The sequence below is a fragment of the Sceloporus occidentalis genome, unplaced genomic scaffold (assembly GCF_023333645.1).
Source record: "Sceloporus occidentalis isolate IW3139 unplaced genomic scaffold, rSceOcc1.0.p SCAF_92, whole genome shotgun sequence".
NCBI classification, from domain to species: domain Eukaryota; kingdom Metazoa; phylum Chordata; class Lepidosauria; order Squamata; family Phrynosomatidae; genus Sceloporus; species Sceloporus occidentalis.
This window is the reverse complement of record NW_028317072.1, coordinates 665,495-797,235: the sequence shown is the minus strand read 5'-3', so window position 1 is coordinate 797,235 and position 131,741 is coordinate 665,495. Positions and strand designations below refer to the sequence as shown.

The following is a 131,741-nucleotide window of genomic DNA, read 5'->3' as shown; positions in this document are numbered from 1 at the left end:
ACAGGAAATGGCAAAATTGTTTGTTACAAATCCTGTTAAGGTTCATTCTACATTTCAGCACTTTGCACCATAGCAACCTAGACCCAACCTGCTCTGCAAAAATAATGCAGTTTGATACCGCTTTAACTGCAATGGCTCAGTGCTATAGAATTCTGGGATTTGTATTTTTGAGCTATTTAGTTTTCTCTGTCAGAGAACTCTGGGGCCACAACAAATTACAAATCCCAGGATTTTATGGGATGAAGCCATGGCAATTAAAGCGGTGTCAAACTGCATTATTTCTGCAGTGCAGACACAGCCCTGGCTTCACTTGTTCATTTCTGTGTCACATTATAGACTGGAAAGGTAGTTTTGTCCTGTTTTATCATGATGTATTCCTGCCTCCAGTAATTTAACTGACGAATTACCCATTTCTGCAACTCATACAACACAAATGCAAACACACAAATGATGAAGGTGATGGTAATAACTGCGGTTCTTTGAGTGGTCATCTGTGAACTCACACAACTCCCCCTTCTGCTCCTCCTTTCTGCATTCTTGCTTTTCTTTTTCTGTGGCAGATGTTGCCGCTGATGGACAGTAGCTTAAGCAAGCTGAGTGCTCTGGGGGAGTGGCTCAGCATTTTGACCAAAAGCTACTCAGATGTAACATTTTCTGACCAGGATTCCATTTAGGTGCAAGACCCATTTGTATGAGTTCAAAGATGACCACCTGAAGGACCACAGTTATGAATAAGTCACTTGTTCTTCACCGCAGTGTATTAGTGTAAGGGCCATCATGTTGTGAATTTCTCCATCTATGCTCCATGTTATTCAAACCATGCCATGATGAAATGGTAGGAAAAATGCTTCATCCTATGTGCACTTCCAGGTAGGGGTGGGAGAGACCCTTGTCTGATAAAGTTGCCATCTTCTTCTAGTTATTGTAGACAACACTGATATCATTAGAAAAATGGTTAGATTCAGCAGAAGACAGGTACTTGCATTTCATTAACATTATACCGTGTGTGTGTGTGTAGAGGGTACTATGTGGGACTTTATTTCTCTGATACATACAATACCTAGCCTTATCATACAGATTTGGTCACGCTATGGGGGTCTCTAGTGTCTCTAATCTTGTAGTGAGAGCCAGCATGGTTTGAATATTGGACTATGATTCTGGAGACCAGGTTTTGATTCCCAGCTCAGTCATAAAAACCACTGTGTGACCTTGGGCAAGTCACACTTTCTCAGCCACAGAGGAAGGCAACAGCAAAGCTGTCTGAACAACTCATGCCAAGAAAACCCAGTAACAGGTAGCCTTGGGGTCGCCATAAGTCAGAAACGACTTGAAGGCACACAACAACAATACTGTAAAGATTTGATCATTAATTCTCCATCCCTCACAGACACTACAGGAAGATAGGAAGAGCCTGTTCCCCATGGCACAACAGCCCAGTTCCTTCATCTTCTCATTCCAAGATGCCTAGCTAAGAAATACAGAAGGGAAAAGTCAAATAATAAATAAATCCCTTCCAAGGGTTGCCATAAGTCAGAAGCAACTTGAAAACACACAACAACAACAACAACAACATGTTGCAGTAGTGTGAGATCACTGTTCTGTCTGCAAAATACTATTGTCTCTGTGTATGTCTATTCATATACACTTTTTAAAGAGAGGATAGAAAGCCTTAGTGTTGTGTTAAGATGTAGCAAGGCTGACATGCCAGTAATTTTGCTGACATAAGCACAATCCTTTTGCCCATGTATCCATTTTAGATTTCTACTCAATGTGGTCAATGTAATTATATTTTTATGTTCAGAAATGTGTGCACAATAGGACTAAATAAGACAATTTGTAGTTTTAAATGCATTTGCAGGAAAAAAGAAAATGTGCTTACTTATCTTTATTTTAGACTGGCTAGAAGGGCTAGGGAAATGCAATATTCAAGGTAATCTAACAGAAGCTGAGCAACAGCATATTGGTTGCCCTGACAATTTGCTCATGTGTGTTGTGAGGTGTAAATCGAATGTTCTGCTAGTAGCCACACCAGACATTCATTTTCTTGCCTTCCCTCCCCCACCTTAGCTCTCTGTGATGCCCAAAATTGTTTCCAGAAGATTTTTAATACTGCCAAGCCTCATTTTGGGGCGGGGGGGGGGGGGGAGATAGAGTGGCTCTTCTGGATCACACTGTTAGCAGAACACCGCCATTGGATTATGGCTCTGAGTACCTAGGGCAAAGTGCATCTGAAATAGACCATTCCCAATCCCTTGAAAATGAGGGGTATTTAGAAAGGATAGTGAAAGCAGCCATTCTACCCTGATTTGATTGCCATGAAAAAGGAAATGTTGTATACTGTGGGACTCTTAGGTCCAAAACACACTGCAGAAATAATCCCATTTGAGACCTCTTTAACTGCCCTGGCTAGGGAATCCTGGGAATTGTAGTTTAATGTGGCACCTGCACTCCCAGGCAAAGAAAGCTAAATGTCTCACATAACTACAGTTCCAAGAGTTCCCTAGCATTGAGCCAGGGCAATTAAAGCAGTCTCAAACTGGATTATTTCTGCAGTATGTTTTGGACCTTAGTCAAAGAATGAAACAAGGAGACAATTTTCTGTCAGCAGAAAGCAGTGCTTGATGTTGTTCCCACAGTCTTCTGTTGCATACATTGGCCCTGTGCGGGTGGATATGTCAGATTATATCTAATATGCAATAAAACCTACAAGTTTTTCTTTGATTTGTTGTTTCCTGCTTGCTTTCTCTTCTGCAGTTTTAATGGTGTGCCTACTGAGGTTTCACTTATTCTGAGTTTCTGGGTAATGCTGACTGCTTTAAACATGAAGCACCCAGTATACATAAACTCATTACTGCTACTTCATATAAATGTGCAAAGAACTGATTTGGCAAGTTTCAAAGAGAAGGGTTTTCAACCCTAAAATCAACCTTTTAAACTTTCTAAAATAGCTGCAGGGGTTTCCTCTCCCTTAAGGAGAAAGCCCCAAATTAATTTTCTTTTTTGAGGTTGCCACACTCTTGTTTCCTTTTAAAATAAGGAGTGTTGCTACATGTGTGGTTTTGGCCACCAGGGTAACGATATTGCTTTTTGTTTTTAATTCACAAACAGCACTCAGGCTTCCTACTTAATGAAGTGGCTATTTTGTCTGGTTACAAGTAGAGAGTAGATATCTCTGTGATAAATGAAAGATAATGAGGCTTTTCTTTCCCCACTTTTTTTACCTCTAACATACATCCAGATATCATGATGGTATGTAATAAAGGAGCAGGGTTATGCCCGGTCACTTTCGATTTTGCTTGCTGCTATTCTCAGTTTTCCCTGCCCAATTTCCAAATGTTCACAACATGCAGTAACATCAAAGTATGACTAATAGAGCAAGGTCTCTTCAGCTTTTTCTAGGTATGGGGTCTAAGCCAGTGTATATAGATGTGTGCATTGTAATTTCAGCATATCTTATTTATTATTTATTTTATAAATAATTTATTATTTATTTATTATTTACATTTATACCCCACCCTTCAGCCCTAAAGGCTCTCAGAGCGCCTTACAATTATTATTATTATTATTATTATTATTATTATTATTATTATTAATTAGATGGTTCCCTTCCCTCAGGCTTACTATCTAAAAAGACATGACACAAAAGGAGAAGGGAATGGTGGTGGGGAAGAGTATCAGGTCCAGCAGTTCTTTTCTTCCTCTGATGCCTGGACCAAGGCAGATGGACTGGAGGGAGGGCTCTTCTTCTTAATTGAGGCCAGGCCCAATGAAGCTGGGCCTGCATCTCTCCCTCCATGGCCGGATGGGACCAGATGGACTGGAGGGAGGGCTCTGCTTCTTAGACTTACCTGATATCTTCAGTCAACATTCTTGAATTCTGCTGCCCTCATAACCAGCTACACAATTCAGTTCCTTCTATTACCCCACATCCTTGAAAAGTCTTATCTACACATGTAAGGAGGCATGTTTTTGCCAACAGTCTCAAGAATTTGATCAGGAGGGTTTTAAGCTGAGTTTTGTGGGAGAGGGAGACAATATTAAGGAAGGCAAAAGGGATGGAGAAAATAGTCAAACTGACATAGATGAAACAAGACAAATAGTGCAAGGACCCAACAGTGGGAGGCAAAAAACTTGCACAGGCAGCAAGTAAAGGGGACTCATGGTCTGCAGTATCTCTATACTAATGCACAGAGCATGGGAAATAAGCAAGATGAATTCAAACTCCTAGTACAACAAAGCAAATATGATATAACAGGCCTCACTGAAACCTGGTGGGATGAGACTCATAACTGGAATGTAGAAATAGAGGGGTATAACCTTTTTAAGAGAAATAGGCCAAACAGGAAAGGAGGAGCAATAGCACTATATGGCAGAGATATTTACATCAGTGAAGAAACCCAGGACATCAATACTAGCAGCCAGGTGGAGAGTGTCTGGATAAGAATTAAAGGAGAGGGAAACAACAAGGATGTTATGGTGGGAGTCTACTACAGACCCCAAAGTCAGATGGAGGAATTGGATGATGCCTTTCTAGAACAGATGACTACACACTCAGAAAGGAGAGATGTAGTAGTAATGGGTGACTTCAACTATCCTGATATTTGCTAGAATTCAAACTCAGCAAAATCCTCAAGGTCTAACAAATTCCTCACTTGCCTTGGAGACAGTTTCATTGTCCAAAAGGTGGAAGAGGCAACAAGGGGGTCATCTATTTTAGATCTGATCCTAACCAACAAGGATGACTTGGTTAATGGGTGCAAGTGGTGGGATCACTAGGTGGAAGTGACCATGTTCTCCTGGAGTTTGTTATACAGTGGAAAGGAGAAGCCAGGCATAGTCAGACACGCATTCTAGATTTTAAGAGAGCGGATTACAGTAAATTTAGAGAAGTATTGAGGGTGATCCTGTGGTCAGAAATACTAAAAGATAAGGGAATTCAGGACGGATGGGAGTTTCTCAAAAGACAGATACTGAAGGCTCAATTTCAAACAGTTCCAGTGAGAAAGAAAAATCGGTGGTGTCTCAAGAAACCAGGATGGATGACTAAGGAACTTTCAACCGAGCTAAGTTTGAAACGGAACATGTATAAGAAATGGAAAAAGGGGGAAATCACTAAAAAGGAATTCAAAGAAATAGAAGGCATGTGTAGGAGTAAAGTCAGAAAAGCTAAAGCACAGAATGAAAGGCTTGCTAGAGAGGTTAAAAACAATAAAAAGGGCTTTTTTGGATATGTCTGCAGCAAAAGGAAGAAGAAGGAAATGGTAGGGCCACTGCTTGGAAAAGATGGCAAAATGCTAATAGGGGATAGAGAAAAGGCAGAATTACTCAACACCTTCTTTGCCTCAGTCTTCTCAGAAAAGGAAAGGCGTGCTCAACCTGAGGATTGTGGAGCAGAGGATAGAATAGCGGAGTTTCAGCAAAGTAAAGAGATAGTACAGGAATATCTTGTTAATCTAAATGATTAATCTAAATGAATATAAGTCTTCAGGACCAGATGAACTACATCCAAGGGTATTAAAAGAACTGGCAAATGTAATATCGGAGCCATTGACAATAATCTTCAAGAACTCCTGGAGAACAGGAGAAATCCCAGCAGACTGGAGGAGGGCAAACGTTGTTCCCAGCTTCAAAAACGGGGGAAAAAGAGGATCCCAACAATTATCATCCAGTTACTCTGACATCAATACCAGGAAAGATTCTAGAGCAGATCATTAAACAGAGAGTCTGTGAACATCTAGAAGGCAATGCCATAATCACAAAAAGTCAACATGGGTTTCAGAGAAAGAAGTCATGCCAGACATATCTTATCTCTTTCTTTGATAAAATTACCAGCTTGGTAGATGAAGGGAATGCTGTGGATATAGAATATCTTGATTTCAGTAAGGCATTTGACAAGGTTTCCCATGACCTTCTTGCAAACAAGCTTGTAAAATGTGGGCTAGACAAGGTAACTGTTACATGGATTTGTAACTAGTTGACCGGCCGAACCCAAAGGGTTCTGTTTCATCTTGGAGACAAGTGGCCAGTGGGGTCCCACAGGGCTCTGTCCTGGGCCCAGTGCTAATCAACATCTTTATCAGTGACCTGGATGACAGAATTGGGAGCATATTTATCAAATTTGCAGTTGACACCAAATTAGGAGGAATAGCTAATACTCCAGAGGACAGGATCAACATTCAAAATGACCTGAATAGACTACAAAGCTGGGCCAAAGCTAAAAAAATGAAATTCAATATGGAGAAATGTAAGGTACTGCACTTAGGGCAGAAAAATAAAATGCACAGATATAGGATAATAATAATAATAATAATAATAATAATAATAATAATAATTTTTTGTATCCCGCCTCTTCTGTTTTAAGGATCGAGACTGGTTACAGCAAAGTTTATAAAATATACAACAGTAAAAACAACAAGCCCAACAAGACCCCAGCCCAACCCTCCCTCCCAAGTATAAAATTAAACAATAAAACATTATTAAAAATACATAACAATATGACAAAGTTACTAGACAAACCACACATAAGAAAAATAATAAAAGGAGGGGGATTCAGTTCGTTCTGGACATTATCAATCGGGAAAGGCCTGCTGGAAGAGAAAGGTTTTTGTTGCCTTTTTGAAAGTCACAAGCGAGGATAATTGGTGAATCTCTTCTGGCAGGTCATTCCACGTTTTTGGAGCGGTGACAGGGAAGGACCTCCGGGAGGTCACCGCCAGTCTGGCCTTTCTAAATTGTAAAATGTTTTTTTCCTGGAGGATCAGAGTATACGAGAAGGATTGTATGGGAGGAGGCATTCCTTCAAATAGACTGGACCCAGGCCATGTAGGGACACCTGGCTGAACGAGACTACATGTGAACGCAATCTAGGAGTCCAGGTAGACCACAAGTTGAACATGAGTCAACAGTGTGATGCAGCAGCCAAAAAGGCCAATGCAATTTTAGGCTGCATCAATAAAAGTATAGTGTCTAGATCAAGAGAAGTAATAGTGCCACTATATTCTGCTTTGGTCAGGCCCCACCTGGAATATTGTGTCCAGTTATGGGCACCACAATTCAAAAAGGACATTGAGAAACTGGAGTGTGTCCAAAGGATGGCAACTAAAATGGTGAAGGGTCTGGAAACCATGCCCTATGAGGAACGACGTAGGGAACTGGGGATATTTAGCCTGGAAAAGTGAAGGTTAAGAGGTGATGTGATAGCCCTGTTTAAATATTTGAAGGGCTGTCATATTCAGGAGGGAGCAAGCTTGTTTTCTGCTGCTTCAGAGAATAGGACTCGGAGCAATGGATGCAAGCTGCAGGAAAAGGGATTTCACCTCAACATTAGGAGGAACTTCCTGACAGTAAGGGCTGTTCGACAGTGGAACACACTCCCTTAGAGAATGGTGGAGTCTCCCTCCTTAGAGGTCTTTAAACAGAGGCTGGATGGCCATCTGTCAGGGATACTTTGATTTCGATTTCCTGCATGGCAAGGGGTTGGACTGGGTAGCCCTTGTGGTCTCTTCCAACTCTACGATTCTATGATTCTATAAGATGAGAGTATAGCTGTCCAATATAACAGTGACTTCATTTCTGCCAAGGAGAGATTCTACTGTCAACATATCAACAAACCCAAGTTTCCTATTAAGTTCAAACTCCTGGATATAGTGTCTAGATCAAGGGAAGTAATGGTGCCACTCTATTCTGCTCTGGTCAGGCCTCAACTGGAATACTGTGTCCATTTCTGGACACCACAATCCAAAGAGGATGTTGACAAGGTGGAGTGTATCCAGAGAAGTGTGCCCAAAATGGTGAAGTTCTGGAAACCATGCCTTGTAAGGAGAGATGTAGGGAATTTGGTATGTTTAGCCTCGAGAAGAGATGGTTAAGAGGTGACATGATAGCCCTGTTTCAGTATTTGAAGGAGCATCATATTGATAATGGAGCAAGCTTGTTTAGGACAAGCTCGTTTAGGACATGGAGCAATCAAGTCAAATGACAAGAAACATGATTCTACCTTAACATTAGGAAAATCTTCCAAACAGTAAGAGTTCTTTGACAGTGAAACACACTGCCTTGGAGTATGGTAGAGTCTCTTTCTTTGGATGTTTTTAAACAGAGGCAGGATGGCCATCTGTTTGGCGAGGGTTGGGGGGGGGGGGGTCCTCCATGGCAGGGCATTGGACTGAATGTCCCCAACTCTATGTTTCTATGATTATGTTATAGGCTGGATGATAGATTCTATGTAGATTTTTTGCCAATTTCAAAACCTGAAGTGAAAAATAGAACAGTGTTAATATGAATGTTTATAATGGTTAAGAAATAATGCAGTCTAAGTTTGATAGGTCCTATGATGGGAAAAGAACAGCGGAACATCCAAATGGGTGCACTGAACAACTGCCATCCAGCTAAGAGAGCTGAGAGCTTTAGCTGACATAACTATATCCAGAGAGTAGTGAAGTCGACAGAAGCCCAATAGAAGAACCCAGCAAAAGAAGAAAAGAACCAAAAGAGCTCTTAGTCATGCTTAAAGACAGAGAGCCAAAACGTGTGAGTCAGTGGTCCTGATATTTTACCTTTCAAGGTTGAGGATGTTATCAGAGAAGGGAAATGGAAGTATAATCCAACGGCAATCCGAACGCAATCATGGGGTTTAACGTTATTGCGTGATAGACTACTACATGCAATTTCAGGCAGTGGGAAGTCAGTCCAAACGCAATCATGGGGTTTCACATTATTGCGTGAGAGCTGATCACACGCAATTTCGGGCAATGGCAAGCTATTTTTGGGCAATGGGAAGTCAGTTCGAACACAATTTGAATTCACGTAATGTCGCTGAACTAGCAAATTCACGTGAATGTGTTCTGGCCCCACTTTCTTTTCATTCGAAATTAAGAGAAATTCTTCCCGTGTGATAAACTCTCGAGATGATATCAACAAAGCTTTGTGAACTCTACAAACAAGAGAAATATCAGCAAAATGGGGCCAGTTGTCTTGTGATTGAGCCAGAAGACACAAGGCTGTTTGGCTGACTGCAACCCCCAGAATAGGTAAGATTTTTGTTTTGTATTTTAATTCTATTCTATTCTGTTTTGTATTTTGTTTAAGAATATTAGTAGAACAGATAGGGCTTTAATTCTTAACAGTAGCTTTGCTGAATTAATGAAATACATTGAGAATACCTGTGTGAGCTGTATAATGTCCTCCACAGAAGCCTGTTAGACTTTTGTATGTTTCCTCAACAGATTAATACAAGTTTAAGATTTTGTAAGAAGTTGCACCCATACCATTGTAAGGAACTACACATACGTTCTGCCTTATAAGTTTCAGAGATGTTTCTTTATAAGAAACAATATGCATACTTTTCCAAAATACCATGTCATTCCTATCTAAGCAGGATGCCATGGTGATGTAAATAGATATAGACCTAGACTGGAAATGTCTGTGTTATAACTGATACTCTGCTAAAATATATATAGAAGCAATGTACCTAGACAAAGTAATGTCTGCATGATGAATGATCCTTCCAAGAAATGTAGACATGCATAGTAATGCTTTGAAGACAAATAAACAGTCTAGAAGGCTATAAGGCTGCAAGTTTAATCTCCTGTTATTAATTTCCTGAAATTCCAGTCCTTAAGGATACTTAAGGGAGAGTGTTGACATTAATTTGACTGTCTGGAAAAATATTGGTATTTACAAGTTAGAAACCTAGGTAACTAGAAAGTGACTCAAGGTAAATCCTGACAGAGATTAATAATAATAATAATAATAATAATAATAATAATTTTTATTTCTACCCCGCCTTTCCACAAGTGTGATCAAGGCGGCTTACAAAATTAAAAGACAATAAAATACATTAGCTGACAAACTGCAAGGAATCTCAGTCTCTGGGAGAGAAAAGAGATGGGGGTGGGGAACCATGCCTGTTTCATTTGAGAATACCTGCAGGATTATACATGAATCGTGCAAATTACATCCAACATCTGCTTTGCATTACTGGATATACCATTTAAAGATTTATACTTTAAAGAAATCTTTGCTATTCTGAAAAGGTGTCATGCCACTGAAGAGGCCTCAAATAGAGGAAAGCAAACAAGGTTTTCAAACTGAAGTCTTAAGATGCCCTTTTCTTGAATCACTATAGTGCAAACCTGCCTTGCAAAAGTGTACCTGCTCTTTCTTTTCTATGTTCTGTGGACTACCTTGTTTGTTACATTTTTGCCCTCTGGGAATCAACACTGAGGTACAGATCAGTTCTTAAATGCTCTGCTACATTGGTAGCTGTGTTATTTACTGATTAAACAGTGCTATGCTTGGGGTTAGGCTGCAATGTGGTTCAGCAAGACAGATGAATAGCTGGAAAGAGCGATTAAGTCTCAGCAAATATAATCCTTGACATCTTTATGTCTATGGCACTGGATACATTATTGACTTTTCCACTGAGAGGCTGAAAAGGACTCCTTATCTTATTTTACAGGCAAGACATACTCCACATCATACTCTGATCCTAAACATGCTTACTTGGAAGTAAGGCAGACTTAATTCAGCAGGACCTTTCCCCTTATGAGTGTGCTTAGAGGCTCTTCAAAAATATGTGGCATTATAACCAGACATAACCCTCGAACATGTGGCACATTCTTTACACAATACATGCTGTATTTCTTAAAATTTACTGATTGTTTTCCAGTGGATATCACCTCCTATTTAGTTATTGAAACTGAGGTCTAGTTTCCTTATCACTCAAAATTGGGCTCCAGCAAATTAGAAATCGTTAATTCTTCACCATTTCATGAATTCACCCAGAACAGAGAGCTCCCATGAAAATCCCATGCAAAGAGATCTTGCAGCACCTTTGAAACAAACTGAAAGATAAAAGTTGATAACATGAGCTTTCGCAGACATCAGTATACTTCCACAGATGCCAAACTTATGCTACCAACTTCTGTCTGCTGCAAGATCCCTTTGTATAGTGATTTTCTAGACTCACACAGCTAGGTCTTTGAATGAAAATTCCAGTTTAGGTTTTCTTTGCAATAAGGCTTTTTCTAGTAACTGATTCTGCATATTCCCCCATATATCAGATACTGCATGTTTCCCTATTTATCAAAGATGTGCTCATTTGCAAAATGGTGCCACAGTAGACAGGAAATATGTCCTCTAAGGTAGCCAGAACACATATCATGGCAATGTGGGAAGGAGTGAGGGGTGGGAGCTTCTCCTCTTCTGGTTGGGAATAATTGTGATTATTTGTGGCCCTTTCCAGCCTTATGCAACTGCTACAGGCTGATTTGGAGGAAAGAAATGGGCTCTTTCATGCCCATGCTCAGGGTAGTTTGTTAAAATACCACCTTAAAGCAAAGCCGTATTTATTCTTTAGTAACAGACTCATAGTGTTGCTTAAGAACAACAGCAAGGGCTGGGTGGCTGGCTGACTTTGTAAAACACTGACCCTTATTAAGCACTGCCCTCTTAAGGGATTAATACAGTACTTGGGGTTTAAAAGACACAGACACACACTAATATAAATATAAATTCATGCTTTTTAGTAATGATCAGAATGGAGGACATTTTGGAATTCCTCCTGGAGAGAAGGCTGAAATATAGGACATGTCCTGGAAAAGGAGGACATATAATTACCCTGTGGTCCCAACATGGCCAGAAGACATGTTCACAAAAGGCACTAATGTCAAAGCAAAACTAACAATGCAAGGTCTCCTCAGCTTTTTCTAGGTATGGAGTCTAAGGCAGTGTGGGCGTTGTAATTTCAGCATAATATCTTACTATAGCTTTGATCAAGATTCTTGGTTCTGCTGGTCTCTTAACCAGCTACATAGCCCAGTTCCCTCTATGCCTCCACAGACCTGTAAAATGAAGCTGCATTCTTGAAAAGTCTTATTATCACCATGATGATGGCAGCATAGCTGTCCAATACAACAGTGACTTCATTTCTGTCAAGGAGAAATCCCACCATCACCCTAGCAACAATTCCTGCTTCTTAGTAATGATCAGAATGGAGGACATTTTGGAATTCCTCCTAGACAAAAGGCTGAAGTCTAGGACAGATCCTGGAAAAGGTAGACATCTAGTCACTCTGGGCTCGACATAGCGATGAGAACCCCTATCCCATGTGCCCAAGAGACTCGGAAATACCCCCTATTTCCAAAAAGGCAGAGTCAACCCCACATAGAAGCAGGAACAGGCTAAACCATCTTGGAGGACTCCTTGCTTATGAAAAACCACCTGGAATTCATGGGGTCACCATAAATTGACAGACAATTTAAAGGCACAAACACACACACCCCTCTCTTGCTAGGGAATGGGACTGGAACAGGGTGACCAGATTTCCTAGTGACAAAAGAGGGCAAGGCACCACAAAATAGAGATCATTCAAGAAAGAATGTAGGCCATTTCAAAATAACAGTTAAAAACACTAATAGAATTATAGAGTTGGAAGAGACCACAAGGGCCATCCAGTCCAATCCCCTTCTGAAACACAGAATCAAAGCATCAGATGGCCATCCAGCCTCTGTTTAAAAACCTTCAAAGAAGGAGACTCCACTACTACTTTCGAATAGCTCTTACTGTCAGGAAGTTCCTCCTAACTCATATAAATATAAAGCCATGCTTTTTCTTAGTCTTGCTCAAAATTGGAACACATTTTGGAATCCCTCCTGGAAAGAAGGCTGAAATGTAGGGCATGTCCTGGAAAAGGAAAGACCAAGACTGACCAGGGCTAGGAGAACTTCATTGCTTCTGGTTGGGAAAGAATTGCGGTTATTTGTGGCCTTTTCCAGCTCTACACACCCTGCGGCCCCAACGTGGCTAGAAGACAAATGGCTGGAGAGAAAGCCACAAGGTTGTGAGCTTGATCCCAGGCAGTTCTCCAAGGTCCACTCAGCCTGGCATCCTTCTGTAGGTCGCTAAAATGAGTACCCATCTTGTCATGGGCAATTAGCTTATACATCGTAAACCGCTTAGGGAGTGCTTCAGTGCACTGATAAGTGGTATAAAAATGTACTTGCTATTCCCTCAGAGTGTGGTGGAGTCTCCTTTGGATGTCTTTAAACAGAGGCTGGATGGCCATCTGTCAGGGATGCTTTGATTGTGAGTGCCTCCATGGCAGGGGGTTGGATGGATGGCCCTTGTGGTCTCTTCCATCTATTATGCTATGCTATTGCTATTGGTGCTGATGAAAAAGAGAAGCCTGGCTGGACATTCAGGGAGTTGCCTGTAGGTGGCGCTGTGGCTAAAGGACGTGGCTCCCCCCTTTTTCCCCCTCCTTGCTTGCTGGGACGCTCTGCGACAGCAGGGGGCGCCATATCCCTTGGAAGCCTGGGAGTCTTTGCCTGCTGCAGCAGACTGGAGCTTCTCCCTCCCTCAGCCTTTGAGCAGCATCAGCAGCATCAGCCTCAGCCGCCTTTGGAAGGAGCCGGCAAGGAGAGGCAAGCGCTGTCCCTTCAGCACCACCGAGGAAAAGGAAGCCCAGCCTCTGCTGCTTTGCAAAGCCCAGAGGAGCCTCTCTGCCCTGGTCCAGCCTGAAGTAAGTGCACTGGGGGTGGAGGTTTGGGGAGGGCTGGGAGCCTCCTTTTTTCTGGCTGTGCAATAATTGTGGTTATTTGTGGCCCCTTCCGGCCCCATGCAACTGGTCCAGGCTGATCAGGAGGAGGGGAAAGGGGCCCTTGGCATGCCCATCCTCAGGGTGGCCTTTGGAAAACAGCATCCTAAAGCAAAGCAGGGTCGAGTCCTTAGTAACAAGCTCTCTGTGTTGAGAATCACAATTAAGGGTGGGTGGGTTTGTGCACCAGCCTCTAAGGAGTTAACACAGGACTTGGGGTTTAAAACACACACACAGACAGAGAGTGCACAACATGAAGCTAACACGCACATCATTTCTCTCTCACACACAAAACCACCCTAAAGCAGAGAAGTATTTGTCCTTTAGTAACAGATTCTCTGTACTGAGAATCATAATAACAAGGACAAACCCTGGGCGGGTTTGTTAAAGAATGAGCCTTATTAAGTGCCAGCCTCAGAGGGGTTAATACAGGACTTGAGGTTTCACACACACACACACACACACACACACACAGGGTGCACAACATGAAACTATCACAGACAGAAAAATAGCATCTTAAAGCAGAGCAGGGTTTATTCTTTACTAACAGATTCTCTGTGCTGAGAATCGTGATCATAATTAAAGGCAAACCCTGGGTGGGTTTATTCTTGTGAAAGAATGAGCCTTATTAAGCCCCAGTCCCTAAGGACTGGGCTTGGGGTTTAAAACAGACACACACAGAATGCCCAACATGAATCTCTCTCACACACAATCTTTCTCACACAAGAATACTATCCTAAAGCAAAGTGGTATTTGTTCTTTAGTAACAGACTCTTTGTGTTGCTTAAGAACAAGCCCAGGGTGGGTGGGTTTGTTAAACAATGACCCCGATTAAGCGGCAGCCTCTAAATTTGTTAATGGAGTTACTGGTTTTTTAAAACAACAACAACACACAGAGACAGAGTGCACAACATGAATTATCACACACACATAACCTCTCACACACACAAATATCCCCCTAAAGCAGAGCAGTATTTATTCTTTAATAACAGCCTCTCTGTAATGTTGCTGCTGGTGGTGGGGTGGGTTTGTGACCCTAATTAAGTGCCAGCCTCTAAGGGATTAATGCAGGACTTGGGGTTTAAACACACACATAGACTGCACAACATGAATCTCTCACACACAAAAACCCACCAAGCCTGGCCCAAAGCAATCCCTTCTGCCATACTGCACAACAAAGCAGCAAGGCAGGGTTCCCCCGGATGGCATGGATCTTTATTTATAACAATGATTGTTGTGTGTGGATCTAAAAAGGAGGGAGACAGCACTCTTGGAGGGTGGCTCAAGAAGCATGGTTGAGGTTCTTTTTCAATGGGGTTCAGAAAAGAAGTGTTACATGATGTGAAATGCTGTCTGCTCCTCGCATCACCTGCCAGTAATCTGGCAGAGACATCCAAGTGGTGTGTGAACTGCTACTCTGATTGAAGCATCACAATGTGACAGATCCTTCTTGATTTCCAGACTTCTCCACTCCCACCCTGCTTTCTTTTCAGCCCTTTAACAGTGGCTGTCTCCATACATTTTTAGGTCTGGAAAGTGAGGTCTAAGGATGGTGAAACTGGGAAGCAATTTGAATGACAAGACCAAGCAGCAGCCGTCCAACGAGGATGGCTTTCAGACGGTTCCTTTGATAACCCCCTTGGAAGTAAATCATTTGCAGTTCCCGGCTCCAGAAAAGGTAAATGGAAACAAAAAAAGTAACACATACAGACGCACACAAGGAGATAAGGCAACACTGCCAGCCCACTGTTTTATAGTCTTTCAGAAGTGTTTGAAAGAGTGCCTATTATTCCATCTGAAAGCAAACGAATTAAAAGAGTTTGGCTTTTGATGACCGTGTGCATGTGTGTGTGCATGCCTGTGTTTAAATACACAAAGAACCAGCATATAAAACCTGGGAAATTTATCATGATTGAATTTTCCAAAATGGCAGAATCTATTCATACTATTGTTCATTACCATTTAATGAGGAATAGATTATATTTTACAGTTCTCTACATCATGTTTTCACATTCAAAAGGCAATGTAGACTGGTCATTTCATAGTAAAATAGCCTTTTATGATTGAGCAAAGCCACTGAATTATTCTATGCAAAAAGTGAGAGGGGGTCATATCTTCATCTCGCTCCCCATCCCAATCAAATTGGCTTATAGGAAGGAATGATAGAGCTCCCAATGAAAACTCATGGATTTCAAGCAGCATGATCAAACTGTGTGTCATTGATTGGTTCCTCATTGATCTGTTTTCTTTATATAGCCTATTGTCTACTCCATACACATTGTTAACTCCCATCGATATAGCCACTGGGAGAGATAATGTGGTGGTACAAACACACGTCTTGCCATAAAATTATGTGCCCAGAACATCTATGTGGTATAAATCCTCATGGGAAAAAGAAAACTACTGCAGTACTGCATCTGTGTGTATTATGAAGATGTGTATATATATACACAGTACACAGAGGGGTAGCTCTCATGGGGTAACAGCAAACTAAATCTGTTCACTTCTAAAACTGCACATATAGTATGTGGAGGGAGAGGGATTCATCTTGATGCAATGTAAATATTATACTAGTACATCTAAAGGCAAATAACAGCAATCAGGGTGCAAAATTATTGCAGGGACGTAGCCAAGGGGGGGTTCTTGGGGTCTGGACCCCCCTTCCATTAGAAAAATGAATGGTGTGTGCTGCTCCGCCGCTGCACCCAAGCCCCATTATAATGGTGGCACTTAGTCTGGACCCCCCCTTCCTAAAATCCTAGCTATGTCCCTGATTATTGGGCTGGTTTGTTCACCTCAGCAAAATCAACCTGGTACCAAAATACTGGAATGCCCCTCAGCAATGCATTGATATAAGCTGTCAGGGGGAGATGAATTCCTTTAATGTAACTAAAGGGTGGGGATACTGAAGAAAGGCATTAGGATAAGCAAGAAGAAACAAAGATAAGCTGGGTTTTGGATTGCAAGGAGTTATCATCCAAATTATTTCTCAGAAACAAAGAATGCACAGTTTTTGAGTAATATGACATTCCTTTTTTTTTTAATATGTTGAAAACGGAGACTTGTCTTTTCTTATCCCATGTTTTCCTTTTTAAAAGGAAGGAGGTTTGTTTTGTAAGTGTGAGTTATCTGGAGTTCTTTTATCTCTAGTGTAGTTGCAAATGTGATTTTTGTTGTGCCTTTCTCTCCCCTCTTTCTCCCTCCTTTTTCTTGATGGTCCACTGTATACTAGTTACAGTAGTTTGATCCCCCTTTAACTATCATGGCCCCATCCTATCATCTCCTGGGATCTGTAGTCTCTTGAGGAAGAAGGGGTTCTCTCCCAGGGAGCTCCAATACACTCACCTGGACTTCAGCAGAGAATGCTAAGTATTTGAGTAAGCTGCACCTGCCAAGATCCAAAATAATAAGTTGCATCAGATTCCTCCAGCTGTGTATGCTGATTCACTCTAAGAAGCAGAAGAAGAAGCCAAAATGTTACCACATGGAAGAAAAAAAAATGGAAAAGCAAATTATTTCCTCCCAGTTATTTTTTTAACTGTTTGGAGTTCTGAACTTTAAAATAATGGCCTAGTATGACCTTAAAGACAAACATGTAGCTTGTGGCATGGTAGGCAACAATCTACTTCATCAGAAGCATCTATCCAAATAAAAAAACCTCTTGTCTACAGAATGAATTGGGTAATATTTCTAAATAAATCCAAATGATTGCTCCAGCAAATGATATTTTTGGATTCAAATGGTCATTCAGTCATAATGGTTAATGGTTTCAGAAAAAGGTTTTTAAATTTTTATTTAAATAAGTCATTTTCCTGATATGTCTGATGAAAACAACAGTGAACTGCTTCTGGGTTTCTCTTTCTGGCAAACAGCTCACAGTGCATGAGTGGCTGGAGAAAAAAGAGCTCATGAATGTAATCTACCATAGGTGGTACCTTCCTAGGATCTGGTACACAAACACTTAAGGAGGGATATGAAAATGGCTGCAATCTCATCATGGAAAGGTAAACTAATGTTTAGTGAGCCAGGCCTACAGAAGATGTTTCAACATCAACTGCTATATTCTTACTGAATATATAACCTTACTGCTATATTCTTACTCTTTGGAGATGCACACTTCTACATCTGGTAGATGCTTCAGAAGAAGAGTTTCAAAAAGACCTTATAGCCCTGGCTTATAAAAGTAGGCTAACTCATGAAAGTTAATGTCACCAGATCTTACAAAGAACCAAGTAGCTAATTAGTATACATGACTACTTTAGAGGGAGACATTAATCACAATCATTTTATATTTATTTTCCAAAATCATTTTGTTTCATTGTAATGATTTTTTTCAGTCTAAGTGTCATCGACACAATTACTGTACAGGGCTCACCTATGTGTAAGGGCATCTGACATTCCCTTCAGCTAGTATGTGGGACAGACCTGCAAAAAAGGATGACATATGAAGCTGGGTCATCCATTGGGATGGAAGGGGAACGGCAATCACTTTGGAGCTTTATGCACAAGTTGGAGTACAAGATTATGGGGATGGCTTTTTTGTTATTTGTCTGCTAACATTATTATTATTATTATTATTATTATTATTATTATTATTGTGTATCTTCTGATAGATTGTAGTGTTTCCATCTAAATTGCTTTTAGAAAAGTTTGGCAATAGTGACACTAGAAAGCAAAATAAGAGTGCAATCCTAAATGGTGAAGATGGCAAAAATCCAGCTGAGACAATTCAAGGTCAGCTGAAGCAGTATTGAATCAAAATTTCTCCCAGCCTTTAAGATGCTAAAAATTGCTTAGGACCAGCCTTCACTCTGGCCTAACTTTGTGGTGGAATGGTGACTTGAAGAGGTTTAGATCTGTCAGAGGATATTTGAGTTAGCCAGAAAAACAATGTTCTGCTTAATTCTAAGCTATTAAAGCCAGAACTTCTTTTAGTTAGGATTGCACTGGAATAAATAATAAATAATAAAATTCCCAGATCAGGGCGGTTTACAACAAGTTAAAAACAGTACAGTAGGCAATAAACATTAAAATCATACAACAATTACATAAAACAAACCCAAAAAGCCCCAGGTTAGCCAGTCCCGTTGCCAGTACGGAGGAAGGAGGCCTAAGGGACTTTAATCAGGGAATGCAATCCCAAACAGGAAGGTCTTTAGGTCCCGTCTAAATTGGGCCAGGGAGGTAGCTGAGCGGAGCTCTATGGGCAGCGTGTTCCAAAGGGCCGGGGCGGCGATGGAAAATGTCCTCCTGGTAGTGGAGACAAACCTCGCCCCGGGAACCCTAAGTAGTTGCTGCCCAGATGTTCTGAGGGTGCGGGGCGGAATGTATGGGGAGAGGCGGTCCTTCAGGTATCCTGGGCCCAAGCCATTTAGGGCTTTATAGGTCATCACCAACACCTTATATTGCGCCCGGAAGCGGATGGCTTTAGATCTGTTTTATTACAGTCAGCCCTTCTTATACATTGATTTTTTATGCACAGATTTTTTTATACATGGATTCAAGGATCCATGCTTTGAAAATGTTCAAAAAAGTATAAATTTCAAATATCAAACCTTGATTTTCCATTTTTTAAAATAAGGGACACCATTTTGCTGTGTCATTATATTTAATGGGACTTGAGCATACATGGATTTTGTTATCCACGGGGGATCTTGGAACTAAACCCCAGCATATAACAAGGGTCCACTGTATTTTAAACAGATTAGCAAATGTGTCTCCTCAAAATAGAAGAAAATTTCCTGCTTCTGGAACTTATAATACCTTGGACAAGAGTACTGAAAAGAGGTGATGCTGAGAAGATCCTTCTTAAAAATATTGATATCTCAGCAGATTTTCTACTTACTGCACATTATAAAAAAATAAACATGCTGTTCTTATGCTATTGCATGAAGTCTATCTTTCTTACAGTTAGTAGAGCTGCCACATCCATGAGTGATCTATGGTGTGACTGTCAAATGCAAGATATCTGTCACAGTTCCTCCTTGCACCAGAGATTACTTGCTCCCAAATGACAGGAGGACAGACCCTCATCGGTCTCAGGGACTGTTGCCCAGCAAATCAGAATTGGGTAAATTTACCCAACTTACCCAATTCTGATTTGTTGGGCAACAGTCCCTGAGACCAATGAGGGTCTGTCCTCCTGTCATTTGGGAGCAAGTAATCTCTGGTAAATCAGACCAGGAAATGCTGCCTCGTTAAATATACTAAGTAGCTGATCTAGAATCTTGGCCATTGTTCCCATTTAGTGTTGCTTCCTTTTATTATGATAGATCTGAAATTGGCTACTGATGAAGACATGGTACTTGGCGAGATAAGACTCAGCTCAGCATGACTCTTCTTTACACACAGAAATGCTGGAAGTGTTGGTCTGTTTTGTATTGAGTGCAGAATTGCATCAGTTGCCCAAGAGACAGATCTTGGACATGTTCCTGTTAACTGTGGCTTTAAGAAGAGTTCAAATGATGAGGGCAAAGTTCCCTAACAATCTTTATTTGTTCAATCAGCCATTGGGCCATGGCGTCCTTGGATGTCCCAGTAGGAAAGGACTGAAAACTGTCTCCTGAAATGACATCCAGGAAGACTTCACCTTTTTTTAACATAGGTTCAGCCAGATAGATCTGAAACATGCCTGCTCTGGAGGGTGAGGTTTTATAAAACTTTCGAAATAGTATACCTTAGTAACTTAGGGGCTGGACAGATTGGCAGAAAGGGGCGGCGAGACGCTGTGCTTTCTGCCCCGGATGTAGGCCACAGCAACCACATGACGTGGCCTGCACATGGCTCAAAAATTCCAATGGCTGACGGTTGTAGTTCAGGTATCTTGCATGCTTTCTTGGGACAGACCAGCTTAGGACAGTAGTTTTTCTTCAAATGTCATTAAGCTTATACTCCCAGAGTCCCTGGCCATTGGCCATTCTGGCTGGGCTTCTTTGGAGGACTGTCTGAATAGAGAACCATTGGTGTAGATATATAATTTTCCTTGCAAATAGATTCTGACTTTCAGTCCCTAGCATCTTTGTCAGGAAGGACCGAGTCGCAGTTGAAGAGAAACTCCTCATCCTTCTGGGCCAAGTCAGAGCACATTGGGCTAGAGACACTGATAAAAAGCAGCTTCTTATGTTCTTGCCTCTCCCCCATTGTTACAACAATGAGGCTCCTTCTCTGCAAAGACATCTCTCTAGTTTCCATCTTTCCCCCCTGTTTGCATTCTCTGCATTCCTGCCAAATCATCTCATATTGGTTCATTACCTACATCCTGAGAGCAGACTAAATTAAATAAGAGAAGCAGATATTTTAACCATTAAAGACTTTTCTTTCATGTGAATAGTTGATCATAGTGGCTGATGGCTACACACACACATACACTTGAGGAGTGGTGTATGCCAGTGGACTATACAAAGGCCTCCATCCCACAAGCAGCTATAGGTGAACATTCTATCTATCTATCTATCTATCTATCAATCTATCTATCTATCTATCTATCTATCTATCATTTATATCCTGCCTTTTTCCCAAAATGGGATTCATGGTGGCTTACAATAACTTTAAAAAGGTCCAACTAAAACATTAATTTACAAATGTTAAAAAGGAATTAAACATCAACATTATTTAAAATGTGAAGGAAAACAGCTAAAACAGCTAAAACACTTAAAACACATTTAATATATTTTGCTAGTTTTACATGATATTTTGAATAAGAATGTGCCAAACGGTGAAGAAATGAGAAAGCAAAATCATGAAGGGATAAGAGAATGAAGAGAAGAAGAAAATGAGAATAGAGTAGCCAAGCTCTTTTCTTACCTGAACAAGCAAGTTCTTTTCAACCCTTTACAGCAACGATTCCCAGACTTTGATCCTCCAGGTATTTTGGACTTCCAGAAGTCCCATTTACTGGGTTGCTCTGTATAGGATTGCACTGTCATGTGTACTATGTCTTGAGATTTCATGACCTGGCTATTCACCCTGACAATGTGAATACTTTGTAACCTTTTCCTATTTAAAAACAAAGAAACAAACAAACTATATAACCCATAGCATTGTCCCTACCTATTCTGCTATTGTAAATGCTTGTCATAAATTGAGTTGAACATTATCCTTAGGGAATTTCTAAATATGAATGAACAACCTGTCATAGTGGCAGACACCTTTACATAGCCCAGTAAAATCTTTAAAGCATTTCTTTTTGCAGGGGACTTTAAGAAAGTTGTGGTCCAGACGGTGCCACTTTGAAACATTTTTTATACAGGTAGGCTGTAATCCTAAATGACTGGGAAATAAATCCTGTTGAAATCCTTGTGATCCCCAAATACATATGGGGCATCTCAGGATGGACTCATGATATTTTGGTGTCTTGTGGCAGCAGCCTCACTAACTGAAGGTACATAGGAGCCAAAGTCAATCAAGTTGTGTTGGCATCTGAGGCAGAAAAACCAACAAGTACTTCCCTGGCAGTAAAAATACAATACATTAATCGTGAAAAACATAAGAAATGCCAGAGAGATTGCACTGAAGGCATATCTATTCCAGCTTCCAGTTTTGCTGCTCTCTCATAATTTACAGTTTACTGCCTGAGGCAGATGCTTCTCTTTGCCTCATGGTAGAGAGTCTAGAGGGCCCTGGCCACTATGAAGCCAAAGCTAAACATTCTTAAATCCACTCCATTCCAGTAGGAGAATTTAAAGTACCTGGACAGAGTTCTGTGCCTGAAGTAGATCACATCCATAGATAGAGATGGCCATTAGACTGCGAAGTTTTTAGTTGAGGAAAGGAATGCAACAGAAGCTGTGAATAAACTGATTTAATCCTTGCTCTCTGAGTCTGCAGGAAGAATTAATGAGAAAATGGTATATTTGCTGAATTCTTTCTTTGGATTTAGTATGATGTCTTGTGCTACTGAGGCACTAAATACTTGTATATTGTGATAAGTGATCATTTCATAGCTAACATGAAAAAGAGATTGGGGCTCCTGTAACTTCAATAGTCACACAGAAAAGGGAATTTCAATAGGTGAAGCTTGTTGTGCAAGTACAGGAGCCCTCTCCTCTGTTTCTTGAGGCTACCCGAGCTCATAATGCCAGTCTTTAGTATTATACTGATGTAGCTGGGTCACAAATCAGTTTTTGGTGACTTCTTGACTGCCTGGAGGAGGGAATAGCTATAGATAGCTTCAAAGGCATCCTGTCCCTGTTTGTGTTGATTTTTTGTGTGGGGAGGACAGGGTAGCAGTGCTTGGACAGGGCAGCTGTGTTCCTCACACTGGTTGCACTGTGTTTCCTGAGCTAACTGGTTGTCCTCAGCTGTGGTGGAGGACACTTCCCAGTCACTAGTACTGAAGGGACACTCCCCTGCTATATAATCTGTATATGGAGTGGTGGAAGACATTATCTTTCCTTTCAGCTGAGGTAAGCCTTGGGCCTGCCCTGCAAAGTCCTATCAGAAAGCTACCTCACATTTCCTTTTCACCCTTTTTGGACCCAGTTGGCACCATGTTCTAGAGGGGAAGGAGAAGAGGTGAGGCTGTCATCAATCTTTTCCTCCTTTAACCTGTCATAGGAATGACTCAGAGAAGGAAGCAACGGCAAGAAGAACCAGCAGGAAAGCCCAGAGCATCTAGAAATTGGGAGTAGACCCCTGAATGAGGTGTAGTTGACAGTAGTTGCTCCATGATGCTGACTTTTGATGCTGGCCCAGATACCTACACATCCTTTCTCACAGTATATGCCATCCAAATATGGAGACTGGGAGAAAGTGTAGCTAGGGCCAGTCACCAAATTAATTGAGGATAGCAACATGAATTATTAAATAACAGACAAAACAATAACAACAGGAAGCCTAGCAAACATTTCAGAAGAGGTATGATGGCTCAACTCTACCATGTGTCATTCCAAGTATCACTTAAGTCCAGATCCCATCAGGATTGGCCAGTGCTCAGGATAATTGGCATAGGAAGGCTACAGATCATCTGCTCTAACAATCTATTTACATGTTCAGCAGAACAAAAGTCAGGTCACTTCAGACTGTAGTTAGGGATACTGTCCTGTATTTTACATCAGTTAAATATACTACTCCTGGCCTGATCCCTCCCAAACCTGATGGATATGTAATTCACCTATATTCCAATTGCTGGCAGAATGGCAGAATCTTCATCCACCTGATGCCTGGCAAAGTAGATTGTGTGGGAAGTTGTGATCATGGCAATAGTGTCACAATCATGACTAAGTAACAGGCATCAATACAGAACTAGGTAGCTGATAGAATTCTGTCCATTGTTTCCAAAAACTTTCCCATTAACAACAACACCCTGAACACCAGGAACAGAAGCTGCTGCCAAAATGCAGAAACAAAACAGTTTGACATCACTTTAACTTCCATGGCTCAATGCTATGGAATTCCAGGATTTGTAGTTTGGTGAGGCTAAATCTTTCCCCAAATGTCAAATCCCCGCATTCCATTGCACTGATCCATGGATGGTAAAGTCATGTCAAACTGCTTTATTGCTGCAATATGGCAGCAGCCAAAGTTTCTAGCTGTAAATGACTGTAGCTGATAGCTCACATCTTGCTACATGGCCATTGCTGCAACACCTGGAGTGACTTGAACAAATGTATTAACTAAAGAAATGCTTTGTGGGAGAACTGTGCCTCCAGGGACTATAAGTCTCCTTTGAAACAAAGCAAGCCATGCACTCTTTGGTTTAGTAGAAAATCCTTTAAAATAAGATTGTTGTTTTTTAAAGGTGGAGGTGATCTTCCAGTTTCATTTGTATCATTTGATGCTTTTTGTGGAGAATGCTGGGGGGAAATAGTTCCTGGACACCTGGAATTTGTCCACCCTTGTTCTAGCCCAATCTCCTCCCTAGTATGCTAATGTTCTATAGAAGAGAATTTTTTTAAAAAATGGCAGCATAAGACCATAGGTGTTTTTTTTAAAAAAGTGTCCTTCATGTATATTCTACAGCTGACATGTCATACCACACAACTGCCCTAATTAATCCTCTGTTGTCCCACTTTTTCAGCTGTTTTAAAAATGTCCCAGTTTCTCCTCCCTGACCCTTTCCCCTTTTCTCATTGGTTTATTTCAGTCACTGCAAACTGAGTTCAAAGTGCAAAAATAGTTTGCACTCAGTGAACTCAGCAGGGGTAGAGAAGAAGAGGAGAGCAGAATATTGTCCTTCCCAGGAAGCACAGGCAAAGGCAAGCTTCTGCAGACTCTCTTACCTTGTTTCTTCTTCCTCATTCATAACATTTGTCATTGTTACCACATTTTGACTTTGCTTGGCCACATGTATCCTGGTTTTGAGCTGTGAAATGTTGGAGGGTATGTCATCAACTACTGCCTCACTCATCCTTTTCTTGGATTCATGAATGTATCCAAGCAAAGGAGGACAAAAAGAGACTCGTAATTGGGATGGTTAAGATTTTAATTATCTGGTGATTGTACAGAAAACCTGTAGGAGCCCTGGTGGCACAGTGGTTAAATGCTTGTACTGTAGTCACTCACTCACAAACCATAAGGGTTGTGAGTTCTGTACCAGCCAGGGCTGAAGCTCAACTGAGGCTTGCATCCTTCTGAGGTTGCTAAAATGAGTACCCAGCTTGTTGGGGGGCAATTAGCTTACAGTGGCAAACCACTTAGAGACTGCTTAGGCAGTATGAAGTGGTATATCAGAAGTTCTCAAGCCTTGATCCTCCAGCTGTTTTGGTCTTCAGCACCCAAAAGCCTTTGTCAACATGGACAATGATGAGGGAATCTGGGAGACAAAGTCAAAAACATCTGGAGGACCAAAGGTTGAGAACCACTGAGGTATATAAATGAAGTTGCTATTGCTGCTGCTTGAAGCAGAACAGCAAATGTGCTCCTGCTCCTAGGAGCTTAATACATAAGGCCAGACAATTTATTTTATCACCTAAGGCAAAATAAATATATAAATAAACAATAGTAAAACCATTACAAGAATTCAAGCAACTAACATATTTGCTACCCTTTTATATTCCCACAATCAGCTTCTTGCAGTGGCTGCCTTATTCTGTCTCATGGCTGAAACGGAATCAGGAAAAAGACCATCTGTTTGGTGTCTATCACCTCACATATGCTATGGGGCAGGAGAGACTTTGATATGTATGCAGGTGCAAGGTTTATTTTATTCACCTTTGTTCTGATGTAGATGGGATATCTGGGACACCTTGCATATCCAATGGCCATATGAGCAATGGAACATGATGCACCTGGCAGAATTTTTTTTCTTTGATGCAACTCAGGCAAGATAAGGATTCTGCCATTATACAAGCAGCATAAAAGGGAGAATATATACCAGCTGCTGCTGTTTGTGCCTTCTCCTGCTCTATAGAATGCAGATTAAATGTCAAAAAACCAGACCTAAATTTAGTCATTAGGCCCCACTAACATAAATCAACTGAATCAATGGGAATTTGATAGTCAACACTTACATAAGTTCCACTGAATGGATGGGTCTGCTTTAGCTTCAAATAAAAGTTGGATTTTGTTCCGGCTTGCATTTGTTCACTTCTAAGAATCTCAGAAAATGGAAGCCTTTTGGGGATGGTTTGCTCTGTTCAGATGTACTCCATCCTTATATAGACTTTAGATTTCCAAACAGCTTTTTGTTCAATGAAGATGATTCTCTACACATGACGAAAGCTGTTGTGTTATTATTTCCATTTTTAAATAGAAATTAATTTCTACTATAAGGAAGCTCTGTGCGTAGAAGAATGTTGCCCCCCCCCCCCATGGTTGAAATTACATCAGTCTTCTTGAAATTATTAGTTGCATTCCCTATTCATAACACCAGCAGGACTACACATTATCATTTTGTGGAAACACTTGATTCCCTTGAAAAAACTGGCAGGCACAATGCCAGGTGAGATGTGAACTACTGTAAATCTCAGGCTCATATAGATGGCTTCCTTCTTTTGACACCTTCAGGACCCAGTGCCATGGTTCCATCCTATGGAATCCTAGGATTTGTAATTTCATGGGATATTTAGCATTTTCTTCAACACGTTCTAGAATTTCACCAAAGTACAAATCCCATGACCCCGTGACAGTTAAAATGGAATCAATGTGTAATGGGTAAATCTGTCTATGTGCAGCAGTATTAGAGCCACAAAAAGGCAAATAAATTGAGTTGCTAAAAAGTACGAAAATAAGTAGGTTATGGGAGAAGGGGAGAAAATTTGTATCCCATATTAGCTGGTACTCTTCTTTTTCCCAGCTCTATTTTAGATAACATATTGAAAGTATCCATCCTGTAATCATCCAAATCCTGAAGTAGCTTTTATGGAAGGAAACATTTAAAGTCATCCAGAAAAACAGCAAAGTGCATCTAATATTTATAGGAGGGCAGCTGGGTTCCTATGATCTAGTACACAGAGGGAATTATGCAGCCTTCAAGAAGTTGTTAAATGGGACCTTCCAGCATTCCCTGCCACTGGCTGTACTGACTAGGGTTTTGAGGAGATGCAGCCCAAAAACATATGGATGAATGATTCTCACCCCTAACATATTACCATCCAGTTTAAAGAGGAGATCATTAAAATGAAAAATGGGGATTTTAAAAATAGAAATGAACAAAGAACAACAATTTCCTTTTTCACAAGGGCTGAATGACTAGTACAATCAAGCAGGCTGAAAAAATGATGGTGTTGTAGAACTCATCATCATGGGGTGCTGCCACCAGTATAACTCAGGGATGAGAACCATATGGCCTTCCAGATGCTGGTGGAATGCAACCCCCATAGCCCAAGCCACCATGCCCAATGGTGGGGAGAACTGCACTCCAGCGTTATAGGAAGGGCACATGTTTAACAAATGGGGAGTAAATATTGATGAAACACCTGGAAGTAAAATTAGTTAGCTTAGGAGGACATCTCTATGTGCCAAAGTATCTGTATTTTAGAAAACCCTAATCTTGGTATAATCCTGCTGAGACTGTTCTTTAAATTTCCTCATCGTGCCTGACAGTGCAATGTATTCTCTTATCGACACTGTAAGTCAGAAAACAGCAGCAGCGGCTGCCCCACTGTTCCTATGCTGGATAAACCACAGGTTTAACAACATCTGGAGTACCTCAGTTGTCCTTCCCTATTCTGGTGCTGCTGTCTGGCATTTGATCCTAATATGTAGCAGAAGGATGTGATTGTGTAGGGTATACCACTTCTGATTTCTAGTGGGGGATGCCATTTTTAAATGCTTCCCCCCATAAGATGGTACACCATGGCAAAGGCAGTGCAATTGCAGTTTTCAAACATTTGATTTTGTCTACCAACACTCTGAAGGGCCCATTTTATCACCTCAGGACTTTATCAGCCCTGACCTGAGTCCATATAAATGATAAATAGGTATACTTTCATAAATAGGTATTACTTCTGGAGAATAAAGTCATGTGGCCCTGTTGCCCAGATGTATATAAAAGTGTGTGGCCTGTGGTAATGAAGATAGGCACTTGCATGTGATGCTCCATGCTCCTGATAGGTTTCATGGGATATTTAGCAACATTATAAGCAATAATGGTGGTAAATTTTGCAGAGTGGGCACTAACCATGGCAGTACCCATAACCACACACCCAATGATAATTTAATAACAAAATAATAAAACATTATTTATATCCTGCTTCTCTTTTACAAACAACCGAAGCAGCTTACATATTAAAATTCTCTAGAATATACAATGCATTATATATATGGTATCTCCATCTCCCCCCCACCCCCCAGAATTAAACATATTACAGTCAAAATAATATGTTAAAATAATTAAAATCAGCTGTTTCCCCCTATCAACAAACCACTTGTAGCAGTTTTCATCTTCACCTTGAGCAGGTCTTTTGTAAAGTTAATTGGTTACTGGTCATTCATGAAGTAACACTGAAATAGGCTGCACATGTTTCTATCTATCTGTCTCTCTATCTTACAGTGATATACTGTTTATGGAGAAATCCATCTCTCTCTCCCGCAACACCAGTAGTATGTACATTGCCACCAAGGAAACAGGTTTGAGACAGATGGCAGATAAGATCACTATCCCTGCTGAGTAAAACGTTGCAGCAGACATTAGATCTACACACCACTGACCAGTGACAGTGACAGTCAAACACAACAATTGCACTAACATATAATTTGCAGCATTGAATGAAAACTATAAATCAGCCTAGAAATAGATGCAAAGACTACATCATCTGGTACTGTGTCTATAATGTAGGCTAACACAAATCTGCTGCAAGCCTATCCAGTTGTGAGCTCCTTTGGGTGCTACTACTTTAGAATTCACTTCCTGTGGCTATAAAGGGCTTGCTTAAGGCAGCTGTAGCTCAGAGTAATTTAGGAATATATAGATCGTCACATTCTCTGCACTCTGGTATAATTTGCCACACAGTATCTGTAAGATGGGCAATGCTTCTCTTCCTTTGAAAGCAAACAAATAAATCCTTCTCCAAGCAAATCCTTCAGTTAAAATTCTACAACTGCCATAGGCTTCATCCCATTAGTATTACCCACTGCAGCCTTGTGTGTAGTCTAGGCTCTATAAACTTTGTAAATTTTTTTTTGTCTGTGTAAGAAATGTAAAATCGCAGCCCTGTTCCATGTGCCATTGACTCCAGTGGCAAAGTGTTGTGCAACCATAAAAGTGCTGTTGAAATTTTGATGGACTGTGGCCAAGGATAAGAAGCAATAAATCAGAGTTGGGGGAGCTTTGGCTCTAAAGATAATTTGGACTACAACCTGCAAATCCTCCATCTGTCACTGAAAACATCTGATGGACCAAATGCTCTTATCCCCACCACCACAGCTAACCCACTGATCTCAAATTTAAGATGATTGCATCTTGCCTGTAGTAGCAACAGGCAGAGAGGTAATATTTCCCCTTCCATCATGGAGTTGGCATGTGAAACAGGTGTCTGAGTAAGTATTGCATTTGGATTTGTGTTTTTAAACCAGATGTGGATCCTAGTAGGCTCTGACTGGGCATGGTGCCTACTCACTCTCTAGTGCTTTGAGCAGGATATGTATTTGAATACATATTCCTGTCTTTGTCATGTAAAAATATTCTTTTAAATTTGGATTAGGTTTTGGTAGATTACTCACTATTTGTAGGATGATATCCTTAAGCTAGTTATGGCTCTAACAACCTCTAACAACTTCTAGCTTGTTTGTTTTGCTTTTCTTTGAATGCATCCAGGTAATAGTATGCTCCTTTTTTGAGACAATGAATTCAATCTGTTATCCTCTTTAACTTCCATTTTATTCCTGATAGTATTACACTTTTATCAGTTCAGTTTCTGGTTGAAGTCTTCTGCCTCTATACACTATAATGACACCAGAAAAAAAAAAGCAGAGGAATGAGCCAAATCATGTGGAATTATCAATAGTTATAAAAGTCAGGAACTGAGGATTGGTTGTATGGCACCCTTCAAAGATGAAGGGTGAGAAAAAGACACTCCCAGAGGAAAAAAGAATAAGTGATCAGAATGATGGAAGGATAATAGTTGAGTAACTCAAAAAGAAGGAAGTGAGAAATGAGTGCCAAGATGACATCATGCCACTTAGCTAGGATAGTCTTAATAATAATAATAATAATAATAATAATAATAATAATAATAATAGCAGCAACAATAATTTATTTATATCCCACTTCTCCAATTAGGTCGAGGCAGCTGACAACATTAAAACATTAAAATTCAATAAAACACAATATTCCACAAACCCACCCACCTACAATAAAAATAATACAATTAAATTATTAAAATAGATTATTAAAACAAAGCAGGCAGTCAATGTTTTGGAGTATTTTCAAGCTGTAGATGGATGAGGCTGTAGATAGAAAAATCTAAGGATACAGAGTGTAGTGCACAGGGTGTTTTCCATTCACCCAAAAACATTTAACTCGGATGGCTTACAAAGCAGCACACTATGGGGAGGAATTGTGGAAAATCAGGAGACACAACAACTAGGAATACACTAATCTCCAATCATCTTTCCCTACCCACTCGGCCCAAAGCCACTTGGCTCTCTTTCACCAGTCTTCCCGAAGCCATTTGGAAAGAGTTGGCTAGGACCCACTCCTTTCCAAAGTCTGCATTTTATTCTCCAACATCCCGTTCTTTAAATCCTCCCACCAAACTCCTCCTTACTCTTCAACTTGTGCTTCCAAATATTTTGGACAACAGTTCCCATCACTCCTTACCATAATGACCAGTGGTCAGAGGGGAAGGGAGTGATATGCCAGGACAGCTAGAGCAGAGGTGTTCAAAGTGTGGCCCTCTACACCTTCAGGGCTATCCTTTTTCTGTCCTGCCTCCCAGTGGTGTGTATATGTGAATGTCTTCTCTCAGAAGCCTTCAGGAGTGTTAATTCAGTTCTTCAATGGGGTCTAGAGGATGGGATAGACTGGAGCATGCTTTGAAGCAATTTGGAAAAAATAATAGAAAAGGAGAAGAATGAAGATAAGGGAGAGATAGAACCAAAGAGAAAGGAGTCAATGGAAAATTTTCAGAGCTAATATAAATTGTTATCTCTAAGCTTGAGGGATGAGTCAGTCATGTGCATGTTTTTTCAGATATGAATGCAACTGTATTTAATAGAACTTACTCCTAGAAAAGCGTGCACATTATGGCATCTTGGTGCCCTTCTGTTGGAAGGTGAAATCCAGGTGTCCCTTAGTTGTATACTTTAAATAACAGAATCATGAAAGGGATTGCAGGGGCTATCTATTAGTCCAATGCCCTGCCATACCAGAATAAATCTAAAGCCCAGTTTATTCTGAGGAACTGTTATTTGTCTCAAAATTAAAACTAGGAAGCAGGCAACCACCTGGCTGTTTGTGAAATTACCATGAGCTGGATTATGGATTTATGTGAGTCAGGAGTTCGCCTTCTGGAAGCAAACGTAATAAAGTGAGTGTGTGTAAGGGGGAGAGAATCCTTCTCTGGCTTCTTTTCTCCACCTCTGTCTTGGGGAATGTCTCAGCCATGAGCTTTATAAGAGTCTATAGGCCAGCTATGAACCTGGAAGCAATCATTCTCCTTGGCAGGAACAACATGTTTTATTTATCAGTCTTGCCAATCCCAGAGACTCCTGCAGTGAGCAAGATTTTCTATTATTAATAATCCAGAGAAGCAGTATTTTAAAATTTCATGATCTGCACTTTTTACACCACCTGACCTGCAATATATTATATACTCCTTGGCAGCCAAATGGGAATTACATCAGGGCTACAATGTCCTTTCTTTAAATGAATAATTTAGGAGCATTTGCAATGCCCAGTTATGTTAAATGTTTTTATTCTATCCTTGGTGAAGATGGAAATGTTTAAGTATGAGTGCAAAATTGTCAATAAGTGATACTGGATTTTCTAAAATGAAGGATTTTGAATCAGTGGCAAGGTAGAATCTCTTCCCACCCTCTCAAACTCTCTTCCATGGGAAGCTAAGCAGGGTTTTAATATGTAATTGCTTGTAGGAAGGCTTCTTATATGAGGGAAAGGAGCTTTATTTTTTTAGAAATTGTATCCTTTTTAATGATTTTATATCATTTTTAACATGTTATTTTAATGTGATTATTTTAGTTGTGTTTAAAAATTGCATTGTTTTTAGTTTATTCTTTTGTGAACTACCTTGGGCCCTTATCTTAGCGAAGAGTGGCATTTAAATTAATGAAATAAATAGATGTAAAGTCTGGGCTAAAATAGAGTGTGGAATCACTGTTTCACTGGCATGGAAGCTGCCAACTGCCACTGGCACCAGTAGCTCCTAAGGCTCACTTCTCAGAAGAGCATTCTGATTCCTCAGTTGGTCCTGGCTCTAATTTAGACTCTAGACCAGAGAAGAGCTCTTAACCTATTCCCTCCCAGCTAGCCCTATAGTTCTGTTGATGCAACCCAGATGTGCACTGCTTTTACAACACAACATTTATTTTATTCATTGTAGTGAAAAAACACCTTTGCTTAGGGTCAAGGAAAATGTCAGAAATTGCTGGAAAATTCTTCAAACTCTCCTGAACTCTTCCTTGGGGGAAAATGTTTGGTTTGGTAATTAAACAGAAGAAGCCCTAAAATGTCTTAAAATGGAGTGCAGCATTGTGCTCAAATCCTATTGTTAATCCCAACCAGAGAAGACCCATAGGATCAATGGGATTTATCATTTAAGAATAGATAAAATTAATATATTGTAGTAGAGACGAAGGCGCGTTACATACCGCCGGATTGCGGCGGTCTCCTGCCGCTGCCACTTGCAACATCCGGGAGCCGCAGCGGCCAAACCACGCGGCTCCCGGATGCTCCAAGGAAGGAGCGCGGAAATTGTGCTCCTTCCTGAGCCTCGGAAAAGACGTCGCGAGGCGCTAGTTGCGCACTCGCGGCATCACTTCCAGGGCGCGACGTACGGACGCACAGTGTCCGCTACATCAATATGGCGGCTGTGTGGAAAGGCCGCCGCTGTTTGTTACGGACTCTGTCCGTAATAGGAGTAGGGGCGTCTGAAAGAGATGCCCCTTTTTCAAAATGGGACGTCCTAAGGACATCCCTTATGGCGGTCTGTAACCCGCCTCAGTAAAGGATTCCATCCTTAGACTACAATTCTATGCCCATGAAAGGGAAGGAGACCCCATTGAATTTTGTAGGGGTTATCACTGTGAGGATCAGATTTTGGAAAAGTTACTTTTTGTAATACTTATTGTTGTTGTTGTTATTATTATTATTATTATTATTATTATTCATTTGATTAGTTTTACTTACAATTTGTTGTAAGCAGCAGCAGACCCACTGGCCACCTTATATTCCCACATCAAGCTGATACTCATATTACTCACTACTTAGAAAGCAAAACTATTAGAAGGAAGTTATAGCTGTAATAACAGAGTCTGGAAAGGCAACATTTTGTACTCCAGCTTCCAGAGGAACTTCTGAAGTGAATTGCTTGGTGAGAACAGCTGGTGAGAAAATTCTGGAGTCATCCATACCTATTCTCAGTTCTGACCTTCTTACTTTCAAGAGAAGGAGAGAGGCAGATGCTTTTGTAATAATCCTTAATTTACCTTGCTCTGTTTTTAGATTGAGGTCAGGCCAGATTTATTTTTGTGAAGGCTTGCTCTTGTTCTTTAGACCTACCCGCTGGCTCTGTAAAGGGATTGTTGCAACGCATTCCAAAGAGATGGCATTGTGCTATTAAAAAATAAGATGTGCATGGAAATCTCTGCATGTCTTGTGAAAGACTTTCAGAGCTGAGTTCTTTCAAATGTTACACAGAAGCAGGGATTCATATCCCATCTTCCATCTGGTTCAATATTCCTTGTGTCAGTGGCCATTTGATATAATATGCCATGTGGGCTCTCATGCATCTTAATCTGATACACATGAAATACTGAACATCACAAATGGAGCCTCTGGAATACAGCCAGCTTTACTATGTGCCACTTTATACAGCTACATACAAAGATATGAATTTCCCTAAGAAGACCGTATGTTGAGGAATACTGCCTATGAGATCTCAGATGTGGGGTAATTGTGAGAGGATGAGCATGGAAGATGAAAAGGTTCAGCAATTTGAAAATTATTACCTTTGGTTCTCATAAGAAGGATTTTGCTATGTTTTAACTGAGTATTTCAGCAATTACAGCGCTACTGAGTGAGAAATAATATTAAAAAGATGTTGAAATGTGATGGAATATAAGTTTATTATTGATTTTATAGTCAGGTGAAGATTTACAGAAGAGTTTGATTTTGGAGGTGCATGTATAAGTGCATTGCTGCTGAACCCTGAATTTTGAGGAATCAGGACTAAATATATAGAGGTAAAGAAGACAGTAGTCATTGGAGATTTTTTTCTTTTTTATCTGAAATATTTACAAGCCACTTTTCTTTAAAATATTTGAAATTTAGAATAAAAAAAAACCCCAAAATATGATAAAACTGCAGACCGAAAAAAACATAGAGGCAATGAATAATACTTAACATGCTTGTGTTGGATCTTTTTAAAGTTATTGCAAACAGCCTTGGATACTATTTTGGGAGAGAAGCAGGATATAAGTGCAATAAATAAATAAATAAATAAACAAATAAATTCAATACAAGTACTGTAGTAGTAAAAATCCATTAAAAAGCCTTTTAAAAACAACTATGAAGCTTGGAGACTAACAGTGACAACAAAGAACCTCGAGAGCCACAAAAAGCTTATGAGGAGTGGTCTTTCCTTGACTTCCCATCACATCATTCTGCAGGTGAGGCAGCATGAGTGAGATGGCCTTTCTCTCAATAGCATACGTTTGATTCCACCTGAGTACAGTGAGGAGTGAGGTTTTCAGGCAGACTTGCACAAGAGACTACCTTATTTTATGATAACTCTTCCATTATTCTGCCTCCATTTTTTAAAAAAAGATTCCAAGGCAGCTAAGGATAAAGCCCAAAATATGAATAAATAAATAAAAATAAAGCAACAATAACAACAAAATCCCCACCACTATTACAAATAAAAAATGGTAGGTAAGAGTTTAGATAAAGATGCAGTGGCTTAGTGGCTAAGACTCCAATTCTCATGATCGAAAGATCAGAAGGTTGGCAGTTCGAGGCCCTAGTGCTGCATGATGGAATGAACTTCTGTCACTAGTCCCAGCTTCTGCCAACCTAGCAGTTCAAAAGCATGCAAATGCAAGCAGATAGTTTTTTAGTGGGAAGGTAACAAAGGCCCAATACAACCGGGCATGAAGCACTGCGCGCGCTGCGATTTAAGGGTTAGCGACCGCATGGCAACCGCATGGTCCCTAACCTTAACACTGCATAGCACCATAACAATCGCGGTGCCCCATGTACACGGCACTGCCATTGTTATGTAAGCACCGCATGATGTCCACACATCACCACACGGAGCTTATGTAACGAGTGCGCCAGTGGTGGGACTGAGAGAAAGACCCTCACCAAAGTTTGGTTCAGTCATGCTGGCCACATTACCAGCAGAGTAGTCCTCAGACAATGCTGGCTCTTTGGCTTAGTAATGGAGATAAGCACCACCCCTTACAGTTGGTTACAACTAGACATTCATGTCAATAGACTACCTTTACCTTTTTAAGAGATTAGAAATGGCAGTACATAAAGTGCTTTGGTGAACAAAAGAACACCTGTCTGGCACTTAAAAGAAAGCTTTGTTAGTTGTTACAAGAAATTCTATAAATGGGGCACGAATACGGCCAAAAGAACCTTCCCTCTAATTGACATTACTCTCGTCTCTAATAAAGAACTTGCTCAGAAAAGGGCATCACCCAACATCCCAAACGGTCAAGCAGATTGATATTGAGCTTCTGCAGCTACCTGTGTTCCAAACTCTTTAAGGCCTTTGGAGTTAAGCACTTGTACTTTGAATCTTGGTAGGAAGTAAACTGAAAGCCCGTTAAGCTCTCTTACAGCTGTCTAAAGCAATGGATTGAAAAGAGCATAATCAGTTAAAAGAAAGAAAGAAAGAAAATCTGGCAGCCACATTCTGAACTTACTGGTGCTTCTGTCCCATTTTAAAAGGCAATCTCATGTGCAAAGCACAGCCATCAAGCCAAAAAGTATTCACAATCACTCAAGGTGAAGTCAATGTGAACTAGGTTAGAAGATTCAGCTGGCAGAAGCACCCCCCTGTCATGTTGCTGCATTGTATTTCCCCATGGGATGGTTCTAAACTGCTTTTAGGGATAATAATGGTGTGACTACAGACCGCCCCTTTGGGCAGTCTGTACCCGTCCCTTTCTCCGCCAGATTGGGGCCTCAGCTGCCACAGTGGCAGCCTCTGAGGCCCCAATCTGCTGCTTTCCAGGCCGTTTCCCCATGGCCTGGAAAGGGGTGTCCTTGGGGCTTCATGCCCCAAGGTCACCTGACGGCAGTGGGGACAAAAAGAAAGGGGCCGCTTGGCCCCTTTCTGTTTTGCGTCGCTGGCACAGCTGTCTAAAGGCTGCGCCCAGTGACACAAAGCTGGAAGGAGCTCCGTTTCGGAGCTCCTTCCAGCACCACGGAAAGGACGCCCCAGGTGCCCTTGTGCGGTGCCAGCATGTCACTTCCGCACCACTCCGTTTGGAGGCGGCATGGTCATGACGTCCCAATGGCGCCACCCATGTAGAATGGGTGCCGCCATTTTGTACGTACTAGGTACGTACTAGGGTTAGGGCGTCTGGAAAGGACGCCCTTTTCTAACCCTGGTACATATCTAGTATGTACTTTGTATGCGCCTTCATGTCTGGTCATTGATGGGAACCAGGTGCAAGTGAGCTGACAGCTGACTGAAGCTGATTCCACATAAATCTGAAGCAATCACAACCAGAAAACACCATAATCCATGGTCAAGGTGTTCCTGTATCCCTTGCTGTATTTTGCAAATTAAATAATCTTCAGGCCTGAATCATTTATTTATTTGGGATATTTATATCCTGCCTTTCACCCTAAATGGGGTTCAAAATGGAATTCAATAATGGGATTATTTATTTAATTTAATTATATCCTTCCTTTCTTTGAGAACAAGATTGAAACACAATTTTAACCCCCCTCTCCATATATATATATATATATATATATAGAGAGAGAGAGAGAGAGAGAGACAGACAGACAGACAGACAGACAACACCCCCCATTAAAAGTTCCGTATGCTGCAACTAAGTAAAAATCAAATGTTTTTTGTGGGGTTTTTGGGCTCTGTGGCCATGTTCTGGAAGAGTTTATTCCTGACATTTCGCCAGCATCTGCGGCTGGCATCTTCAGAGAATCCTGGTATGGAAGAGAGTGGCATATATATGTGTGTGTGTGTGTGTGTGTATTGTGTGACCCTGGGTAGGGAGGAGTGATTTCCATGTTAATCTGTGTATTGTTCTGTTGTTGAATGGCAAGGCCTCAGACTGGGACGATATGCAAAAATGATTAGTGTCTGTTTAATTAATGATCATTGTCTGCTGGGAAAACCCAGACCCTGGGTAGTTCCTGTTGAAGTTGTCTTGGTGTTTGTGGATTTTAATGGTTTCCATGCAATCATTTTGATTAGCTGATGTAAGTGCTTCAGCCTGCAAAGAATCCAAAATTGTATATTTGTTGTTTAGTTCTAAATCGGTCTGTAGCACTGGAGACTCTTGCCTATCTGTAAAAAGGGAGTCCATCTTTGTCTGTATAGAAGGTTTGTTGCCTGAGTCCGTAGTAGCCTTGGAATGATGGCATTTCCATAACTTCATATCACAAACAGAATTTAGAGGATAAAATTCAGATTGTGGCTTAAATTTTAATAATGATACTGATGTTTTATTGTAAATGTTGTTGTTGTTGTATACCTAATAAAGGTTGACTCAGGGCCAGCTCGTCCATATAGGCAAACTTGGCCTAGGGCCCCAACCTCTAGGGGGCGCCAGAGAGAGAGAAAGAGAGAGTGGCTGCCGGAGCCAGAGGATCAGAGAATCAGGCAAGCAGAGCAGCCAGCAGCACTGCCAGCCTCCGAGTGGCAGGAAGAGAGAGCTGCTTGCTGAGGCTGGAAGGAGGGAAGAAGTTTGCTGTGCTCTGCAACACCTGGGCTCCATCCACACTGGAGAATTAACCCGGTTTGGCACTGCTTTACCTCTTTCTGGCTAAAAGCTATGGAATTCTGGGAGTTGGAGTTTGTTGTGGAGTGCAGAGTGCCTCCCTTCTCCCTTCCTTCCCTCTGTCTTCTTTCCTTCCCTCTTTCTATCCTCCTGTCCCTCCCTCCCTGTCCCTTCCTTCTTGCCTTCCTTCCTTCTTTCCTACCTTCCCCCCTCCTTCCTTTCCTCCCTCCCTCTTTCTTTCCTCCTTTCCCTCCCTCCCTCCCCTTCCTCCCTTCCTCCCCCCTTTCTTCCCTCTTCCTTCCTTCCTTCCTTCCCCCTCCCTCCTCCTTCTCTTCCTTCCTTCCTCTCTCCCTCTCTCTCTTGCCAAGAGAGAGACTTGTTCAGGAAAGGCTTGCAATGGCCTTCCTCTGAGGCTGAGAGAGTGTGACTCCCCCAGTGGGTTCCCATGGCCCCATTTCTCCCTCCCCCCATAACTACTTCTCCTTCCCAGACTTTGGCCCTATTCCTTCCCTATCCACCCACTTTTGCCTCCCTTCCCACTCACCTACCCTTTTCTCTGATTCCCAAACCCCGTTGTTGTTGTTGTTGTTGTTGTTTGTTGCTGTGTGTCCTCAAGTCCTTTCTGCCTCCTGGCCACCCTCTCTTGGAGTTTCCTTGGCAAGGTTTGTTCAGAGGAGGCTCACCTTTGTCTTCCTCTGAGGCTGAGAGAGTGTGATGCCCCCACCCAGTGGGTTTCCATGGCCGAGCTGGGATTTGAACCCAGAGTCATAGTCCAGTGCTCAAACAACTAATCCCTACTGGCTCCAACAATCCACTGTAAAAGCTTGGTCTTCTTCTCAGATGTCTTCGCCGCAAAAGAAGGCACCACAAAATGGAAGACATTCAAGAAAAAGAGAGGACAGGACACAAGAAAAGCTCAAAACACTTCTAGAAATGTAAATGCATGCTTCTTAGTCATGCTCAAAATGGAGGTTGTTTTAGAAAACCTCCTGGACAGAAGGTTGGAATGGAGGAAATAATAATAATAATAATAATATGTTTTATTTATAGACCGCTATTCCGCAATGATCATAGCGGTGTACAGTAAAAATCTTAATGCAATACAAATACAAGGTGACAAAGGAGGGAGAAGTCTCGTCCTTCAGGCAGTCCCTGATGTTGCTGGGTCTGCCTGATGACTCCCTCTGAGGCCGAGATGACAGTTGAGGAGGGAGGGGCCTCTTCCTTCAGGCAGTCCCTGATGTTACTGCGTCTGCCTGATGACTCCCTCTGAGGCCGAGATGACAGTTGAGGAGGGAGGGGCCTCTTCCTTCAGACAGTCCCTGATGTTACTGGGTCTGCCTGATGACTCCCTCTGAGGCCAAGGTGACAGTTGAGGAGAGAGGGGCCTCTTCCTTCAGGCAGTCCCTGATGTTGCTGGGTCTGCCTGATCGCTCCCTCTGAGGCCGAGATGACAGTTGAGGAGGGAGGGGCCTCTTCCTTCAGGCAGTCCCTGATGTTGCTGTGTCTGCCTGATCGCTCCCTCTGAGGCCGAGATGACAGTTGAGGAGGGAGGGGCCTCTTCCTTCAGGCAGTCCAAGATGTTGCTGGTCTGCCTGATGGCTCCCTCTGAGGCCGAGATGACAGTTGAGGAGGGAGGGGCCTCTTCCTTCAGGCAGTCCCTGATGTTGCTGGGTCTGCCTGATGGCTCCCTCTGAGGCCGAGATGACAGTTGAGGAGGGAGGGGCCTCTTCCTTCAGGCAGTCCAAGATGTTGCTGGTCTGCCTGATGGCTCCCTCTGAGGCCGAGATGACAGTTGAGGAGGGAGGGGCCTCTTCCTTCAGGCAGTCCCCGATGTTGCTGGTCTGCCTGATGGCTCCCTCTGAGGCTGAGATGACAGTTGAGGAGGGAGGGGCCTCTTCCTTCAGGCAGTCCCCGATGTTGCTGGGTCTGCCTGATGGCTCCCTCTGAGGCCGAGATGACAGTTGAGGAGGGAGGGGCCTCTTCCTTCAGGCAGTCCAAGATGTTGCTGGGTCTGCCTGATGGCTCCCTCTGAGGCCGAGATGACAGTTGAGGAGGGAGGGGCCTCTTCCTTCAGGCAGTCCCCGATGTTGCTGGGTCTGCCTGATGGCTCCCTCTGAGGCCGAGATGACAGTTGAGGAGGGAGGGGCCTCTTCCTTCAGGCAGTCCAAGATGTTGCTGGGTCTGCCTGATGGCTCCCTCTGAGGCCGAGATGACAGTTGAGGAGGGAGGGGCCTCTTCCTTCAGGCAGTCCCTGATGTTGCTGGGTCTTCCAGAAATGTTCTGGAAGAGGAAGAGGTCTGCCCTGCCCTGAGGAAAACCTATCATGGGGTTTTCTTGGCAATATGAGTTCCGAGAAGCTTTGCCATGGCCTTCCTCTGAGGCTGAGAGAGTGTGGCTTGTCCACTCTTGTTGTTGTTGTTGTTGTTGTTATTATTATTATAGTTTATTTCTAAAGCGCTGTAAATGGTATCCCTACTATGTGTCTTTTCTTTCTCGCCCTGAAGCCATTCCCATCCTTGTTTCATAGGCTGCATCTACACTGCAGAAATAATTCAATTTGACACCACTTTAACTGCCCTGGCTCCATGCTATGGAATCCTGGGATTTGGATTTTTGGAGGAGAATTCACCTTCTCAGTCAGAGAGCAGTGGAGCCACAACAAACTACAAATTCCAGGGCTCCGTAGCATAGAACCAGCAAGATGACCAGATGACCTCTTTCTCCGGGGTATATCATACATTTCAGTCTTCTGTCCAGGAGGAATTCCAAAAATGTCCTCCCTTTTGAGCATCACTAAGACGCATGGATTTATAGTTATATGAGGGGCTTTAGCTTTTACTTAGTCATGTCCTCCATTTCACTTGAAAGACCTACATTTTGCAGTTAGGACAGCCGGTCACTGTGGGAGCCAAGGGCACCTAACGTGGTGTCAAACTGCATTAATTCTGCAGTGGGGCAGCAGCCCTGGTCCTCTCACCTGGTGACCCTACTGGTTTTCTTCTCTTTCTTTTGTCACCCTTTTCTGCCCCTTGGGTGAAGATTTTTAGTTTTTAGGGGTCATAGATGGACCACCACTATCCCACAAATTCATGGGATGGGATCCAGATTTTTCCACATCATTAGAATGAATAATGCTTCCAGCTTGCAAAAGGAATATGTGTGCATTAGTCTCCATTCCAAATATCTCAGCAATAAAAAAAGTCTTTAACCTGTAAAAAACCTAATTGACTTTTTGACTAATTTTCAATACTGTGACGAGAGATTGGAACCTAAGTTTTATGTCATGTTTAGCTTTAACAAACAAAACAGTGGAAATCAAGGGGTGAAAATAATTATGACAGACGACAGGGGTGCCAAAATATTTCTCGCCTAGGGTGGCAAAATACCTAGAGCCAGCCCTAGGTTGACTGACTGACAGACTGACTAGTGGTTTCCCTGTGCATTCTGACCTGATAGCTGTTGGCATGGTCCAGAATTTCAGTGTGTTCCAAATACAGTGTGCCCGCGTCATACATGGTTTTCAGAATAAGCTGAAAGCCATGTGGGGAAAAGGGGCAGTGTGTCCCATAGGAACGAATGGAGTGCGCACCCATGGTGCACACGTGCCGCTGTGCCACCTTGTGGACGAGCTCCATTCATTTAAATGGGGCTCAAGCATAGGTGGATTTTGTTTTACGCGGGGGAGTCCGGAACAGATCCCCACAGAAACAAAGGGCAGAGTGTAGCATTTTATGCCCCGGATGGTTTATAATATGTTCTGCTACTGATGACTTTTCTAGTTGACACAGTCTGCAGTATCTCTTGTGTTCCTTGATTTGTGTTTGAACATGACAAACCAATTGTCTGTCTAAATAAAATGGCCTTTGCATGTCAGTGGAAAGAGATGTGGAGAGGAGGGGGCAAATGGATCTCCCAAGAATGAGGGTTTCACAACTTGGGACCAACCGCTGAGAAGGTGCCCTCCCCACATCCTCACCAAATGTGCCTGTGATGTTGGTGGGACCGAGAGAATGACCTCCCCCCAAAGATATAAAAGCTCAAGCCAGCATGTTTAGGGAGTTAAAAAAAATAGAGGTTTCCCCTTTGACATGATTGTCAAGTTTTGTCCTACTGTAGGGGGCAGTGCTTGTCTCAGTTATGGTCACAGGCGTAGAGCCTTATGGAAAAGTTTATATTTGATGTTTATGTGTATGAAAGAAAGGGATTGATATACCTACTTTTCCCCTCTTGAAAATGAATGTCAAAATGAAGTTTATTGAACATAGCAAGCATAAAACAATAACCAGTTGTTAAACACATTTACAACAAGCTTAAAGCAACAGCAAAGACAAAAGTCCAAAGTGAGCTAAAGCAAACAATCAATAAGCACAAGTAAGCAGCAACTGAGTCAAGTGCTTGCTTCAAGAGAAACAATTGTTGTATCATTGGGCTTTGTGAGCAACAGCCTGCATTTTACACACTAGTTCAGCACTGCACACAATGAGGAAATATTTCCATTGATCTGTTGGCAACCCTGAAATTTACTACATCCTATATACTAGGGAGGTGAGAAACAGACATGTTCTGTGTGGTGTTGGAGTATGAATTCCATCAACTCCTGTAAGCATGACTGGTGGTCAGGAGTTACAGGTTCTCTACCTCTGCTAAAAACAGTTCTCCTGGTGACTGTCCTTACGTAGTTAAAGCAACAAGGTCCTTTCAAAAAGTAGGAGATACCATCAGGCTTGTATTCTATATATTATATTTTTATTACTTGTCATTATGTTTCCTTGCTAATGATGCCATTTTGTTCTCTTTTCCAAGCTTCAGGTTTTGTTCCCCTTTTAATTGTTTGATATAGTCTGTAGATTGATTCAATAAAGATTTATACAATACGTAGAAAATTCCTTTAACTGAACTACAACTTCAAAAAAAGAGCTGTGTCCATGCTGGCTGGAAGATTCTGGGAGCTGTAATCCAACCATCTCTCTCTGCCTCTACTGCCAAGATTCTGGTCCATGCCCTAGTCGTATCACGACTTAATTTCTGTAACATCCTCCTGTCTGGGCTTCCTCTTTCTCACCTCCGTCCTTTACTTTCTGTCCAGCATTCAGCTGCACGCATTATTACCTCTGCCTACCGCTCCAACCATATCTCTCCTTTGTTGTCATCCCTTCAATGGCTGCCCCTCCCTTTCCATATTCAGTATAAACTCCTGTTGTTGACTTTTAAAGCCCTCCATGGGCTGGCCCCTCCTTATTTATCAGACAGACCTTCTTTTTCCTCACCTTCCTGCTCAGGCCCTCCGTTCTGGTAATCAAGGCCTGCTGTCTCAGCCCAGATTTTCTCTGCCCCGTCCTGGATTCATCCCTTTTCACTTGCTGCCCCTCACTCCTGGAACCTCCTTCCCCTATGAACACGGGTCATCACTTCTTTAACCAGTTTCAAAACTGAGTTGAAGACCATCCTGTTCAGAGATGCTTTCCCAGGCATTGTGTGACTGTTATTTGCTATTTGACGTTTTTAATTTGTTGCCTGTTTTATTGAACCCTTTCCTGTATTGTTATGTATTATTTATATGTAGTATGCTACTATTTCTTAGATTGTACGCCATGGACAGGTTTACTTGAATCTATTTTATTGTTTGTATGTACAGCGCTGTGCAAATCTACAGCGCAATATAAATAAACAAACATAAGCATAATAATAATAATGTAACCCCCCCCCCACACACACACACCATGTTTCAAAGCTCTAGCACTGCACAACAACATTTTAGGGAAACTGCTCCAAAAGAAGATGCCCTACAATAGGCCAAGGAGGACTGAGTGTACTCAGTAGATATAAAAGGTGACTTTCTGTTGTGGAAATGTTATGACAACTGGGAGGAATGCTTTGCAGAATCCTAAATGAGAGCATGCTTTGCAGAATCCTAAATGAGAGCATGACATATCTAGCTGACATCTTGAACAAGGGCATGCCATACTGCTGCTATTACTCTGCCCCTTCTGCCTCTTCTTCTTCGTTGGTCCCACTTTCTGGAAGTGACTCTATCACTATTCAGAATACTGTATTACCAACACTGAAAATGTTCATCCAGGTGAAGATAAATTTCATGAGAAATATCATTAGTGGTCCACCAGTGTGTGATTACCACAGTAGTTTCTTTACATTTATGACAGAGCTGTAAGCCCTGTGAAAGCATTCACAATTTTTGTGTAATAGACACACGAGGAGCCATGTGGTGTAGTGATTTAAGTATTGGAGTCATACTTCAGGACCCTAGAGTTCAAAATGCTGCTCAGTCTGGGAAAACCAGTGGATGACCTTGGCCAAGTCACACTCTATCATCTTCAGAAGAAGGCAATGGCAAACTCCCTCTGAACAAATCTTGTCAAGAAAACTCTGTGATAGGTTCACCTTAAAGACAACATAAGTCACAGTCAACTTGAAGGTACATAACAACAACAGCAGTCACCACCATCACATGAGGAGAGGAGCAGGTTAGTTTTCCTGTTGAGCATTTTTGTCTATACGTGGAAAGTGACTTTTGAAGGAAAGTGAGCATAAGAAGAGTCCAAAGGCCTGTCTAGTCCAGCATTCTCTGCACAAAGTGGTCAACTAGTTGCTTATGGGCGGCTGATAAACAGGACATGAATCCATTTTTAGAACCCTCTACAGTCCACTGTGATGCCTTTAATGCCATTTCACAGATAAAATCGTGATTAAGAGCCAACTTAGATGCCATTGTTGTAGCAGAACTTGACAGTGGGGCGTCCAGAAACTCTGTGAGTAGAATTACACTGGATGAATTTCAGTTGGTGAGTACCACAGATGTGGAGAAGCTGCTAGGACAAGTAAAGATGACAACTTGTCCTTCTTGGCTGGTTGTCAAGGAGGAAATGCAGTTAGATCTTAGCTGCAATGTATTATTAATATATCTCTCAGGGAGAGAAGTTTTCCATCTTGTTTAAAAGTGGTGGTGAGACCACTTCTTAAAAAGCCCTCCCTGGACCCCCTGGACACCTATACAGCAGTATCAATTCTCCATTTTCTTGGCAAGGTGCTTGAAAGGGCAACTCCTCAAAAAAAGAGGGGTTATATGGCACACCACAAGGTGCCATTCCATCCCCAATGCTGTTCAATGTTTGCATGAAGCCGCTGGGCGAGATCATCCTGAAGTATGGGGTGGAGTGCTATCAGTATGCTGATGACACCCAAATATATTTCTCCATGCCTTCAAAAACAACCTTAGTTAAGGATAGTGTGTCAGCTCTGAATGAATGCCTGGAGGAAGTCATGAACTGAATGAGGAAAAACAAACGGAAGCTGGATCCAGACAAGACTGGTGCTTACTGTCAAGTAACCTGGCTTGGAGCTGTGTCAACCAGTCCTGGGTGGAGTTACATTCCCCCTGAAAGGCTTTGTTAGGTGCCTGGGAGTGTTTCTGGATCCATCACTCCAAATGACAGCTCAAATAGATGTAATGGCCAGGCGTGCTTACTATCAACTTCAGCTATTATGCCAGTTACACCCCTTTCTAGAACTGGAAGAACTAAAGATGCTAGTGGATACACTGTTAATCTCAAGGCTGGAGTTTTGCAGTGCAATTTATATTGGGCTATCTTTGTACCAAGTCTGGAAACTTCAAGTTAGTCCAAATCATGGCAGCCAGATTGGTTAGTGGCACATCTAAGGAGTGATTATATTACACCAATATTAAAATCACCCCACTGGCTGCCAATTAGTTCTGGGCAAGGTACAAAGTGTTGGTTATTACCTTTAAAGCCCTACATAGTTTGGGTCCTAGTTACCCATGGGATCATGTCATCCCATATAATCCACCCTGTATATTCAGGTCCTTTGAAAGACATTTACTCCATTCAGCCAGAACTAGATTGGCAACTGTTACCCACAGGACTTTTTCTGCAGTCACCCCTAAACTGTGGAACAACCTGCCAGAAAACAATTGACTGCTGAATACGCTGAATTTAAAACAGTATTAATGACTAGTCTCTTCCAACAGGCCTATTGCAATGATTTTTAAATGATGAATTTTAAACTATGGACTGATTGTTTTACAGTCCGTATCCACAGATTGCTTATCCATGGATTCAACCACCCACAGCTTGAAAATATTCAAAAAAAATTATAAATTCCAAAAAACCCCTCAAAAAACCAAAAACCATTGATTTTGCCATTTTATATAAGGGACACCATTTTACTACACCACTGTATTTAATGAGACTTGAGCATCCATGGATTTTGATATCCACAGGGGCTTCTGGAATGAAACCCAGTGGATACCAAGGGCCTACTGTGATATGCATTGCTCTTATATGATCTTTTAAACTAATGCTATTTGTTTTAATAATAATAATAATATTTATTTATATACTGTCTTTCTAAGAAGATCAAAGCAGTTTACCAAATTGCAATTACAAAATTACAAAACTCATAGAATGCATAACAGACTAAGTAAACAAAATCTGTAAACAAATACAATAACAATAAAAGAAAATAAAAACATTACAATCTAATAAGGTTCATAATTAACCCCTTTCCCAGTCCCTCAACACAGATTGAAATGGCAAAAATACTAAAATAAAAAATACATAGTAATTATAACAATAAAGTTAACAAAGCAAAATACAAACAAGTAACAGAGTAAAAACAAGTGAAAAGAAAAGTCAATTATCCACGGCTTGAAAATGTTTTTTTAAAAAATATTCCAAAACCATTCCATTTTAACTGGTTTATGTCTTGTGTTTTAATCTGTAGCAACTTCCTTGTGTCCTTTTATATCCTCACAACAGACCAAAAAAGGCCCTTCATAATCTAAGGCCCCAAACTGTAGTTTGCCTTGCATATGCATAAATCCAGCACTGATGGCATGCCTGCTTTCCTAGGTTTCCTAGTGTGGCGGTGGCTAATAATGTTCTTGCTGCCCTCCCATTACAACTTTAAGTTCAACAACACACAGAAAGACAATTGCAAGTTTTAGATAACTGTTAAATGATTTCTTGATCATGCTGGAGGCCTCTTAAGCCTGACAGAGTTTAAGGCCTTGGGATGTCTTAATCAATCCCTGCTGAGCACTGGGGCACGGTGAATTTCCAGGATGAGGTGCTCCTCCTTTTCTGTACAGGAGAGATGGTGCAGTTCTAAGAAATAACTTTGATTTCATATATTGAATTATTTATTTTTGGCCAGTACATTTTTGTCTTTGACTTGTTATAGATTAAATCCACATCTTGGTGTATTTGAAGTTCTTTTTTTTTTTAAATGATACAATATTCAAAAGTAACCAAACTAAACTAGCTGTTTTTGAGTGAATCTGTGGTACAAAGCACATCTGAAATGTAAAGATACACATTGTATAAAATGGATAAAGCCATATAAGTAAATGATAATGTAATAGTCACAACAACAATAGTGGGTCCTCCACATTCACTGGGGTTAGGGGCACAGGACCTCCATGAAAGTGGAAAAACTGCACATAAAAAAACCCTGAGAATACCTCTGTAGGAGTCTCTAGGTCTTCCAGTGCAACCCTATGGTCAATATCTTCTGGATATTGACCACAAAATTGCACTGGAGGACATAGAAATTCCTAGAGGAATCACTGTAGGAATCTCTAGGTCCTCCCATATAACTTTTGGTGGACGCTGACCATTGATTCGTGCTTGAGGACCTAGAGTTTCCTAGAGAGAACATATTAATCAAATCTGTGAATAATCAAATCTACAAAAGCCAAATGTGGACAACCAACTGTAAAGCCATTACGCCTCCGAAAGACTTGTGTTATATATTTTGAGTTTATAATGATAATGTAGCATACGTATTCTTTACTTATGGAAAAAATAATTAATTACAAGTAGTTTGTTATTTGTAACTAGTTGCTTTCAAGCTTTTATTAAGTATAGCTGCTTTATTTTTTGTTTATTGAATAACTGATTTTTGTCTTATCTCTACTCATTTATATATTTTGTAAAAAAATAAAAATAAAAATAAATTTCCACCTCCTCCAAACGTCAGTTTTGACAATATGTTAATGTTTGTGGTTTGGGCCTCATCCTCTATGGAAAAGTAAGATATAGACTAAAAGCTATAATTGATTGTCAGTGTGATCGCAAATGGGCAGGAAGCCCGCTTGAATAGATTTTCAAAAGGCTGCCTACACAACAGATATATATTAACAAGGGAGAAAAAAGGATTGTAGGGGAGACAAAGGGATTAAAACTGGAAATAAATCAGACACTGCGGAGGGAAAATGGATGCTCTGGCAGAGCTTCTGCACTGCATTTTCATGATTAGATAGTGGAAAACATTCATCCCCGTTCTGCAGAGCAGAAAGAGGCTGGATGCTATGCTCTTCTGCCTGGTTTATAAATAGAACACAGATGCATTTTCTGAACATTACTTAGCAGGTGCTAATGGGCATCTTTCTATAATTAATGATCCCAGCTCAACAAAGGGCATGGAGAAAATGAGCAGAACGAGGCTGCATTAGGGCCAGCCAGCAGCGTAAGGACTGCAGCAAAGAACAGAGCAGGAGGGAGAGGTTAGCGCTGCTACCAGAAAATGCAGGTTTTCAGCTTGCAGTGCTGGCATTAACATGCAGCAAGCATTATTGTAATGCTCACAGACCTTGACAGGATTTCAGAAAACCTCTCGATATACTCTGCACCACTGGAGCTATGTTTTTGTTTGTTGGTCCAAATTGTCCAGTATGTCAGGCACTAAAAATCTTTCTGTGTTGTGAGAAATTTCTGTGATAGGCTTAATTTTTCTTAAAATAAAATTAAAAACCCTGTTTTTCAAGTCACGTTACAGAGTTTGCCTGTGCAGTTGTATCTTATTTAAAATAACCATGGCAGTTTCTCTATCTTTTATGTGTTTGACATATTGAAGAAAATACCATTGCATCATAATGTAGGCAAAGTTCGGCATTAAGTCACACCATTCTCAGTGGGAGACTGAAAGAATCCCATCCAAAATTTGAAGACAGATAGGCCACCAACCTCTGAGGCAATTTATTCCACTACTGACAGGAAGTTCTTCCTAATGTTTAGGTGGAATCTTTGTTCTTATAAGTTGAATCCATAGGTTCACATTCTAATCTTCAGAGCAGCAGAAAATAAGCTTGCTCCACCTACATGACATCTCTCCAAACACTTAAATATGACTATCATGTCACATATCAGCCTTCTCTTCTCTAAACTAAACATACCCAGATCCCTAAACCTGTTCCTCCTAAGGCTTGGGTTCCATTCCAGCTTGTCAATAACCATCCTGATCTTTAGTATCCAGAACTGGACACTTCCAGGTGAGGTCTGATGGAAACTGAATAGAGTAGTATTGTTACTTTCCTCAGTCTGGATACTATAGTCCTGTTGATGCAACCCAAATGTGCACTGCCTTTACAACACAACATTTATTTTATTCACTGTAGTGAAAAATACCTTTGCTTAGGGTCAAGGAAAATGTCAGAAATTGCTGAGAAAGTGTTCAAACTCTCCTGAACTCTTCCTTGGGGAAAATGTTTAGTTTGGTAATTAAACAGAAGAATCCCTAAAATGTCTTAATGTCTAAAATGTTGAGTGCAGCATTGTGCTCAAATCCTATTGTTAATCCTAAACAGAGCAGGCCCATTGGATCAATGGGATATATCATTTAAGAATAGATAAAATTAATATATTGTAGTAGGAACTAAGTAAAGGATTCCAGCCTTAGACTACAATTCTATGCCCATGAAAGGAAAGGGGACCCCCATTGAATTCTGTGGGGGTTATCACTGTGAGGATCAGATTTTGGAAAAGTTACTTTTTGTAATATAGTACAACATTGAAAACACTCAGTCAGTATCCTCAACAGTTTATGGAACCAGTATAGGATTGCACTGTGGTAACCTGGCACTGTTATAGATGTTATGGATGAAACTCGCATCATCTCTTGCTGTTGCCATACTGTATGTAGCTGATGGAAGGTTTCATCTAAAACATTTGTGGGTCTCCAGGTTGCCTGTCCCTGATTAGATCCAGGGCAAACCTGAGATTCTGGGAGTTGTGGTCCAACAACTTCAGATACACAAACTGTGTGGTTTTGAGAAAGAAGCACATTGGATTTCTCTGGCCAGTGGCAACAGTTAATTTTTTTTAAGTGGCCACGCTGACTGTGGGATTCTGGGATTTGTAGTGCAAAAGAGTAACATTTCCAAGGCCTGCATTGTGGTGATGTACTATTCAGTCACCCAGGTTGTAGGTTCACATTGGGTGTTGTTGCTACAAAATGTTTGTGACAAAATCTGCAAACCTGCTTAAAAGACAGATCTGGGGATTTGGATACTCTCCTGTCTTGCTTGTTTATACATGGTAGCCAGCAACAGCATGGGCAACACAGAAAACCTGAAGCAGGGACACCCTGGCTATACTTAGGAAGTGGGAAAGGCACATGATCAAAAGAAAATCTAGGCTACAACTACACCCTCCTCTCATCCTCATGTACTATCCTAATTCTTACATCCAGTTGCTTGAATTGTGTTTCTGTTGCAGTATTTTAGGATTTTTATTTGTCTCTCTGGGTGAACCTGAGATGTTCTCATTTCTTCATAGCAATCAGGATCATGTGTGTCACTGTCTGATTATCCCTGTCTTGGGAACAGCTATGCATAAGCTGGGAAGGATGATGTCAAAAGACTGGAATCACAGACATCCAAGACTGGCTGAGAGAGTCTTTAGGGTCAAAGAAGGGCACCACAGATACAGGATTACCATGATAAATCAGCACACAAAAACCAGAGGTCAGAGGTGGGTCAGATAAAAGAACATAAAGGCAGTGCTGAAGGATTACTACTGAGGTGAGAAGAAGAGATTAAGACTAATGCATGTTAGTGCAGGATCCTTGTGTTAAGTAGCTGCTCAAAGGCTCAGGACAGAGGTTTGGAGCTGATCTTCAGAGCAATGTACTGGGGACATGAAGTGCTAACCTGTCAAACAGCATATCCAATTCCTTCATAATGGGCTGCTGTTTAGCTGTTTGAGGCTAAATAGGCTTTAACTGGCATTGCAAGAAAGAGATCTGGAGCAGCATCTTGTCAATGCTGACTGAGTACCTTTAAGATGATGGCAGGCATAACATTGTGTTAGAGTACTGGGGCCAGTCTGGAAGCAGCTTCACTATATTCAGCCTCAAAGCTACCCTTACACACCAGGACAGAATTTCCTCTTTTAAAAGAAAGAAAAAGAAAACAAGATCCTGTATATTTGGAGGAGAGGCTAGCTATGTGCAGTGTTAATATCCCATTTGGTTTGCTGCCCATTACACAGTCAGCCCTCTTTTTTCACAGATTTTTTTTTATCCACAAATTCAAGCATCCATGGACTGAAAATGTTTCTAAAAAATATAAATTAAAAAAAGAGCAAACCTTGATTTTATGTCATTTTCTATAAGAGACACCATTTCATTATGCCATTGTATTTAATGGGGCTCGAGCATTCACGGATTTTGGTATCCAGCGGAGGCGGGGGGGGGGGGTTCTCCCACTGTATGTCCCTGCCAGCCAGACATCTGCTCAGTATTCTTGCTCAAGCTGGTTTTCTGTCAATGGCTGGTAGAGAAAGCTTGAAATACCCACCTTCTCCCAGTAGCTCTCTGTTTAAGCTTCCCTCTTTCTGCTTGTATAAAGAGGCAGAGGCATAGCTAACCAATAACACCAGTGCCTTGGCTCCTTCCTTAGGCAACTGAATTTAGTGGAAGGGAGGATAGGGCCCCAGAGAAATGTTCTTGGCAAACTCAGTACAGCCCAGACAGCGAGCAAGAATCCAAGTAGTCATAGGTGCTTGTTAATGTGTTGGTCAAACATGAAATTAAGGCAGCACCCCTTCTAACTGATGGTGCATTGCTTACCTTCTCATTCTGAACCACAGTTCTTTTAAAGCCTTTCTCATACCTGAGAGAGTGTATTTCTTATTTAGAGAAAGTAAAGAAAATACTGAAATGATTCCTCATTCTGGGCCAACACCTGGACTAAGTCTTGTTGGGGGCTTGGTGGGGTTCTGCCAACCCCCCGAGTCCTTTCTCAGTCACTCTGGTTCTTTGCTGTTGGTGTTATTCAACTGTCCTCTGTAGTTGTACAATTAGTAAGGAGCATGAGGGAGGACTTGGCCTAAGTCGTGGAGCAAATTGGGTCTAGAGGATGAGCGGGTGGGTATCTGTGGGAGTGGCACAAAAGAGATTCACTAAGTCCTGCTAAGTCTAGGGGAAGCCATAAAGAAGGCCCACTCTCAGGTCCCCACCAACTGTGCTTATGATGGTGGTGGGCCTCTCCTGATCATCTCAGGGCCCCGGAAAGCTTAGACCTAAGCAATAGTAAAGGTAAAGGTAGTCCCTTGTTATAAATGTCCAGTCGTAACCGACTGTAGGGGGCAGCGATCGTCTCCATTACTAAGCCAAAGAGCCAGTCCAAAAACAACTCCGGTGACTGCACCAAATGCTTTTACCTTCCCACTGAAGTGGTACCTATTTTTCTACTTGCATTTGCATGCTTTCATACTGTTAGGTTGGCAGAAGCTGGGACTAATGACAGGACTTCACCCCATCATGTGGCACTCAGGCCTAGAACTGCCAACCTTTTGATCTTCCAATTGTCAGAATTGGTGTCTTAACCACAAAGCCATCACATCCCTAAGCAATACAGGGATTTATAAATCAGAACCAGTACTTTGAATTGTGCCTGGAAACAAACTGGGAGCCAGTGGAGTTGTTTATGTATGGCCTCTTTAGCCTGCCTTAGTTAATAGCCTGGCTGTTGCTCTTTGGACAAGCTGAAATTTCTAAACGCTTTTAAAAAAAGCCTCATGTAAAGCACATTACAATAGTCCAAATGGGATATAAATAAGGCATGTACCACCAAATCCAGCATCTCAAGGAATGGGCACAGTTTACACACATGCTTTAAATGTGCAAAAGCACTCCTGGCCACCACAGAAACCTTGGCCTCCAGGTTCAATGCTGAGTCCAAACTGCAAACCCGTGTTTTCAGGGAGAGTATAACTCCATCAAACACAGGCTGAACCATTCTACCCCCCTCCTCCCCACGTAAGGAAAATTCCACAGATGTTCAAGCTCCATTTAAAACAATGAGGCTCATGCACATGGTGCACCATCGCCTTCTATGGTGACCAGCTTTCAGAGTAACTGAAAGCCATATAAAGCATGTCCACATATGATGTGAGCACACTGTAGGTCATGTAAACTTTGGGGCAAAACTGACAGTCAGGAAGGAGCAACCAGAAACCCGATCACCCCAGGGCTGTCACAGCCCCGAGGGCACGTCTTGCTACTGTCCCAAATGGACTGCAGCAAGGAGTGGAAAACATCAGTTACTGTTGGGGCCAGTTTTGAGCCTTCTTAGGTGGCCCAAAACCAGCCCAAGGGCAGCTTCTGGGTGCATCATCTAAACCTCACACCCCTGGAGTGGCTAGAAGCTTCTCCCATCTGCACACCTGTTTTGGGCCTATGTTAGCTTTTTAGCAAGGTGGTTAATTGAATTAATTCATAACATGATTAATAACTTAATTTTGGAAAATCATTTGTATTTGTTGATTAATGTAGTCTTCCTAAAATTCATCAAATTGCCCCTTTTCATTAACAAAGTTCCAGCTTAATACATTACTAAATTTGATTTTAATTTGTTAGTTCCTCTCAGTGGGTGGGAAGTTGAAAAATGACTTTGTCATTGAGGAATCTCAGTGGTTGTTCATGACCAGCTCTATTTTTGCAGGTTCTCAATCAAAGATGGCCAGGTGGACTGCTAACAGCAAGAGGTATTTCAAGCAAGAGAATTTTTTAAACAGTATCGTATTTATTATTACAGTCCATATACCCATCAGTACAAACAACAGTGAAAATTGTACCCTATCAGATAGGATAGAATTTATCATTCCCCAAACACAATAAAATTGACATACTTCTTAAATTTTAGCAGTTTTTCTCTCTCTCAGTTACCAAAAACAAATTATTCATGCATTTAGAATGATGTGAAAATCTGTAGACATCCAGGCTCTATTTTATTCCTTTTGGATTATGAACAATTCAAAAACATCTGCATTTGGAATATATGCCCTGGATCAAATATAAACATTGTTGCCATTCTGACCATTCCTTCCCAAAATGATCCTTCCTCACCCAAGTTTGTATATTTATTTATTTAATATCTCTTATTTATTTTTCCTTCCCAAAATGGCTCCAAAAGTGACTCAATGAATACATAATATAAAAATTTAGAAGTGTGTGGGCACATCTGATTTATCAATGAGTCAAATAACACTTCAGAATATATCAGAATAGTTGGACAGTATGCTTACTTGATGATGATGTTGGTGATTTCAAATCCATGGGCCTATTTGGAGTGCTTTTTTGTTAACTGCCTTCATGTTGGTTCTGACTCATGGTCACCTTGGGGATGAGACATCTCCAAGACTCCTTGTCCTCCACTGCTTTCCTTAGGTCCTGAAAACTCAGGCCCATGACCGCTCTGATTGGGTCTATCCATCTTCCTCTTTTTCTACTACCCTCTACCTTTCCTAACATTTTTGCCTTTTGTAATCAGCCATGCCTTCTCATGATGTGACCAAAGTACGACAGCCTCAATTTGATAATCTTGGCTACCAAAGAAATTTCAGGTTTGATCTGTTCAAGGACCCATTTGTTTTGTTGGCTACCCATGGTATTCTCAGCACTATTCTCCAGCACCACATCTCAGATGAATTTATATTCTTCTTATCGGTTTTCTTCACTGTCCACCTTTTGCATCCAGACATGGTAATGGGGAAATGGCTTGGAAGATTCTAAGTTTATTGTTCAGTTCCATATCTTTTACTCTTTACGATCTTGTCTAGTTCTTTCAAAGCTGCCCCTCCCATTCCTCATCTTCTTATTTCTTGACTGCAGTCTCCAGTCTGATCAATGTTTAATCCTAAGTATGGGGGGCTCTTTAATTATTTTGATTTTCTCATTGTCTAGGTAAAATTTATGTATTTCTTCTTCTTCCATGGTTGTTATTTTTGTTTTCTTTATGTTCCACATTAAGCATGCCTTTACACTTTCTTCTTTGATCTTCCTTAGTAATTTTTCCAAGTCTGTGATGTTTTCTACTAGTAGTATGGACTGGCTAAAGATTTCCAAAATGGATTTAGGGAGACTCCCCAAACTCTGCTTACAAGAACAGCTAGTTATGGGGTGCTCAAATTTTTGAGTATGCCAGCTATCCCTACTAATATTCCAGCTAGGCTTCTCTCCTTCCTATCTTCTTTCTGCTGGTCATAAAGCTCAGGAAACCCTAAAACAAAGGGTTTGGGATATTAGTGCTCAAACAGACATAGCTTCATTGACTGGTTGTAAATCTCTTAACTGGTTAGCCAAAAATAAAACTTTTTTTTTTTTTTTGGCTTAGAAAAATACCTTAGGTTGCACCTAATACAGAGTCAGAGAATAGCTTTTACCAGAGCTAGATTTGAGCAACTAAATTCTATAGTAAAATCAGGATGGTTCCAAAAAATACCATATCACGAAAAAACATGTATCTGTGGTGCTCCAGTTGTAGAGGACATTGCACATATCCTATTTGATTGTTGCATATATGACAAGGAGCGGTCCCATTTCTTACAACCATTTCTCGTTAGAATGGCCAACTGGGATCCTACTGTTAAACTGTAGAGAATTTACATTTAGTGCATTGTATCGCAAAATTTATCACAAAAACTGCTCACCCAAGAGATCAATTCTTCATACAACACAGGGTTTCGGGGCCATAGGGATGAGCTCATTTAAACACCGCTATTGATGTCTTCTACTGTCCCCTGCTCTAGCTTGTTTTATTCTATATTTTTTATTTTACTTTGTATTCTATTTTATCAAATTTACTTTTACGTATTTTAACCCTCTAGCTAATTTTATATGAGTTTTAGGAGTGATCCAGTTTTACCTTTGTATGTATTTTGATATTTTGTATTTCATTGTTGATATGGTCAGTTGACTAATCAATAAATTTGTTTGTTTGTACTAGTAGTATGGTGTAGTCTCCATATCTTAGATTGTTGGCAGTCCTTCCTCCTATATTCACTCCTCCTCGTCTGAGTCTAAACCTCCTCTTCTTGTGATATTTTCTGCATACAGGTTGAATAATAGGGTGACATAATGCAGCCTTGCCTGACCCACTTGCCAATTGGGAACCATTCTGTTTCCCTGTATTCTGTTCTAAGAGTGGCCTCTTGTCCTAAGTACAGGTTTCTCATCAGGACTATAAGATATGGTGGCCATCCATAGTGTTGTATGACCTATGCAGTCAAATGGTTTACTATAGTCTATACAGTCTATTTTGGAGAATTTTGAGCATACTTTTGCATGAGTGGGAGATTAATGCTATGGTCCTACAGTTCCTACAATCTTTTGCTTTTCCTTTTTTGTGGCTGGGGATGTATTCCAGTCTGTTGGCCACCATTTTGTTTTCCATATATATTGACATATATTAGCACTAGATTCTGTCAGTATGGATTGTACCAGTTCAATTGGAATATCATTTGTTCTTGGTGATACTTAAGAGGAAATCACATTTAAGACAAGGACTTGTTTGCTTTGTTCAATAATGATAACCTATCCACCTTTACTCTAGGTGATTGTGAAAACAAGAACAGAATATCAGCCAGACCAGAAGAACAAAGGAAAACTCAGAGTGCCCAAAATTGCTGAATTCACAGTCAGTTTCACTGATGGTGTTACAGAAAGATTAAAGGTAAGAAATGCTAATTGCTTGCTAGCTATGTTCTCTGCTAATTTTCTCAGAGTATTTAACAGATGACACCTGTCTTGATTTTGCTTCAAAAATAGCACAACCCAAGGCCAAAGTACACATTAAGTTGGGCTTGTGGGACTGGGACTCTTAACTTAGTTTCCTCTTCTCCTCCCCAGTGTTGCCAGTTTCAGGGATTTTCCCCGGAAATAGGGATTTTTGAAAGCTTTCAGGGCCATTTGGGGGATTTGCCACATTTCAGGGAAGATTCTGGGAATTTAAATATAATTATGGGGAATCCAAACCTAATACTTTCCTGGAAGTTCCCGCCCTAAAAAATGGCTGACATAGAAGTTCCCGCCCCCCCAAAATGGCGGACATACCTCCCACCCCAGAAACCCCACCCCTGACCAAAACCCCTTCTCATTGACCCAGAAGTCCCGCCCCTGACCAGAAGTCCCACCCCCATTCAGGGACCTTTGCAGAAATTCAGGGACTTGCATTCAGGGAGTTTTGACAAGGGCAATTTGGTAACACTGCTCCTCCCACAGCTGCAGGACAGGGAGAAGTTTGGACAGGAACCTGTGAGTGTGTATGTGTAGGAGGAAGTATTTGACCTTTCCTTTTGTTGAATTTTCAGGCTCTGAGCCTTTTCTACTTCCCATGAGTCATGAGAAAAAGTTTGAGCACAAGTGCTGAATTAAATCAGATTTTAAGTTGGAAAATGGGTGCACCAGCAAAAGGTTCAGCTCTTCCTACAATGGAGCCCTGATCTATATCCACCCATCCACTCCCCCGGCCATTTCCAGATAACAAACATGTAGTAGGGAGTTGAAAAATCCAATCACAGAACTCCAGAGAAATGTGTAATTTCACCCATTGTGCTGATTTGACACATCTGATTTAGCAGTTCTTCCAGTTTCCAACCATGTACAGTGAAAAGTGCTTGGCTTTCACAATAAAGGCCTAGAACTGAATTATTATGTGAAAGAACACGGCATTAGCTTTATTGCTCACCATCTGGGTACTTTCAACCTCAGCACACCACCTTGCAGAAAACCTGTTTTACTCATGTTAAGATTTCAAAGGAAGGTTCAGTGTTATTTGTCAAAGCAAACTTTACATGTAATCTATATCCTGTTCTATCCATTTCTTTTTGGTGACGGGTTTTGATAAATACATCCCCATCCCAAAGAGTTCTGTAAAGTGGGAGAAATGTAACAATGCATAGCTATTGGATTAATCCAATGTGCCTAGTTTTATTATGAAGACAAAAATGCATAAAGTTCTAATTTCAGAACCTATTTAGGAACATTGACAAAGCAAGGTTACTTATGTTAGGCAGCAGTAGTAACTTTTACAAGTTTCTCATAAAACTGATTTTGCATTTGAACAATAGTTTCTTGCATACAGCCTGTTCTTATTTGCTTGTTGTAATCAGGCCTATTGTGTTAAAACTGGGTTTTTCTTTGAAGTGTGCTGTTAATGTGAGGCTCTGTTCAGACATAAGCTTTGGAGTTATTAGCCTTGGGCTCATATGCTTCCCTCTTCTTTTCATTTTTTCCTCCAGTAAGGAGATCCAAAGTTTCTGCTTCTCATATCTAAAACTTGGAAAATGTGATTTGCTTAAACCAAGGGCCTTATCACGCAAGCAAAATTTGAATTTATCTCAAGGTCAGTGTGAAGGCAGTGCAGGGGCAATCATGGGGTTTCAATCAGGAGCCATCCTAAACACAATTGGGGGTCATTCCAGGGTCATTGCAGGGTTAGGTAAATCCTCTTTCCCCCCGAATTTACCTAACCGTGGAATGACAATGGAATGACCCCCAATTGTGTTTAGGATGCTTTCGGTGTTGTGTGATAAACCAACTTGAAACCCCATGATTGCCCCTGCATTGCCTTCACATTGCCTTCACAGTGACCCTGGGATAACTTCAAATTTTGCTCATGTGATAAGGTCCTAAGAGAGGATATCTAACCATTCCCAAACTAAGGAGGCTGGCACACAGGGAATCTGCAATCCAGGGGCATCATTAGGTGGGTGCTGGGGGTTCAGAAATGGGCTGTGGCATTCATCTGCATCCATTCAAAATACTGGAGCTCAGCAGAAGAGATGGAGTGAGTGGGGTGAGGCTCAATGGGAGGAGAAAGGAGATGCCTCGGGTTTTTTTTTAAATATATATTTTTTAATTTCAAAGGTAAACTTTAATTTTAAAAATGTTATTTCTTTTAAAAAAGCCCACATCTTACCAAAATTTCAGTTTTGAAACAATGCACACATAAATACATTTAAGCTGTGTGTACGATATTGTAATTTAAAGGTATAATTTTAATTTTGCTAAGTTGTTTATGTATCAACTATTGCCATCACATTCAGTGACATATGAGAATTATGATTTATGTGTAACATTAGTACAAAAAACATGAAGGATTCTATATGGTGTGGTACAGAAAGAGGTCAATGGGGTGTGTGTGACACCATGACTTACTGCACTGGGTGGCCCTAGTGATGTCACTGCCACAATCCAGAAAAGCTACTATTTTTTTAATAATGGCCCGAGAAAAGTGAAAAGGGGTGTGCCGCTGCCAATACTATGGTTCTGGAGCAAGCGACAACTGCATGCTCTGGAACCCTAGCACGTCACAGCAGCATCCTAATGGCAGCCTCCCATCCACATAGGGGGCGCCATCTTGATGTAAGCTACATGCAGCATATAGATGTCACTGCATGTCACTTATATCACAAATGTGCCAGTGGCGCACTCGTGATGTGCATGCGCCGTCCTAAAAATAACCTGGTTTTTCTGGGTTCTTTTTGGGGCAGAAGGAGGCCGAACAGTTTGGCTGTTGCGGTGTCCCTCCACAGGCCAACAGGCTGCTGCCAGACAACCCTTTTGGGGTGGTTTGTACCAGGCCATTGTTCCTAGACTCTCCCAGCTAGTGATGATGCTGGCTGGTGAATTTTGCAAGCTGTTGTTTTCCCCCCGCCCACCTTTCCAAGCACTGTCCCTTAGTATTGTAGCTCATTCATCAGAAATAGCAGGGATTCTCTTCTTGGGTTTGTTCCTCCTCTTCCTTACCCAGGCAGGAAAAAGTGAAGGATTAAAACAGCAGTTTGTGAGAGATAATTCCTCTGCTTTCCCTTTGTAGATATGTGGGAGGAGGAGTGAAACCAGCCATATGCCTTAAATGTGACATCAATTTGTTAGCATACCTAAGTGTTATAGTAAATATATTACATGCATTTTTACCTATCCATATAAAAATGCAACAGTCCCATATAAAACTTCCCTATATGGAGTTTTAAGATTGTTGGCATTTTAAGATCTTTAGGGGAGACCTTTCTCTTCTTCTTGCTTTCATCACAGGTATGTTTGGTGAGGACACATGGGGTGCCTTCTTGCTGACTATTCCTAGGCTTTGGAACTCCCTGTTGTCCTTCTGCTGATAGGCAAAGATCTATTTATTTAGGCAGGTTTTTGATAGTATTTGTGTGGGGTGAGTGTGTTGCCCTTCTCTGCTGGATGTTTTTTTAAAAAATGGGTCCCACTATTGGGAGAAAGGTGGATATAAAACCAATAAATCAATAAATATTTTATGTAATGCATACTATTAGACAGTGTTATGTTGTTTATGGTGTCTGGGCAGATTTCCCAATTGAATCTAGCTAATGAAGGAGAGAGAGTTCTTGCATCCTCATCCCCATTTCTATTTTAGAAACAATGATACACATAACTCTCTGTGTGAACAGTTTGAAGGCAGAAGTGAAGGAAGAATGAATAAATATGCCATTTACAGTAACTAAACTGCTAAAGGAGTAAATTGCATATTCTCATAAATATCTGAAAATGGCAAGCAGTGCATGAGAAATGGAAGTATGATAATCATTACAGTAATAACAGTGGTATCATTCACTTCAGATCTATAATCTAGCTCCAGGATGCTTCCACATCAGAATTAGGGTTAATTTAGTTTCCAGGACCAAACACTGTGCTTTGAAAGGGTCCAATGTTCACTGAGATCAAAACACTTATCATTTACTGAAACCAGGGGAGCAGTTTTGTTCTCGGGGCTTTCAACATTCTAAAAGGTGCATTATTTGTTTTGTTTTGTTTTGTTTTAAAATGTGCCTGGTTAAGAATATTTGCATCACCCCTCCCTTCCACTTGCTTCATTTCATATAACTATAATTCCTCTTAACTTCCTTTGTACTGAATTCTCAAACATACATGTGTATTCCAGTTCCTCTAGATGTTTTGAGCATTGTTCTGATTCCTTTCCCTCCATGAGGAACACCTTTGGTTCTCCAGATTAGAGCTCATGAAAAATTACTTTTTTGAAGAACATATCCCAGAATCGCCCAGGGGCCTTGTTGGCTGCAAGATTCTGGGAGCTGCCCTCTAGAAACCTAACTTCTTCAAAGCTCTAGACTCTGGAAAACATACACATTAACTGCATCCATACTCTTAAACTCATAGGTTTCAACTGGCCTTAGTTTAGATGGCTTCAAAATAGGATTGGAAAAATCCATGGTAGAAAATGTAGTCAGTGGATGCTAGTCAGGGTGACTATATACAGCCAATCTCTGTTGAGTTTGGTACCCAGTGCACACCCAATCCTGTCTGTTTTTTTTAGCCTTAGCAATGTTGGATATAGATAGAACGTGAGTGGTAGACCAAAAGGACATTCCAGGAACCTTCAGATTGGGCTAGGAAAAGATTCCCACCTGAAATTGTGGAGAGGTACTATCACTTAAAGGTGGTAAAACTTCATATGGCAGTGTGTATTTCTCAGTACCAGACATTGAGTATCTGCTCAGTAGCATGCTGAGTAGCATGTGTCCCTTATACTCAAATACTTTGCATCTAAATTGTATATGTCCTTGATACTGAAATACTCTATTTGAGAAGTACCATATTTCCCTAACACTAAAATATTTTACACGCAAAGTAGTGTATGCTCCTGATACTCACATATTCTACATGCAAAGTAACATGTTTCTCTGATACTCAAATAATTTGCTTCCAAATATAGCTTGTGAGTTTCTAGAGGCTCCCTTATTGCAAAATTCTGGGCAGGGTGGGGTTTTGGTCTGTTCTAACAGTGATTTCCTTATACTACCAATGAGAGTGAACTTCAGCATCTTAACACCTGAGAATGTTAAATTAAAGCATAAATATGTTATGAAACTACCTGTTTTGAACCCAGTTATATTCTCCATTGTCAAAGATAGATGAGTTACTGTATTTGATATGTATTCTACTCTATCCCAGAGACTTGGTAAAAGGGAATGGCATAAATTCTTAAAAACTAGTAATTTAATATACACTGAGCTGCTGCATGGCAAGCCACACAAATTGGGACTCTTCTGCATCCATGCAATTGATATACATTGAAGTAAAAGTGTGATATAAATGTGGCACAAGTAACAAGGACTAGTAGCATGTTTCCCTGATACTCAAACACAATGTTTGTGTATGATGTTAGCCCTGTTCAGAGGTCTTCCCTGTACCCACTCTGTTTCAATAAAATGGTGTGAGGGAGAGAGTGGGAAATCTTCTTGTTAGCTCTGCCCCCTCTAGTGTTCCCTCCTTTCCTCCTCACGTAATTGATGGATAATATCTGTAAGCAACTGGACATGTGTAAAGTTTCCTCATGCTTTTGAATCTTGTGTAATCAGGTTTCTAAACCATGTGTCTCCTGAAGATTCTGGGTGCATCCACATTGTAGAAATAATGCAGTTTGACACCACTTTAACTATCATGGCTCCATCCTGCAGAATCCTGGGATTTGTAGTTTTACAAGGTTTTTAGCCTTCTCTGCCAAAGAGTGTTGTTGTCTCACAAAACTATAAATCTCAGGATCCTTTAAAAGGGAGCCATGGTAGTTAAAGTGGTGTTGATCTGCATTATATTATACAGTACAGATGCACCCTCTGAAGCTCCTGGGGTTCACCCTGAACTCTTCTTTCTGGAAGAGCAGCATTCTGCATTAGCATTGCTACAGTATCAGGAGAGTTTTTGCAGAGAGCCTTCATGATGAAAAAAAGTCACAAATGAGGAGGACCCGATCCATCCAAATGTGTTCCCCACTCAGACAAGTGTGAATTAATTTATGTCCATTTTAACCTTTTGAACTCAGTGGCATTAAGCATTACTTATGTATGCTAAATATGTATGCATGGCAGGGGGTTGGACAGGATGGCCCTTGTGGTCTCTTCCAACTCTATGATTCTGATTCTATGATTCTATGAGGTTCCAAGGTTTCAGGTCTCAAGCAATAGGCATTGTGCACCAAACTGGAATGTAAAACCCTTATTATTCATTGATCTTGGCTGTTCTAGTTGTGGGATTCTGGGAATTGTAGTCTAAAAATGTAAAGTTACCTAAGCTCTGCTTCAATTTGCTGTATGACTCCTGCAGTCTCTTACTATTGCCCATGCTGGATTGGATAATAGGCCAAACACCTTAAGGGCAGATGGTCTCCCTATGGCAAACTGCTTTCTTGTCATTACTTCTTTATCATCCATTCTTTCTACTATAAAAATGTTACTAGGGATGTAAATCTTCAACTATTTCATCCAAGCATACAAGGAAAAATAATTGCAGTTGTTTTTTTACCCACAAACGGTGAAAATGAGCATTCGTTTCTAATATTCCCCCCATATTTGAATACCCTGAAGCATTGCAGAGGAATTATTCTGCCAATGAAAACCCATTTTTCCCCTGCAAAAGACTTGTTTTCAGCCCAGGAAACCTATTTTTTGGACAGAAAGGCATATATTTTTCTTTACAAATCAGTTCCTCTGCAACACTAAGGGATGTCAAATGCCAGGAGGGAATCATGCAACATCATCACTGATCCATTATTCTTCCTATTTTGGGACCTGGGAATAAGGAATTGTGAATATTTTCAATCCCTAGTTGTTACAAAGGGCAGCAAATAAAAACAATGAATCTGTCAGGTGTAAGGAAAGTATGAGTTGTTGCTGAGATCAACTGCACATCAGTTCATGTGCAGAAAGGAACTCTTCCTTCACTTTCTTAAAAATGCACAGGTGAAATCTACGGTTGTTCCTCCTCAGCCTAACATTTCATTTTCAAGCCATTTTCTTTCCCCCAAGTCCATATGATTTTGATTTTATGCCCCTCAATGTCACTTATTAACCACCCATCATCACAACTGAAAGCGGATAAGGCCATAAGCTTCTCCTGCCTGTTTTTCATAAGGGCGCACATGCATCATATTAGGCTTGTGGTATTATTTCCTGACCAAAAATGAGTTGAGATAATAGATTATATTTTATTACCTTCTCTACTTCTGGATTTTTTTTTATTACTCTTCATTTTGATTCCAATGCATATTTTAGGGAAGTTATTAAATATACCTCCCTCTGGTTATATGCATAATCTATTATCTAGAGCTGATGAAGTCATTTTGCATTTGTTTGCTTTTTTGTTTTTTCTTGTAGCAGGAAGAGTAAATCCTTAAGCTTCATGAACTCAGATTTTGACTACATGTATATATTAAAGAGGGGGGAAAACAAAAAAAGGAGAAAGATGTTCTAAATGAGATCATTCTATTTTCTGCTGCTGGGTGGATACCCACTATAGGTCTCCAGTGAGCAATGTGCTAGAAATTTCATTTTCACCTCTCTGTAATAGTGCAGTTTTGAAGAAAGAAAATGAAGTGCTTACATAGAGACATAGGCTACATTGCCATCTTTTCTAATTTGGTATATGAGTGAGCTCTGTAGATTTATTCTAGGCCTCTAATGCCATCATCCCATTTGATTGAGATAGCGGCCTAAATGATCTTAGCACCCAGTAAGGAACATTTGGAAGAATAATGATAAAAATGAGGAAATATTTGAATCCGATGAGGGAGGTATACTGCCATACTATATGTGCACACTCAGAAGTAATGTACCATATGCTTAGTGGGACTGACTCCCAGGTTTTGTAACACAATCAGCTTTTTTCTTCTTCTAATGGTTTTGTTGACTCTTCGGCATATTTACTTGGGAACAAGTCCCCTCAAATTCTGTGAGGTGTACGTCCAATTAGATACATAGAGGATTGTACTCTTTGGTTCTGATTTTCCCCTCCTCTGCACTGGAGTGCTCTTTAAACCATTAGGTCCAGTTTAAAATAAAGCATCTTTGTAGCTGGTAGTTATATTTGCATTCTTAGAAATTAAAAAAAAGAAGAAAATTACCGGTAAAACTGATTTTAAAACAGGGTTGTATAGAATGGCACACTGTGATTAAAAGACACACACACACACATACACATATATCAAATATATATATATATGCCAACAACCTTCAAAATGGGCTTTTTAGGAAAAATAAAATGGTAGCACTCTGATTCTGTTTACCTCAAAACATTTCTCTCTCCCCTCACCCCCATTAGATACCCCAAAAAACAGGAAAAATCCAATCTGATATGCATGAAGTGCCTAAGAAAATAATCCTAGCCAATTTGGTAGAGCCCACATTTTCACTTTTCCCACCACATCCTTGCCATGATAGCATTACCTTTTCAGGAGATGTAATAACATGACAAGCTGAATTTCTGTTATCAGTTGCTAGGAAATGAAAATAACAGTTAGTTTTTCATGCTGTTGTTATGGTTCATCTCTTTTTCACCAGCTATTAAAGGCACTCTGCCACCCCCAGTTTTGAATTTTACAAACTGACAAGGCTTGTATGCACTCTCAAAAATATTCTGAAGCAAGAAAGATATCATTCTTGAAACTCGGGATGTTGAAAAAAAAATGGCAGAGAATGTCACAGAAAGCTCATGTCCAGTATAATGAAATACTAAATTGCAAAATCTCAGTTGACACTTTTTTTTTAAAAAAAAAGCAAGCTTCTAGCCCTTACAGCAGATATATCTTTGACAATAGATGGTCAGTATCTGCTAAAATGTCAGAAGCCAGAAGGATGGTTGAGGAAGACGTTGAGGAGTTAGAGGAACATCTATACCTAGAGAGTTCCTGCTCTTCCACCATAACTGTGAGACTAGGGGTGAATCCACAATGGAGAAATAAAGCATTTTGGCACCATTCTAACTGTCATAACTATCCTGTGTAATGTTGGGATTTATAGTCTCGCCAGTGTGATGTAGTGGTTTGAATATTGGTCTGTGACTGAGACCAGGGTTTCAGCCTCAGGGGAAGGCAGTGGCCAACTTCCTCTGAACAAATCTTGCCAAGAAAACCCTGATATGTTAATATGGGATTGCCATAAGTCAGAAATGACTTAAAGGCACACAACAACAACAAGAGCCACCAGAGCCCTCTGACAGACCAAGCTGAATACCTCACCAAACTACAAACCCCTGGATTCCACAGGATGGAGCCATGACAGTTAGAGTGGTGTCAAAATGCTATATTTCTGCAGTGTAGAAGAGCTGCAGAATATATCACACACAATAAGAGAATCTTGCCCAAATTCAGTCTCAGATTAAGGTTTCCATGGAGAAAAGCCTAAACTCTACAAAAATTAAGACGGAGACCCCAAGAAAATCTTGGAGAAGCAATAATATGAGAAGCAAGTGTTTCTCAGTGTAGTAAAAATAATAGATAAAAATCTTCTGTAGCTGATAATCGTTAAAATACAGTGGTCCTTCCACGTTCGCTGGAGTTAGGGATGAAGGACCCCCGTGAATGTGGAAAAAACACAAATAAAAAGTCACTATTCTTTTTACTTAATAGAACCCCTCTCTAGGACTCTCCAGGTCCACTGGAGCAACTCTGTGGTCAATATCTGCCAGATGTTGATCATAGAATCATGAAGGAGGACCTACAAATGGCTAGAGAAGTATTTTCTCAAGGACCTCCTAGGTTCTACAGCACAAATCTATGGTCAGCTTCTGGCAGAGTTGCATCAGAGGAGCTAGAGATACCTAGAGGGAACATATTAATCAAAACAGCAAATAATGAATTCACAGAAGTCGAAACTGCAAATGTGGAAGGCCAACTGTAAGAGTTAAAAGAGAAGGAGTTGGCATCTGAGGATGGTCTTCTGCCATCCTCAGATGGAAAGTGCTATTTTTTATTAGTAGTCCAGTCCTTGGAAGGAAGAATCTGCAGTAGTTAAGGTCCATAGAGAGTGGGCATGATGACAGAAGGGCTTATCCCTTTTCTTTTAAAAGGAAAATAAAATGAAAAAATGAAAAAAATAGCACTGATAATAAAACCTTGCTAACATATGATGACTATATAATTGTATACAACAGTTTTCCAGAGTACATCTGCACTGTAGAAATGATGCAGTTGCTACCACTTGCAAGAGCTCCGTTCTATGAAGTCATACAATTTGTAGTTTCTCTGCCAAAGAATGCTGGTGCCTCACAAAACTACAAATCCCAGGATCTTCTAGGATGGAGCCATGGTGAAGCAGTGTCAGACTACGTGTCTCCTGTTTATAGGTGAAACGTGTTGGCAAGAGCTAGTTCTCTATGCTTTGTTTTTAGATGGTGATGCAAGCAAATCAGTGCCTCGCTCAAGTCCACTGTTAACTTTTTAACAATATTTCCAACATTGAATGGGCTTTAATATCTCTTCATCTAGTGGAAGATCTTTCATTTCAATACTCTGGTCAATACCTGGAACACCGATCTTAACAGGGCTATCGACACGATCGCTCCCAAGCGCCCTTGCCATCCCGCCCCAAATCGGAGGCCCTGGTTCACGCCAGAGCTGAGGAAGATGAAGCGGTTTGGACGACGGCTAGAGCGCAGGTGGCGGAAGACTCGACTCTTATCTGACAGAACTCGCCATAGGAACTTTCTTCGTTCCTATAGGGAGGCAATACGTGCAGCGAAGAGAGCCTTCTCCTCTGCACGTATTGCATCTGCAGAGTCCCGTCCAGCAGAGCTGTTTAAGGTGGTGAGGGAAATGACGCAGGTGCCCCCTGCACCAAATCCCTTACTTAACCCGACGACGGCCTGCTGTGACGCGTTTCACAACTTCTTTGCAGACAAAATCTCTCAGATAAGAGCCGACTTAGATGCCACCGTTGAAACAGAGTCGACAGGCGAGGCGTCCAGTGACTCCGCCGATGTAGTCATACTGGATCAGCTCCAATCTGTGAGTACTGATGACGTGGACAAGCTGCTTGGTAAGGTGAGGAAGACAACTTGCCCTCTCGACCCTTGCCCATCATGGCTGGCCGTCCAGGGGGGGGATGCATTGATGAGATTCCTCACGGATATCATTGGTGCATCCTTCAGGGAAGGACATGTTCCATCTTGTTTAAAGGAAGCGGCAGTTAGGCCACTCCTGAAAAAAACCTTCCCTAGACCCCCTGGATATGAGGAATTATAGGCCGGTGTCATTGCTGCCATTTTTGAGCAAGGTGATCGAGAGGGCGGTTGCCCTTCAGCTCCAAGCTGTCCTGGATGAAACTGATTATCTAGACCCATTTCAAACTGGCTTTAGGACAGGCTTTGGGGTTGAGACTGCCATGGTTGCCTTGACCGACGATCTGCGTCTGAGCATTGACAGGGGGAGTGTGACCCTGTTGGTGCTCTTAGACCTCTCAGCGGCTTTTGATACTATAGATCACGGCATCCTCTTGGACTGCCTGAGGGGGTTAGGTATCGGGGGCACTGCTTTGCAGTGGTTCCGGTTCTTCCTCTCGGGCAGGTCTCAGAGGGTGCTACTCGGGGACTGTAGCTCCAGTAAGAGGTACCTCACTTGTGGGGTTCCTCAGGGGGCTAGTTTGTCCCCGATGTTATTTAACATCTATATGAAGCCGCTAGGTGAGATAATACGGAGTCATGGTGCTGGGTGTTATCAGTACGCTGATGACACCCAAATCTATTTCTCTGTATCTCGTTCGTCGGCCTCGAATTCCGATGGCATCTCTTCCCTCAATGAATGTCTTCAGGCGGTAATGGGCTGGATGAGGAAAAACAGATTGAAACTGAATCCAGACAAGATGGAGGTGCTCATGGTAGCGGCCCCGAAACCAAGAATTGGGTTGCAACCTCCAGTCCTGGATGGGGTCACACTCTCCTCCAATGACTGTGTTCGCAGTCTGGGGGTGCTCCTTGACTCGTCGCTCCTGATGACAAATCAGGTAAATGCGACGGTCAGGAGTGCCTGTTATCAGCTTCGGCTGATACGCCAGCTGCGCCCTTTTCTGGAAGTAAGGGATCTCGAGACGGTTGTGCACGCGCTGGTAACCTCACGCCTTGACTTCTGTAATGCACTCTACATGGGGCTACCCCTGTGCTTGACTCGGAAATTACAGCTGGTTCAAAATATGGCAGCCAGGCTTGTCTCAGGAATATCTAGGAGGGACCACATTACTCCGGTTTTGAGGTCCCTCCACTGGCTGCCTATCAGCTTCCGGGCCCAGTACAAGGTGTTGGTTATTACCTTTAAAGCCCTAAATGGCTTGGGTCCAAGCTATCTCAGGGACCGCCTCCTCCCGTACAATCCTCCCCGTGCTCTCCGGTCCTCTGGGAGGAACTTACTGCAGCCTCTAAAATCTAGGCTTGCGTCGACCTCCCAGAGGGCGTTCTCTGCTGTCGCCCCCAAACTCTGGAACGACCTGCCGAATGAGATCCGTCAGATAACATCATTAGACAGCTTTAAAAAAGCGGTCAAGACGGATCTCTTCTGACAGGCCTTTCCAGATTAACCATCCCGGCCCAGGTTCCCTGACTCCCTCATTCCTCCCGTGGCCCCATCTTAGTGATGGTTGAGGATCAACAGAGGGATATCAGGGGGTTTTAGTTTTTGATTGTTGTTTTTATGCATTGATATTGTGTTTTAATATGTTATACTGTTTAATACTGTCTTAAGGGGGGGAGGGATAAAGTGTTTTTAATTGTCATATTTTATATTTTACTGTTGTTAACCGCCCGGATTGGTTTGCCAGAGGGCGGTATACAAATAAATATTATTATTATTATTCATTGATAAATGTATTCACAAATAAATCCTAAACTGTAGAGACGGCTCTGGTGAAATTGCTGATTCTGACAAATTTAAATTTCATTTAAATAAAATTAAAATAATTCCCTGTACCAGTCTGGCAACAAAACACTGACTCCTCTATGTGATCAATTAGGAGCTGGAGCAGTTCAATAACACCCCTCATTTACCTTTAAAAATAATAACATTGGGCTGATGTCAATGTACCAACACAGACCTTAGTAAATCACATGGAAATGGACAGAAAAATCACAACTATCCAATGGGACTGTCTCTCAGGTAAATGTGGTGATTCTGAATAACCGCAGCCATTTGTTGTTAAATTATTATCTTCATTGGCTTACTTTTCATCTATCCTATTAACAGTCTTTTCAGCTAAAGATAAAAGGCAATAGTTGGAGCAATGTCTCTTTGCATCCCACTGAAGAACAGAGTTCTTAGAATAATGACAACTTGACACAGGGATCTTACTTGTCAGATTTGCAATTTTTCCTTGGTCATGAGTCTTGGGGCACTTCAAAGAATAAGATTTTTTTTGTTGATTTATTACTTTTCTACAGCATCTTTTATGATATGTATGCGATGAAATCGATTGTGTGTAGTTCATAAAAGTTCATTGTCTTAATATATTTAAGTCTTTCAGGTGTTTTCCCAGTAACAATTGGTGCTGCTTTCACAATCACTTCTACATACATAAATCAGACACAGAAAGACCTTTTCCTGGTTGCTTTGTTTGGCCCACTAGACAAAGCAGGCTGTTATTTCACAGGCATTACTCATGGGTTGGGGGTGGAGTGGGGGAGCATGAATGACTGGAGGACTGGGTGGAAAGAGAGAAAGCACACAGGAATTCATCAACTGAAATGAAGGTGGGTGTGACAAATGCTCCTGCTGCTAATAAATTTATAGGGAAAGTTGCTTCAAATCTGAGAACAATATGTGCTGACAGGTAACTAAATATGACCTTTGTTTGGTGTCTATTGGGGTTCATTTATTGAATAAGCTAACCTATGATTGCAGACCTGTCCGCATGGGCCAAATAAAACTGACATCCCCTCATCCTCTTGGTGGGGGAATTGAATGATGCACAGCCCAAACCCCGGTTCTAGTGTGAATAGGTGGATGACAGCCAGCTCATTCAGCACCATAACTAGGGTATACCCCTCTTAATATATACTTAAATACCTCACCAGTTGCTCTCGGCTTTTTGGAAAGATCTGGAGTTCTTCATTCTGATGGCATTTGAAATGTGTTCTGCTGTTTGAAATATGACCCACTGCTGCTGCTGCCAGTCACTTACTCTGAAGTCAGAACGAGGTGCCTACCCATGTGATTGAGGCTGGGTAGCTCATTCTGATCTCAGAGTGAAGTGACCTGCAGCATTGTTTGTTGGGGATGTTGGGCAGTGCAGTGGGATGTGCAAATGATCAGCAACACAGCATCAGGCCTTTACATTGGAAAGGGTTGGGGCAGCTCTGGGGCCAAGCTGCTTAGCACCAGGCATCTTGCTATCCAGAGTTTGGAAAACCTGGTTTTTGGACTCAAGTTCCCAGCCATACTGGCTGGTGTAGTAATGGTTCTTGGAGTTAGAATCAAAAAAGGAAACTTTTACAAGGTTTGCTTATCATGGGCAGATTGTAGAAAAGAGGTTTACATACGTGGATCTGTCATAGGTCTATAAGAGCACTTATCCGATCGTGTTAACCATGGTTACATCTGATGGAAACTTGTCCCTGGGCAAATGCTGATGTTAGTTCCCTGTTTGTGTTGCTGAAACCTTGGGTAATTTCAGCAGTTTGTCACTTCTGAATTATGATACTATTTTTCCATGTAGCTCAGCTCCATTACAGAGCATCCTGGCAGTTTGACCAGCTATTCTTCAACTGCATGACTCATCCTTTACATATATTATGACAAATACCTTAGCCACTCTGCGTAGGTGGAGTACAAGAAAATAATGTTAAAACAACATTAAGGCCCAGCCACCAATGCCCTGAAGTAATTTCTTTCATTGTTGTGTTCTCCCCCACAGAGAAGACATGTCAAGATGCTCTTAATTTAGAAGTTTTTCTTTGGAGCTACAAAATTTAATTTAGAGAAGGTTGTTTAGAAGTTTTCCCCCCTTCTTCAGATGTTTCCCCAAACTCACTGAAAGAGCTGGTGAACATACAGCATTGCTTCCTATTGGTGTTGCTCAGTTCATTAGATTCCCTTAGGATGAGTGAGGCAGTTCCCTCAGGTGGCAGAGTGACAGCGAGGGAGTGGCTTCCCAGGGGTGTAGCTATGGGGTCTCTATGTGTGGATAACACCATGGTGTCTCAGTCAGAATTATGCCCCTCAAAATAAATTTTCCTTTAGTTCCCCAAAATTCTAACACTGCAGTAACTTAAAATGTCAGATCAGCATTGAGAAATACAGTGTCAACATCCACAGAAAGGGGAGACAAAGCTAACAAGGAAAGGGAATACCATCAAATACAGTTGACCCTCCATGTCCACAGATTCTACATCTGTGGATTCAACCACCCATGGTTTGAAAATATATATATTTAAAAAATCCAAAAAGCAAAGCTTGATTTTGTCATTTTATATAAGGGACAGCATTTTCCTATACCCTTCTATACAATGGGACTTCAGCATCCATGGACTACACCCCAGTAGATACCAAGAGCCCACTGGTTAAGAGTTGTAGGTGTGAATAAATCTGAATGTCTTAGGGGCTGTGCACACTGGCAATAAATGCCGTCCTGAGGGTGCAGTCAGGGCATGGCACCTACATGACACATGCCTTGACTCTCCCCCCAGGGCAGTGTGATGCCACATGCCACTCCACATGGCATGTGGTATCACAGCACTCCTCTGGTACTGTGTCCACACAACACAATGCCAAAGAAACACCTTAAAGTGGATCTAGGACTCCTAGTAGGCCACAAGTTGAATATGAGTCAACAGTGTCTAGATCAAGGGAAGTAATAGTGCCAATGTATTCTGCTTTGGTCAGGCCCCACCTGGTGATATGATAGCCCTGTTTAAATATTTGAAGGGATGTCATATTGAGGAGGGAGTTAGCTTGTTTTCTGCTACTCCAGAGAACAGAACATGGACTAATGGATGCAAGCTACAGGAAATGAGATTCTACCTCAACATTAGGAGGAACTTCCTAACAGTAAGAGCTGTTCGACATTGGAACACACTCTCCCAGAGTGTGGTAGAGTCTCCTTCTTTGGAGGTCTTTAAATAGGATGGCCATCGGTTGGGAATGTTTTGATTGAGAGTTCCTGCATGGCAAGGGGTTGGACTGGATGGCCGTTGTATTTTCCAACTCTGTTTCTGTGATTCTATGATTTTAAGCAAATAATTCATCTGTCCCCTACACTAGGTGTAACTCCAGATCGAATGGCTGAAGGTGGGTGGGAGAAAAATTGGAGTACTTCAGAAGAGAATATCAGACACATGCACTGATCATCACTCCAGTGCATAAGATTAAAAATGTCACCCTTTCTTTGATAAAACTCATATGTGGAGTCACATGCTCCATAAGCCTTTCCTTTTTCATTGCAGCCATCACTCTAGATCAAAGCTTCTGCTTATATGCTTATCTTTCAAGTGTGCGATTGAATTCAGGATTCAGTGCACTTCTTGCCAGGAAAAACAGGGATAAAATACCTCATTATATTTGCTACACTGACATCTTCTCTGACTGAAACCGAGTGAAAGGAATAGAAATAGACTGATATAAATGAATTTTCTGTTCTTAAATTCATCTTTTTGCTATAGCAAAGAAAAGGGTAGCTTTAGCAACATAACTGCTAAGCAGGTTCCTTTCTATCTTTTTCTTTAAGGTATATGATGTAGTCCTCCTGTCTCTTTCTATAGCAGGAGTGAGCAACTTCATTGCACATGGGGGGGGGGGGAATCCTTCCCAGATCCCCCAAAGGCTGCACACAACCCCAAACACAGCAAGTCCAAATACCTTTGTTTTCCTCTTTTGTCCTTCTCAAAATGGTGACTTCCACTTGTCATTTTGAGAGGGACTACAGAGGACAAGGAAGGTATTGAATAGCAGTGAGGTATGTAGATTCTGTGTGATAAGATGGTGTGTTTTACTGTGTTTGGGGGATTTTCTTTGTGGTTTTCAGGCCCAAAAAATTGCCAAAAGAGCACAGTGATTTTTTTAAAAAAAATCAAAATAAATGAGGGAGCTGAGGCTTTAGGGGCAAGAAAAGTGAGGTTTGGTGCCACTTGCAGCCTGTGGGCCATACTCTGCCCACCCAATGCTGCTACTCAATTCAGTCACCTTTCAAGGACTAACAAAGCTGATGAGTCAATTGTGTAACAAAATAGTCCAGTAGTTGCTTGTATGTTCAAAGAAGTTGCAATAATTTAAAAAAAATCATTACAAGTTAAGGTGACAGACAGTTAATGAGCACAAAATAAGAGGGTGCCATGACAACTATTGCATCTTGTGCCCAGCAGTCTTTGAGATGTAGAGAGATTGCTGGGGGGGTGGGAATAGCTTATTATAGCTTGTAAAATAACCACTGCTTCAAGAGAAGAACATAACTTTGGCAAGCATGGAACCTTGCCACACTCCCAGTTACATTAATGTAATTTTCAGGGCAACTGACTCACTCACTTAAGAGCAGAGCAGGTTAGATCATGCATGTATATGGGTTTTTTATTATTATTCCGAGAAAGCCAGGAACAAACTGAACAATGGCAAAGGCTGCTGAAAGGGCAACAGGAGGGCAAGGAGGCTGCTAAAGTGTAAGAGATGGCTACTGAGGCATCAATTGGACCATATTGTTGGACTGCAATAATGGAGTAAAAGCGAGTTGACAAAAGGTCTCCTTCTATTGATGACCAATTTGCTTGCTCTCAGCCTTGCTGAAGAGCCAGGCAGAGTCAGCTCTGCTTAACTCTTCATTTTTCTCTTTTGTTCTGCACCTTTACATGGACACCTTGGGTCAGTTACATACATTTTGCCCATATTTCTCATGCCTTACAGGTAGGGATGGAAAACAATTCCTCTGGAGTTGAGATTTTCAGTAATTCTCATTTTATAACTCCTGAAATTCATTCTGAGACAAAACACACCTTGCTTCAGAAATGAATACATCGGAGCCCTGCCGTGTATTCAGAGAAATAAAATACTTGTATGCTCAAAACCATGTCTGTTTGTGTATGTGCCTGTTGACATACGGCAATTCCATGAATTTCATACAGTTTTCTTAGACAAGAAATACTCAGGTGTGGTTTTGCCAATTTCTTCCTCTGAAATACAGTCTATCGCACCTGTAAATGCAAATTTACAGTGCTTTATAAATAAAATGTCATAATAATAATAATATCAATTGGCAGTTTCCCATCCAGGTACTAAGCAGGGCTGACCTGTTTAGTCTCCCAAGATCTGATGGGATCTGGTGCCTTTATGGTATTGTACTCAGTGGGTAAGTGGATAAAGTATAACTGTGCCTCTGGAATGAACTTGGTATGTTAGCTGTGTGTTTTGTGATTGGCGAAAGCCCTTTCTTTTCTTTTCTTTTTTCTTTTTGTACAACTTGCTACCTGAACTCTCTGGACTCTGAGAGTTCAGAGTTCTGATTCTTGTTAGTCAGCTGAAAAAGAGTGGTGGAGGACAAAGCAGCAGGAAAAGAACAGCCTTGGCAGGGATGAACCAAATTAGCAGGGATGAGAAGGAATTGGGGAATTGGAGTAGGCGGGCAGATCATGAAAGAAAAGGAGCACAGACTCGAAGACCAGAGAATCCATTATTTGGGGGATGGGAGTTCCTTAGACTGGATGGCAAAAGGGGATTGATGTTACATGCTTTGGCCTTTCTATAAAGCAAGACCAGAAAACCAACCCCTTAAACTCCAGTATGCAGTAAACCTTTATTATTAATTCTGGTTATTTAATCTATCCATTCTTGCATTGTCTTGTCCCTCTTTCTTCAAAAGTTGTGTAAAGTGAAATCATCATGGCTGGAGGAAGACCTGCAATTGTACAATTGTCTTTCAGAAAGTTGGCAGTTTTGAGTAAATCTGTGTGAGTTTTTTGAAAATGCACAGTCTTTACATTTTGTGGTGAGTTTTCCTTTGTTAAAAAAATCTGAATGTTTTGACACTGTGGGAAGAAATACTAGTGCCTTTTTCTCAACATCCATTGGGAAATGGAAAAATCCGGAATTTCCATCCCTAATCTAGAAGCAATCTTTTAAATTATGCACTAATTCTGGAACAGGTTCATTTCCCTAGACTAGGATCAAACCTGGTAAGCTCTAATGGGCCAGTAAAATCAAACATCTTTGTTGACATGACATGCATTGGCCAGAGTGGAGAGATGTTCTGGATCTTTATCCAGACCCATTCTAGAACAGAGTGTCTCCCACTGGTCTGGTCTCCCCACTTCCTTGGACTCTGAATTGTAGCAGCTTCACTTTGGAAATGAATGAATGCATGAGAAAAGCTGTTCAATGAATGTCAAGGTAAAGTTTATCTATACTGATGAGTCATCATTCAGATCCTGTCACCAAATCATACAACTGTTCAGACGCTGACAGGTTTAAAAGCTTTATCCCATCTTATCCCCTCAGAACATTTAATTATCTGTATTTATAACTGAGAAGTAGAAGCAGCTGGTTGAACACTAAAAAGAATTAAGTTTACGTCCTTCACTATCCTTAGAGTGGCTAGATTTTCCAAAGCATCCATTTAGCTATTATGAAAATCTGCCCATGGACCTGAAGGAAATGAAATACTTTTGCTGATATTTTTGTGGTGTTTAAATGACAGTTGCGGACTTCTTCTGTGGAAACTCACCTGGACTTGCCAAGTATTTCTAAAACCTAGTCCTTTGACATATATTTTATGATAAATCTTAACATCTGGGATATACTGAGAGGCAAATGGTTAGATGTATGAGAATGAAAGAAACTCAGAGGAATTATTTTGTCTCCCAGATTTCTGCCACCTCCTACAGATATAGTATGGGTGAAACCTGGCTGAACTACATGTGAAAGGGATCTAGGAGTCCAAGTAGACCACAAGTTTAACATGAATCAACAATGCGATGCGGCAGCTAACAAGGCCAATGCGATTTTAGGCTGCATCAATAGAAGTATAGTGTCTAGATCAAGGGGAGTAATAGTGCCACTCTATTCTGCTCTGGTCAGGCCCCACCTGGAATATTGTGTCCAGTTCTGGGCACCACAATTTAAAAAGGATGTTGAGAAACTGGTGCGTGTCCAAAGGAGAGTGACTAAAATGGTGCAGGGTCTGGAAACCATGTCTTATGAGGAAAGACTTTGGGAGCCGGGGATGTTTAGCCTGGAGAAGAGAAGGTTAAGAACCTGCTATAATGAATGTCCACTAAGTGTTTGTCAAAGAAAGGGAGATGACAGTATGCAGTTCTGAAGATAGGTTAGCTCAGGGGTAGGCAACCTTTTTGAGCCGGGGGCCGGGTTGCTGTCCCTCAGACAACTGGGGGCCGAAGCCGGGGGGTGGAGCTTCCACCCCCGGGGGTGGGGCCGTGTGCCAGGGGTGGAGCCTCCACCCTCCGGGGCGGAGCTTCCACCCTCCGGGGCAGAGCTCTCACCCTCGGGGTCGGAGCTTCCACCCCCGGGGGCTGAACTTACACCCCCCAGGGGCCAGGCCACCTCCTCTTTGCCGGCCCCTGACGGGGCCCCAGGCCCTGTCAGAGGCCGGGAAAGAGCTGGCGGGGACCACCAGCGCTGGAGGCCTCCCCCTCTTTGCCAGCCCCTGACACCAGAGGCCTGCTGCCGCCGCCGGAATCCTCCTGGAGGACCCCAGTGATGGCAACGGGCCTCTGGGAGGACCGCTGCTGTCGCAGGAGCCCTCCTGGAGGGCCCCTGAGACAGCAACTGGCCTCCCAGGGGCCCGCTGTTGCCGTCGGAAAATGGCGGCGAAATCTCACGCGACCTCAGGGAAGGTCGTGCGAGATTTTGCCACCATTTTTCCCCAAAATGGCGGCACCCAGAGCGGCGAAAAGCCGCAACCAGCGGCGGCGGCAGGAGCAGCCAGGGGCTGGTTCAACATCCTCTGCGGGCCGCATCCGGCCCGCGGGCTGGAGGTTGCCGACCCCTGGGTTAGCTCTTCACCTCTTTACACATGATCTTTCCATGCTTGGAATGGGGTTGTGTGTACCTGCTTAAAATAATTTACTTCATAGCACCTCATTACTTTGTGAATTTTCACCTTAAGACGGAGAGTGATGGACACTAGCTTAGATATCTGTGAATGGGATTAAAAGGATCCACAGAGGATAAACCTGTGTGAGTGATTATTAGCCATGATGACTGAATTAAAACCTTTCTGTTCAGATAAATTGTTCCATTGTTCCCAAGTGGATGGGGATCATCAGTCTCAAAGAACTATTGCTTTTCAGCCTTGCCTATGGACTTCTTAGCATCTGAGTAGGCTACTGTTACCTCCTTGGAAATGCCACTTTCTCACTTGCCCTGGCTGCTGGAAGAGGAGGAGGAGGAAGAGGAGGAGAGACAGAGCTGGTATGAACAAGCTTCTGGATATTGTTAGAGGGAGAATGATGTGGCACAACCTGAAGTATGTAGTGAATGGATACAGGGAAATGTGGGCTGGCTGAGTTACCTGTCCCTCAGCCTCACACAATAATGATCTCTTTCCATCAAAGGAAGATTTATGTTATATTGACAGTTTGGCAAAGGAAGTGGTGAGGGCCACCGAACAGTCAAAGCAATAAAATTGAAGACATCATTGCCCAGGTGGAATCTGCCCTCCACCATCTCCCAGAGGAGGAAACAGAAGAAATAAGAGGGGAAACAGCAAGGATTCTGCGCAAGGCAAAACCACCTCCCAGCAACATAACCAAAAAAGAAAGAAAAGCCATCAAGGATCTCAATTCAGATCCAGAAATCATAATTCTCCCAGCCGACAAAGGCAATGCCACAGTAATCATGGAAACAGAACTCCTAGATCCTACAATATATAAATAACTGAAACAAGACCCAACCAGCAAAATCATCAGAAAAACAAACACCCTGATCAAAAACTCCTCAATTCAGCCAACCACAAGACAAAGTTTGTGCAAATCTGAGGCTCGCTGACCAAGACTCTATGGACTTCCCAAAATCCAGAAGGATTCCATTCCACTTCGACTCATAGTGAGTGCTATTGGATCCCCCACATATAACTTGGCCAAGTTTCTGGCCACACAATTACAAACCCATATAGGGCAGACCCCTCATTACATCAAGGACTCCGCTCACTTCATAGGAAAAATCAAGAACCTGGAACTAAAACCTGGAGACATATTAATCAGCTTTGATGTGGTCTCCCTGTTCACCAAAGTCCCCATAATGGACACCATGACACTCATCCAACAGATTTTTCCAGAAGACATCACAGCCCTGTTCGAACATTGCCTCACCATAAGCTATTTCCAGTGGAACAATGGATTCTACGAACAGAGAGATGGGGTAGCAATGGGAAGCCCTCTAAGCCCTGTAATAGCAGACATTTACATGGAACACTTTGAAAAGCAAGCCCTGGAAACAGCACCGAAAAAGCCCTCATCTTGGTTCCGATACATGGATGACACTTTCACCATCTGGAGCCATGGAGAAGAAGATCTGGCTGTGTTCTTGAACCATCTGAACAACATCCACCCCAACACTCAATTCACTATGGAAAAAGAAAAGGAAGGAACACTGCCATTCTTCGATGTCCTAGTCACCCGCAAACCGAACCAATGTTTGGGTCACACAATATACAGAAAACCCACACATACAGACCGATACCTGCACAAGAACTCCAACCATCACCCAGGACAAAAAAGAAGCACAATCAAAACACTGATAGACCGAGCAAAACGCATCTGCGAATCCCATCTCTTGGAAGATGAACTGAAGTACCTGGACCGAGCTCTATAGGCTAATGTTATTCCAGCCCAGACATCAGAAGGGCTGGTAGGACCAGGAAAACCCAGAGAAGTGAAGACAAGCAGCCACCCAAAGGGAAGATATTTTTTACCATACATCAAAAGAGTCACGGACAGAATAGGTAAAGTGGTGAGGAAGCACAACCTGCAAATGGTTTACAAACCAATGAAGAAAATCCAGCAAATGCTTCGCTCAGCAAAGGACAAGAGAGACCCTCTCACAGCTGCAGGAGTTTACCGCATACCATGCAGCTGCGGACAAGTCTACATAGGGACCACCAAACACAGAATGCAAACAAGAATCAAGGAACACGAGAGACACTGCAGACTGGGCCAGCCAGAAAAATCAGTAGTAGCAGAACATGCCACAAACCATCCTGGGTATAAAATACTGTTTGAAAACACTGAAGTTCTGGGCCATGCCAACCACTACCATGTCAGGATGCACAGGGAAGCCATTGAAATCCACAAACACCTGGATAATTTCAACCAGAAAGAGGAATCCCTTAAAGTAAATAAAGTTTGGCTACCAGTCCTGAAAGATAGCAAGATAATGCAAATGAGAAATCTCCCAGCAGACAATGAGCACTATGAAGCAGACATTAATCCTCTTGTGCAGACCCTCACACCCTGAGGCCTGCCACTAGCAACATACATGCAAATCACTCCTGCCTTTCCAGGTCACACAATATATATAGCCAAGTCCTTTCCAGGCAAACATTCTCTGAAGATGCCAACCACAGATGCTGGCAAAACGTCAGGAAGAAACTCTGCTAGAACATGGCCACATAGCCCGAAAAACCCACAAAAAACTATTAGTCAAAGCAAATCTGCCTGGCTAGAAAACACAGTAAGTATATTGCTTGGAGTGGGGGTGGGGGGAGAAAAGGGCATTGATTTTTATGTTAATATTTGAACTTCTGATGTTAGGCCAGTTACCATTAGCCAGGCAGGGTTTAAGGAAGGGAAGGAGGTGTTGGTTTTTACCACACACATTTAATTTTTGTGAAGATTTGTTGATTTGTTTGTAGATTGCTTTTTGGCTTTGTCATTTAGTTTTGGGCTCCTGCAAATCAAGAATGTGATCTCTGGCCTGACAGAATGTATTTTGCCTCTTTCTTTGGGGGCACAATTTAGTCTAATTTAAAAACTAGACATTTGTTTTGTTGTTGCTGTGTGCTTTCAAGTCATTTCAGACTTATGGTGACTCTAAGGTGAGCTCATCGTGAGATTTTCTGGGGCTGAGAGTGTGACTCACCCAAGATCACTCACTGGGTTTCCATGGCTGAATAGAACCCTGATCTCCAGGATCATAGTCCAGTGCTCAAACCACAACACCATGCTAGCTTTCTCAGGCCCTGTACAGACTGGCAACAAGCACCAGCCTGGGGTGAATGCTGAGCGCCCCCACACTTCAAGTCTTAACCATGCCATTTTGGCATGCACCCACTCACATGAGGTGCACCATGATGACACACCTCTGGCGCAGTACCCAAACAACACAGCCCTGAAGGGGCACCATCAAGGTACATCAGCGCACCTATGACACCCCTTGGAGGGAACAAAAAGAAGCATTTTTTGCAGCTTCTTTTTTGCTCCCTCCAGGGTTTGGATCAGTGCCGCGGTGTGCAGTTGCCATGGCATCAATCCAGGGTGGAAAGGGGCGGTGTCTCGCCACCCATTCTGGCAGTCTGTGCAGACCCTCATTTGTGTTGGCACATTATTAAGTTCCCATAGTATTTAATTATTTCTTCATGTATTTACTTAAAAGAAAATCCTGTTTCCAGTCTGGATTGTCATCAATTTTGAGGCTTGAGTGACTCTGCTTGTTCAGTTTGAGGCATGTGATATACTTACTCTTTGGTAGCAGGCATCCTCATCATCAGTAGGAGAATTATATTTTAAAAATTTCCCCATTTTAAAATACACTTTGGATATCTTAGTGCAGCTCTCTTACTATGGGGAAGGTGTGATAGTGTCAGCATTCCATAATCTTCTTCTACACGGCTAGTTTATTTTGGGGGGATCAGGTCTCTTATTTTGCAGTACATATTTGCATATTCTAGTCACAATCATGCACTGAACAAATGAACAAAACTGGCCAAGAAATCACTGCGATACGTTTTCCTTAGGGTTGTCATAAATGAGAAATGATTTGAAGGCACAGAACAACAAAGGATGGAGAGAATACTCAATTTAAAAATAATAATCAAGAAACATGTTATTTTTGGGGGGGAAGTTGAGATATTCTCGGGTGAAGAATCCTGGAGAGATGAAAATCTCTGCAGTTTGGGGCTAATTCTGCACAAAATTCTCACACAGTTGTTTTTTGCAGGAAAGCATTTTCAGTACAGGAAACAGCTTTCTCAGTGCAAAAAATTATATTTCTACACAGAAAGAAGATGTAATTGGGGGGCTAATTTTCCACAAAATTCACATGTGGTTGATTTGTGCAAAAACATTGTTTTCTGTGCAGAAAAATAATACTTTTGTGTAAAAATATTTTTCTTGTGTTGAAAAATGCTGTTTCCTGCTTAAAATAATCATATGTGAAACCTGCACATAATCTCACCAATTACAGCATTTTTCTAAGCAGGAAATAGGTTTGTTTTTCCTGTTCAGGAAATAATATTTCTCTACAGAAATGGAGAATATATGCAAATTTTGTGTAGCATATGTCCTGTTTGTGAAAAGTGCACAGTTTTTGAAGACTTTATTGCAGTGGGAAGAAAATTGCCAAATTATTCATTGCTTCCATGGAGAAAAAACTTAGTGAAGAATTACATTCTTAATGCTGATGTTATTTTGCGCCACCCACCACAGCCACATGAAGAAAAAGTCCTGATGTTTTTTTCCTTGCTCAGATACAAAACATCTTGTAGCAGCTGACAGTTCTTTTTAATTGGGTATCTTGAAGTACTTTTCTTGTTCAGGATGATAACAATTGAGAATATTGTTTATTCTGGATTTTTTTTTAACATTGACAATTTTTTTTTAACAACCTTGGCATTCAAAACGAGTCCAGGGCCACTCCAGCTGCAGTGGATAGCTGTTCTACCACAGACCAGCCTTGTAGGAGGGAGGTTCTTGCATTAGACTCCAGGGACAGCATTGGCCCTCATCCCCTTCCCCACCACCTCTCCCTTCTCCTTTTGTTTCCTGTCTTTTTAGATTGTAAGTCTGAGGGCAGGGAACTGCCTAATTAAAAGATTGTATGTACAGCGCTGTGTAAATTTACAGCGCTTTATAAATAAAGGTTAATAATAATAATAATAATAATAATAATAATAATAATAATAATATAATCTGCACAGCCACATATCCTACCCCATCCAAAATTTAAAGTAACAGAGAGGGAACAATGCTTGCACAATTGTTACAAGGACTGAGGGAAGTGATCCCTAGTTGGAATATTTGGCTTCCACTGATGTTTTTCTAATGGTTTTCTAATACTCTTGCAGAATAAATACAGAGGATGACAGGATGGCACCTTTCTATGTCAGTGATTTGAATAACTGGAAGACTGCTCTAGACAGCAGAAAAGGACTGGCCCAGTCTCTCAACCCTGTATGGGAAGAACAGAAGCAGTGTCTGGGTGCTGCATAACAAGAGAAATATGCTGAGAAATGTTTCAACACAAAGATAGATAGATAGATAGATAGATAGATAGATAGATAGATAGATAGATAGACAGACACACACGATGGGCCCTCAGTATTTACTGAGCCTTGTGTTCCAGGACCAATGCCCCCCTGGGATTCCAAAATTTGTGGATGCTCAAGACCCATTATAGACAGCTGGACTGTAAAATGGTGCCCCTTATATAAAATGGAAAATCAAGGTTTACCTTTGGGAGGTTTTTTTTGTTGAAAAAATATTTTCAAGCTGTGTATGGTTGAATCCATGGATGAAGAATCTGTGGATACAGAGGGCTGACAGTGCTATGCAAGACGCATACCCACATTCCACCTAAGGATTTATTGTACTTAAACAATTATTAAATCTTTTTGTATGAATTTTGAATACAATCCTCTTCCACATTTATGCTCTTATATATTCACTGCTTGAGGATCTTGTGTCATCCTGTGTTGCCTTCTAAATGATGGGATGTGACTCTAAGCAACCAAGCATATGCACACCAGTAAAGTGTAAGTGTTGCAGTGTGTTGTTGTGGGAAATGCTATGTGTGCATCTTAAAAAGAGAAACATCAGACTATCAGCAGAATTTCCTGCATTCGAACTAGTGATGTAAAGAATATTCTTCAAAATTCGAAAACTAGTAGAAATACATATTATTCAAAAATTTCGAAAGCATTTTAAAGAGAAGAAATTCTGAGCACTTCTTGATCAATGAGTAAGAATTTTGATTTTTAATAATTTCAAAATGAAGTGAAGAGACAGGACCTTTCAGCTGACAATTCGATGGCCAGGATTTGCATATTTTGCGTAAGAAAAGCTACCATTCATACTGGGTTTTACCAGAGCTATTTCCTTTGTTAGGGTGATGTCCCCTCATCTTTGCCCACAGCTTTGCTTTGAAAGACAAAAAAAGAACAAAAGAGGAGAGCATTTTGTGTGTAAGTGGTGGAGGATAAGACCTTCTCCCCTTTATGTCATGCTCTGCCATTCAAATTCTCACAGAAGAGAAGAAGGGGGTAGCATTGGAAGGGATTCCCAAGGGTCATCTCATCCAACCCCCCTTTTGGATACATCACACTCTCTCATTCATGGATATTCTGAACTCTCCTTGCCAAAAAATATTTTTAAAAAATGCAAAATAAAAGTAGGTTTGCCTTAGCATCAGCTTGAGAGAGCTGGAGAGAGAGGTTTGTCATGCCCTGCCTCTGAGGCTGAGAGAATGTGACCCTCACAGAAGAGAAGGGGCAGGAGGGTGCATTGGCAGCAATTCTGCCATAGATAAAACCTAGCATTCAAAGGGATCCCCAGGGGTCATCCAATCCCCCCTTTTCTACCATGAAGGAATCCCTAGGAGTTGCAGTTGAAGCTGAGAGCCTGTGACTTGCCCAAGGTCACCCAGTGAATTTCTATGGTGAACTGGGAAGCTAGAGTGCTAATTCCAGCCCAGCCATGTAAATCCACAGGATGACATTGGGTAAGTCACACTCTCTCGTTCATGGATATCCTGCACTCTCCTTGCCAATTATTATTATTATTATTATTATTATTATTATTATTGCATGACTTTAGCATCTACTTGAACACGTCTTATTCTCGAGATATATATATCTATATTCATAATAACAAAGTATCAAAAGTCATCAACAATCAACAGTATACATATGACGAATCAGGGTGATAAAAGTCCATGCAAACAATGTCTTTATTGTTGGCAGTGAATGTGATTCTACTGCTGCAGCACCATAATACAGTCCAAAGTTTAGAGAACAATCATTGATGGTACTTGAGCAAATAGTTGGAACTTGTGATATTCACTGGAAGCAAGGTCCTTCATAAGTTGTATTCAGACCGCTACCTCTGGAGTACTCTGTGGCCGTTTCGACTCACCAAAAGTCTGCATCAGCATTATAGAGTTTTTTAGCCGGATTAACATTGAAAATTATGTGTTCCATTCTTCTAAATATACAAGGTTAACAATAATTAATACATTAATTACCATCAATAACAAGATACACAATAGAATACAAATGTGAAACAAAATTGCAAGATTAAAACATTATAGCTTACCCACGACATTCAACAACTTGGCTTCACTGATAAGAAGAATGCTGGTACAGGTTTACAGGAATAGTATGTTATAATATACTCTACCTCAGCAATAGGCTGCAGGTGATAGCATGATGCATTCAATTCTCTTAAAGGTATATCCTCTAGAAATATACTATCCTACATATCCCACAAAGTAAGCCCAAACCATAGCTGAATGTTCTGTCTCTTAATGTTATACATACAAACACTGTAACATATATAATGATTGCAAGGTAACCAACTTATTTGACTCATTACAGATACATTACAAGCACAATATAGCTATATATTATCTACCTGGCCTCCTTCCCACGTTCATATCTGTCTCTGATATATACAATACTATCCAATAACTAAATTTAAACAGTTGCATAAAAGAGAACTCAAATCTAACCGATCATTTAAACCCTTGGGTATGTTTGATGCCAACTTATGAATCCAAAATGATTCTCTTTGTAAGAGTTTAGTGTGTTTGTTACCACTATAAAAAGTACCAAACTTGACTTGTTCAATTACAAAGAATTTTAAGGATTCTGGAGAGTGATGTAATTGTGACCAATGTGTGACTAATGAGGTATCCAAACTTTTATTTCGGATGGTACTTTTATGTTCAGATATTCTAGTTCTTAGTGGTCTCGAAGTTTGTCCTACATATATCTTCTGACAAGGGCATAAAATCACATAAATGACATTTAGAGAGTTACAATTAGTAAATGATTTTAATTCATAACACTCCTTTGATTCACCCTGATTTGTCATATGTATACTGTTGATTGTTGATGACTTTTGATACTTTGTTATTATGAATATAGATATATATATCTCAAGAATAAGACGTGTTCAAGTAGTTACATAGATCACTTGTTGTTCCCCTTTTTTCTAGACTGTTTAAGTGTAAGCTTGCTGCTCGTTGTTTGTGTTGTCTGACTTTAGCATCACCATGGAAGAGGTGCAGAGAGAGAGTTGGCCATGCCCTGCCTCTGAGGCTGAGAGAGTGTGACCCTCACAAAAGAGAAGAAGGGGCAGGGTGAGCTGATATGGGTGGGCTGAATGGCAGAATTCCTGTCATTGCACCTCACTCTGCCCCTTCTTAAGAATTCCTGCTTGGCAGAAAAGCATTGCCATTTGGCACCCCACCCCTCCCCTTCTCATCTGTGAGGGTCACACTCTCTGAGCTTCAGGGGCAGCCCATGGCAAAACTCCTCTTTATGCCAAGAAAACCCTTGGTTTGTCCCATTTTCCAGTGCCATCCTGATGTTGAACAGGGATCAGACTACATGTCCTCTAGGATCCCATGTATTCCTATGTATTACTTCATAGCAAAAGGGGGTTGGACTGGATGGTCCTTGAGGGTCCCCCCAATTCTACCATTTCTTGTTGGGGCTTCAATCAAAGTTTATTTGTTGAGATGTGTGTGTGTGTGTGTGCCTTCAGGTTTTTTCAGTCACAGGAATGTTCTTTAAACATCTGCCAAACTTCCTTTTGACATGGTAATTGAGTTTGAAATGCAAAGTAATTAGCGTAAATGTTCGACTTGTCTTTTATTGTCATTTGGGAAATCTGTGAAAAATATTTCCCTAGCTGCTGACAGGGAGAGACAAAATAAGAGGGGCTTGTGAAACGAATATTTTTTTAAAAAAATTCTCATCAAGTTCTCAATGAACGAGTAGAAAAACATTGGTTTGTCAAATCACTAATTCCAACCATCAAGAAAAAATATCCAGATACACCCATGCAAACATCACAGATTCTGATAATCACTTATTTATTTATGTGATATATGTCATGCCTTTCTCCATACTGGATCCAGTTATACCGTGCTTGTAAACGTCTTTTAGGGGCTGACAAGAGTGATGGGTTTGTCAGACCTTGGAAGGTCTAACATACCATGTAGGGCAGTGGTTCTCAACCTGTGGGTCACGACCCCTTTGGGATTGGGTGACCCTTTCATAAGGGTCACCTAAGACCATTGGAAACACATATTTCTGATTGTCTTAGGAACCAAGACACTGCAATTTTACGGTTGGGGATCACCACAACATGAGGAACTGTATTAAAGAGTCACGGAATTAGGAAGGTTGAGAACTACTGATGTAGAGTGTGAAGAAACCTCACTAAATTACTCAGTGAATTTATTAACCCCTGTAGGATTTCTCATTTCCAGTGTGAGAACAAAACAACAAGCATTTCTGTATGTGTGTAAGTTTCTGTGCAATTAGTACAAAATGTGTCTCTAGTATCTTTCATCTTTGTGTAGAAAAACACTTGTACATTACAAACACAGAAGGACTGTCTGGTGAATCAGAAAGATGCAAACAACCTATCACAGGCTTCTATTTTTTTTTTAAAAGTCCACAGAATAAAGTGTTTTAGAGTTCATGTAGCAAGGTGACCTTCACAGTCATCCATTGTCAGCTGTCGTAGTTTAGCTACATAATTTGTGCAATTTGAGCAGCCTGTGCAGTTAATGCAGTTTGTAGATGGGGAAAACATTCTTTCAAATATGAAAACTCTTTTAAAACCATCAGAAAATGTCTCACAGGGAAGGAGAAAGTAATTGTGTTTTCTTTTTTCATGCACAAGAATGAGAGAAGCAAGGATTTACATGGCTAGACTGATGCTGGAAGCTGCCCTTATGTTCTTTGATGAATCTGGGAAAATCATGACTGGAGTTCAATCAGCAAGCCAAGTAGATTTCTGATTGAAGACTAAGAAGGCTAAGAAAACCTCATTGTTTAGATGATTGATAGACAGGTTTTGGTTTTGCTCAGTCATTATGTTTGTCGAGGAGGAGAGGTTTTTCCTCTTGTGATGATTCTGCCAGTTTTTCACTTTCTTGAATCATCGGACATTTGAGCACAAAGCCAGTGTGCCCCATAATGCTGAAACAACATCTGCTACTTGGTTTGGAGAAAATTGTAAACTTTGTGCTGTTTCCTTGATCCTATTCTACTCATTGTTCAGAGGTGTCACTCAGCCAGACAGCCAACCAATCAGTTAGTTTATTATATAGACTGGATTTCTGCCTTACCTTTATCTTCAACGTGGGACTTGAGTTAGCTTACACTAATATTAGATAGCAGAAGAATAAAACTGGAACACAACACAAGGCCATGTGTTCTCTTCTTGTATTATCTTGTATTTTCTGGGGCGAATCCTAGAGTCTACAGCAGGACATAGAGTTCAGACCTAGCTCATATTAAGCCCTGGCTTAGCTATCTGGAAAGAACAGGAAGCCTTAGACTGGCCTTTCTGTAGCATCACAAGTAGACTGAAAGGAGACCACTATGCTGCTGAAAATTGGATGCACAATGTTATATTTGCCTCAACCCTTGGTTACAAGACAAAAGTGAAAGACATATATCCTGTTGGAATGGACAAAATAGACATCCAGCATATTGAAGGTTCCTCTCCAAATGCATTATCCAGCTGGGATAACTGGTTTAGGAAAACCCAGTCCTCTGTGAAATCACTTCATGGCATTGAGTGACAGTAGTTACCGCACCCACTTACACATGACTAAAAGAAAGGAGGAAAGAAGGGACACATTTATATAGTTAAGTTTAGATAGATAAATAGGTAGATAATTTCAAATTGGAAATAATTAGTGTAATTTAAATAGAAATACAGGACCTGAATTCATGGGCTGCAGCCACACTGCAGAAATAATCCAATTTGTCACTGCTTTACCTGCCATAGCTCAATGCTATGGAATGTTGGGAATTGTAGTTTGTTGTAGCACCACAGCTCTCTGTGAAATAAGGTAAATCATACAATCATAGAGTTGAAAGAGACTGTAGGGGCCATGAAGTCCAACCCTCTGCCATGCAGAAATACACAATCAAAGCACCCCCAGCAGATGGCCATCCAGCCTCTGCTTAAAAACCTTTAAAGAAGGAGACTGCACCACTCTTTGGGGGGCATCTATTCCACTGTTGACCAGCTCTTACTGTCAGGAAGTTCTTCCTAATGTTGAGGTGGAATATTTTTTCAATTAGTTTGAATCCATTAGTCTGGGTCTTATTTTCTGGAACTGCAGAAAATATACTTGCTCCATCTTCAGTATGACATTCCTTCAGATATTTAAACAGGCCTATCATATCAATTCTTAACCGTCTCTTCTCCAGGCTAAACATAACCAGCTCCCTAAGTTGCTATAATCACAGTTTTCAGAATTCCACAGCACTGAACTATGGCAATTAAAGTGGTGTCAAACTGCATTATTTCTGCAGTGCAGATGCATCCATAGTGTGTGTGTGTGTGTGGGGGGAATCATGACCAAGTGAACCACATGCCTGCTTGTTTAGTTTGCCATCTAGGTGCTAAAAGAGGGCAGACAAATTCTAGCTCCTTCTTATGGTTGTTTATCTTGAAACCAGATTTGGATTCTTCAGATGGACAATCTTTGAAATAGAATGGAGCTCCAAATGGTTGTGTTAGCATTAATGTGCTAATATTAAACTGGGCAAAGAAACTTAATGTGTTAAATTAAGAAATTTTATTAAAAATTAATTCTTTACATTGAGAAACTATTAAAAATTACTAAAAATGGCTAGCAGTGAATAAAAACAATAAGAGATGTTAATCATTATTTAAAAATAATGACTGGAGTCCTATTGGCTAGTTCCAAATAGAGTAGAACCATTCAATAAACTGTTGAATGGCAAAGCAACACATAGATAAATCCCATTGATTTAGTTGGTCTACTTTAGGTGGGATTAGCAATATAATTTAGGCCCATATCTGTGGCATTTATCAATTAATTATTTTTTTAAAAAATGAATGTTACAAATTTTATGGTGAAGGTTAACAAATTAATTTTAATGAATTGTTCCCAAGTTCTGAAGTAAAACACTGGTTTCCAACAGCCCTTCAAACACTACTAACAAGGATTGATTGACCAAATTTCATGCTGTGCCTTGGGTCTCTTCTCCATCTTGTGAGACATTTTATACTCTGGTCATGGAGGCAATCATATAAGGATGTATGAAAAAGGTCAGAGGCTATTGCTGTAGTGCAGTGGAATAGATTAGTTGGCCTTCAGGTCTCTTCCATTCATTTATAATAATATACTGTTTGCAAAAGGAACCAAGGTATTCACATATTACTGTTGTTTCTATAATACTTTTACTTCATGACCTGCAGAGGCCTATATGTATACTGAAATGTACATTTCTCTGCCTCCTTTTCTCAAAAGCAAACAGAGGAAATTATAAAATGTACTTTAAGTCAAACAGAATAATGTCTTCAGTTTCATTTCAAGTGAAAGGTTCACTGGCTTTTGGAATGGAGTAATTATTTTTCTTATTTGTAAACACGGCCCACTCTTTAAAGGGTTCTTAACTAAAAGGGTTGTCTTCTGAGGGATGGTGAATTAAATGACAGAACCATGTGCAAAACTAAAAAGTGAAAAAATGAAATGAGGATACAAAATCAAAAGCCTGGAAAGTCTTGTTGTTCTTCAGTCTAATGAACCAACTGGGTATGTTTAGAGAATTTTACAGATCTGAATTTTGTAAATCAGAAGGTATGTCACAATAAAAATGAAGGTTTGGCATGGAGGAAAGGAGGAGTCAAGTCAAATACTTGTAAATTGGAATACATTTGTTCAACCTTTATAAAATTTGGCCTCAGCTTTATTAAAATTGATTTAAAATTGTGATCTTTTTTTCTTTGTTCTCTCTCTCTCTCTCTTTCTTTCATCTTCTTTTTGGTATATATTTGCTTATTTTGTCTCATGCAAACTGGGTTTACCCCCCCCCCCCCACACACACACACATACACACACACTGTTTTTTAAAGCTGCTCAGAGAATGTCTGTTATGGGAGTGTCCAAGTATTTGGACAAATAAGTAAATGACTTGTGGATCTATCCCTTGTAGCAAATATGAAATTTCCCCCATTGTTTACCACATTGAATTTTTCTTGTGGATTAGAAGCCAGTTCAGACTTTACATCTGTGGTGCTGGCACTTATCAAAATAACACCAGATATGTTGGGACCCAGCTTCTCTCTATGTGTGAATGGGGTTTGTGTGTGTCAGTGACACTGTCATCCTATGACAATGGAGAATGAAGCCTGCGAAGTTAAAACTGAGCTGAACTTGAAGCAACCTTCACAAGTAGCACAAGATGGATGGATAGCTAGCAAGACATCCTTCTTGTGTGGCAAAGGCACTGGCTCTGCTCTCTTTGCCTCCCTTCTCTTACTGCAAGGGCGGTATCTGTCAGTGGCAGCAAGACAGGCAGGACAACTGGGGAGCACTGCTGTGGAACCCCACCATTTTAATTTTACTACAGTGTCTTGGGAGGCCCAATGGCATGACATCTGTTAGAAAGCCAGAGAACTTGTGAAGGAAGCTGCAGTGCTTTCTGTCTAGATGATGGAGTACCACAGAAGAATCCCATGTGGACATCCCACCAGGAAACTGTTTTTGCCCAAAGTTTCAGTGGTTCCAATCATGCAGTCCTAGATGTTGCTGGACAGAATTCTTGACTATTGCCCACATTGCCCAGGGCTTTTAAGAGCCTTGGGTCTGTAGAGAAATATGATTCAAGTTAAAATGTGTTAAATTATCCAGTAATTTGAGAAGCCAGTTTCATGATACATACAAAATGTTGGTCATCACCTTTAAAGCCCTACATGGCTTGGGCCCAAGTTACTTGAGGGAACACCTCTCCCTACACAATCCGCCCCACACCCTCAGAACAACTGGAAAGCTCCTACTTGAACACCCTAGAGTGAGATTAACAGCCACTCACCAAAGAGCGTTTATTGCTATGGCTCCTACGTATTGGAATAACCTCCCAGAAGAGATTTGCCTCATTCCCACCCTGGACGCCTTTAAGAAGGCGCTGAAAACCTATCTCTTCCAGCAAGCGTACCCTCCTGACCCTCTGTAGAGAAAATCACCCCAAATATATATCTACCTCAGGACGTTCTCTTTTTTTAAAATTGTATTGTGATTTGCATGTTTTTAAGGGATGTGTTTATTATATGAGCTGATTTTATCTAATTGTAATTGTGATGTATTGTGAATTGATACTGGCTGTAAAATTATTATTATTATTATGAAACCCACTCTCAGTTGTGTTTCATACCGGCTGTTCTGCCAAATTGTTTCATTGATTCATCGCCCAGTATATTTGGGGGGGAAAGTCCTACTAAGCTCTGTGAGGCTTACTACTCATGGGTTAAGCACAGCATTGCAATGTTATTTCTAATTGCCCCTCCTAAATACCTTCTTATCATTTTGTTTTTGGTATGTATGTATGTAAAAATAAAAATAAAGCATTTGTTGTTTTGCTTTTTGCAATGCATTTCTAATACATTTTGCAATAACACTTTGCAAATGACATTATGTTTTTTAACAAAGCTGCTTCAATCACAGGAACAATTCCCTTTGCAAATGTGTGAACTTTTCTGTAGGCATTCAATTGATGTCAGCTGTAATGGTGGTCCAATGCTCCAATGAGTGGAGTATTATTATTATTATTATTATTATTATTACCACCACCACTACTACAGTAACCACCCATTTTGAATTTTCCTCAGTGTATCTCAGGAATCAGAAAAGGGATTTCTGGTAACAAGGTGTCTCTCATTCTCATCCCTGCAATGTATGCCCCTCCACCATATTGGCAAATAAAAATCATCCATTTCAACGTACTTACACACCCATACCTTGGTCCTTGTTAGTTGGTATGACTGTAGAAGTCAGGCATCAGAAACCAGGTATTATAACTCATATGCTCCCTTTGTGGCTATTAAGTATTCCAACTTCCCTGAGTATTTCATTGGTGACTTGTATTCAGTGTTGCACATAAAGGAGCCTATGAAGCTCTATAGCTCATATTAATGCAAAATTCCACATGTCATGAATGTGGCAAAGTGCCATAGATGAAATATTGCACAATTTGATGGGAAGTTATGAGATGTCATTTACGAAAGGGTAGAAGCCAAATGAAGTGCCCTTATATAGTAATACCATTAATTGAATCACCTGCACAGATTAGTGATTTGAAAGGCAAGTCAGTTTTGATTTATTTCAACATACTTTTTTCTTTATCTCCATGGCCCACTTTGGAAAGACTGTTCTGTAACTGGGCATTAATTAAAAATATTGGCTGGAAATAAAAGAATCTTATCCTTGCTGTCAGTTTCTAACTGCTGGAAAAGCAGCAATTGCTTTTCTAGATTCCAAGCCTAAAGACTCCAAATTTAAGAAGCAACTTTATTATTCATGTATTAATAGTTCATTATCTGACTGCCATTTCCAGTACACATCAAACATATATAGCTGGGGTGTGTGTGTGGATTTCTGGCTTTCCTGAAGTTGTTGGACTGCAATTCCCATCAGCCCTTGTCAGAATTGGCAACAGGCATGGATGATGGTAGCTGTAGTCCAGTAGCATGTGGAGGACCCATGTGTTGCACATCCCTGTAGCAACTGGCTGTTCACCTATCCACATGCATTATGGAAATTATCCTGAGCCCTGTTTATTGTACTGAAGGAAAATAACCACCAAGACAGAGATTAGAAAATCTGTAGGTGGAAAAGCAGCAACTGAATTTTGATTTTCATAATCTTAAAAACTGAGCTCTCATTTTCAGATCTACTTATTTCCTCTTGTATTTATTACTGTTTTTAATAAATAATAATAATAATAATAATAATAATATAACTATCTATGGCAGGCTGTTCAATTTGGAAACGTAAATATACACTTAAATGTCTTTTTGGTTACTGTTAATGTGCCCTCGAAGCATCATTTTGACAATATAAGGCAGAAGATATAGGTTATATAGGGAAGAACTAAACAAAAAATGTTGAAATGCACATGTGACCTATCTTCCATCCTCATAGATATAAGAACACTATAAGCAAGTAGCTAAAACAAATTACTCCACTAGTCTGTACCCAAGTACTGATCTTTTCCTAAAACTGAACAGCCAGGCTGAAGTGAAATGGATAATCAGGGACTGCTGAACCACAAATAAACCTTTTCATGTGCTGGACAACTATTAACATTTGATATGGACTCCAGAAACCACCTGCCTAGTGGCAGAGGCTATAGCCACTAGTGTACTCCCCCATAATTCATCCTTTATTAAATTTACATTGCATATTTACTACTGATGTGGGTCACAGTTCACCCACCTAGAAATATAGCGAAATATTTCTCTTCTAAGCCCAAACGGAATATGAGTAACCAAAATAATAACCAAAGTATTTCAGAGATTACAGTTGTATAGAAATACAGCCATTTTATTCACACATTTAATGTCTGATTTCTGAAAGGGACACCTGCAGCAACACCTAGCTTTGATGTCTGGCATAGCTATAAGGCCCCCCTGTCATAGTTATAAGGTCTGGCAATGAGGATAGATTCTCAAAGATAAAATCAAGGGATGGTCTCCTTCTCACAACAACATGCATTAATAGTCTCGGCTATAAGGGATATGAGAAACTGATTATGACAGGCATATTTATCATGTTCTCTAGAATTTATGAAAATGGCTTGTGAGCTTGAAATTGAGGGCCCATGCTTTATGGAAAGATGTTCCACTAATCAGCAGAGAATACTGAATAATAATAAACAACTGATCAGATGTCTGTTCTGAGAAATTTAAATCTCAGAGTGGATTATTTGGTGGATTTTGCATAGTAGTAAAGTTAAAGATAACAGACACTGAACCAGAAGAGCTTTGGTCTGAAGCCAGGGACATAATAAAAGAGGACTGCAGACAGACACTTTCAACAAACAAAAAGAAAATGAAGAAACAATGGATGACAGATAAAACTCTACAAGCAATAAAGGAAAGAAGAGAAACAAAAAGGAGATAAGAATAAACTAAGAATCATGAATGTAACAGTAAAACGGCTAATGCGTAAAGATAAAGCAAACTACTACAATGACCAATGCAGCAAAATAGAAAACAACAACAAAAAGGGAAGAGCAAGAGACCTATTCCACAAGATTTAGGAAACCAAAAGAAAATTCAAACCAAGGACCGGGATGCAGGGTTCAGGAAAGGAAGAGGCACTAGGGACTACATTGCGAACATACAATGGCTAATGGAGCATACCAAGGAATTCCAAATGAAAATCAGCAGCTGCTTTGTAGTCTATAGCAAAGTCTTTTGTCAACATATCTGATAGTCTTCATGAGGAATCTGTACTCAGGATGAGAGGCTAGTGTGTTGTAACAAAAGCAGGCTTGGACATAGAAGAAGGAGGAGTGAAAAATGGAGGAAGGAATATCAAAAATCTAAGTCTATATGCAGATGACACCATAATACTAGCAGAAGGCCTCACAGACCTTGAACAACATCTCAGGAAGATCAAAGTAGAAAATCCAAAGGCTGGTTTACTGTTGAATATGAAGAAAACAAAAGTAATGACCATGGAGAATGTACATAAATTCAAACTAGACAATGAAGAAATAGAAATAGTAAAAGAGTTTTCATATCTGGGATCAAACATTGATAGGAATGGGGACTGCAACCAGGAAATCAGAAAAAGATTAAGAATGGGGAGGGCAGGTAGGAGAGAACTGGAAAAGATCCTAAAATGCAAATATATAAAACAGAGCACAAAAGATGGAATCATGCAAGCCACTGTATTCCCTATTGTCATGCATGGATGTGAGAGCTGGACAGTTAAGAAAGAAGATAGGAAGAAAATTAATTCATTCAAGATGTGGTGCTGGAGAAGAGTGCTGAGGATTCCATGGACAGCCAGAAAGAAAAATAAATGGGTCCTAGAACAGATCAAGCCAGGAATCTCCCTGGAAGCCAAGATGACAAAACATAGGCTGGCTTACTTTGGATACATAATGAGAAGACATAAATCACTGGAAAAAACAATAATGCTGGGAAAGGTGGAGGGAAGTAGAAAGAGAGGAAGACTGCGTACTAGATGGATGGACTGTATTAAAAAGATGACAAGTATGAGTTTGAAGGAATTAAGCAGAGCAGTGGAGGACAGAGGGGTCTTGAAGATGTCTCATCAGCAGGGTTGCCATGGGTTGAGACCGACACAAGGCAGTTAACAACAAAAGTTAAGGACAGTGTCAGATACTGTCATAGAATCATAGAGCTGGAAGGGGCTCCATAGGCCAGCAAGTCCAAGCTCCTGCTCAGTGGAGAAAATCCAGCTACAGCAGTGATTCCCAAACTCTAGCCTTCCAGGTGTTTTGGACTGCAGCTCCCAAAATCCTAGACTATAAGCCAGGATTGCTGAGGCTTCTGGGAGGTGAAGTCCAAAATACCTGGAGGACCAGTTTGGGAATCACTGAGCTAGAGCATCTCCAGCAGGTAGCTATTCAGCTTCTTTTTGAAGACATCCAGAGCAAGAGACTCCACCACCTCTCTAGGTAATTGGTTCCATTGTCAAACCACTCTTACCCTCACAAAGATCCAATTGAAATCTTTCCTGTTGTAACTTAAAATATTTAGACTTGGTCCTACTGTTTGGGGCAGCAGAGAGCAAAAATGAACTCTCATTTTTTAGGGAAATTATTTCCCATCTATTATTTCCTTTATGGAAGAAATACCCCAGAGGTGCCAGATACTGTCTTACCTTGGAAGTTAAGCAGGGTCAGCTGGTATTAATACTTGGATGGGAGATTGGGTGCTGTAGGGTACATTTTAGAGAAGGAAACTGGCAAAATCACTTCTGAGTGTTCCTTGCCTAAGGAAACCTATGAAATTCATGGGGTCACCATAAATTGAAAGGAACTTGAAGGCACATATATAAATATATTAACTTCCTTTGCCTTGGAAACTATGGGGCTGTACAAATTGAGAGAAAGTGGCGGTGAGATGCTGCCCCTTTCTGCCCAGGATGGAGACTGTGGCAACCAAATGCCAAAGTCTCCAGGAGGCCCAAAAAGAACCCGCTCCAGGGAGGTTCTTTTTAGGCTGTGCACGGGGTGTCATTGATATGCTTACGTGCGATGATGATGCCCGTGTAGCATGGTGCTGTTTGGGCAGTGTGCCACATGGACATTATCATTGTGCGCCCTGTATGGATGGGCACACACAATGATGGGGGCCACAGTACATGGTAGGGTTGCTGAGCATGTAAATGCTCAACCCCCATACATCCCTAGTTCGGGCCCAGGCCGGCGCAAAGCGCCCGTGTGTCGAGCCCCTATGATTCTCTTAAGGTAGGCTAAAATATTATTTGTATTCTTTGCTGCTGGGTCATGTTGAAATTATGATCAGTAATAGTTCCAAGGTCCTTTGTAAAGTTCTGCTGTTAAGCCAGGTATCCCCCATCCTATAAGTGCACATTTGGTTTTTGTGGCCTAAATGTAGAATTTTGCATTCAATGTTGAATTTCATTGAATTAGTTTCAGCCCAATTTTATGGTTTATCAAAATCCTTTTGAATTCTGTTCTTATTTTCTAATGTGTTTAGTCACCCCTTCCAGTTTTGTTTCATCTGCAAACTTGATACTATCTGTATAGCCGGCTGATATTTACAAACATGATAAAATTCCCCTGTAGATTAGTTTTATGAAGTATACATTCTCACCCCCCTTACCCAATGGGGAATTTCAGTGTTTTTATTTGATATTTTGTGATATTTGAGTTTATTTTAAAATACACAAACATTGATTGAACTTGGAATGTTACTAAGGTATAATTAGTTATGTCTCTGTAATTAGTTATAACTCTATTTCCAAACACATTAAAATAACCAACTATAGGTATAATTATACCTAAATCTATATGTAGGTGTGTGTGTGTGTGTGTGTGTGTGGTTATACCTATAGTTATAGGGATATTCACCACCTTGAATCCCTGTATTGGGAGAAAGATGGGATATAAGACAACACCAGCAACATTTTAAAATACATTAAAATCTAAAATCCACAAAAGTGTGAAACCTTTATTGGCTAACCAATATGCACAAAATATATCATGCAAGCTTTTGAAGCTCCATTGCTGCATGGCTAACATGGCTATGCTGAAAGTGTTTTAAAAGCAGCTCTTTCATTTCTTAAAAATTACTAAGATATTCATCTTTAATTGCTTTTTTTTAAAAAAACTGAAATTATGCAAGCAACTGCCCTGTTGTAGAAAACACATTCTTCTGTCTCCTTGATTGCCATCTCAACACCCAAAACAGAACACAAGCCATCATATTAATTATGCAGTCTTCTTCCTTAGCCATCTAGTAAGGCTGAGGATAGTTACACTGGAAAAAGACTGAAGTCACAATTGTAGATAAAGCCAGTGAAGTATCCTGGTTTGAGTGTTGGACTAGGACTCCAGGACACCAGGATACAAATTATTACTTGGCCATGGAAACCCACTGAATGACCTTGGGCAAATCACCCTCTCTTAGCCTCAGAGCAACCCCCCTCTGGACAAATCATGACAAGAAACTCTGTGATAAGTTCACCTTAGGGCTGACATGAGTCAGAAATGACTTGAAGGCACAAAACAACACAAATGACACAATTGTAATGCAATGTAGTTATACCTTAATTATTGCGGAAAGGATGAAATTACACCGTTTACCTGTAACTAGTTAATTCTTCTGGACTGATGAACATCTCACATGCTCCAGAAAACAGCTATCTCAAGAGGGGAGGGACATCCACCATCCCCACATGTTCTTTATCAGTGGAGCCCAAAAGTGTGGTGTAGTGTTTTGAGCACTGGATGACTCTGGAGACCAGGGTTCAGTTCCCAACTCAGCCATGGAAACCCAATGGGTGACCTTGGGTGAGTCACACACAATCTGCCTTGGAAAATCCTGTGATAGGTTTGCCTTAGGGTCCATCATAATCTGGAAACCTTTAGGTTTAGAACTCAGTAATGGAATGCCACACAGTTGCAACTTGGCCTCACAAGCATTTTAAAACATCAAATCCATTAGAGTCCAAACAACCAGTAGAAATTATATTATGTGATAGAGATTGCCAAGTCTAATTGAGCTAGCCTCTTAATTTAATTATTTAACAAATTGCTTGGAAACATGATGTACTTGTTTGTTCTTGCTGTATTCATGAGATAGTGGGGCAGCAGGAATTAGCAGCAAAGATATAACTTCAGTAGACTGGCTCTTTCTTAATTATAAAATGTTCAGAAGTAGAACAGTGCTACCATGGGATTACATAAAATAGACCCAGGTGCCAGTCAGGGATAGAAGCTGGACAGGACCTATTTATAATATGGGAAACAATGGCTGGAATTATTTCCATCAAAGCGAACATATGTGCGTGCATGCACGCGTGCACACCCACACCCACACCCCAACACTGCATGTTCCTACTTATTAAAAAGGTTTTTTTTTGCTATTCATTAGTAATATGTCATTTAAAATTTACCTTTTAAGAAATTAATTGCATTGCAAAAAAGGAATAAAATGCCTCAAAAATGTCCATAAGAAACCTTTAAAATAAAATGTTAAAGTAAGGATTAGCTTAAGCTCTTCACTCAGAATGCTAATGGAGGGGCTATACACACTGCCCCAAAGGGGCAGTCTGCAGCCAATCCTTTTCTGGGCAGATCGGGGCCACGGCAACCTCATGCTGTGGCCCCAATCTGGCCTCTGGAGGGCACAAAAAGGAGCTGCAAAAAGCAGCCCCTTTTTGCACCCTCCAAAGGGTGCCATAACATGGCTATATGGTGCCCCTTCAGAGCTGCATCAACTGGATGCAGTGCTAGAGTTGTGTACTGATGCTGTGCACTGTCTGCATTGGCGCATGGCGTCATGACACCCTAGGGGCAGAGTTAGGGCATCCAGTGTCAAGACGCTGCACCCTGACTCTGCCCAGAGACCAGCATGCCTGTCTGTACAGAGCCTTTGTTGTCATAATAGCACTTAAAGTAATGGCATTACCACTCTTTTGGTGAAGAAGAAAATTTTTAAAAAAAGTTGTTACTTTTAACAAGTTATTTTCATGCTCTGGAAGCAAATATATTTGGAAAAACTTCAGATTTTGCATACTGAGGGTTTTAGGTAAAGGTAAAAGTTTTTCCTTGACACAAATGTCGTCATGTTTGACTGTAGGGGATGGTGCTCATCTCTAAGCTGAAGAGCTAATGTTGTCTGAAGATGACTGTGGTCACGTGGCTAGCATGAGTGCACAGAACATTGTTACCTTCCCACTGAAGTGGTACCTATTTATCTACTTGCATTTGCATGCTTTCGAACTGCTAGGTTGGCAGAAGCTGGGACTAGTGACAGGAGCTCACCCCATCATGTGGCACTCGAGCCTCAAACTGCCATCCTTCTGACCTTCTGATTATCAGAACTGGCATCTTAACGACTAAGTCACCGCATCCCCATAGGGATGCCCATGAGGGCTTCACTCTCTCTCATCTTTAGAGGAAGGCAAGTATTAAATATATACTTGTCCCTTCATATCTGCTAGGGTTAGGGGCTCAAGCCTGCCGTGAATATGGAAAAACCGCAAATAACAAAAACACCATGTTTTTACCTGAGAGGACACCTCTCTAGGAATCCCTAGTTCCTTCAGTGCAACTCTGTGGTGAATGTCTGCCAGACTCTGACCATAGAACTGCAATGGAGGAGCTACAAATGCCTAGTAGAGTATTCTCTCTAGGAATCTCTAGGTCTTTCAATGCAACTTTTAGTTAAAGTTGATCATAGAGTTGCACTGGAGGACCTGGATAGTCCTAGAGAGAACATATTAATCAAATTCGCAAATATCAAAGTCGCAAATATGGAGGGATGAGTGTATTTTAATCTCTTATCTTGCTTGAAAGTTTATCAATCCTCCACCAAATTCAGCAGAGACTTAAAACTGAGGGTAGCCTTGAGAGCAATTTGATTTTATAGTCAAATATGTGTATTTCTGCTTTCTATCTTTAGAAAGCACAAGTACACATTTTGGTTTTTTTTAAAAAAAAGTTTGAAAAATTGTCTTTCTTGATCGTCAGAAAATCGTTGCAAAGAAATGAGAAGCTTTGTCATTTGGACTTTTTGTTGTTGCTGCTGTTGTTGTTATTGCTGTGTGCCTTTAAGTCAATTCCAACTTATGGTGAAGCTAAAGTGAACCTATCAGGGGGTTTTCTTGGCAAGATTTGTTCCAAAGGGATTTGTTTTACCTTCCTTTAAGGATGAGAGAGTGTGACTTGTCCAAAATCACCCAGTGAGTTTTCATGGCTGAGGAGTAATTTGAACTCTGATCTCCAGAGCTATGGTCCAATGCTCAAACCACTGTACTCCACTGGTTCTCAGTTTAGGACTTATTCTGCATGAAAAATGAATGTAGTTGTTTTGGTTTTCTGCATGGAAAACAGCAAAATTTGTTTCCATTATTATTATTATTATTATTATTATTATTATTATTATTATTATTATGCTTTATTTATATAGCACTGTAGATTTGCACAGGGCTGTACATACAAACAATAAAACAGATAAGAGTAAACCTGCCAATGGCATACAATCTAAGAAAAGAAACAATACTTTCTCTGCAGGAACCTTTTTTTTTGTTAATTTGTTTTTAATTTCTTTGTGTGCAAGACACTTGTTTCCTGTACACACACACACACACATACACACACTCCTGTGCAAAATGCCCTCCATATGTGTTGTTGTTTTGTTGCCATTTTACATAGAACAAGTCCTGAATTGTGAATAAATCAGTTTACAAAAACAGTACAATTGTTGTTAACTTTCAAGAAGCAAGGAGCAAAGTGTTCACATTATTAGTTCTTGCCTTCAGGAATGAAATATTGCACTAGAAGCATAGGAAAGAATGAAGCCAGTAATGCCAGGTAGATGTCATGTGGACTTGGGGGCATGGGGAGGTTCATCTTATTACCTATTCTGTAACTGTGGAATGGTGCTGCTGGTTGTGAATCCTCCTCCTCCTCCTCCTCTTCCTTACCACTAATGCAGTTTGACACCACATTAAGTGTTATGGCTCAATGCTATGGCACTCTGGGAATTGTAGTCTTGTGAGATATTTAGTTTTCTCTGTCAGGGAGCTCTAGTGCCACAACAAACTACAAATTCCACGATTTCATATGCTGGATCCATGGAAGTTAAAGCAGTGTCAAACATCATTCCACCAGGAAGATCTAGGCTGCTGCCACACTGCAAAATTAATGCATATGCTTCATCTCCTGGTGCAGGATCTAGGCCTAAATGTTCACACTGCTTGCAAAAATCCAACCAACATGCATAGAAGATTCTGGCCTTACTCATTTGCTCCTGCTTCCCAAATTCTCTGCTGCGTCTCAGAAGAACAAAAGAAGAACCATCCCAGATGAGAGGAAAAGCTGAACTAGACAAATATTCTAGTCTTCCCATGGATGTCCATGGGAAACCCACTCTTTTTCTTGTTTCCTCAGCAGTTGGTGAATTCAGCATCATTCTCCATCCATGTGGAGTGCAACAGAGTCTTGAGCCCTCTGTGTAGCCCCTAAGGTAGGGGCTACACATAGGGACCATGAAAGTCCCCCAGTCCACACTTACTGGGCAGCAGCTGCTGTGATTGATAGGGATCTGTTCCCCTGTCACTTGAGAAGCAGCTGACTTGTGTTCCTACCATCACCACCCCTGGCCTGAGAGATCTCCAGTATGAGGGGAAATTGTTACAGCAACCCTGATTCTGCTTGTCACACTAGCTATCACTCATAGGGGGATGTGGAAACTGTGGCCAACTTTTTCTTGAACAGGACCCCATCAATTGCAGTGGCTGATTCTTGGTAAGTGAGGAGTGGTGGGGGAGGAGGCCAGCAAGGATTCACTGAGGAGCACTGTAACTACAGTGGTTGTGCATAATGTAAAGCTCATACAGGATTCTGACCTGTTGTTCGGGTCCCCTTGAGGGTGCAATGAGGAAAGTACTATCATGGAGGGAAGCTATAAAGGACCGAAGAGCTAACTTGGCAAGAGCTTTGTCCTTGAGATGTATTCCATGCCTTCAAGGCCTGATGTAATTGATGCTTTGACTGACCATACACAGTGGCGTCATGCCTTTCTGCTACTTTGTCCCATAAAGTCACACGTTCTTCTTAATCATTTTCCAGAACTATTCTGTTTAATCTCAATCAGGGATCATATGTCATGTTGACCCTCAACTTTCCAGGTGCCATAATGCCCCAGACACAGGACTAGTGCACGCCAGGTTGTGGTTAGCAGTCAGATTTGTTTTAGAATCAGTGTTATTCACCCAAGTGCTGATTTGTGTGGGTTTTTTAATTATTATTTTTGTTTGTTTTTCTGCCTACATTGTAGATGTCAGCCCTGATCAGCTTGCCCACTTTGTGTGCCCTGGAGAGTCAAGGAGTTTGTAACTTCAAAATGTTAATAACTCTGACATTTCTCCTTGAATACTTGATTGTTGTTGTAATCCTTTCCAATCTATTCCCACAGCAATTTTCTATATATTTCAGTTAACTTGCATATTTGACAACTCTAGAAAAAGCAAGTAGAGGGATCCTACTGAAACTGCAGCTCTTTGACATGCAGGTGGAAGCTTCAGATAATTTAAGTCTCCCACTCCATTAAAAAATAAAAACAAAATGTCCTGCCTGTGGATGATTAGCATGCCAAAAGACAGGTTTTAGCTTGCTTATTATTTATTTATTTATTTATTTATTTATTTATTTATTTATTTATTTCATATATATCCTGCCTTTCTCCCCAGAGGGACCCAAGGCAGATAAAACCTTTAAAATTGTAATAAAATTCAAAACAATTAAAATGTCTATATCCAATATAAAATCACATAAAATATACACAAGTTTAAAACAAACTAAAAACCCACCTGCTCTATTAAACTGCCCTGCTATGCATTATATACAGAAAGCCTACCAGCATAAAAATGTTTTTACTAGCTGGCAAAAGGCCAGCAGGGAGGGGGCCAGCCTAGCCTCCCAAGAAAGGGCATTCCACAGAGTTGGAGCAGCCATCGAGAAGGTTCTCTCTTGTTTCCTCACCATGTGAGCCTGTGATCTTGGCAGGACCAAGATAAAGCCTTCTCCTGCAGACCTTAGGGCTCTCACAGGTTTGTATGGAGAGATACGGTCTCTCAGTCTGGACCCAAGCCATGTAGGGCTTTATAGGTTATGATCAGGACTTTGCATTGTGCTTGGAAATGAATAGGTAGCCAGTGGTTTTAACAAGGGAGTTATATGCTCCCTGTAACTAGCTCTGGTCAGCATTCCAGCTGCAGTGTTTTGAACCCACTGGTGTTTCCGGACAGTTTCCAAAAGATTCTTCATGTAGAGTGCATTGCACTAGTCCAAACGGGATGTAATCAAGGCATGTGTCAACATAGCCAGATCTAACATCTCAAAGAACGGGTGCAGCTGGCGCACAAGTTTGCTATGCAAAAATGCACTCCTGGCCACTGCTGAGACCTGAGCATCCAGGCTCAGAGTAGATTCCAGGAGCACATCCAAGCTGCGAGCCTGAGATTTCAGGGGGAGTGTAACCCCATCCAGCACAGGCTGAATCCCTATTCCCTGATCTACTTTACAACTGACCAGGAGCACCTCTGTCTGGATTAAGCTTCAATTTGTTTGCTGTCACCCAGTCCACTACTGACAGCTTACTTCTTCCTTCTAAGATTACGCTCAAAGATTATTTTGTACTTCTAAATGTGGTTTTGGTGCTTGCTTATGTGCAGAAGATATTTAAGAATGAGATGGAGTCTGGTAACTGACTTCTGTAGCTTTTGCTAACAATGTAGATTACTACACTACACTCTTATAGTGCTGCTGTTCCACTTGAACTGCTCTGGCCGCCTATTGTTGTATTCTGGGATTTGCAGTTTAAGGAGGGGCATTTAGAATTCTCAGCCAGAGAGCTCTTAGGCCTCACTAAACTACAAGCCTCAGAATGCAACAGAAGGTAGCCAGAGCAGTAAAAGTGGAATAGCAGCACTAGAAGAGTGTAGTGTGGCAATGTGGTTGATCCTAGAATTGGTGTAACCCTGACACAGCTGAATGCAGAATAACTCATACTTAACTGTTGAAGAGAGTAGGCTTGTTGTGTCTACACACCATCACTAATCATTCATGGCACACAGAGGACCCCTTTTACCCTGGCAGTAACGTGGAAGAGTATCAGTTTAAAACCATTGGTTTGGATTGTGCCATTTGAGCTGATGTCACTAGTCCAACACACACAAAAATGGGCACAGCTGAAGTTCACATATTTCGTCACTGAAATGGGGCATGATTCATAAAGACCTGGGTTTATCACTATTTACATTCTGTTTTCCTTTATCCAATGATAGGCAGATTGTTGAAGCTTTAATTCCATGGAGACTCAATCTATGATATTGTTGCATCTAGAGTTCATTAGTATTGCTGAGGCATTGCTTCTCCAGTTTGGGGTGGGTGGGGATGGAATTAAAATGGGGGGGGGGTACACCCATCATGTGATGTATTATATTATTCAGCAATATGCTTTGTGATGGCCAAGATTTTTCAGTAATATTTGCTCAGAAGTAAATTCTGTTCAGTAGAAGTCTTTTCCAATATTTTTTTTTAAAAAGTTTAACATTTTGTCAGTCCTTTTCTTGAATTTTTATTTCTGAGTTGAAGTTTTAGAGAAATAAGGATATTTTGCCATAAAAAGCCACCTTAGGAATGGAAACTGTTCTGGTTTTTGCACATACTGGGACTGGAGGCAATTAAACCATTCTCTTTTGAGGGATAGTTAAGAGGCTGTTCACCATTAATCTCATACTCACACAGATTAGAAGATGACTGACACAGGAACTAGGTGCTAGAAAACAGGAGATATGCATTCCTCTTGATTTTGTTAGACTTTTGGTACAATTGACTGGGTTATACTCCTGAGCTTCCTAGCCAGCATCGTAGCACTAAGGAGGGATAGATCTGCATTGGCTCAGAACCATTCCCAGAAGGGAAATCTAGATTTTAGAACACTATCTTTTAAAAATAGTGTATTAAGTTTAAGTCATTTCTTTAAAGCATGGTCTTAAACATTACTTGCTTAATATGCAGATCTTATTGGTAATCCCAGCTTCTATAAATCCACTACATTAATGGAATTTATCTACATGTTGGCTAAGGCCCTGGACAGACCGGTAAAAAGTGCCAGCCTGTGGGCAGAGCCAGGGATGAGCGTCCCCACACTCAACATCCTAACGCTGCTGCCAGGGCACCATTTTGGTGCATGCCGGTCTACACAGCATGTGCCATGATGATGCACCTCTGTTGCTGTGCTCAAATGGCACAGCAGCAAAAGGGTGTCATCATGCCGCACGGCAGTAGCTATGGTAACCCTTTGAGGGCACAAAAAGGAGCCGTTTTTTCCAACTCCTTTTTGTGCTCTAGAGATGTTGGATCGGTTCTGCGGCATGTGGTTGCTGTGGCACTGATCCGGCCAGTAAAGGGGTGAATGCAGACCTCCCCAAAGGCCTTAGTCCCCATCCCCTTGCCAAATAATGTGTTACAGATTATATTGTTATTTGCATTACACTGCATCATATCTGAACCTCAGATGCTAGAGAATGCTGCTCAACAAAATGGCTGTGACCTATGTTATCTCATGAGGGTATTATTGGTCACCTTTTTCAGCCTTCACATAAAATCACTGGGTAAGTGACTGTCGAAGTCCTGAATCAGGGCTTGCAGTTAGTAATGGATTTGATGGAAGCAAACAAATGGAAGCTTAATTTTGGCAAGACAGAGGTACTTCTATATATTTAGTAAAGTTACTATTCAGAGAGCTGGAGTTGTGCCAGATTTGAATTCTTCCTGATCGAATAGTATTTACTTTTCAAGGGTTTTGCTTAATGGATAAGTCTCTGCTGTGACTAGAAGTACTATTGTCCAGCATAGGCTGGCGACTCAACTGTATCTATTCTTGAAGAAAGCAGATCTGGCAGCACTAACTGAATTACTTCAATCTGCTCTACCTGAGTTTGGCTTGGAAAGTTTCAGAAATATGTTCAAAATAAGGCATGTTGAATGTTAAGATTTGCCATTCTCATTTTTTAATGCTGTTTTCATATGGATGGCGTTGAATGGCTCTTTAATGCTGTAATGTGCATTCTTTAAGTCTTTTTATTATGGAAAGGTGAAGTTTAGATGCAGTAGAGCAGGGGGTACAATACACAGACTGATTCACTGAATCCCAAGAAAAATTCAAAACTGTGTACTTTGGGAATGTCTACAAACATGTAATCATTTTCCCTGGACAGTAACAGAAGACACAAGAGAAGGTTGTGAAGGATTACAATACACACCTGGTTGCTTTTGAATGCACAATGGATTGCCTCTGCCTTTCCATATTGCCACTAAAGGTTACATGCTTGGTTGAACACAGATTTTTACTATCAGGTGCCAAGAGATGGGAAATGATCAAGTGCTGGAACATATAAAGCAAAATATTCCAAATGCTTTTCCATTATGGAACCATCAGAAATTGGAATGATGGAAGAGTAGCAATTACTGGTTTATAATAAGAAAGCAATTTCATCATTATATTTCTTAGAAGGAAAAAGAGAGACAAACTGTTTAATAATGATGCACAGAGAAAACACACATTCTCAGGCTCCTGTGCAAAGAAAATGCTTATAAAAACGTACAGATATTGGATCTGATGCTCAGTTAATTTCTCTGCTTAGTTAAGTAATTCACAGTGTACTAAACACCATAGGCTATTGCTGTAAGTTGAAGATCAGTGTAAGTAATTTATTTCTGAGATAGTACATATGTCAGTTACTCACATGATCTCTCTCTTGCAGGTTACTATTCTCATCAGTTTGGCTCTTGCGTTCCTCGCCTGCATAGTGTTCCTCGTGGTATACAAAGCTTTTACCTACGACCACAGTTGCCCAGATGGATTTGTTTATAAGGTAAGAAGTCCGAGATGGATAGACTGTCTCTACTAATGATAGAAACTAATTGACTGTATGGCTACAATTTAGTACTGCATTTTCCTATCAGGATCAAAGACACCATTTGTCAACAACCATGGAGAAAAGCTAGGGAATAAGGGTTTGCAGCACCTTCTGCCAGCCAGACATATTTTGAACTTGACAGGTATAAATCTCCATGAAGACTCCAGCCAATCCCACACAGAGTTTTGAACAAACTCACAGTCCTTTTGAGTTTGCTTATTATTAATATTACAGAAACATATGAATCCAATATTTGTGCAGGGAGTTTCTTGGAATTTTTCTGATGAGTCTCCACAGAAACAAAATTGGTATCCCTAAAGAGAAAAGGGAAGTATATATTTATTCTGGTTATATATTCATTTAAATTGCTGACAATATATCTTGAAGAAGTGATAGTTGTGATATTGTGTTATTTTCATAAAATGTAAATGACTGATTAGTTTGTGGATAATTTAAAATGGAAGAACCAATTTCATAGTTTCACAGAAGGGGAAAAATAGGGATGGGGTGAGATTAAAGGAAGATTAAATATGTAAAGGAAGATTAAGTGTGGATGAGCTGTAGGGAGCTATCATTCACTGAGCTGCATGGTTAGCTGCACATTTGAATCTGTATTTTACATCCTAACATAGGGGTGGGCAAAGTGCAGCCTGAAGTCCACATGAGGCTCCCAAGGGCCATTTTTGTGGTTCACAGGGTACCCCAGGCATTAAAAAATGACCTCTTCTTTTCTCTAGACGAAACAATAGCGAGCCCTCACAACGGTTCCTCATAATGTTTGGTTTCCAAACTTTCAACCATCTTGGTTATCCTCCAAGATAGGTCATCTGGCTTTTGTTTGTTTGGGATTATTTTTTAAAAACTTATTATACCTGATTGCTGCTCACACAAATCCATCTTGTTGTTTTACTTCTCTTCAGCATAAGCGGTGCATCCCAGCTTCCCTGGATGCTTACTATTCAGCTCAGGATTCCAATTCCAGGGGCAGATTCTACACTGTCATCAGCCATTACAGCATGGCCAAGCAAACCAGCTCACGGTCCGTTTCTCCCTGGCTTTCTTCAGGATCGGTAAACCATGAACCCAAGGCTACCAAAACAGAAGGCCATTAAAGCCATTTGGTGGCTTTGGGGAAGGAAGGGAATAGGGAAGACAACATTCTGTCTCTATAGCATTGCTGTGGTTTGGAGACGGCGCCGTGCTTTCAGTGCAACAAGAATAAAATTAACTCCAAGTGCAGGTGTCATCTTAATGGATATTTCTCCTCTCTCTTTCTCTCTCTCTCTCTCTCACTCTTTCTTTCTCTCTCAGTCTCTCTCTCCCTCTCTTTCTCCCTCCCCTCCTTTGGTGCATTGTTCTCGTTAATTTGTAACTAAGTCAAGATCTTGTACAAAGGCATGTTAGGTGTTGATTATATCTTACAATGTACAAATATTTTTAAAATCATTGCTTAATATTTGTTAAGAAAATAAAAACTAAAAAACAAAAAAAAAGCCAATCTAGAGAACCTTAACAAGGAAGAAGAAGAAATGACAAACAGAATTTCACAAGACTTATTTGGATGAGAAGATGGAGTCGTAAAACATGGGCGGTGGGTGGGATATGGGATTTGTTTGTTGGAATATGGGGGGGGGGGGCGATGACTCAATCCACGTTGGTGGAAGGACACTTTTAATAGACAATTATTATACCCAAATATAATACACAATGGGCTGGATAAATGTCCACCATCAAGTAGCGTTGTGTGTATACACATGCACCTATCCCAACTCAGTTTCATTGGTGCTCTGAAGAACACGGTGCTGCCCCTAGCATTAAAATGAATGGGAAAGCCCTTGCCAACAAGGGAGTTAATGTCTTTGGTAGAGATTTCTGAAATCCACTGAACTATTGGTCCATAGCTAGTATTATGTGGTTGCTTGCTCCTTCTTACAGAGAGAATTGCCATGCTTACATGCATGTGAGCATACACAAATTCACGTGGATTTATTGACTGCCAACTGAATTTTAAGTATATTTTCCATTCCCAGTCTGACAGGTGAATGCCAAAGCCCAGAAAGGACATTTCAAGATACTACTTTTTTTGGATTTTAGCTCTGACTCCCCCGACCAGCATAGCCACTGACTATGCTGGCTAAGGAATCCTGAGAGTTATAGTCTAACATTATAACCTTTACAAACTCTTCTTATGTATCATTTCTGTCTCTCAGTAAAGCACATTTCAAATTGGATGGAGCAAGAGCTGAGGCAGATTTATCTCTATTAATGGCTTATTTTCTACTCCATTGTGAGACTGATTCTCCTGTATATGGGTAGTATTTTGAGAGAGATATATCACAGAAATCAGTATACTCTTTGTAGCTTACAAAAAGAATAAGTGAACACAATCTGATAGTGTGTTCCTACAAAACCTAGATGCACAGATGAGATTTCTAAGTTGTTCCCTCTTCAGTAGTTCCTCACCCACGCAACCCCTATTACTTTTAAATATGTGTGCGTGCGTGTGCGCGCACACACATACACACACAAAATAACTTTGAAGGTGGCTGTATGGTTTAGCATAGAGCTGTTGTGGAACAGAAAGGCAGAAAACCCCATGTGTATTTGTGTGCAGTCATTTAGAAACCTGTGATATTTATCTTGCTGCATCATGACTGGATTTCTTGGGGTGATTTCTGCAATGCCCTCTCCAGATTCCCCCCCCCCCCATCACTCCTTTAAGTTAGAAAACTGATTTCTAAATACCTGCTGTTACACAATGGTGTGGGGAAAAATACAGGCATTCTACCTTTGCCGCTTGCCCCCTCACAGAAATATTCTATGGGCAAAGAAAAATTAAGTATGCACACTCTTCTATGGAAGAAAGAGAAAAATCTTTATTTTGCAAAAACAGTTTCATCTAAGACGTTGCCTTGTATGAGGTCAGAGTACAGATCCATCATTAGAGCCTATATACATGGCTTCTTAGGACGACAGCTCCTAGAAACCCCAATCAGCATGGCTAGTGATCATGCCAGCTGAGGGATTCTGTGTGTGGTTTGCTCTGACTAGCAATGTCTATCACACAAAGAGAGCACTATTCCATCTAGACTGATAAACATTCCTGGGATAACTCAAAACACCTAGATATGTCTGATCAGCAACACATCCACATACTTAGTTAGGGGGTATTATATGATTGATGCCTTTAAAAGTTCTTGCTTTACAAGGTTGATTTGTCACAATTTCACCTTCAGTTTTACAAAGTATCAAGGGCATCATCTACCAAGCATGACTTTCTTCAAATGGTATTTGTGTTAATAGCTTTTGCTTGGGGGCAGTGTGGTCAGTGGGAGCAGTGCTCAACTGACTATACTCCCATTAAGCAAATTAAATTAAATTTGAATACAAAGGAGAACTAGATTAAAGCCAATCAAAGTATTACTGAATATAACTAAGAGTCTTTAAAAGATAGACTGCAAAATCAAATATCTGATATAAGTCAATCATTTATATTTTGATTGCCAAAAAAAGGAGATAACCCATTGAATAGAAGCTGAAGTTCAAATGGATGAATGATAAATGGTTGTACAGTATAATGTAGCCAAACTGTAGTGCCAAATCTCATTGTCTGACTTTCCCCCCTTTCTTTACCCCCATTTTTCTTCATACATCACCTGTAAATCCATTTCTCACATGAAATGTATAAATACATTGGAAAAGAAAACAATGCCCAGAACAATAACTGGACAATTTATAATTTTGTGGTGTATTGTATGTCAGTAGGTAGAAGAGACTGAAGTATTTTTGGTGTAGTTCTTGACCTTTTTCTGACAGGACAAATAAAGCTAGATGTGTCTGAGCGTCTCATCTATTGTGGTACAGTTATTTTCTTTTATTCTTTCAAAAAAGAGAAAAGGGGGGAATTAACATATTTGGAATGGAAAAATACTGATTTTTCATATTTGCCTCACTTTAGGCAGGAGAGTTTATTGAAAAGACAGATCTATGCATTTTTGAGACATGTCTAGAAACAAACATAGGCTGCTATCCTGTTAGTGACATACATAAGCCCACTATACATTTGTAATATCATATTTTGACATTATGGATGCTGGTATTCTCTTCCACCCACTTTAATGACCAAAGCCCTCCTCACTAGTACTTATGGTTTTGGCTGGCAGAGTGTGTGGAAGTTTAGAAGCATCTTGCTAACTAGTCACAGATCAATGGCATCCCCCACCAAGATCCTGACAGATTTTGACAGAAGATACCTTGGTCTATAGGGCATAGCAAGACATTTGTCTGATTTCCTCTTCTTACTCCATTTGCACTAGTAAAGGAATGGCCATCCAGGGAAGCTATCACAGCAAAACTCTAGATTCTGAGGGTAGTGAGAGGCTGCAGAGTTTTGCCTGCAGAATGTTCACACTATACTAGGCAGTGTAGGATTTTGACTGCTTCTCCCAGAATGCTGCAGGTATGCTGTCTATGCTGGTTGGATATTTCTGGAAGTAGCTTAAGCACACTTGTTGGTTTGAGGCTGAGAAAAAAAGAGAGAGACTCAAGTTTCTGACAAAGACAACAAAACTATGAAAAATAGAGACTCATGTTTCTGACAAAGACAATAAAACTATGGCCCCATACAGACAGGCCAAAATAAAGCTGCTTCAGGTCTCTTTGGAGGTATGCTGTTTAAATGATGCAAGCATCCCAAGAGTCTGGAAGCTACGCTAAAGCTGTGCTCCAGTCCTTAGGACTGTAGTATGGCTTTGGCATGGCTTCTGGCCTCTTAGGACACATGCAAAGTGACCCAAAGCAGCTTTATTTTGGCCTGTCTGTATGGGGCCTATGATTCAATTAATAATCCATACTGAGAAAGATATATTATTTCCAGCATACCCCATCATCACCAGTGCTACTCTGATGATCACTTTATGATGGCTTAGCACAGAATCTGAACACACAATCCATATTTGTAAACAACTAGAATTGGTCTAAGGAAGAATATTATTGCAGCCTGTTGTGTATTTCTGTAATACTGTTGCCCACCCACAAAGTACAGTGCACCCGCGTCATATGCGGGTGCCTTTTATGTGGCTTTTATCTTACACTTATGTTTACAGCTGTGTGACGGAAACAAAATGGTGTCAATGGGGCTCGAGCATACACACTATTTGCTTTATGAAGGGGGTTGGAGGTGGAATGGATCCCCACGTGAAGCAAGGGCACATTGTACATGCTTCTGATGACTAAGGATTAAGAGTAGAAGTTTGATATATAAAATCTGGGGGCAGATCCAGGAAAATTAGTCTGTGGGTGGAAAGAAGTGGTAAGAAGGTTTATTAAGGAAACAAGACTATTGCTGTTGACATTAAATGCAAAGGCGATCATCCTGTTAGGGAATTACAATAACATAAGGCCAAGCTATGGAAGCACAACCCACTGTTCTAGTTGTTGCCCAGTCTGGAATTCTTAACTGGCCATGCAATGACCAAAATTCCACCCATCAAAACCCACCTTTTAAGCAGTGCAGCTACCACGAGAAAGCCTTTCCCATGTCATTAGAAGTGGGGGGGGGGGGTAGGAATAACAAGAAAAGTAGCTAGACATTTTCCTGTTGTTGGACATGCTGCAAGGATGTCATCTACAGGGACCTCCAGAAGAAAAACATGGTATATGGCTGAGCAACATCAGAGTGTGATCAAAAGGGTGTGGCCAGAGGGGAAACACTGTTACAAGAAACTACTATTTTAAGCAGAGAAACCTTGGAATTTATACACTGAGTTTAGGAAAACCTGAAAAAGGATAACATCAAAACATTCAGATAAATATATACAACACTCTGTAAGTGTGCATGGGTGTGCACAGCATGATTAACAATAAATCAGGTAACATGTGATGTTACCCCCTCTTGGACCTCCTCCCATATCACACCCTACAGAATCCTTAGCAATGTTTTGAATACTAATGTTTTGAATACTAATATGTCCCTTATATCACTGAACATAATGGTAGTAGTTGTGACAGAAACAACTAGAAAAATTAAAATTATACCTTTAAATTACAATGTCATATGTACAGCCTAAATGTACTTACATGTACATAGTTTCATGTAATTAAAGTGAAAATTTGGTAAGATGTAATGTTTTAAAAGAAAATTTTAAAAGAATTTTTAAATTTTAATTTTATTAGTTTTATTTTTAATTAAGTAATGAAAAATAAAATAAAATGTTACCTTTAATTTTTTTAAAAACCCTGGAGCCTCTCCTTTCTTCTCCCACTGAGCCTTCCCCTACTCACACAATCTTTTCAGTGTTTTAAAGGGATGCAGGTGAATGCTACATCCTGTTTCTGCCAAAAGGTACATGTTTAGGAAGCAATGGAGTCACCTACTTTAGAGTGTCACCTGGTGCAGCCCATCCCACCCACCCACCCACCCACCCCCCATTTTGCCCCTGCAATAAATATAGTGTTATATAGCAGATAATTCTAAAATCGAAATGGTTTTATCAGACCTGTTCAAAATTATAGCTTTCTCTCTGACCCACTGTTTGAACTTTGTGATTATACCCACCTCTTCTGCCCAATTTACATTATAGATTAGGTCAAATCCCATCTTGGGAACCTTGAGCCAACTGTGGCTTGTCAGCCTAACTTACTTCATAGAGTTGCTCTTAGAATAAAAATGGGATGGGGGGGGGGGGGGGTAAATAATCTGCAATGATTTTATTATTAGGAGTTCAATTGAATGTTAGGTAAGAAAGTTTGGAAAACATATGTTTTCCATTAAGAAATACATGCACTCTAATGGCTTTCTAGAATGTCTCCAGCTACAATCCTGTGCACCTTTACTTAGGAGTAAATCCCACTGACTTCATAGGGACTGACTTCTGTGTAGATATGTGAGTGGCATTGTTAGTGTAAATGGAACTTTGCACTACAAAGAAAACACTCTCTCAAAATAAATAGTAAAATCTCTCCCAGTGTTTGGTCACTACAAGTTACAGTTTCTTTTCTATGGCATAGTGCAGCCCTGGCACACATGGTGAATTGATATATCAAAAGGAAGGGAGGTAGAGGGAAGAAAACAATTAACTCCAACCTTTAAAATATAAGGTTTATGCAACTCTCAAAAAACAACAAAAATAAGGACTGAAGGGAGGAAAATATTTTCAAATTAGGAATTGTTCTCTGCAATATTGCTCCTATTTCAGAAAAATTAGAAGTGGGAGAATTTGTACATCTATGAAAAAAATACCTGCTACACAATTGAGGGGGTGCTGTAATTCAAAAAACATCTCATCAAGGGAAGCTCCTGATACCTGGAAGGGATCTTTCCTCTTGATGCTTTTGACAAGATGTATTTATTCCTCTTGATTACCTCAAGAAGCAATCTGGAGTCATTTAGGGCAAGCTGCTCTATTCAAAAGCAAGGAGATTGCGGGTGCCTGAGTCTGCTGGAAAGAGCAAGACTCTGCCCTCTCCTCTCCTCTCCATTTTGCAAAGTAAATGAACACAAAATGCTTGTTAGTTCTCAGACATTTCCCCGACATGAGAAATATGTGGGGACACATTAGCAAATGGGGAAAATTCCCCCTATAAAACTGATTGCTTACAATTACTTTCATTATCTCAAAAGTGAATATGGGAATAGATTTTAACAAGACATTGTAGGAAGGCATCACAATCATTTCACAATCTCTTCTTCATGCCTGGATGATTAAAAGAAATTGCAAATGGAACTAGTATTTAGGTCCCTTTGAATTCAGTACACCTGTAGTGAGTTGGGCCTCTGACATCAGGCAGTTGGGTTTTAGAATCCTTGTTAGCATCATGGCCAAACAAAATCTATTGAATGGTATAGAATACGGTGATTTGTAGTAGTGACCTTGTCTGATACTTCTTGCATTCACTTTGCATTTTAGGGCTGGAAAAAATATCAAAAGCAGATGAGGGGGATGGGGGTTCTCTGTTGCAAAATTCCTCGCACTGTTCCCATTGCTATGGCTGGTCAGGGTGATGGGTCATGATTGGACACTTTGATTTTCTGTGTACTTCTATACTATATAACCCTTGGGTATCATTTGCTATTGGTCTCCCCTTGGCAGGGGTGTATCCCAGCCCAACAACTCCCTAAATATCAAGTGATGAGGAATTTGATCACCAGCCAAGGGAGTCTGGGAAGAATTTGTTTGGAGGCTCATTTGACTATTGGCTGTGTGGAGATGGGCCTATAAGGAAAAGAATTGGAATACCTGTCTGCTCTTTACCATCTGCAGCATCATTTGCCACCAGTAAACTTACACAATAGCAGTAACATGTTAGAGAGGCCTCAATCTACACGATTCCAGAAAAAGACAACACCTTATGCCAGTGTAAGGATGCATATTTCCAAAGCAATGATGCTTCGAACTGCAGCCAATTTTCCTAACTTCCAGTGAAAGGTAGAGTTTATGCTAGAACTGCCTCAAATCCTCATTAAATCATATCTCAAACAGACAACAACCAAAGCAAAACACTGTTGTTCTCAGATGTGAAATTCCCCTTTAAATGCAGAATGACCCTATGAGGGGAAAAAAATCTTATAAAAATCATGTAGTTTTCCCATCAGCTCAATAATTATTCAGCCCAAGTCCCCCAAGAATCCACAGTTTCAAAAGCAAATCTCATTTGAAAGTAACAAATGAATTAATACATCAACATATGTTGTAATCTGAGACTTTTAATGTTGCCCCAGTGTAAAATAATTGCACTAGGGGAGGGGAAATGTTTCTATTTTGTATTCTGCCACTCATTTATAGGAACTTCTACCACCAGCAGTAAGTCTCTATGGCCCAGTGGTGACTATGGCATTGTCAAGAAGAAACATTTTTCTATTTTCAGTGGCTTTTGGGATTCTGTAAGTGTGAAGCTTTTGACTTTCATACTGAGTATTAATAATAATCTGACGAAAAGGAGTCAGAAATTGGGACAGCAGAGGGACTCAGGTTCTTGCAATAACTGCTATTATTGTCAGGGGCTGTTTCTGTGATGGGTTTAGACCATTTAAAATGTAGAATAATTGAGTTCCCCTGAGTCAAAGGTGAGGTAGCTGAATTTCTCTGCATCAAGTTTCTTTGCAGCAGAAAATGAACAGAACAGTCTGTTTATTTATTGACCCATTCTGGATAAATGTTGGCAGATAAAATGAGGGAAACTTTACCAAACAAAAGCAAGTTCCCCGTTGACTGTAGGTTTACATTAGGGTGAGAGGCAATTTGCTTTCAAAATGTTCTTCCATGGCCTAGCTGGCTTGTTGTTGTATGGCTTCAGGCTGTTTCTGACTTATGGCAATCCTAAGGCAAAGCTATCATGGGGTTTTCTGGGCTGAAAGTATGGGATTCTCCGAGGGTCACATTTTCCATGGCTGAGTGGGGAACCAAACCCTGATCTCCAGAATCATAATTCCAATGCTCAAACACCACTCTGGCTCTACCAATATGGCTACCTCTGGGTAATTTGCTTTCAATGCATTTGTATTAGTCTAGTGATTTTGTTATGCTTTCTTGGGGTAGGAAGGGTATCACTTTATCCACATCACTGCCAACTACAGTGCCAGTTGTAAGTTGATGGGGCTTGGGAAAGATACTCTCAATTGACTCCCAAACTTGAGTGTTCCAAGCTGTGTAAATATTGTTCCTGCAATATTACCATGTAGATTCTGATCTGAGTCCTAAAACTTAAACCTTGTCACAGCACGTCAGACAGTAAAAGCAAGTGATATAAAGGACCTCAGAGGTATCCAAACTGCCCAGTTGCAGCACTTTGATACCACTTCAAGTGTTGTGGCTCCATCCTCTGGGATTTTGAAGCCACAGCACTAAAGTCCTCTTGCAAAGAATGGTGACAAGTACCTCATAAAACTACAAAAGCCAGGATTCCATAGGGTGGAGCCATGGAAGTTTAAGTGGCACGTATGGATAAATACATGCTATCAATAGGCCATCCAGAATACAAATTATGGATAGTTCAGCCATTCACCAAAGCCCCTGAACAAAACTGGAGGTACATTAAGAGATGATTTGGACTTCAGTATAATCATGGAAATTAAGTTGCACCATTAAAATATTTTGGTTATTTTAATATAGAGAACAATGTATCCAGCAACATCTATAGTAGGTGTTTGTCCTAGGGACAATTTTCTGCCCATGGAAACCCTTATCACCTCCAGCCTCCTTAATAATAATTTAAGTTGTTAGTTTGCTGAGGCACCAGAGCTCTCTGGCAGAGAAGGCTCAATGTCTCAGGGCACTACACTTCCCAGAATTCCATAGCACTGAGCCAGGACAGTTAAAGTGAAGTCAAACTGGATTATTTCCCCAGTGCAGATGCAGAGGCTAGCATTCACATGAAACTGGAAAGGGATGGAAGGTAGATTTCAATCCAAATGACAGATGTGAAGGGAAAGAAACATGAGGCTGGAGGGAGAGATGGAACTCCCAGAATTCCATAGCCTCGAGCCAAGGACCCCACAACAAACTCCAACTCCCATAATAATAATACTTTATTTTTAAAGCAATAATAATAATTTATTATTTTAAATAATAATAATAATAATAATAATAATAATTTAAGTTATTAGTTTGCTGAGGCACCAGAGCTCTCTGGCAGAGAAGGCTCAATGTCTCAGGACACTGCAGTTCCCAGAATTCCATAGCACTGAGCCAGGATAGTTAAACTGCAGATTATTTCCCCCGTGTGGATGCAACCTAAGAGAAGGCAACTGCTACAAAGGGACACACACAGATGCACACATCACTACCACCAAAAACAAAGATTTGTAGTTTGGTGAGAAAACAGAGTGCTCTGTCAGGAGGATAGATGTAGATGAGGATGAAATGGATGGGGGCTCTGACATGGAGGATCCCTTTGGGGATATGTGTGTGTGTGCGAGAGAGAGAGGCAGGCAGGGAGGGAGGGAGCGCTCGCTGGGCAGGCTGCTCCGCAAGAAGTTGCAGCGAGGAAGGAGAGGGAAGCAGAGACAGAGCTCCAATCCAATGGAGCCCCGATTGCACTGAAACCGGAAGGAAATGGGGCAAATTGCAGCAGGGCATCATGGGAGATTTGCAACCCTGGGGTCTTGCGATGGTGTTCAGGAGCACCGGCAGATTGGAATTCCACACCAGACCAATCTGCAATGAGTTCGAACTGACTATCAATGCGAATCCCATCAATCCACTTATTTAGCGCACTCGCCAAAATGAGGAGCCAGGAAGGATTCAGTTCAGAAGCCTTGCGGAAGGAGGACACAAGGGGCTCCCATTACCAGGTGTGAAAATATATGAACGTTCTAACCCAGGGGTAGGCAACCCTTTTAAGCCGGGTGCCGGGTTGCTGTCCCTCAGACAACTGGGGGGCCGAAGCCAAAAAATAAATAATTAAATAATTTTTAAAAATTAAATAAATAAATAAACCGGGACAAATGTAGGACAAAATTTTCAAATGGAGGACACACAAACAATTTTCTGATTTTTTAAAAAAGGTTAAGATAAATGCATGTTTCTGAGGCTTCTATAGACAATTGCCCTACCATGCCCCTTGCGCGAGACGCCAAAGGCCCCAGTGGCAATTGGCGGCAGGACCGGGCTGGGGCCGGTCCCAAGGCCTCGCCGGGCCGCATCCGGCCCGCGGGCCGCAGGTTGCCTACCCCTGTTCTAACCTGAATCCGCATCACTCAATTCGCACTGACCCTAGTTCTGAGCTCAAAAAACCCAGTGTGATAAGGTCCCTAGACTGCCCTAAATGTAGAAGTAGTAGTGACAGTAAAACTAACAACAATGTAAAGCCAAAAAACTTTTAAAAAAACGTTTAAATAGGCTGTTAGCCTCATGACCTGTTTAAAAGGTTAATCATACCTCAGGCAGGTTTCTAGGTGAAGTAAATCACCTCTGGTTTTTGTTGTTGTTGTTTTGCCAGGAAAGGAGTGGGTGTCTTGAAGTTGAGGGTCTGGTGGCGCTGAGGGCTGCACCAGTTCTGCTCTTTAACATGAAATTAGAAGTGGCACTGATTGCATTACACTGAGATCTTAATAAGGCTGCTGTCCCCCAGTCTGTCAGCTGGCTGCCAATGGACTGACCCATGTGATGGAAATGCTCCTCTACTAGTCAAAAAGAGGCCTGTCAGTGGTGTATTTCTTATGCTCACAGAGGAGTTCTCAGGAGTCGCTGCTACATCTGTGGAAGGCTCTATCAGTGCTAGTATTGCTGGCAATGTTTTATGATGGTGTGTGTGTGTGTGTGGGGGGGGGGGCTCAAAAAGAAGCAGATTGGAGGTAGATCACTTGAATCTGCTACACCCCTTGTTTTCCTGATCTCATACACCTTCCCCAGAAAGGGAAGAGGTAGAGTTCACCTGACCCTTCGGCTTCTGCCATGGAATTCCTCCCTTCAAAATCACCCTTGGTCCTTGGTTAACTCTGCCCTTCAATTTACCAGTACAGCAAATAAAAGCAGTCATCTGTAAGTATTCATATAAAATGTACTGTTAGCCACTGTCCTTTTGTTTTGTATGTGTGGCAAGTTATGTTCTCAAAAATATGAGCTACTTTCATATTTCATTTCATTTCTGTTATGCACCTTCTAGTCAATTCTGACTTATCACAAACCTATTATAGGGATTTCTAAGCAAGATTTCATAGAATCATAGAACCACAGAGTTGGGAGGAGCTTCATGGGCCATAAAGCCCAATCCCCTGCTCAGTGAAGGATCTCTAGCTAAAGAATCCCTGGCAGCTAGCATCCAAGGCTCTTTCTAAAGAGGTCCAAAGAAGGAGAGCCTGCCACCTCTCTACACACTTTTACTGTCAAGAAATTCATTCTAATCAGAGGAGTTTTGCCTTCCACTTAGCCTAAGACAATATAACTTGTCCAAAGTCTTCCAGTGGGTTTACAAGGATGAGCAGGGATTTGAACCATGACCTTCTAGAGTCCTAATCCAATACTCAAACCATTACATTACACTGGTTATCAGTTCCATTTTCATAAACTTCTGTTTGGCTTTGAGCTGTGAGCAGTGATGCCTAGTTATAAATAATCCAATGGTAAATCAGCTGCCACTTTGAAAAAAACAACTCTATAAGCAAAACACATCTTCAGCAACTACTGTTGTTGTTTGTTAATCCTTGAATTGCAGAATTTCAGTTTGCTTGTATTTATTTCCATATATATATATATATATATATATATGATCAAATCAGTAGGCTGTGATAATATAAAAAAGCACAGACCTTTATGTTACAAAAACAAAAACAACAATAATTTTGCAAATATTAACCATAGGCTTTCCTCTAAAAGGTAGCCTTCCTCAACATGGCTCCTTTTGGATGTGCTGAATTGCAGCTCCAGTCTTTCCAGCCAGTACCAGCCACACAGTTTGGGAATTATGCAATTTATAGTCCAACACATCTGGAGACATACATGTTAGGTGAAGGCAATAAAAAAGTTAGAATTTTTGAGTGCTGAAGACTGGCTTACACAGAGGTCTTGACCATTTGAGACTGACAGTACCATTTTGATCATAAGAATTGTGGATGTATAGCTTAAACAGCCATACAAGTATGTGAGCAGCAGCAAGGCTGAGAGGAGCCCTGTGTGACATTGGGAGCAACTCTTACCATGCAACCTATTGAGTACACTCCTCTATTGAGTACACTTTGCCCTCTTTGTAATAGTAAGGCAGGCAGGCAGGCAAACGTTCTGCTTGTGCCAGTCAGTGGCAGGGTCTGGCTGCTATGTCAATAGTGTGGTGACTCTGATTTTCAGTCTAAATTTTACAGGCGCCATCCACAGTGCTGAATATGTTTTGGAACAAGGGTCAGCACCTTGGATAGATCCTTTCAAAATTCAGATTAAATCCTTCATTGAACTCACTGGCATGGAATCCACTCACTGTGACTAGTGGCAGTTACATCATACTGAGCCTCACCATGCTCTTATACTGTACAATATAAAGTAGATAAGGTTCAAAGGCAAAATCACTTTAGAGGGTACCTAGAAACAATGCAGTTTGACACAACTTTAACTCCCAGGGCTCCATCCTACAGAATCCTGGGATTGGTAGTTTTGTAAAGCACCAGCATGCTTTGGCAGAGAAGGCTAAAGACCTTGTAAAACTACACACCCCAGGATGCCACAGAATGGAGCTAGAGCACTTTAAGTGATGTCAAACTGCATTATTTCTACAGTGTAGGTACATGCTAAGTCACATTAATGAGTGAGCCTTAAGCATGCATTGAACAGTCATCTTCGAATCCATCATTCTTTAAAAGATTTAACTCTGGTCACAATTTGATCCACTGTTTATAGTGAAACAACACAAGCCACACAAATGACATTAATGGTTTTGCAGTGAGGACACATTGGCCATATCTGGTCATATGGAAAGCAGAATGATCTGCTGGCAAAGACAGCATACCAGATGCTTAGTGAGCAAGTGAAAAGAAAATTCTTCCCAATCAACATTGATGCCTTATGATTTATTACAATTTAGTGAATAAATGGCATTCCAGGGCTGGACGGACACGTCAAATAGATGGTGAGGAAGTAGGATATGCTCCTTACACAGAGCATTATGCATGTGGGAGATTCTGAAAAAGAAGGTCTGTACTGCTGCCAAGAGTGCCTTAATTTTACAGCAGCCTCTCTTCTTGCTCTGTCAGTAGCCAGCAGGGAGTCAGCGAATGATATAATAATAAATTCAATTTGAATTCCCCTCCACATATGCCTGAAAACTACCTAGATTCAGCACCTATCCAAAAGTAGAGCTTCATAATTGAGATGAAATACTCTTGTGCTTCCCCTCAAGAATGAACATCTTCGTGTGCCCTTGCTGGAAATTACTTTCTTTGCTTTCCAAGGCAGGTTGTCACATGTTCACCACCAACACCACCAAAACCTTAAAAAATCCCAGAAAAATGCTACACCTTGCAAAGAGCAGAGTTTAGAAGCAAGACCTGCTGCCTATATGATGCTAAATTGAGCAGAGCCTTCAGGTCTGTGGAGAAGGGCAGAAATAAACCTGATAATGGAAGTATTCCTTAGATTAGGAAATGCAATAGAATTAGTGCCAGATCTTTCCCTTGATCCAAGCTTGGTTTGCTCAAATGTCCTGGACCAAGTACAGATGATGTCCTAGGTTTTCTAGTGGGTGTTTGGGAAGACTAGGATAATTGCCTGTGGACAGAATCATAGAATCACAGAGTGATATAATAACAGAATTGGAAGACACTGCAAGGGCAATTAGGTCTTGCCATGCAGAAATACACAACTAAAGCACTCTTGAGAGATGGCCATCCAACCTCTGTATAAAGACCTTCAAAAAAGAAGACAGCATTAACCTCTAAGGCAGGCACTATAAAACCTGTGCCCCTTAAATATCTGGTGAATTTACATTCTTGTTTTCAAGACCTCCAGCTGGTTATATAAGACACTCTGAGAGCAGTTCAAGCTCATTGCAGCTTTTGAATTCAGCCAAGTCACATTGTTTGCTAAGGAGTTATCACACTTTTCATATTTTAAACATTGACAGGCCATTGAAAAAGATGTAGGTCGAAATGCATCTGGCCTTTTGTTTTATAAATAGTATTGTTTATAATTGCCAAAAGAAAAATATAGAGGGGGCTTTTCTTCACCCTTTCTGTGGTTTTATTGGCTTTTTACCAGGGTTTAATTTCTCTGTATTTGTATTTTGGATATTTTATTCACCCTTAACATTTTAGATCTTCCAGTGGGGTAATTTTACCCTTTTAGATATTACATTTTTTTTCGCTCCAGGGTGCTGTTATTTTTTTTTAGTTTTTTGCCAGAACCCTTTGGTTGTTTTGTTTGTATACTTATATTTCACACATAAGACTGTGGTGGCGGTGGTGGTGTGTGTTGGTCATTTGTTTGCTGTTTTGCTTGGGTCTGGCAAGTTCTAGAAACAGGATTCAAAGAATAAACCCACTTTCCTCCTGCTGCCCTGAATTTCTGAGGAATAAGCAAAGGCATAATGTGATGCAATTCTGCTCTGCCATTTTGCACTCTGTAAAATTCTAATTCCACCAGAACTTCCTTCATGAAAGGTGCTGTAATAAACACATAAGCTGAAATAAGAGCAAAAGTATTCAGGATAACACCAATGGCAATCTTCCATGCTATGTGACAAGGCTTTAGAAAGCTTGTTTAGCAATGCTGGTACAATATAGTCTTCCCAAAATTTGGGGACATGCGACACATTTGCAGTAGGCTCTTGCATTCAGAGGGAAGGCCAAGTTAGCAATAAATGCAAATTGGTGGGATACTGACACTGCACACTTACTTGCCTCACCTATTGCTGTTGCTATGGGATATGCTGACCTGCTGAGTAGTTCAGCCACTACCCAGCAAGACATGCTTGTCTGATATGACAGTAAGCATCCAAGCCAGCATAACACAAGTCTTTTGAGATACTGACTCCACTCTTAGACCTCCCAGATTATCTGCTACCTCTTCCTCTCTTCTGTTATATTATTGCAGATATTGCCAAGATGTTTTAGGGAGATTCTGCAGTGAAGGCTAAAATGTTTTTATTCAGACAGGCTTTTAAAACAGAAAGTCTTTAAATAATAATCTCGAGTATGGTACTGTTTTAAAGCGTATTGTTTTAAACACCTTTCTCTTTTTAAATTTTATTTTATTCTTTTAGCAAATTATCTGTTTTAATGTTGTAACAATGTAATTCTTTGTTAATGTATCACTTTTATATGTTTTTAATTGTACTGTTATTTTAAATTTTAAGCTGCTCTGAGTCCCAGTTTTTGGGGGAAAGTGGGGTACAAATAAGGAGGAGGAGGAGGAGGCAGAAACAGCCTTTTCATGTGCCTGGTTGACTCATAAGTCTCTCTCTCTCTCTCTCTCTCTCTCTCTCTCTCTCTCTCTATATATATATATATATATATATATATATGTTGCTTTTCCAAAGTTGCATGAAGCAATGCACAAAGCAGAAAAAGATTGTTGCACATATGTGGAATGGGAATTTCTTTCCTTCCATTTTCTACTGCAGATGCACCCTCTCCCATTAGAAATTTTCTGCTTTGGGTTGCTGGACTCTTGAAAATATCATGTCATGCCCTTGAATTGTCATGATTTGGAAGGGGCAGTCCTGATTAATCCTCAGTTGCCCCACTTTTTCAGCTGTTTTTAAAATATCCCATCTTTTCTCTCTTTCTCCCATTTCTCCCATTGTCCTCAGCTTGCTTTAGTTGCTGCAAACCAAATTTAAAGTGTAAAAGTAGTTTGTAATCAAGTAATTCAGCAGGGAGAAAAGGAGAAGAAGGGTGGAATCTCACCCTTCCTAGTAGGTTCAGGTAAAGCAAACTGCTGCAGTCTTTCCTAGCTTGTGCATTCTTCTTCATTAATAATTTTAGTAATCTTGACCATGCTAATTTTGCTTGGCCACATGTGTCCTAGTTTTCATTTGTTAAATGTTGCAGGGTGTAAGGTGGCAGGGCTGCAGATCAAAAAGGCGAGTCAACAGACCTCACTCCTTAATCAATGGGATGGAAGAACATTTTCAACCTATCAGCTCAAGCTCCTAAACTACCTTTGTTAAGAAAACAACATCTTCATTAAAAAAAAGAAAAGAAAGATAACTGCTCAGACTGTATTCTCCCTCATTCACTTTACATTTTAGTTTGTTCTCCTCCTGTGTTACATTATATATGCATATTATTCAGTCTACTGGCTTATTGCTTTCACCCTGCATCCTTGTCCTCTCACTCTCTGGTGTCCCAGGTTTGCTTTGTAATCACACTCTTTACACAGTTTTTAAACTGTGCAGTGTTTGCATAAGCATTGTCATTTGTGATACTGATACCACTTTGCTGTGGCCTTCATTATTAACCTCTGGCCTGTTTATGTTAGTGAAGACTCTCTTTTCAATATACCCATCTGCTTTCAATCTTTTCCCCACATGGGAAGCAAAGAAAATGGGAAAGAAAATAGCCTATTTGTAATGTATGCAGAATAGCCGCCCTCCATTCACACACTTCATTTTCAATATCTTCAATCAACTAAAAACTCAAAATGAAGGTGCAGCAATGCACAATTTTTATTCCACAAGTTAAATTGGTCTTAAAGATTAAGTCCATGATGTTCCACTCATAGATCTTGTTCACTTGAGAGGCTTACATTGATGTTTCTTGACCCAGTTTTTCTTGCTATTGCAGACATCTGCTCGCAAAGCCCATGATTATTTAACTCCTTGATAGTCAGTTTTCTGCTCCATCCGCTTCTATTTTTAAAAAGCCAAGCAATAATGGCCACCTGAAGAAAGCTGTGTATTTATTATCATAAACTTCACAATAATAACAAAGAAATAAAACTAGTAATCACAATATTATAGCCAATATTCCTTGTAGAGAGGAGCCACTATGTGTTCAACTAGGGTTTCTCAGGATGTTCTCAGTGGCTGCCCCAGGCTTTGGAATTCCCTGCCCAGGGAGGCCCGTCTAACCACCACTTGGCAGCAGATCATAGCCAAAGGAACAAAAGTGTTGGAGGCCTGGCTATTCCAAATGCCCTCCTGCCTCCTCTTCTCTGAGAGCACAGATGGAGCAGCCATTGATCACACCAGGCTATGCTTATCCTGCATAGGCATATCCTGTATATGCCTACAGTATGTATTATTACATGGCATACTATGTGGAGCCAGTTATGCCAACTAGGCACAGTGTATTTACAAATATTGCCTGTGCTGGCAATCCTCGTTATACTCATGATACCCCCACTTTAACATTTAGGGCTATGAGTTGAGTCTGTGGGCCTTCTTTGCTGTTGTTGTTATTGTGTGCCTTCAAGTTGTTTCCAACTTATGGCAACCCTAAGGTGACCCTATAATGGGGGTTTCTGGAGCAGAGTATGTGTGACTTACCCAGCAGGTTTCCATAGCCCAGCAGGGAATCAAACACTGATCTGCAGAGTTATTGTGCAATGCTCAAACCACTACAACATGCAGTTCTCTCCTGACCTTCTACCAGATGTCTTGTCCCAGCAAGTGTTCAATCTGCTGAGCTGATTAAATTGCAATAATAATAATAATAATAATAATAATAATAATAATAATAATTTTTATTTATATCCTGCCTCTTCCCATAGGATTGAGGCAGCTTACAATCACAATAAATACCATACAATAATATAATAATAAAATCCAATACACAAATAAAATACAACTCTAAAAATTCATACAATATAAATAAGACCCCCCTCTCCTCCCTCATTACATATATAACATAATTTCTAATATAACAATAATGAAATTTAAAAGAAATCATTAAAACCATTAATTAAAAACAACTGAGACAGGAAGAAGTGGGTATCTTAAATAACCAGTAGGGAGTGATCAGAATGATAGTCAATATCAGTGGGGGGACTGAGTGTATTATTCAGGGAAGGCCTGTCAGAAGAGATATGTCTTGATGGCCTTTTTAAAGCCATCAAGTGTAGTAATGTGTCAGTAATATTTTATTAATTTTATAATCTTGTTTGTGGTTTTAGATTGTTCACCATAGGAAGATTTTGTTTTTACTTTTGGATTGTTATTTTCCTCCTTTGTAAAGCACTATGTAAAGCCTATGACACTATATAAATAAACATAAACATAAACATAATAATAATAATAATAATAATAATAATAATAGATCTCATCTGACAGGCCATTCCATAGTTTGGGAGCGGCAGATGATAAGGCCCTCTGGGTAACTGCAGCCAGTCTAGTCTTTTTTGGTTGCAGTAGGTTGTTCCCAGAGAACCTAGGTGTGCGGGGTGGGTTATATGGAAGAAGGCGATCCTACAAGTAGGTTGGACCTTGGCCACAAAGAGCTTTAAAGATCAATACCAATACTTTATACTGTGCCCACAAACTAATGGGCAGCCAGTGAAGGGATTTTAAAACCTGTGTTATATGGCTGTTCCAGTGACCAATCTGGCTGCTATATTTTGAACTAGTTGAAGTTTCGCAAATCAGAAATATCGCAGATATTCAAGCCCCATTGGTTATAATGGGGGGCGTGCCCCATTCTGTCCCTTCCCACTTGCCGTGTGAGAAGGACCAAAACTGCAGATCTCAAGTCCGCAAATGGTGAGGGATGAGTGTAACAACAACAACAACAACAATAATACAATAATACTGCATTCTAAGACTGAGGACAGCTTGGCAAAGGCAGGAAAGTGATGAACATAAACAAACAAACAAACAAACCTGCATATGATTTCTTCTTGTATTTGATGTGCCACATAGTGAAGGAGACAAGCCCTAATGTCTTCTGGCTGTTAGTCAGAAATGCTTTACAGGGTATTAAAGACCACTTGTGGTGCTGCTACCTACAGGAGGCACCAAATATGCTTGGACTGTCTGTCTTTCCCAATTAAAATCAATGGGAAATTATGTATGTGTTTTACCTCTAGCATGGCTGGCTGATTCAGTGGGTCATGAGGGCTTTGGAAGGAAGCAGCCCCTTACATTGAAGACTGGGCTGTTTCCTTGAATCAGAAGAAGATTAGAAGAAGCAGTCATGCTACATTATTCTCACTCACTTGAAAGGAAATGGAAGCCTTTTCTAGCATTTGGTTGTGCCTCTGAGCCATCTAAAATTATGTATATGGATTTTTTAAAGTGTTTCAAAGTGACCATGAGGTTGACAGGCAAAAATGGCACTTTTGTACTTTCATTGCCCTTGGTATGCCATAATTCCTTTGGCAAGGTAAATGTGTGGAGAGGCTGAGCTTTCTGCCTCTGCCTCTTTGACTATTCATGCATATGCTTCAATCTAAGCTGATGACAGAGAGCCAGCGTGGTGTAATAGTTTGCATGTTGGACTCTGACTCTGTATACCAGGGTTTGAATCTTCACTCGCCCTTGGAAACCCATTGGGTGACCTTGGGCAAGTCTCAGTCTCAGAGGAAGGTAATGGCAAACCCCCTCTGAACAACTCTTGCCAAGAAAACCCCATGGTTTTTCACTAACCTGTGTGTGAACATGCTTTTCTATCTGAAAGACCTGCAGGAGGGCTAATTTTCATTCATATGACATACCAACACTTTATACAACAGGAGTCACAACCAAACCAAAGCATTATAGCTTGCATCCCAATTTGTCCTTTAATAAATGGAAGGGCATCCTGTGCTGCACTTTTGCATCTTCAGAGAATGCCAGCCACAGATGCTGGCGAAACGTCAGGAATAAACTCTTCTAGAACATAGCCAGATAACCTGAAAAACCACAAAAAAACTATGGATGCCGGCCATGAAAGCCTTCGACTTTGTGCTTTTCCCTTTGCATATCCCCATCCCTGTGTTAAACTTCCCAAGTGTCTGAACACCCTTGTTTGTAATTACACCTGAACAAGTGCTTCTAAAGGGTTAATTGTGTTCTTAAGACTTTTGCAGCAGTGAGGCCATGCACTGGCAGAGGTCACCCAGGATGCAGAGGTAATTAACAGTGCTGAGTACAAACATGAGGTGATGTTGCTTAACAACTAAATGGGCCCTAGGAAGTGTACTCTAAGGTCTGGCAAATAGACAAGAATTAAATTCTGTTCTTTCCATGCTCTGTTGCAATGCTTCTTTTTGCACTGTGCATGTTCTTTAGATAAGTAAAGCTCACTTTGGCTAAGCCTTCAGTTTGCACACATTAATTCAAAAATTCCTAGCAACACCAAGTTGCTTTGGAGGTTCCAGTAGCCCCCCCCAGACAAGATTTTAAGGGGGAGTAGAGGTTGCAGTAGAAAAGGGGAGCTGGCAAAATCATGCCACTTTTTTTCTACTGTCAGGCATAACCCAAGGAGCAGAGTTCCCCTGATGGAAAGTTATAGTTCAATCCCATATTAACAAACAACTCCCCATATAGATATTGAAGATCATTTTGTAACCAGCAGCTGGCTGTTTGTTTTTAAAGAGGATTTGTATTTAATTTAATTTAATTTATTTCTTTGTTTATTTTATTTATATGCCACCTTTTTCCCAGACTGGGACCCAAAGTGGCTCACAGAAGGAAATCAATTACAATCTGCTGTGCAGATTTAGGAACAATTAAAATAGTCACAATTTAAACAATGTAAAATTATTTTAGAATATATAAAAGTTTAAAAAAATAAATAAGAGGCACACTCCAGTTTTTTTTAAAGGACTCCCTGGTATGGTTACATATTAAAAACTCACTTCAACAAAAATGTCATCACCTGCCAATGAAAGGAAAACAGGGAGGGGCCCAACCTCACCACCTGTGGAACAGAGTTATGGATGGTGGAAGCAGACACTGTGAAGGTTCTCTCTTGTGTCCTTACCAAGGAAGCCTCTGATGGAGGCAGGACTGAAAGAAAGCCTGAACTGAGAGCTCCAGCAGGTTCATATGGGAAGATACTGACTTTCAGATAGTCTGGATCTAAGCCTTATCTCAAAAGCTCTGAAAAAGACTCAGGTCTTAGGTAACCATTGGAAGACCAATAGTGACAGTATTCAAAAAGCCATCCTAGGACAGCATACCATAGTCTGAAGGTTACAAAAAGGGGAATCCTATTCTTGAGTATCCCCAACAAAACTTCAATTGTTGGAGATGCAAGACGTCAGCCAGAGATGTAGATGGTGAGGTAGGAACATGCAAGGAGAGGGTATCTTGATGGTTTCCCAGATCCAGGAACAGTCCATTAAACAGAGCAAGGCAACTGCCTCAGAAAACATCCTTCCCACTACTTCTAGTCCTGGAAGTGATATCTCATCATTAGCATGGCCACATTTGGAATGGCTGCATAAAGGAGCCTTGAGGGAGTCAGACTTGTATATGAGTCCTTCTTAGCTCATGGCTAGTTAGGAATAGGGTCTTTGAATCCATTTCACTAAGTTTCCAGTTAATATTTGTTAGAAGCACTTTTGCCCTAAGTGATATATAATGTATGGCATACTGTGCATTTAGCTAATGTCATGATTACTAGCTATAATAATAGCAATATGAGCAGCAACAACAATAGCAACAACAATAAGAACAAGATGGGGCTGTTCAATCATCAATGAAATTGGCTTCTTTTCTGCCTGGCTCCCTAGAAACTGATTTAGTCTAATAATTGCAAATTGTAATGACTGCTGCTCCCATGGGGCAAACTGAAGCCATTCCACTTTAGAGAAGAATCACTGGGGCAGTGCCATGCTAAGTGATGCTTAGCCAAGTGTTAAACAAGTCTGTGAATCTGAGCTTGAGTCCTTTTAATACTTAATCGGTGTATGTATTTTACATCTTTATATTGTACTCTCACAAGAGGTGTTGAGAGCTGCTATTTATTCAGCATGAATGAGAAGT

At 40.8% G+C, this 131,741-nt stretch overlaps 1 protein-coding gene across 1 annotated transcript; it reads left to right on the top strand.

Annotated features, from left to right (window-relative positions):
* The first annotated feature begins 13,342 nt into the window (after positions 1-13,342).
* On the top strand, positions 13,343-112,259 carry LOC149284463 (neuronal vesicle trafficking-associated protein 2-like). Its single transcript, XM_089496689.1, has 5 exons — positions 13,343-13,522; positions 15,125-15,275; positions 56,793-56,912; positions 108,255-108,365; positions 109,331-112,259. The coding sequence occupies exons 2-5, from the start codon at positions 15,147-15,149 to the stop codon at positions 109,520-109,522; spliced, it is 552 nt and encodes a 183-aa protein (XP_089352815.1). The 5' UTR covers positions 13,343-13,522; positions 15,125-15,146; the 3' UTR covers positions 109,523-112,259.
* The last annotated feature ends 19,482 nt before the right edge of the window (positions 112,260-131,741 follow it).

Excerpts from the sequence above, each read along its gene's own strand:
- LOC149284463 (XM_089496689.1), top strand. The coding sequence starts at position 15,147 with ATGGTGAAACTGGGAAGCAATTTGAATGACAAGACCAAGCAGCAGCCG. Across the intron at positions 15,276-56,792 it reads AGTTCCCGGCTCCAGAAAAG|GTGATTGTGAAAACAAGAAC; the intron begins GTAAATGGAAAC and ends CCTTTACTCTAG. Across the intron at positions 108,366-109,330 it reads CAGATGGATTTGTTTATAAG|CATAAGCGGTGCATCCCAGC; the intron begins GTAAGAAGTCCG and ends ACTTCTCTTCAG.